This window comes from Carcharodon carcharias, chromosome 21, assembly GCF_017639515.1.
Source record: "Carcharodon carcharias isolate sCarCar2 chromosome 21, sCarCar2.pri, whole genome shotgun sequence".
Lineage (NCBI taxonomy): Eukaryota > Metazoa > Chordata > Chondrichthyes > Lamniformes > Lamnidae > Carcharodon > Carcharodon carcharias.
This window is the reverse complement of record NC_054487.1, coordinates 64,882,097-64,994,953: the sequence shown is the minus strand read 5'-3', so window position 1 is coordinate 64,994,953 and position 112,857 is coordinate 64,882,097. Positions and strand designations below refer to the sequence as shown.

Sequence of the window (112,857 nt, the reverse complement as noted above, 5' to 3'; positions counted from 1 at the left end):
AGCGACGCCCACAACCCACAATTAATGAATAAAAAGAACAAATGAATTCCATACTAAGTTTGAGAGCGACATACTTGAATCCAAAACAAGAATGTCAAACAAGGCAAATTACATAGGAATGAGGAGAGAGATGGCTAAGTTTGATTATATAAAGTCTACCTCAGCTGGAATGGGGATCAAAACCTGCACTGTTGCCATTATTCTGAACCATACACTAACTGCTTAGCCAACTGAACTAACTGGCATCCCACTTACCATTTATTCAACATAATTTAAGTTCTCCAACAAAGATGTGCATATAGCAGATTTGAATTAATTTTCCATTAGGAAAAGGTAATAATTTCTGTTTACACAGAATGAAGAGGCTCATATAGCCTGGCTGCTTCTTAACTAAAATTTTTATTTTTTTTGTATCAAGAAAATTATTATGAAAAGTTGACCGGATCTTTAAAACTTTGCTCTTTCAGTTGAGCATGTCTTGCCAAGAAATGCAACATGCAATAATGACTTTCCCGCTCAAATGCTTTCCATTTGTTCATCCATTCTCATGTATTCAAAATCTGTAAATCAACAGTTTAAAAATATGATATAAAACTAGGAACTTCAGACCTCTCAGTATATATTTCACCACATCTCTACCACCTCCCTTTAGATCTGAACAAGAGTCATACGGATTCAAAACATTATCTTAATCTCAGAAATTTAAGTTGTACAGGAATGGATAAACCAAAAGGCATTGAATCAAAACTTGTCATGTATTAATGTGGTAGGTGAACTTGGAGCAGTGCTACTTCTTCACACCAATTACTGCATAACATCTTGGGGACTTCAGGGGATCAAACAGCTGTACTAATGCTGACCAAGCTATATCTTCCTGCAAAAGACAGAAGTTTTAGAAAACTCTCAGATGGTTCATTAAAAAAGGCTTCAGCAAAACACATGTCATTTTACATTTAATTCATATGTGTTCCTGCATCTGTAGTCTTCTATTTAATAATAAAATCATTTTATAATTATAGTAGCTACCATATGTAAGTAACTTATTGTAACTAAAACAGGTAATTCATTCCAATTAAGATATTATTATTTCATCATTTTATTCTGTTTCTACCCCATCACTGTAAAGTATATCTTTCAATAGGATTATATACTATCTAATAGCCTTATTTTAAATACCAGCTTTTTTGATTAAGTGAGATAAACAAATGTGACTGTATCAAATATAAAGAACATCTGTTAGCCATACATTTTAAAGAATGCAAAGTTAAATAGATCAATTTAAAGAAATAAAGCATTTTCTGAAAATCTCTGTAATTACATTATCGGTATGAAATCTTTGGCGGAATGAAGTACCCCACAAGTACCACCCAGTGAGAGGCAGAGTTACCTGTTCCTTGAGGTAGCAAAGTCGATCCAAAAGAATCAATGCCTCTATACAAGGGGCTAAGGCTACTTTCAGCTGAAAGAAAGATGCATGAAATAGTTCCAATTGTCTGTTTAAGTAGTTCATGAGTATCAGTTCCTCAGACACCTAAGTTGAACGATGTATTCAATAGTTTTAATTATTAATCTATTTAAACAGCTGTCCCTAATTGTACTTAATAGAAAGTATTTTTTCACTGAGGTTCATGACTTTTGCTCATATGGTATAGATTCTTATGTCAATATAATATTCTGAAATTCCAAAGTATTTTAGCGTCAGGCAGGCCTTAGTAAAAGTTAATTAAGTATGCTATACATAAATATGCCAACACATTATATGAGAAAATGACCTCTTCCTTTTCCTTGCTCTAATTAACACAATTCTGGAATATACAAGACACAATATGTTTTACCGAGAGACACAGCATGGTCTTTGTCGGACTCCTTGGACTAGCCGCCAACAAAACTGCAAATACAGTCTGTGCAGAGGGGCACTGTAGCTTAGCTGTTAAAGTGCTCCCTTCATGCTATTAAGAATGTCTGAGTACCAATATGTGTTACTAGGACTGTTTTCAGATGGACAATCAGGAATATAATATTATAATAAAGGCAAAATACTGTGGATGCTGGAAATCTGAAACAAAAACAAAAATACTGGAAAAGCTCAGCAGGTCTGATAGCATTTGTGGAGAGAGGGGCAGAGATAATGTTTTGAGTCCGTATGACTCTTGTTCAGATCTAAAGGGAGGTAGAGATGTGGTGAAATATATACTGATTAAGGGGGGTGGAACTGGTGGAGCTGGATAGAAGGCCAGCGATAGGTGGAGGCAAAGGAGAGACGGCAAAAGATGTCATAAATAAAAGGTCTAAGAGTTGTTTATGGTGGTGGTACTGGCTAAATGAGGTGCTAATGGTGACATTAAGAAAGCAAAACATGATAATGGCCGGAGCAGGGTAAACACTCTGGAAAGTGACAGATGGCCCTAGTGGGGGTGGGGTGGGGTGGGGGAGGAGACGGAGGTGGGAAGAAAGATTGAAAATAGTCTAAAAGCTAAAGATAAAACAATGAATGAAAATGGAAATAAAATTAAAAAGTAATAATAATGAAAATAAGTGGGAAAAAAATTAATAAAAATTAAAAAAACTAAAAATGAATATGGATAAAAGGGGATGAAAAAGGGGGGGGATGGGGATGGAGGAGAGAGTTCATGGTCTGAAGTTGTTGAACTCAGTGTTAAGTCCAGAAGGCTGTAAAGTGCCTAATTGGAAGATGAAGTGTTGTTCCTCCAGTTTGCATTGCAGCAGGCCAAGGACAGACATGTGGGCATGAGAGCGGATGGGGTGCTGAAATGGCAAGCGACAGGGAGGTCTGGGTCATGCTTACGGACAAACTGAAGGTGTTCCGTAAAGCGGTCACCCAGTCTGCGTTTGGTCTTTCCAATGTAGAGAGGCTGCATTGGGAGCAGTGAATGCAGTAGACTAAATTGAGAGAAGTGCAAGTGAAGCGGTGCTTCACTTGAAAGGAGTGTTTGGGCCCTTGGGCAGTGAGGAGGGGCTAAGTAAAGGGGCAGGTGTTGCACCATCTGCGATTGCATGGGAAGACGCCGTGGGAGGGGGTTGAGGTGTTTGGGGTGATGGAGGAGTGGACCAGGGTGCCCCGGAGGGAACGGTCCTACGGAATGCCAACCGGAGGGGTGAAGGGAAGATGTATTTGGTGGTGGCATCATGCTGGAGTTGGCAGAAATGGTGGATGATGACCCTTTGAATGCAGAGGCTGGTGAGGTGAATAGTGAGAACAAGGGGGACTCTATCATGGTTTTCGGAGAGGAAGATGTGAGGGCAGAGGTGCGGGAGATGGGCCAGACATGGTTGAGGGCCCTGTCAACCACTGTGCGTGGGAAACCTCGGTTAAGGAAGAAGGAAGACACGTGAGATTGTTTTGGAAAGTGGCGTCATCAGAACAGATGCGATGGAGGCAAAGGAACTGAGAGATGGGATGGAGTCCTTATAGGAAACAGGGTGTGAGGAGCTGTAGTTGAGGTAGCTGTGGGAGTTGGTGGGCTTGTAATGAATATCGGCGGACAGTCTATTACCAAAAATTGAGATAGAGAGGTCAAGGAAGGGAAGGGAAGTGTCGGAGATGGACCATGTGAAAGTGATGGAGGGGTGGAAATTGGAGGCAAAATTGATAAATTTTTCCAGGTCCAGGCGAGAGAATGAAGCGGCACCGAAACAGTCATCGATGTACCGAAAGAAGAGTTGTGGGAGGGGGCCTGAGTAGAACTGGAACAAGGAATGTTCCACATACCCCATAAAGAGACAGGCATAACTGGGGTCCATGCGGGTACCCATAGCCACACCTTTTATTTGGAGGAAGTGAGACAAGTTTAAGGAGAAATTGTTCAGTGAGAGAACAAGTTCAGCCAGACAGAGGAGAGTGGTGGTGGATGAAAATTGTTCAGGCCTCTGTTCAAGGAAGAAGCAGAGAGCCCTCAGACCATCCTGGTGGGGGATGGAGGTGCAGAGGGATTGGATGTCCATGGTGAAGAGGAGGCAGTTGGGGCCAGGGAACTGGAAATTGTTGATATAATGTAGGGCATCAGAGGAATCATGGATATAGGTGGGAAGAGACTAGACAAGGGGAGAGAGAACGGAGTCAAGATAGGAAGAAATGAGTTTCATGGGGCAGGAACAGGCTGACACGATCGGTCTAATGGGACAGTTCTGTTTGTGGATTTTGGGTAGGAGGTAGAAGCAGGCTGTCCGAGATTGGGAGACTGTGAGGTTAGAAGCTGTGGAGGGAAGATCTCCAGAGGAGATGAGGTCAGTGACAGTCCTGGAAACAATGGCCTGATGTTCGGTGGTGGGGTCATGGTCCGGGAGAGGTAGGAGGAAGTGTCTGAGAGTTGGTGCTCAGCCTCTACGAGGTAGAGGTCAAAATGCCAGACAACAACAGCACCATCCTTGTCAGCTGGTTTGATAACAAAGTCAGGGTTGGACCTGAGAGAATGGAGTGTGGCAAGTTCAGAATGAGACAGGTTAGAGTGGATGAGAGGAGCAGAGAAATTGAGACGGATGATGTCATGCCGACAGTTCTCAATGAAAAGATCAAGAGCAGGTAAGAGGTCAGAGGGAGGGGTTCAAGTGGATGAAGAGAACTGGAGGTGGGTGAAAGGATCCGTTGAATGGAGGGATGTAATGTTGTTTGGAATGAAATATTGTTTGGAATGAAATATTGTTTGTTACTCTGTCCATCAGACTCTACTGGCACATAGCTCACAAGGACAGGAATTGATCATCAGAAGTTATGGAAAAAATTATGGTTTGTTCATCAATACTGCAAGCTTTGGGATAGAATAGAGGTGAATCTATGGAGACCAGCAAACAATTAATAAAACTAAATTTTGCTGATGTTTTTATTCTTTAAATAGCCAAACGTCTTCAAACACGTAACTTTTTCTCAACACAATTTCTACTTAACCTCCTAGTTAATTCCAAGAACTGAATGATGTCATTCAGGAAGACTATACTGTACGAGATCAAAAATAGGTTAAACTGAAATTATAAGTGCATCCAGTGATATTACTGGATTTAAGACATCTACTTGTATGTGTCATGAGTAGGTTTCTCATAAGTCGGTTTTTCATGATCAAGGTGTCTGTGCAACGATAATTGCCACAACAGTTGCAAATTTAGCACAATTATCTGTTTCTGTACCCATTTACATTCTTTTAAATGAAAAAAAAAGTTGTTTTTTTTTGTTCTGATTAAGGTAACAGGATGTCAGTGCTGGAAGATGAAACACATTTTTAACTTTCTCACTTCTAGCACCCAAAGTCAGCATCAAGCAGTCTTACATCTGGTACATCTTGGCATTAGAATACCTATATGATTTTACTTTCCTCAAACCTTGTAGCTTCTTAGAATGGGTTTAGCATTTTAGGTCAAATTACAAATTTGTGTCGTGGATCCATGCTCAATGTGAACTAGCTTGAGAAGGTCTAAATTCTCTTGACTTATGACCCCCCACAGCCATCAAAGAGTGTAGGCTTTTATCTCAACAGTATGGGCTAATTCAAACCCAGAAACCAGTGTTAAAAGGATGTGTGTCTCCTTTGCAGACAGCTGAAATACTTATTGAAGAGAAGTTAACTGTTGCATTCTATTATCCAGCAGATATAAAAAAATTCTCCTACCCCGTGCTTGATGGTTCTTAAATGGGACACTTTTCATTTATTGCATTTAGCTTATTGCAGATCCTTACAATGTTCAAAAAAACACTGCTATCACAACAAACTTTTGTTTTGGCTGCACTGTCAGGCTAACAGTGTTAGGAGCAGTGATTCTGGAGGAATAAGCATACTTCCTTTGTTTCTCATGTGCAAAGTCTTTTTATGTCAATTCCCCAAAGCTTACCAGGTTAAATGCTTCCAACTCTTTCATTCGGGGCATGTATCTGTCATAATAACCTTGTATTAAACTGTCTGACATCTGAAAAATGGAAAAAAGGCACACATCTAAGTCCAATTATAACCATGCGATCAACTGGCATTGTTCCAGCTAATGTCATAAACATACCTGTCAAAGTACAATTGTTACAATATGTAGTTGATGTACCCCATACAGATAATAAGACATAGCTTTGGCTAAAAGCTTGTTGCTTAAGCAATTTGATTTGGTAGAGGTCAAGTAAGTTTTTGCAGACATGCCTTCTTTTTTATGGTGCCAGCTCTGCCACATTTAGTCAAGTAAGACACAACAGAATGTAATTAATGTCAACTTATATTTAGGACACTACTTTTTGAAAAATCTTCAGCTATTGCTTGGGCAGGGAAAAATCCAGATAGTTTCTTATCACTTTCATCATATTATTTAATTGACAGATTCAATTATTTAGATGAAATTATTTCATAGCATTCAGTATTTGCAAATAAATCAAAAAAACACTCGTACATCATATGCCACTTTAAAGTATCAATGGTGCTAGTTCTGTAATATTTCTATTTAAGGAATAATTAACCGGAACATCTTATTACCACAAAATTACCTCAGCACATTTAGCACGAGATTTTCAGTATAGTTCTTGCCAACTAGTGACAGATAATATTTGGCAGTTTCAAAGCAGTTTAATCTATATAATTTTATAGGTTTTTTTATATAGGAGACAACTAATATAAACTGCTTATATGAAGACTCCATGCAAAACACAACAGAGGTAGTAAAATAACTTGGATGATTCTCCACAAGTTTTTATACTACCAAATCAAAATCTTTGGTTTACTGTGTAAGGCATCAAAGTTTTGTTTTTTATTCGAGTAACTTAAAGGGAAATGTTTCATTGTGAAGGTGGACAAGTCAATGAGAAGAATGAGGAGCAGCAGAAAAACAAGCTACTTTTACAAGTTTGATTCTGCCAAACGACAGAATATTGACCAAAACAAAAACAGAATTACCTGGAAAAACTCAGCAGGTCTGGCAGCATCGGCGGAGAAGAAAAAAGTTGACGTTTCGAGTCCTCATGACCCTTCTACAGAACTTGAGTTCGAGTCCAAGAAAGAGTTGAAATATAAGCTGGTTTAAGGTGTGTGTGTGGGGGGCGGAGAGAGAGAGAGAGAGAGAGGTGGAGGGGGGGGTGTGGTTGTAGGGACAAACAAGCAGTGATAGAAGCAGATCATCAAAAGATGTCAACAACAATGGTACAAAAGAACACATAGGTGTTAAAGTTAAAGTTGGTGATATTATCTAAACGAATGTGCTAATTAAGAATGGATGGTAGGGCACTCAAGGTATAGCTCTAGTGGGGGTGTTTTTTTTTATTTAAAATAATGGAAATAGGTGGGAAAAGGAAAATCTTTATAATTTATTGGAAAAAAAAGGAAGGGGGAAACAGAAAGGGGGTGGGGATGGGGGAGGGAGCTCACAACCTAAAGTTGTTGAATTCAATATTCAGTCCGGAAGGCTGTAAAGTGCCTAGTCGGAAGATGAGGTGTTGTTCCTCCCTCATCTTCCGACTAGGCACTTTACAGCCTTCCGGACTGAATATTGAATTCAACAACTTTAGGTCGTGAGCTCCCTCCCGCATCCCCACCCCCGTTCTGTTTCCCTCTTCCTTTTTTTTCCAATAAATTATAAAGATTCTCCTTTTCCCACCTATTTCCATTATTTTAAATAAAAAAAACACCCCCACTAAAGCTATACCTTGAGTGCCCTACCATCCATTCTTAATTAGCATATTCGTTTAGATAATATTACCAACTTTAACTTTAACACCTGTGTTCTTTTGTACCATTGTTGTTGACATCTTTTGATGATCTGCTTCTATCACTGCTTGTTTGTCCCTACAACCACACCCCCCCCCCACCTCTCTCTCTCTCTCTCTCTCCGCCCCCGACACACACACCTTAAACCAGCTTATATTTCAACTCTTTCTTGGACTCGAACTCAAGTTCTGTAGAAGGGTCATGAGGACTCGAAACGTCAACTCTGTTCTTCTCCGCCGATGCTGCCAGACCTGCTGAGTTTTTCCAGGTAATTCTGTTTTTGTTTTTGTTTTGGATTTCCAGCATCCGCAGTTTTTTTGTTTTTAGACAGAATATTGACATTTTGTTGGTTATCTTTTAAGGTCAGGTTATACCACCAATTGATTCCAAAGCCACTTTGCAAAACTAGCAGTATAACTTGAGCGAAGTTGCCAAATTGGCTGCACTTCACATTCTAACAAGCGGTGTAAGTTTACATCAAGGAGGTAAACTCACACAATTATGCAACCTGGGGAATGCAGCTATTCTGTAGAGGTCCCTGGCTTTGTGCCTCTGCTGCCCGAGGGCAATGCCCATGTGGAGGAATTAGGCTGCTCTATGAATGAGGGCGTCTGAAACCTGCACATGCATGACACGAAAGCTGCTTGGTTAATGTTATACAGATGCTCTGTAACAGGCTGAAAGAATACAAAGTTACAAACATCGAGGGGTGCTTTCACTTTAACTGCTGTGGATGAGGCAGTTGTGACAGCTGATAATCTTTGTGATGAGGTTAGCAGTGTTGTCCTATGACATCCTGAGATAGGTACGGCCGGCTGCACAGCTCCTTGGAGAGGTCCCATGGGACTGGTGCAGTGTATGTACAGTACATGGTGGGCTGCTTTCCTCAGCCAGACTGCCTGACTCCCCTGGCCTGTTGTTGCAACTCCTCCCCCATTATAATGGCATTGGGTTGTATGCTCACGGGAAAAGATAACCTTTGGCTGAAGTTGGTCTGAGTATGGGTTTGGAGATGGAGAAAGTCTGGGACTTTGAATCTTTTTACTGGGAAGAGAGGATAGCGTTACAGTAAAATGAAGAACAGGTGTCAATGATTAGAAAATGTGAAAAAATAGTTTTAAAAAAGTTAATTGTAATTTTGTAATCAGTAAGTGAAGTCAGAGCTACGTGCAGCTCACCAACCCCTCACTTACACTTGGCTGAAGTGATAGGGGAAACTGTTAAGTCAATTTTGAGGGTTGTAAACTTATACCGAGTGCAGGATGTAGTAAAGCAAAAATATTTCTATGCAGTGCAGCTACTCAAATGAGCCTTGAGGGACTTTAAGGTTTTCAGTTAAAAAGATCAAGGAAACCTGCATTTAGCACATTTGCACAAATGCACCCAAATGTGGCAAAATGCAAATATCCTTAATGTTTTCAGTAGAATATTGATGTATCAATGGCGTAAGTGCTGAAGAGGCTATCTCGTTGACTAAGTTTGACTCTTTTTCTCATTGCTTTGTATTTCTGTCTCTCTCTTTAAAATGACTTCTCCTCATAACTTTTTTTTTATTCGTTCATGGGATTCGTTCATACTGGCTGGTCCAGTATTTATTGCCCATCCCCAATTGCCCTTGTCCAGAGGGCATTTAAGAGTCAACCACATTGCTATGGGTCTGGAGTCACATGTAGGCCAGATCAGGTAAGGACAGCAGGTTTTCTTCCCTAAAGGACATTGGTGAACCAGATGGATTTTTACAACAATCGACAATAGTTTCATGGTCATCATTAGACTTTTAATTCCAGATTTTTATTGGATACAAATTTCACCATCTGCCTTGGTGAGATTCAAACCTGGGTCCCCAGAGCATTACCTTGGGTTTCTGGAATTCTAGTCCAGTGACAATACCGCAATGCCACCACCTCCCCTTAAACTCCATTCATAATGACAGGGCACCCACAAATGATTTATAGCTTTTTTATTCATTCCAGGGATGTGAGTATCACTGGCAAGGCCAGCATTTGTTGCCCATCCCTAATTCTCCTTGAGAAGGTGGTGATTGTGAGCCTCCTTCTTGAACTGCTGCAGTCCATCTAGTGTAGGTACATCCATATCGTTGCTTGGATGGGAGTTCCAGGATATTGACCCTGTGACGATGACCCAGGCAATTTCATTCCAAGTCAGTATAGGTGTGGTTTGGAGGGATGCTTGCAGGTGGCAGTATTCCCATGCATCTGCTGCCCTTATCTTTCTAGGTGGCAGAGGTCCTGAGTTTAGAAGGTACAGTCAAAGGGGCTTTGGTGAGTTGCTGCAGTGTTGTCTTGTTGATGGCACACATTGTTTCCACTATGTGCAAGTGGTGGAGGGAATGAATATTTAAAGTTGTGGTTGAGGTGCATATCAAGCAGACTGCTTTGTCTTGGATGATGTCGAGCTTCTTGAGTGTTGTTAGAGCTGCACTCATTCAGGCAAATGCAGAATATTCCATCACACTCCTGACTTGTGCTTTATAGATGATGGATAGTCAGATGTGTTGCTCACTGCAGAATTCTTAGCCTCTGACCTGTTCTTGTAGCCACTGTACTTATATGGCTGGTCTACTGCTGGCGTATTTAATATATGCCACCTTTGTTAAAGACAGGGTATGCTGCAAGAGGTAATAAATACTGGACTTATGGAGGGGTACCTGGATTATGAAAAAAGAGGCGGCTAGAGTGGTGAATAGGTGGAACTGAGGTTCAAGGCAAGAGGAGCTGAGGTGCAAGTTGTGGTCAAGAGGAAGCAGGAGATTGGGGCACATGGGAAGGCCAGGAACTGGGAATAATTAGTGATCTTGCAATCTGGGCACGGGAAGGTTTGAGGTGTAGGAGTACTCGCAGAATGGGACACGCTCCAGTAAAGTCAAGCCCTTAAAAGTAGATCTATTGGACAGGTTTCCAACAGAACTTCAGTCATTTTATGGCCAAATTTAATGATTGGTAATGACTGGTTGTTTTACAACTTTTATTTGTTAGCTATACACAGTCAGCTGTCTGAGGAAACAGCACGGCCAGTTTGAAAAAATGTGCATTTGCCGGTTCCTGATTGGCAGCTTTGAAAATATTTGAGTAACCTGATTAGTTGTTTCCTTTCAAATGGAGTGTGTTGATTTGCGCTGGGTAATATTTCCAACCTGTCTGTCTTTCAGCAAATATGTGTGGTTAGCTTAACAGATAATGGTTATTTTGGGCAATCAAATGCATGAGCGACAGGTCTGTTGCATGTGTTATACTTTGAGTGCAAGGAACAATTCCCACAAATTATGGATACATCCTAGACTCAAGACTTTAAACAATGTAGACACATTTACATTACTGATATTTAACATATTATTGTCCTTTCACAAATAGCTAGTTATTAGAGGACCTCCAGGTCGTTTTGTACAATTTCCTGCATTTCAAATTATTTTGTGTGAGATGAACAATCCATCTTATTCATTTGTAGTTTTCTGAAAAACCCAGTATTCATTACAACAAATTGATTGCATTACTTTCTAAATGATACTTGCTGATCCATCAAGTAGCACAGTGCAAGAGGTTGAGCTGCAACTACTCTATAAATAATCTGATGGTTTATTGGTGATTGGGAGAGGAGGTATAAAAATAACTACAACCACTAACAGTTGGAATAAGAGGCCTGGGTCCTTTTGTTCCGTTAAGTCGTAACTTTACCATGTTTAGTTCTTGGCTTAATTATGTCCCGCCGAGCATGTTAAACAATAAACAGATTTTCTTTAGAAAATTATAAAGGATTCTAAAAAGTATCTTGGAGAATGGGAGCAAAGAGAAAATGTCACTAAATTTAGAGCATTGGAAAATATTTTTAAACATTTCAGCCTTTCTCATTGAATGAGATAAGATTCACACAGAATATGTGGTTTAGATTTAAGTGAGTAAGCTCATTAATAGGAATCTAATATACCAGATACATTAGTTTCCAAAAACAATTTAGAGGGTATAGTTGAAGGAAAATAACCTTTAAGATTATTCAGAATCTCAAACTTAAGGCCACAAACCCTTTAACTCGTTAACTTGCAAATTCTTTAAACATTTTGTATGGCAAAGAAAACCAGAACAAGAAGATGTTGTCAACATATAGGAAGATCTTATGCTTTTTGTCTCTAATCTTGTCATATCCAGTACCCTGGTGAGCTTTAACAGCTGTTTTTTGTGCTTTTACAGCCATCCGTGTAGTTCAATCTTTTGTTTGGGAACAAAGATCAAAGATAGATCGTGCACATCTTTAGCATTCTACCACAATACCTGCTTCAATGGAGGTCTCTCCCATCATAACAATCCAACTTTAAATTTCATTTAGAAAACAAGACTTCCAGCACCCAAAACAGGTAAATCTATTCCATTCTACTAAATTTTTTTTTGCCACTAATGGAAACAACAGATACTGATGTTATTTATTCTCTGAACAATAAAGTGAAGTTCACATTTATCCCACGTTTATCAATAGGGCATCTGACCAGAATAAAATAGACTGATTAAGGTCTACAATAACCAAGCTTAAGATTTTCAAATCTACATTTATGTGTAAAGCACCTTGGGATGTTTTATTACAGTAAGGGCTCTACATAAATGCAAGTTGTTGTTGAGTGACATGTGGCTACAATTCAACCAATTTACATTGTCTTTCTTTCTAAAAATGAGGAAGGCTAGCTTGATGCAATATATCCGGTAGGTAGCCTTTGCCGCTGGCTTCATTAAAATTCTGTAACAAGAGAGGTACAGAGGAAGGTGCCAATTTTTTTCTTTAAATAAAATCCAGATGAGCATCATTCTGAACTAGGGGCTTTATATAATTGAAGAATATTAATAGCATTTTCTATTTGTTGAGGACTAACTGGTTTCTCCAGCGCTTCCATTACAGTTGATAAGGGTTTGGCTAATTGCAATAATTTGAAACAAAAAAACCCCTCGGCATCAGAACATCCACTTGCTCATTTACAATGCCACAGAAAAGTTAAAAAATAATGCTGTTAATTTGATTTAGGTTTAGATTTGTAGTAAAGTTATTAAGGAGTCTGCCAAAATTATATAAAAAAAATGTTTTGTTAGTTTCCTAATTAAGCTCGGGGGGGGGGTGGCGGAGGGAAATGTCGAACTTAAAATTAGAAACAAACTACGCAGTGTTAAAACATAAACATGATCAAATTCAGTAGATTAGTATGCCAGTTTTATTTTAGGAAGGGGGAAAGATTAATTTCTAGTCAATTTTCACTTTTTCACAGCTTCCCATGACCTGCTACAAATCCCATCCAAGGGGCCAGGCTTTCTGCTTCCAGGTTCTTAAACTGGACTCTCGGAGGTCCTTGAAAGGAGCCTGAATGGACTTTTGTTCTCTCTCATGAATTCAGCACATGTCTGCATAAGCAAAATACTGCAGATGCTGGAAATCTGAAATAAAAACAGAAAATGCTGGAAATACAAAGCAGGTCAGGCAGCATCTGATGAAGGGTCATTAGCCTGAAATGTTGGGCTGGATTTAGTGTTCCTGATGCAGATCCCACCCACTGGTTGGAGACCCAGCATGAAACGTGCATTGCTTTGGTGTGTGGGGGGGCGGGCGAAGACCTGGCTGAATTAAGTGTCCCTCAGGCACTTAAGTGGCCAGCATGGGGCCTTCACGGGCATTTAGGATCCCAGCGGCAGAAATCCCACTTATCAAGAGTTGCTGGCCAATCAATACTTGCAATATTGAGGCCACAGCTCTCCAATCCTCTGTCAGCGCCACTAGGAGTGGTGGCTGCTGCCAGCAATAAACCCACCAGAGGCCTAGGGTCAACGAGGGACGCAAGCCGCAGTTGAGTGAGGATGGGATGGGGTCACAGGGAAGGGTCTCCGGTGAAGGGAGAAGGGGCAGTGGGGTCTGATGCAAAAACAGTGGCTTGGCTCTGAGCAGGCATCCCCCTTTCTTATGCTGGGTCCATCGATTGGACACTAAGTGCATTTGAAAGAGGGACCCCCAGGATACTGCTTCCAAATACAATAGGGTTCGCAGGACAGTCTTAAGGAGGCATGGGGAATCCTTGCAAGTTGGTGAGAATCCCTGAGTCAGCACAAAATCTTGTTAGGCTCAGGGAAAATGGCCTAAGCCAGTGTGCAGGTTCCCAGTGTCAGCCTATTGCCCACTACCCACTCTGGCGAGCTCCGTTAACCTCAATCTGTTAACTTTCTTTCCAAAGATACTGTCTGCCCTGCAAAGTAATTCCAGTAATTTCTCTTCTCATTTCAGCACATTTCTAGTCTGGGATCTCTGACATTGGAAACTCCAACATGTGGGGAAGTATCAGTGCAAATCTGCATCGCATGCACAGTGGCTACAGTTTGTACCATCCACAGGGTGCTTGGCAGCAACTTGCCAAACTTTTTCTGGCAGTGTCTCCCTCCCTTGAAACTCTACAACCAAGAACCACAAGAGCAATAATATCAGAAAAGTACAATCATCTCCACATTCATTTCTAAGTCAGACTCCATCATAGCTTGACTATATACACTATCAGTTGTTCACTGATGTACAGTTAAAATCTGGTACTTCTTATTTAACACAATCTTGGGAGTACCATCACCACCACGACTACAATAGTTCAAGGCTGTGACTCATCACCACCACCATGGGTTTGGATTTTATGGGATGCCTCCCCTGCACCTCCATAAACTTTTATACAGCTTAAGTGAGGGCAGGTAAGCGATGGGAAGACCACCTGCTGCATTTTATGTGCCCACCGCCTTCAAACTCACTGGCGGAGCAGCATAAAATCTAGCCCATGGCAACTAAGGATACATGCAGTTCTGCCATCATCACACACATCAGAGAACAATTATATCAAAAAGAAATTCAAAAGGAGATGCTTGTCACTAGATATTCTGGGTCCTCACACACTCTTGGCGTAACTTGAAAAGTTATGGGCAACATACCGACAATATCCTTATATGCTGGCGGCATTGAAATTTTAATCATACAGCTACCCAAATATCTACCCTTCTTAACTGTCATAATGGACAGCATAAAATGTGAGTTTTTAGAAGACTTTTAAAAAAATTAGCTCTGAATGGACTTACTTCTGTATTAAAATATTTTTTTTACAACAAGTAACATTGAGCAAACTACTGCATATTCTTTCAAATCCCCGATAATATGCGTAAAGAGCGTTTCAGATTTGCTTTCAAAACTTTTTTGTTTTTTCCCCATTGAAAACAGCTGCAACACAATCTATGTATTAATTCATATAGAACGCATAAGAAGCTGACAATTCTGAATGCTTTTCAACATGAATTTGTATCACCATTAACTCATTCAGTTTTAAACTGGGGATATTCAGGAACTCGAATCCCTCAGTGCATAATTTAAAGCAGAAAATCTGGGCCAAAGTGCATCCAACTTAGAAATTCTAGGCATATAATTTGGTTTGAATTTTTTTTAAAACTCCAAGGGAATTTCCTATCTAATGATTACTCTACCAGCCATCCCCCACCACCAGTTCAGTAGCATCAGTCACTCACATAAGCAACTTGAGCATCTTACTTTTATTGGTGTTGACTCATCCTGCCCTATATCTGTTTGCACAATAGTAAAAGGTGGGTGTGCAACATTACCCCCTATGCCTTAGGCTAAATAGTTGTTCTTTTGCATACATATTTTTCCATCTCTCTGAAGGCACAAGGAGCAAACATTTATTGAGGCTAAAGCCACTTATAAATCATTGCTCTGCCTTATTTCACAGTATGGGGAACAAAGCAAACTTCCGTTTTGATCAGACTTAGTTAATTCAATTTGTATAATTCATTTTTGCATAATAGAAAATAAATAATATGCCGAATAAGTGGATCACAGTATTTGGCTTAAAGATGGCCTCTAACTATCCTCCAGCATTTTAATCTCTTCACCTTAGCATATGTACTCACATTTTCTCTTTAACAAGCCATCTCCACTTGACTGTCTGTCACTGTGACCTGAATTTTTCAGATGGTGGGGTTTCGCTTCCCGTCACCTGAAGAATCAGCAGGGAACACATTCAGTGTGCCCGACTTTGGTGCGCTGAAGGAAGCTTCTGACGGAGGCGCCCTCCCCACTTCCCATCCGAGATGTAAGTCAGTTGATTTTCGGGCTTCCCCTGCACAAGGTCAATCCTCCCACCAGTCTAAAAATTGAGGCTGGGTGGGAAAAGGCCCTTAATTGGCCAACAATTGGCCACTTATGGGCCTCAATTGGGGCAAGGGCGGGCTTCCCATCCAATGCCTTGCCTGCCACAGCGTAAAATCGCTGTGTGGTCAAGGCAGGCAGGAACCCTGACGGAATCCCATCCCTTCAATTTCACGCCCGCCACCCACCACCCCCGCCAAAAACCTGCTGGTGGAGAGACATAAGATTCTGGCCCATGTGTTTTAACTTTTGTTGTTCAGAACTAGAAAGAGAACACCTACCAGCCCTCCTGGTGAGCACCTCAGATGAGCAACTCCCCAATACAAAACATCTGAGATCTGTGCAGCAGAGGGCTGGTAATATTTCAATCAAAGAGTTCAACACTCAGGTGAAATCCAGTGTGGACTTTCTTGATTGTCTATCATTCACCAGCAGGGCGGTAAAAACAACTCAGAAACAAAATGAACAACCCCGCCCCTGCAGAACTCACCCCAAGTACTCTGTCAATATTTACAAAAATATTAAATAACAACTTATATCCTGAAATAGGTTGGAGCAGGTATGGCAACTTGAAGTTAGATATCTCTTTATCTATCTCCTTTTGTCTTCTCCATGTTTAATCCGCAAAGTGACATTTTCATGGAAAATATTGAGAAATTACAGTTTGAATTTAAGTAATTTGGTTGCATAATACAACCAGTGCTTCAAATCAAGGAGTGAGTAAATAATTTTTTTTTAAATTCCAAAAATATGAAAAGCATTATGTTGTTTCTATGCAACATGAGCTTAGATGGAGTTGGTCATTCCATGAAGAATCACAGTCAGAGCCTACAATCCAGTTGAAGGAAACAACAGGCATGTACCTCCCATCATGAAGTCCAATCTCTTATTGGCAACATTTGATTGATTGCTACGTTTGGAGAATAGCCAAAATAACTAGTCATATTTTATAAGTTTTTGCTACTCAATCTAAAGATTTATTAGACTTCTCTGTGGAAATGTTATTGCTACAAGGTGAAAATTACTTGTTTTTCCCTTTAATTTTGTTGTGTTCTCTGCGTACCCTTATCAGCGTCTCCTCTTTCCAACTGTCCTCCTGTAATGTACAAACTCCAGGGCAGGGTTTTACATCCCGTGGGCAGGCGCATGCCCAACCCGATCGGGAGTAAAATAGTGCGTGATGGCATCGGGCATGTGTTGCGACGTCATCGCGCACTTGCACGATATTTCGTTCAGCGGGCGCACGCGGGTGCCAGAACAACACCCGCCATTAATCAAGCAGTCACTTAGAGCCCTTAAGAGTCCAAGTGAATGTGATATTTCATTGCCCCTACGATTTCCAGCTCGACGCAAGGGGAAAACAGGCAGGTGGCCAGCCAACATTTTCATAAACCTCATCCAAGGGTGGGATAAAAAGGGTCATCAGCTTTGCCAGTGTGAGTAGTGAGGAGTTTCGGAGATAGTTTGCTGCTGATTGCTTATTGGTACTTGGCAGCCTCATCTCTGTTCGGGGATTCATTCTTAGCATTTCCAGGCCCCATTTCAGGACTGATTGCTGTCTGCAAGGCCCTCAGAGGATTCAGACCGTGTGGACACTTCCAGGTATCAGACAGCCTTCCAGGTATCAGACAGCCTTCCCTTACCCTGGTAACGGAGATTGTGGTCTCCGTTGGACACACTTCCTCGAAGGAGGAAGAGAGGGGCAGAAGAGAGAGGAGACCACGTAACCCTGTACAGCTTCCAAGGGAGGGACCTGTGGGAGGAGAGGCATAGGCACAAGGGGCACAGGGCTAGTAAGAAGTCCAAAGCGGAAGGGACCACAGAAGACGCCACTTACAGGCAGCGATACAGCTACATCAATATGTCCCAAGTGCAATGCCGAAGGAGGCTCCACCTCTCTCAAGGGACAGCGTGACCTCCAATTGCCAGATGATTGTGCCTGAGATCAGCTCCGACTATGTGGGTGGTCACTCCATGCCAGTGGCTCTGAAGGTCACAGCGGCCCTCAACTTTTACGCCTCCAGTCCTTTCCAGGGCTCAGTGGGGAATCCGTGTGGAGTCTCCCAATCAGCTGTCCACAGTTGCGCCTAGCTGGTGACAGAAGCTCTGTTCAGGCAGACACTGACATTTATTCTTTACCGTAAGGACGAAGCCAGCCAGTCTGAGCAAGCCAGAGGCTTTGCAACGATTGCTGCATTCTCCCGCATCCAGGGTGCCACTGGCCATGACACTCATTGGCCATCAAGGTGCCAGCGGGTCAGCCAGGTGCCTTTGTCAACAGGAAGGGATTCCACTCCATGAACATGCAGATATGTGTGACCGCAGGATGCAGATCCTGTAAGTCTGTGCAAGGTACCCTGGCAGCTCCCATGCTTACATCCTCAGAAATTGCCAGGTGCCAAGGCTCTTCAGTGCTTCAGCCCGACTGAATGGATGGCTGCTGGGTGACAAGGGCTATCCATTGAAGAGGTGGCTCACGACGCCTCTCCGCCACCCAAGAACAGAGGCAAAGAAGTGTTACTATTTGAGTCATGCCTCCACAAGTGCAGTGGTAGAGAAGACCATAGGTCTTCTCAAGATGCACCATTCAGGGGGTGCACTACACAACCCGCCCAGAGCAGGTGTCACTGATAGTGGTTGCATGTTGCGCTTTCCACAATCTGGCACTGGCAAGGGGGGACCCACTGGAGGAAGAGGATCTTGACACAGCTGCATAGGTCCCAAAGAGGAGTACGGTGAGGAGAACATTGAGGGTGTGCAGCCAGACCTCAGTTACCTCCAGGGAGGCAGGGACACCAGGAATGCTTTGATCCAATGCTCCTTTAGCTAGGCTACCAAAGATCAGCTTCAACCACATGCCAGGGCTGCCTCTTCCATCACGGATATCTGAAAGGACCCTTTAACTTGAAAACAAAGAACACTCAGTGCCTATGCAATAAAGTTCAGAGCCACTTAAGGCCAGCATTACATGCTGATGTACCCTGCACCAATAAAATGGTGAAGCATACTTTGGTCATGATGACAAAAGCAAAATTTATCTCATTTTGACAATTCCAAACTGTTTACATAAACTTCTCTGGTCTTCATTCCCAGACTAGTATAGTTAAAGTAAACATAAATGAACATAAAATAGCCCGTGACCTGCCCTCTTGTGCTCATGGTGCCTTTAATGTTTGCTTGCGAGTGCTAGGTCTAGGTATTCCCCCCTCAATGGCACCGGCATTGGAGACAGTCTGTTGACCCTGCTGTCTTGTTGGCCTTGATGACCTTGGCGGTTGTCCTTTGGCCAGTGGAGCCTGTGCTGGCCCTGCCTGGCAAGGAGCAGCCAATGCCATGGCTGGTATTTCCCCAATCTATGCAGCATCATCAGATGCCATGGTCACCGACGGAGGGGCAGAGGAGCTGCTGCCGTCATCCAGAACACCCTGAGAGGAGCCCACAGAGACAACAGGAAGCTCGTGCGCCAACATGAGGTCGCTTTGGACCTTCCCATACACCAGTGATGGACTGGCACCTAGCTGGGATACTGGGTGCCTCATCCATCTCCCACACTGACCTGACCACCTGAGGTCATTGCCTGTGTGAAGGCTGGCAGTTCCGAGTGCAACCCCAGGAACCACTGGTTCTGCCCCTGGAGCTGTCTCTCCATGAGAGTCGCCGCTCTCTTAAAGGAGGAGACAGCACACTCAACCATGATGGTAAACGCAGTGCTCATGCTCTGTAAGCACTCCTCCACAATGGAGACCATAGCACGCACAATCTCATGGATCTCCACCAGATCCTCCCGCAGATCTCGCTGGGCATCTAGCATCTGCTGCCTAATGGACGACTCCAGAGGCTCATCATCAGCCTTCAACTGAGCATCATCCTACTCCCCACCAGTCCTCCTTCTGCCGAAATCCTGGGCACTCTCTGCCTCCGTCTGCACATCATGCGATTGTGAAGTGCCCTCACCAACGTGCACCGAGATACTAGCCGCTGCTCTAATGCCCACCCAGGTGCTGGTATCTACACTGGTGCCTGGTTAAGAGAGTGAATGTGACGCAGGTGCAAATGACGCTCGGTGGTCCTCCGGTGTCAGGGGTGGCCCCTTGGGGTCAGGACAATGAATGCCTGCCGACGAACCTAAAAGGGAGAACAAGGACATGTCATTAGCTAAAGTCATCACACTGTCACTGTGCATGCCAGGTACCCGGGTGAGACAACGGGCAGGATTTTCCACACCCGGCCGCCTCTGGGATCTTCTGATAATGCCACAAGTCACTGGACTTCTGGCTGGGGCGCCGCCTCACCACGGTGGGTCCCACCTTGACGGGGCCGGAAAATCTCGGCCAATGGAGATCTGCATCACGGTGCCATCGTCTTCCAATGAGCAATGGGAACACCAGGTTCGAAGTTCACATCAATGAAGAGACTACACTAGAATGGTTACACAAACCGAAAGTCTCACCTCTGTGCGTTGCACTCTTAACTTTGTCTGGCACCCCTGCCTCTACATACCCGATTGCACGTGTAACTTGCTGACTCTCAAGCTCCAAGGCATCTTGCTCGTATCTTGAGAGGGTTACGGGGCTAGCGGGGCCTCCACCAGTCTGCGAATTTTCCATTTTGTTGTGGGCCGTCTTCTCCTGAAATATCAGAGCAGCATTGATTAGTCCACTCTCTACCTGCAGCGCTATTGCAACCTGGCCAACCCCAACTGAGGAACACCTGGCAGGGTACTTCCAAGTTGTGGCCCTCGAGCCGCAAGACACTCAGTCCAAGCAGCCAGGACTCACCCCCTTGGCCAGCTCCAGCGTCATTGACAGTTGGCACTCAAGACTAGCTTCCCTGAGGTCCATGAGGGGACGGCCAGATCTTAACACACCTGCACACTGGCCCATGCCAACACGGTACTCACCCTTCCTGAGCGCAGCAGGTCATTGAAGCACTTACAGCTCTGCACCTATGTGTGCTGCACCACATCATGGCTGCTCACCATTGCTGCCACCTCCTCCCATGTTCTCTTGGTGAGGTGTGGTGGCCTCCTTCTCCCATCCCTGGGGACAAGGGTGTCCTTCCTGGCAGCTACCTCCTCCAGGAGGATGGCAAGGCACTCATCAGAAAAGCGGAGGGGCCGAGTGTCCAACTGATCTGCCCTCCCGCCTGTCGTGTCCAGCCGCACTCGGGTCCATCAAGGGATGTCCTCCATGCCAGTCTTCCAGTGGGTCCCTGGGTCACTTTTAAATCAGCCTCTGGGTTGCCACTGGGCCCGGCAGCCGACAGGCCCCCAGCTCCGCTCGGCCCTTCCCAGCCAGTGCCGAGCCGCATTTCAGGCTGGGCAGACGTTAATCGGCCCGCCAGTGTGAAATCATGGTCGGAGACCGATCATGAGCAGCGGTCTGTTTGACGGCCATTCTTGGGCCTGCCCGCCACACCCACCCAACGAAGGGAAAATCCTGCCCCAGAAGTTTGTGTGGCCCATTAACTTTTAATGCCTTGCAATGGCACAAACTTCAAGGTGGAACGCTCTTCTCTGTTGATTGGTGGGGATGCTCTGTGTCCATAACTAGCCTTGATGCAATGAAACTCATTCACAGAAGATTGTCCAATTCAGTGGCAGCAGAAGTCCAGATTCAAACCCATTCTAACCAGCCCAGTTTCCACACTAGTTCTTATTGCGGCTGTACTAAATTTCTCCGTGTGCTTTTCGAATACAGGCATTAACCAATTGATTTTAAACAGGTTAACACTCAGTTTAAAACCACATGGAGGAAATTTACTAGGCCCTTAGTATTCATGCAGGACTAAAAGCATTCAAACACTCTAGCAACATCTAGCAGCAGACAGCACAAGAAAATGGTATTTTGCCTTACATGAAATTGGTAAACTGTGCCAGTCTCAATCCAAGGAATAGCTTGAACAAATAAATAATACTACCAACCTTTGAGCCATCCATGCCCAGCTTTTCTACTGATTTTCTGGTGTAATCCACAAAGGATGAAGACTTGGAATAAATCTTGCCAACATGTTTGCTGCTGTAAGTTGTCAAATGTCATAAAACACAATCATTTCAATTGAATTTACTACTAAAGGAGCTGCAGACATTTTAATTGCAATCATTTGTTTTGAACAGGGAAACATTACTTAAGTAAATTGTAGTTATTTTAACGGAAATGGGGCACATAGCTAATGTACTACTGTACAGAACTTCCTTGGATGTACAAAGTCCAAATGTGTCACACATTTAATTAGCAGCATTTCTTAAAAAGCCTGAAAGAGCTAGAAGGCCTTTCTCAATTAGCATGCAGGTCAGCTGCTCACTCAACACGTTTTTTTACATATAAAATAATTTTTAAAAGGTTTTATTTTTGCAAGCTGTGGAAAAAGAAACCCATCAACGCCCATAAAACAAATTCACAACTGCTTTCACATGCACATGACAAAACACTGTCATTCCAGGTGAAATACTTCCAAACTACAGTATCAATTTTACAGCAATATTATGTTTAAGTTTAATGTGTTTAACAACTCTTACTATCAACTTCTATTTCATTTTTCATCTTATTTCATTAAAACCTACATAACCTGAAGAAACTAAACGGTGCAATGTGTTAGAATAAGAATACTATGCTTGACCACCTGTGGACCCAAGTTGAAATTCAGCCCAGAGAGATTAGATGAAAGTCTGTCCTGTTTCAGAGTATTATAATGGATTCTATGGTGAAATTACTTCAGCTAATCTCAACCTAGCTCCCAATGGATTCTTCTGAAAAGAAACGCTCTCAAATTTAGTGCAAGTTGAGAGTTCAGCTATTTCTCTACAAGATACCATAAGGATACGCTGTTTGAGAAATGGAAACAATGCAACACAGGTATTTCTATTTCTCAGAATGTGGGATGGGGTGCACAGATTTGTAATTCATCTTAAGGACTAAGGGGAGATAAACTCCAAACGGCATGTTCTTCATCAATGTAGGACAATGGAAGAGATTATCTAAAAACAGAAAGTGCAGGAAATACTCAGCAGGTCTGGCAGCATCTGTGGAGAGAGATACAGAGTTATCATTTTGAGTCAAATATGACTTCTTCAGAACTGAATGGTAGAAATGTGATGGGTTATATGCCATCAAAAGGGGTGAGGGGGAGGAAGAACAAAAGAAAAGGACTGGGTTATGGGAGAGGGTGGGAGAGATTTAATGATAAAGATGTCATGGAACAAAAAGCAAAAGAAGTGGTAATGTGTTAGGAAATAGAGACAGTTTAAGTTATATTGGTATTTGTAGGTATTAGGAATGAGTTTTAGCTTTAAAGTTTAAGTTTGATTTGTATTTCTGTTTCTGTGTGTTAAGAAAGGTCAAATGGAATTTTAGTTTCACTTTATATAGGTGCTTGCATTTCTAATGAGTTTACAATTTAAGAAGTTAAGCAAACACAAGAGTAGAAAAACAGTGCTGTCCCTCCCACAGACACACACAGAAAAGCTAGAATAGCAGTTTGTTTTAGAAATTGTTGGAGTTCAGCTGGTTTGGAAAACAGCTGCCAAACAAAAGCCACCTAGAAGGGGCAGATAGCCAGCTCCAAGCTAAAGTTGGTTTTGAAAGTAGCTGCCAGGAGAGACTGGAGCAAATGGGAGAGACAGCCAGTCCCAAGCTAAAGATAAACCTCAAAAATCCAGGGTAGTGGAATAAGAGAAAGTCCCAAGCAGACCTTTTAGTCAAAGGAAGGACAAGAGCCCAGAAAAGGTCCTGTTAAGTGAAGTTAAGAGTGGGGGGCAAGAAAGACTCCAAGCTTCATATTTAAAGAGATAAAAGCTGCAGAGAGCAGCTTTAAAGCGAGAACAGCTAGCAAGAGGCAAGAAGGTCCAAAGAGATGGTTGAAGGTCTGTAACTTTTTGCTATGGGCATGTGGAGCAGTGGTGTACTGTTGGTGGCTGAGTCAGAGAGACAGAGTGCATGGAAGACAGCTTGAATGCATGTGGTGACCCAGGGAAGAGGAATATCAGAAGGAGAATTCGAAACCCTGAAGTTGTACCCTTGCAGAAGGCTTCTAAGAAAAAGCGTTGATTTGGGAGAAGATTCCAAGGCGAGGTCTTCAGTGAGTGGGGATTGGAAACCCTCATGTGAAAGATGGAGTGCAGTGAGACCGATTGGCTCACGGTATGACAAGCATCTGGGGGGAGTCAAGGAGAGATCCATAGTATCTGGTTGAGGTGGCATCTGTCACTTGGTTTCAGAGTGTGGTGTATCTGACCACAGAGTGCCTATTGGTACATGGACTGTGTACTTACTGTGAACATTAAAGTGTAAGATAGCTTTTGTAACTTGTGTTATCCTTACAAATCGGTATACATCTGTAAAGGTATAGCTGTGGGTGAAGGAGTATTGTAATATACTTCATCTTTTCTTGTTTTATTCTTTTGTTAAAAGTTCATTAGCTGACTCCGATGACTCTGTTCAGTGGCCACTCTCCACGTATCTAAAGAAACAAATAAAAGTTAGGATCTATCAAGCCAGGTTCCACTCTGGGATCAGGTTTGTCCAGGGGTAACCTCAGCTAGGATCATAACATAATGGTTGTAGTAAAGATACAAAGTATTGGTCCACAGTGAGTGTAAATGCCAGAAAAATGGGCACCTCAGAAAAAAAAAATGAAAAACTAGTTTCAAACCAGCACATGACAAAAACAAAAAAGAGTGGGAGACCGAATTCATTGTCTGAAATTGTTGAACTCAATGTTCAGTCCAGAAGTTGTAAAGTGCCTAATGGGAAGATGAGGTGCTGTCCTCAAGCTTGCGCTGAACTTCGCTGGAACATTGCAGTAGCCCGAGGATAGAAATGTGAGCATGAGAGCAAGGTGGTAAATTAAAATGGCAGCAATCGGAAACTCAAGGTCATGCTTGTAGACTGAGTGGCAGTGTTCCGCAAAGCGGTCACCCATTCTACATTTGGTCTCCCCAGTGTGAAGGGGACTACATTGTGAGCAGCAAATACAGTATACTAAATTGAAAGAAGTTCAAGTAAATCGCTGCTTCGTCTGGAAGGATTACGTGGGACCTTAGAAGATGAGGAAAGAGGAGGTAAAAGGGCAGGTGTTACACCTCCTGCAATTGTGTGGGAAGATGCCTTGGGAAGGGAATGAGATGTTGGGGGTGACTGAGGAATGGACTAGGTTGTTGAGGAAAGAATGGTCCCTTCAGGATGCTGATAAGGGAGAGGGAGGGGAAGATGTGTTTGGAGGTGGCATCATGCTGGAGGTGGTGGAAATGGTGGAGACTTTGAATGTGGGAGATGGTAGAATGGAAAGTTAGGACAAGCGGAACCCTTTTGTGGTTCTGGGAGGGAGGGGAAAGGGTGATCTCATTGATTAAAGGATATGATAGGGTAGACAGCGATAAACAAATTTGCCCTGGTGAGCAAGCCAATAAAGGGGGAGCATTACCTTAAAATTAGATGTAAAAGGTAGTAGAATTCTGGAACTCTGTCCCGAGAAAACCCTTGAGGCTAGGTCAATTGAAAATTTGAAAAATTAGATTAAGAGATTTCTGTTAGGCAGGAATTTACATATGTAGGTAAATAAAGATCAGTCACGAAAGAATGGTGGAACAGGCTTGAAGGGCTAACTGGCCTAATCCTGTTCCTATGTTTCTAAAATAGTGAGATAGAGATAGAAATTGGCAATTTGATTTTCGTAGCAAGATCAAATGATACTGCCACTGTGATCCAAGGACGTGCATTATTGACAAGTTTATTGCAAAATATTCATTTGTTTGTGAGATAAACTAATCTACTGCCAAATTATGAACACATCCTCACTGGAACTAGAATGAAACTTTCCAAATTAGGACTGTCTACTTAGGACTGTCACATCCAACATAAAGAGGAGCTTTGTTGCCCCATCACTTGAAACTTAATTAATTAGAGATGAAAGGGGAATGTGCAAGCCCACCCTACCACCCAGTCCCCTAGTTCCATTCCAATTAATTGTCCTCAGATGCTGTGCAATGAACTGTGTCCTCCCTATAGTCTATGTCAGAAAACATCCAAGAGATGCCGACTGTAATCTTCTTGAAATTTCATGCAAACTTCCAAAACATACTTCGTTCTTTGCAGTGTGGTGTATGCCTTTCCATTTTCAAAGTGCTCTTTGATAATAACTTGCAGAACAGCACGATAAAATAAGGATTCAGAAGGAAGCTGCCAACAACAAAAGAACAATCACTGTCAATTCAGAACAAATGGACAAAATGTAATTTAGCACATTCACACAGTGAAGAGATTAAGAGTGTAATGAGTTTGATAATAACAATCCCCAGTGATCTCAACAGCTGGTAAAAATACTGTAAAAACTGCATAATCACAGGAGTGCCAACGATCTACTCTGCAGGGTTTATTTATACATTTGACTTTTTGTCATGCCGAAAGTCAACCCCATTTTGAGTTTTCACTCTATCTCTGTTTTTGTGGTTTTTGCTGCTGTTTTCTATAAAAGCTGCACTGCTGGAACTGCTTTTGGAATTCTGGGATATTCTGATTAAATGCCAAGCAGCCAGCTGAATTCTGAAAATGGCTTGTCATGTGTCACACCTACAGAAATGACGGAAACAACAGTAAATTGTGAATACGGTTTTGTGCAAAATGGGCGACAATTCTTACTCTGAATGGGCAACTAAGCAATCAAACAATTATTCATCAGCAAATGAATCTACTGTTACAATCAGGTGAGGAGGGGTCGGAGGCTCCCCTCTTTTCCCTCTCCTCATTGGACCGCAACTGTTTTTTGGAAAGGATATACTCGCCAATTCAGAGTGTTAACTATTTACACAGCATGATCATAAAAGACACAATCAGACAGGTTTCCTTGAGTTCTAACAAAGAAAAAGGATAGCTTTTATTGTACTTAATCCGGTCTTAGTAAAAATCATAAAATTCGCTCCAACTTTTGCACACCAACACACTCAAAGTTCAAGCACATGCACAAATAAAATACTGAGTGGAGAAGGGTAGATTAAACAAATTAGAGTCCAGAGAGAATTAAAGGGGTATACAGTTTGTGTGGGCTGGTGACTTCCAGGATGAATTCGGTGATTCTGCTGTTTCCCTCATGGATGCGATTTAAAGGAATAGCCAGCTGATTTGGCTTTCCTTCTGGAGACAGTAGTTTGGGGTTGATTTCCTTCAAGATATCTCTGTCTGCAGCAGGTGTGTGCCCGGGTGGTCACAGTCAACAAACAGGATTCAAAAGAACACAAGAACACATGAAACAGGAGCAGGAGTAGATCAAATGGCCCATTGAGCCTGTTCCATACAGTCATGTCTGATCTTGGGCTTCAACTTCATTTTCTTGCCTGCTCCCCATATCTCTTCATTCCATTCAAGACCAAAAATCTGTCTATCCCAACTTTAAATATATTCAACGATGGAGCATTCACAACCCTCTGGAGTAGAGAATTCCAAACATTCACAACGTTTTGAGTGAAATAATTTCTCATCTCAGTCCTAAATGATTGGCTCTTTATCCTGAGACTGCAGCCCCATGTTTTACACTCCTAACCAGCAGAAACAATAGAAACACAGAAACATAGAAACTAGGAACAGGAGTAGGCCATGTGGCCCTTCAAGCCTGCTCTGCCATTCATTATGATCATGGCTGATCATCCAACTCAATAGCCTGTTCTTGCTTTCTCCCCATACCCTTTGATCCCTTTCGCCTCAAGAGATATATCTAACTCCTTCTTGAAAACATACAATGTTTTGGTCTCAACTACTTTATGTGGTAATGACTTCCACCGGCTCACCACTCTCTGGGTGAAGAAATTTCTCCTCATCTCAGTCCTAAGTGAGGAGGGTGCAGAGATGCTTCAGTGTGATTTGGACAAGCTGAGTGAGTGGGCAAATGCATGGCAGATGCAGTATAATGTGGATAAATGTGAGGTTATCCATTTTGGTAGCAAAAAAGGAAGGCAGATTATTATCTGAATGGCTATAAATAGTGAGAGGGGAATGTACAATGAGACCTGGGTATCCTTGTACACCAGTTGCTGAAGGTAAGCATGCAGGTGCAGCAGTCCTAAGTGGTCTACCCCATATCCTCAGGCTGTGACCCCTGGTTCTGGACTCCACCACCATTGGGAACATCCTTCCTGCATCTACCAGAATCCTGTTAGAATTTTATAGATTTCCATGAGATCCCCCCTCATTCCTCAGAACTCCAGCGAATATAATCCTAATCGACTCAATCTCTCCTCATATGTCAGTCCCGCCATCCCAGGAATCAGTCGGGTAAATCTTCGCTGCACTCTCTCTATAGCAAGTACATCCTTCCTCAGATAAGGAGACCAAAACTGCACACAATATTCCAGGTGTGATCTCACCAAGGCCCTGTACAATTGCAGCAAGACATCCCTGTTTCTGTACTTGAATGCTCTGGCTATGAAGGCCAACATACCACTTGCCTTCTTTACCGCCTGCTGCACCAGCATGCTTACCTTCAACAACTGGTGTACAAGGATACCCAGGTCTCATTGTACATTCCCCTCTCACAATTTATAGCCATTCAGATAATAATCTGCCTTCCTTTATGGCTACCAAAATGGATAACCCCACATTTATCCACATTATACTGCATCTGCCATGCATTTGCCCACTCACTCAGCTTGTCCAGATCACACTGAAGCATCTCTGCACCCTCCTCACAGCTCACCCTCCCACCAGCTTTGTGTCATCTGCAAATTTGGAGATATTACATTTAGTTCCTTCATCTAAATCATTAATATATATTGTGAATAACTGGGGTCCCAGCACAGATCCCCTTGGTACCTCACTAGTCACTGCCTGCCATTCAGAAAAAGACCCGTTAATTCCTACTCTTTGTTTCCTGTCTGCCAACCAGTTTTCTAACCATCTCAATACACTTTATGCGCTTTAATTTTACATGCCAATCTCTTATGTGGAACTTTGTCGAAAGCCTTTTGAAAGTCCAAATAAACCACATCCACTGGCTCCCCCTCATCAACTCTAGTAGTTACATCCTCAAAAAATTCTAGTCGATTTGTCAAGCATGATTTCCCTTTCGTAAATCCACGCTGAATCTATCAAAGCCCCTCAGAATTTTGTAGGTTTCAATAAGATCACTTCTCATTCTTCTAAATTCCAGGGAATATAAGCCCAATTTACTTAGCCTTTCATTGTAGGACAACACCCTCATCGCAGGGGCCAATTGAGTGATCATTCGCTGTGCCGCCTCCAATGCAAGTATATCCTTTCTTAAATGTGCAGACCAAAGCCCTGTACAACTGCAGCAAGACTTCATTATTCTTATACTCCATTCCCCTTGTAAAATAGCTTAACATGTCATTTGACTTCCTCATTGCTTGCTGCACCTGCATGCTAACTTTCTGCATTCCTTTTACAAGCACACCTGAGACACTTTGAACATCAACAGATACAAGTTTTACACCTTTTAAAAAATATTCTGCTTTTCTACTCTTACAGCTAAAGTGAGTAACTTCACACTTCCCGACATTATACTCTATCTGCCATCTTTTTGCTCACTCACTTAACCTGTCTCAATCTCTTTGCAGCCTCGTTGTGTCCTTCCCACTGCATACCTTCCCACCTCGCTTGGTATCATCAGCAAACTTCAATACCTTACTCTCTTGACTCCTCATCTAAGTCATTAATATAAACTGCAAATAGATGAGGCCCCAGCACTGATCCTTGTGGCACTCCACTATTCACTGCCTGCCAAATTGAAAAAAAAAACCTTTATGCCCACTTTCGGCTTTAACTAATCTCTACCCGTGCTAAAACACTGCCCCCAACTCCATGAGCCCTTATCTTGCCTAATAACCTTCTTGAATGCCTTTTGGAAATCCAGGTATACTGCACCTACTGGTTCCCCATTATCTACCCTACTAGTTACATCCTCAAAAAAATGCTAATAAATTTGTCAAACAGGATTTCCCCTCGGTAAAACTATGCTGACTTATTCTAATCATACTATGTTTTTCTAAATGCATTGTTAAGAATTCCTTAATAATAAATTCCAGCATTTTCCCAAAAACTGATGTTATGCTAACTGGCCTGTTTTCTCTCTCCTTCCTTTCCTGAAACGTAGTGTAACATTTGCCAACTTCCAATCTAATGGGATTGCTTCCGAACCTAAGGAATTTTGGAAAATCAAAACCAGCACATCCACTGTCTCTGCAGCTGTCTCTTTTAGAACCTAGGGTGTAGGCCATCAGGACCTGGGGATTTGTCAGATTTTAGTCCCTCAAGTTTTACCAATGCTTTTTCTCTGCTGATGTTAATTTCCTTAATTTCCTCAAGTTTTTTTTGGCCCCTAGATTACCATCAGTTTCTGGTTTGAAACTTGTGCCTTCTACTGTGAAGACAGACACAAAATATTTGTTCAATGCCTCTGTTATTTCCTCACCCCCCCACCAACCCCCCCTCACCCCATGGTAATTTCTCCTGTCTCTGCTTCTCAGGGACCAGTGTTTACTCTTCCTCTTTACATACTTAAAAAGCTCTTACAATCTGTTTTTAAATTCCTGGCTAATTTACTCGCTTATTCTACTTTTTCCCTTTTTATCAAGATTTTGGTGGTCCTCTGCTGGTTTCTAAAACACTCCCAATCCTCAAACTTGCTACCGTTTTTTGCAACATTGTAAATCTCTTCTCTTAATCTAATAATATCCTTAACCTCCTGAGTAAATTGAGCCATGGCTGGGTCTTTCTAGTTGAGTTTTTGTTTTCAATAGAATGTATTTTTGTGCAAGACTTTGAATTGTTTCTTTAAATGTTTCTCACTGTTCATTCATCTCCATACCTTTTAGTCTATTTACCCTATTAACCCTAGCCAGTTCTCTCCTTATACCTATGTAATTGGTTTTGTTTAAGGTTCTTGTTTATGATTGGAATATGCCACTTTTAAACTTAATATGGAATTCAATGATCACAATTATGATCACTATTTCCCAGAGGATCTTTTACCACACCATTTCTAATTAACCCTGCTTCATTTCACAATACTAGATCTAAGTTAGTTTTAACCCAGTTGGTTCCACAATGTATTAGTCCAAGAAACTTTCATGAAAACATTCTACAAATCAGCTCCTAGACCACTCTTGCCAATTTGATTGTCTCAGTCCACATGAAGATTAAAGTCCCTCCACAATTATTGCCTATGTTACAAGCTCCAATAATTTCTTGTTTAATGCTCTTCCCAATGATATAACTACTGTCAGAGCGCCTATAAACTACTTAAATCAGTGTTTTCTGACTCTTGCTATTCCTAATTTCCACCCATACTGATTCTACTTCAGGATTTTCTGAGACCAGATCCTTTCTCACTATTGTCCTTACATCATCTTTTACAATCAGAGCCACACCTCCTCCTCTGCCATTCTGTCTGTCTTTCCTAAATATGGTGTACCCTGGAATTTCCCACCCTTGATCGCCTTGTAACCATCTCTCTGTAATGGCAATTAAATTTAAATCATTTATTTCTATTTGTGCCACTAGTTTTTCTACCTTATTGTAAATGTTTTGCACATTCAAACAAAGAACCTTTAATTAAAATTGTTACTTCTGCTCACTGCAATATCCTTATTCACTGATGTACAAACTTTGTTAAGCTCTCTGTCCCTCCCTGACCTACTCAGCTTACCTTTACCCACATTGCTATATTGTTCTGATGCCTCGACCTTTCTCTTTGGATTTCTAAATCTCCCTTTATCCAAGCTCTTTCCATCCCTGTTAGTTCAAAGCCCAGTCCACAGCCCTAGTTATACAACTGGCCAGGACACTGGTCCCAGCTTGGTTCAATTGGAGCCCATCCAAATGGAACAGCTCACTCTTCCCTGAGTATTCAGCCAGTGCCCCATGAATTGAAACCCTTTCTTCCCACACCACTCTTTGAGCCACATGTTTAATTCTCAGGTCTGCTTGACTTTATGCCAATTTGCATATGGCGCAGATAACAATCCAGAGATTGCTCTGCATTTTAATTTGGTCCCTAGCTCCTCAAATTCTCTTAGCAGAACATCATTACTGGTTCTACCCATGTCATTGGTTCCCACCTGGACCATGACAACAGGATCCTCCTGCTCCCACTCCAAGTTCCTCTCTAGCCACAGGGAGATGTCTTTAACCCTGGCACCGGGCAGGCAATGCAACCTTCAGAACTCTCAGTCATGACTGCACAGAACGGCATCTATCCCGTGGACTATACTTTTTCCTGTCACTACTACATTCCTCTTCACTCCCCCAATTTGAATGGCATCCTTCACCATGGTACTATGGTCAGACCATACATCCACCTTGCAGTCCTTCTCCTCATCCACACAGGTACCAGGCACCTTGTATGTGTTGGACAAAGTCAGGGCTGAGGCTCCTCCATTACTACAAGCTGGCTCCCCATACCTGCCTACCCTGACCATTGATCAACTCTAATGCTCTGCCTAACCTAAGGGGTGTGACTTCCTCTTGCAACAAAGTGTCCAGATAACTCTCCTCCTCCCTGATGCCCCACAATATCCACAACACAGACTCCAGCTCAGCAATCTGAACAGGAATGGTTGTCCGGGATTGCGATGCAATCCACAGGTTCCCATGTGTTGCAGTCATGGCACACCACCAGCCCTGACATTTCTAATTTATTGAATTAGTCAATTAGTTAATAACTTACACAGATAAAGTAATAGAAAGTTACACTCATCCTTGGAGACAAGGAAGGAAACTCACCAACTGGAGGCTGGAAAAAGTAGAAAAAAGAGCACCTCTTTTCCCATCAGCACTGAATTCCACCTGAACCAAATTCCCAACTACCCACCCAATCTACATCTCACTCACGTGTACTCTCGTGTCCCTGCGCTCTCTCTGTGTGGGTTCAAAACCTCTCTGTTTACACATAGAGCCTCTGATGACTCACTAACTAGCTCAGCTTTCTGCTACAATAATTATCACCTATTGGGGGACAATACTTTCAGCTGATTGACAGATAACTGCCACTCCATGCAGCTCTGTTTAACAAGGCTGTTAAGAACCTAACTCATAATATAAAATTTAAACTTAAGAAAACTTGCAAAAATAAGTTGGAGGGCGAGGAAGGAGGGACCTCACTCAGTCTTCTCTCCTGAGCAGCGTGTCAGCTGCTTGTCCTCTTACTGCAGAGAAAGTTGAAATTTAAACACATAAAGGGTGGGCCTGTCACATGACTGTCACCCTGTGATTCCAACATGATCATCACTGGTGTACATCCTCTTTTAGTTCACGTCTGGGAATCTCCCCTTTCAGCCGGGATCCCATTGTTCAAGTTATCAGGTTTAATGGTTTGTCTCCATCAGTTGAATACTTCAGGTGATTGCCTTGCCTTGCTTATGGGGACAGGATATGTGGTTCACTCATTTTCCTCTGGTCATTGTCCTTGATGGATCTTTGTAGACATGGGTCTGAATTTTCGCTCCCAGGTTGGGAGAACAGAGTTGGGCATTTCCTGGCTCTGCAAACCTGAACCAGGAGAAAATGCCCCAGAAGTTGAGATTTTGTTCTGAGGTAGCAGGGATCCCTGGAAGCCAGACTTGTTGCCCTCAGAATGAGTGCACAGAATGCCTGGTGTGGAGGCAGGCTAGGTGGAAGGTCTGCCTTGGAACACCAGCACTTTGTCAAAGACATTTAAAAAAAAACAGCCCTCCGCCCTTCACCTCTCACACACTCCCCATGACCATGCCCCACCCATCCAAGCCAACCTATGCCCCCACGCCACCATGGTTCCTCATACTTTCCATGCCAACCTATGTATCTCTGACCACCCCCATGGCCCCTCATACCTTCCATACCAATCCATGCCCACCCCTCAAGGCCCTTTACAGCCCCTATGCCAACTTAGTGCCAATTCATGCCAACTCATGACCCCACCACCCTTTAGTCTTACATTTGTCATGCCAACTCACCCAGCATCCACCAAGGGTAAACCTCAGGACTCATGCTGCGATTAAATAAAATAAAGTTCCAAGTGTCTATTGCTGACTTTAAAAAAAAACTCATTCATAAAAAACCACTTATGACATTTAAGTCCTTCAACTACATTGTCCCTTATAACAATAAACATTTCATTCAATTGCACAATCCCTTACAAAAACAAGCATTGGAATTAACAGTCTCACTTCAAAGAGCCTAAAACCACTTTAAGCTGTCATTCAACTTTTAAATGGCAGGCACCCTACCCTGCAATGGACAGTTGTGAAAACAGTCATGCAGCACTAATCCAGTAGTGGTAGCCCTAAGGCTTATAACAACCAATGGAGTAAAATAGCAAGCAATCATTTTTATTAGTGCTCCAGACAGTTTTTTCAAAGAGTTAAAGGGCAGGAGTTTGAAATGCCTGGTCAGCTCCTTTTGACAGTTCATCCTGACACATTTGACAGCTGTTTTTTATAGCTCCTCTTGACAGTTCATCTCAACACTTTTGACAGTTGTTTTTGAAAGCTCCTCTTGACAGTTCATCTTGATATTTTTGACAGTTGTTTTTGACAGTTCCAATGAGTTTCACAGTTCCGATGAGCTTATACATTTTTTACACACATTCATGCCTAATTTTAACATTCCCAAAGAGTACCTTATCTCTCCAAAAGGGCACCTGGCTTTTCTGAAAGGGCACCTCACTTCCCTCAAAGGGCACCTGATCTCCACCAAAGGTGTCCTGGGGTCATATCTAAAGGGGTAGCTTGCCTCTCCAAAAGGGTATCCTGCCTTTCCGAACAAATTCGCAAAGTTCAGACCTGCTCCTACTGGGTCTAAACTGTGCACACTGGATTTCAGACACCTCACACGTCAAAATCACACATGAGTGAAGGCAGCTTTCGATTTCTATGGCCAGTTTCCTCCGCAAAATGCTCATGCGCGAATCTTGACGGGGGCCCATTCCTGCCCCCGCAAAAATGGTAGGTGCTGTGCTCGAGGATGGGACTGCCAGATTCAGGCCTCTTCCGCCAGAAAATTCCGGCATATGTTACAAAACATTTCCTTTACTAAATGCAGTAAAGGACATCGCAAACTATTTAAATAGTTCTCTAATTCATTACATATCTATGCATGAAGAACCAAACAACAGAACAAAGCGGGGGCAGGAGTAAGGTTCAGATTAACTCTTTGTCAATAATGTTCATCACATTAGCAAAGGGATAACAAAATGCTCAGTTTGAAGGGAGCTCATATCCTTCTACCAAGAAATAATGTGGAACATATGTCAAACCATGACAGAAATTATATCCATTCATGCTGGAGAGGAACTTCCTTAGAATTTGCACATGAACTATCGAGTGCTTTAAGAATTCTAAGAAAGAACAGTACCCCTTATGAAACTCAAACTTCAAAAATAATAAAAACAAAAGTTTTGCCTAGTATTCTCGAGTCTCTCTGTTAAGATGAAAGTATTTTGAATTAAATCAAGAAAAAGTCCAATACTTTTACACAATCAAAAATAATTCTTCCTCTGATTCTCCTCTATGGGTTATGCTGGAGTATGGTTCCAAAAGCACTGGCAGCCCTGCAGTATCTCACTAAAAAGGTCATTCCTCACAAATACACACAATTCAACAATAGGAGATGTTTTATCATCCAGCTTTAACCAATTCTAAAACAACATTTACGTGAAATGTAACCAAGAATGCTCACTTACATAGCGGCTTTAATATAGAAAAATATCTCAAGATGCTTCAAAGAAACACAATCAAGCTTTGGATGCACTTGATCAAAGAGGTAGGTTTTAAGGAGGGGGAGGGCGGAGAGGCAGTGAAGTTCAGGGAGGGAATTCCAGAGCATTGAGTGAAGATGACTCAAGTAACTGTTATCACTGGTGGGGCGAAGGGAGCGGGCGATGAAGAGAAGGCCAGAGTCAGAAGTAAGTAGAGTTTTTGGAGAGTTGTAGGGCTGCAGCATGTTAGAGAGATTGGGAGGGGTGAGGCCATGAAGGAAAATAAGGGATAATGAAGAAATTAATATTTTAGAATTGAGACATTGGGGGACTCGGAGTTAATGTAACCTCAGTGAGCACAGGGTTGAGTGGGACTCGGAACAGGATATGATATGGGCATGAGATTAGGATAAACTGGAATTTTCTGGAGGATTGGAGGCCAGACAGCAAACCATTGCAATAGACTAGTGTTATGATATGGCAGGTGGTATTTGCCAGTCTGACCAAATACCAAAGGGAAACTTAGTCAGGCTATCACAGCGGTTTTGCAATTTGTATTTATTACGAGAAGGTATGTGTACTGAAGTTAGAAGTAAAGATTCCACTACCACTTTTGGAGGTTTTAAAATTAAATTAAAACATTTATTAACAAAAGAAAACTTAAACACACATGATTACAGTTGCACAGTTAAATTTAGTCTTACTGTATTTCTTAAAAGATTTCTACTTAGCTAGACTCTCAAATGAACACCCTTTTCCAGGCAACAGTTGCTATAGATTCTTAATCTATAAAACATTTAGTAACAATAACGCAAGGCACCAAACTGTTGCTAAAAGGGAAATATTTCACAGGCTTCTCCCTCCCTCTTACTCGATAATGGAAATCTAAGGTGGATTGTAGCAAAACCCAGAGATAAAAACAAAAAAACTGTGGATGCTGGAAATCCAAAACAAAAACAGAATTACCTGGAAAAACTCAGCAGGTCTGGCAGCATCGGCGGAGAAGAAAAGAGTTGACGTTTCGAGTCCTCATGACCCTTCTACAGAACTTGAGTTCGAGTCCAAGAAAGAGTTGAAATATAAGCTGGTTTAAGGTGTGTGTGTGGGGGGCGGAGAGATAGAGAGAGAGAGAGGTGGGGGGGATGGTGTGGTTGTAGGGACAAACAAGCAGTGATAGAAGCAGATCATCAAAAGATGTCAACGACAATAGTACAATAGAACACATAGGTGTTAAAGTTAAAGTTGGTGATATTATCTAAACGAATGTGCTAATTAAGAATGGATGGTAGGGCACTCAAGGTATAGCTCTAGTGGGGTTTTTTTTTTATTTTTTTTAAATAATGGAAATAGGTGGGAAAAGGAGAATCTTTATAATTTATTGGAAAAAAAAGGAAGGGGGAAACAGAAAGGGGGTGGGGATGGGGGAGGGAGCTCACGACCTAAAGTTGTTGAATTCAATATTCAGTCCGGAAGGCTGTAAAGTGCCTAGTCGGAAGATGAGGTGTTGTTCCTCAAAACCCTGCTTTCTGGAACAACCAGACACTTCTCTAGGGTGGCTAGAAGCTGCTTCCTTCGCAAGACTGTGCTCGTGCAGCACACTCTTCAAGATCACATGGCCACACACACCTAACACAGCTTTCAACATTTCCTTAAATACATTTTTCCCCTTTCATCTTTAAACCCATTGTTCTTAACTGTTTTTTGAAATTTACCTTTCCCAGAACCAAGAATCTTTCATGTTGTCTTTATGGCCACCACTTTCGGGAAAAATAAATTTAATAACTTTGCTTTATATAACTTATGTTCTTTGCCAGTTTTAAAACTTCATTTTCTCCCTTTGAAATTTACCAGCTAAAAGTTCAACTCCTCATTTATTTCCTAATGCAAATTCCTATTCATGCTGTATCTACTGGTAACCCATCTTAGCTCACTCATTTCTATTTCAAAATGTCTGCTTTACATCTAACCCTTTCATGATTTAAACCTTGCAGTCTGACTGTCTTCAGTCTAATTAAATTAGACACACACACACACACACACACACACACACACACACACACACACACACACACACACACACACACACACACACACACACACACACACACACACACACACACACACACACACACACACACACACACACACACACACACACACACACACACACACAATCCCCACAAGCTTGCTTCACAGTTTCCCACAGTAATATTGAAAAAAAAATTGTATTTTCTTTACACTAGTCTGGAATTACAAAAGTGATATTATGGAGGCGGAAGAAGACAACTGTTGCGATGGGGAGGTGTGGATTCAGAATGTCCAGAGATGGGATGGCTTTGTTCTTCCCCATGATAACATAGAGGAAATTGCAGTTTATCCTGGACTGAATGTCAGATTACACAGCACAGGACGGTTCAAGATGGTTAGGGGTAAGGCAGTGTTGGATGTCAACAGCATATGGGAGAAACCTAGCCATGTGTTTTTTGATAATGCCAACAAGGGGTATGATGGGCAAGTGGGAAGGAAAGAAATGCACCAGATGCAGTTGAATGGATGGTCTCCACCTTAGTGATAGGGAAGCCCACGATCTACTTTTTGTTGAAGATGAGTGTGCAGGGGGGATGGAAGAGGTGGTTTAAGGAATTTTTCGGTGGTGGAGTCATCTTTGTTCTCCAGGATGACCCTAGAGAAGTGAACAGTTTTGATAAAGGACAGCAAGGTCTGACCTTGGCTGATCTAGTCAGCCAAATCTGTTGCTGGGTGACCAAACCAGTTGAGCACCACATATGCTCAAGCATATTTTTGCTCTTTGCTGCAAGAAATATGGATAATGATCAGGAGCAGGAACCCTGGCTAACTATTCTTCCTTTAGCTTGTGGATAATGAATTAAATTATTGCCCCACCACTAGTTTAGCTGAGATCAGATAACTAAGCCTAGAACAGAGGTCTAATCTGGGAATGTCCTTGATTAAGTTGGGCAGTATCAGCCCTGAGATATGATGTTAAATTTGTGAACCTACACATTACATCCATTAGTCAATTACAATAGTTTCCTTACAAAAATATGCTTGGGTTTTATCTGAGTACTGTACAAATGCCATATGATGAGAATTCCAATCCTTGGTTGTTATGCAGAGGGAAAGAAACTGTGCATTCATTGGCTTCATTGGAAAAGCATGCTTATACTTTCTGAACTATAGAAGTCAGTCCATAGTACATGTATTTTGTCCCAAAGCTGGTAAATTATTCCCATTTCCAAGACATTCTATAATGCTATCGCTATTCAAATTTTCATATTATTTGACTCTAAGAAAGGGAAATTAAAGTTCCATAAACCACAATTACAGTGAAGTTTAAAATCAAATGACCATATTCATTGGTTGTCAAAGGTAGAATATAAATGGATGCACTTACCCCATGGCCAACTGTCACTCTTTCTAATGGCTACAAAGTGAGATGAAAACAAGATTTTTAAACTTTGAATTGGATGACTCTATAAACCTATATTTACTAAAAGTGATGCATCACATGCAGTAAATTGCAAGACATATGTGAAAATGTACCAGACATGCAGACATTCTAGCGTTCCGTCCACAACGCCAGACATTGCCTCTCAAGTACTGACTCATAGGAAACCCCCATGGTCCCTGACAGCATTCTGCAGAGAAAGAAAAATGAAGAACTCATTATCTTCATTCACACGCACTCATATTTTGAAATAATTTTAAGATGCTATTTTTGGAGAAGTAATTGCTAATGCATCAGTTAGTCTAGAAAACTTAATCAAGAAAACTAGTATTTGAAGACAATGCAATAACTCAAACTAAATAGCTGCTTGTTCTCAATGTTGAGGTACTGTATGGTCGTCCATGGTTATTAAGTTATTTGGGCTTTCTTGTTTCTCAATTAACTTTATTACAATGCCATTTACAACCTTCAGCAGTACTATATGTATTTCAAATTTTACTTTTGTGTTCCACAGCATAAAAGATGTCAATACCAGGGAATGGAATTCTTCCCTATAGTTTTCTTCCAATGTCAGTATCAAGCACTGCTGTGTCCCATCAATATGCCTTAAGTCTAGCCTTAGAAGAATGCTCATTACAGTAGCAATTTGCCATTTCTCAAAATAGCCTTCTTTGTGGCCTTTTCAGGAAGATGTCTACCTTAGTGCCAATCTTTGCTGAATTGTGGGACGTTTTGTGGTATGGACAGGTCAATGGGTTCAGTACAATCCTTGCAACCAGTAGAAAAATCAAACATTTATTCCATCAGTGTGAGTTAGAGCCCAAATCTGAGAGAAAAAGAGGGATGTTTAAGATTATTTTTTAAATTATTCTACGGTAACACTTCTTCCTTTTTTTTACTAAGTATTACAAAATCTTATCTTTTTATGCAGCAGTACAATAAGAATTAGAGAATGAGGCTGGGAAAATAATAATGGAGAAACGGGAAATGGCAGAGGAGTTGAATAAATACTTTGCTTCAGTCTTCACGGTAGAAGACACTAACAGCATTCCAAAAATACTAAATTATCAAGGGGCGGGGTGGGGAGGGCGGCTGGGCGTTGGGAGGAAATTAATACAATAACTATCATGAGAACAGTATTAGGGAAACTAATGGGGCGAACGGCCGATAAATGATAAGTTCCCTGGACCTGATGGGTTGCATCCAGGGATAGTAAAGGAAGTAGATGCACAGATAGTGGATGTGCTCAGAATCCTTAGATTCTGGAAAAGTCCCAGAAGATTAGAAATGTAACACCCTTATTCAAAAAGGGAGGGAGACAAAAAGCAGGTAATTATAAGCCAGTTAACTTAACATCCCATCATTGGCAAAATATTACAGTCTGTTATAAAGGATGTCATAGCAGAACATTTGGAAATGCATAATATAATCTAGCAGAGTCAGCATGGCTTCATGAAGGGGAAATCATGCCTGATAAATTTGTTAGAATTCTTTGGAGGAGGTAACAAGCTGGATAGATAAAGGGGAATCTGTAGATGTAATATATTTGGATTTCCAAAAGGCGTTCGATAAGGTACTGCACATAAAGTTACTTAAGTAACTATAGTGTTGGGGGTATTATATTAGCATAGATAGAGGATTGGCTAACTAATAGAAGACAGAGAGTTGGGATAAGGGGGGCATTTTCAGGATAGCAACCTGTAACTATGGAGTGCCACAGGGATCAGTGCTGGAGCTACAGTTATTTACAATATATATTAATGACTTGGATAAGGGAAGTGGATGTACTATCATCAAGTTTGCAGATGACACAAAAATAGGTGGGAAGGCAAGCGGTGAGCATGCCACAAAGAGTCTACAGAGGGATATAGACAGGTTAAGTGAGTGGGCAAAAACTTGGCAGATGGAATATAATGTGGGAAAATGTGAGGTTATGCACTTTGGCAGGAAGAATAGAGGAGCTGAATATTATTTAAATGGAGCAAGACTGCAGAAAGCTGCAGTACAGAGGGATTTGGGGGTCCTCATGCGTGAATCATAAAAAGCTAGCATACAGGTTCAGCAAGTAATATTGAAGGCAAATGGAATGTCGGCCTTTATTTCAAAGGGAGTGGAGTATAAAAATAGGAAAGTCTTGCTAAAATTATATAAGGCACTAGTTAGACCACACCTGGACTACTGTGAACAAGTTGGTCCCCTTATCTAAGGAAAGATATAATGGCATTGGAGGCAGTCCAGAGAAGGTTCACCTGGGTTGATCACATGGATGGAGGGATTTTCTTATGAACAGAGGTTGAGTAGGTTGGGCCTGTACTCATTAGAGTTTAGAAGAATGAGAGGTGACCTTATTGAAACATATAAGATTCTTAGAGGGCTTGACAGGGTAGATGCTGAGACAGTCTAGGGCCAGAGGGCATAATCTCAGAGTAAGGGGTTGCCCATTTAAGACAGAGATGAGGAGGAATTTCTTCTCTCAGATGGTAGTGAATCTGTGGAATTCTTTACCACAGAGACTGAGTTGTCAAGTATATTCAAGGCTGAGATAGATTTTTAATCAGTAAGGGAATTGAGGGTTATGGAGAAAAGGCAGGAAAATGGAGTTGAGGATTAACAGATCAGCCAAGATCTTATTGAATGGCGGAGCGCACTCAATGGGCCAATTGGCCTACTTCTGCTCCTTATGGTTAATAATAATGGAGTGATGAGAGGACTGTTGGGTTAAACCTAGCCAAATGCAGACATTATCATTGATCTTCATTTAACATAAATATCAGTTTATATCCAAATTTGTTCAATGCAAAACAAAAATAGTTGTCAAATCCTTTGCTTCAAGGAAAATTGAAATTGAAATACTGTACAATTCTAAATGTTAAAAGGGAAATATGTACACAGCTACTGGTACTTTTTATCTGGTGCTTGCTACTGTACTGTGTTGTATGCTTTAAAACTCCTGTCTAGAGGTTCCAAATATGGCAAAACTACAAAAGTACAATTTCTGGAGATACTGAACCATACAGACTAGGGGTGGAATTGCGCCAGATTTGCACAAAGTGTGGTAATGGGCGGGGAAAAAAATTGTTGTACCCACTGGCTACAATGGCGGGTTTTGACACTATATAGTTCCATTCTCGCCTCATTCATTATGCAGTTACAGGAAACTCTCCGTCTCGATGGTGGGCGGCCTCCAATTGGCCCGCCATGCCATTACCTCGCCGGTTCCTCACACAGGGCCCCATATTTAAACTGCGCCCGCGCACACACTTCTCAACGCTTACAGCCCAGGATTGCTCCGGTGAAGACACGGCCCCCAAAAGCCAAGATGAGTGCAGCAAACCGATTCAGTGACACATCCCTGGGACGCCTTCTGGATGCCATGGGGGCCCGCCACAATGTCCTCTAACCCCACTCTGGCCACAGGAGGCTCATTCGTCTCACCACTCCAACTTGGGAGGCAGTGGCAGAGGCGGTCAGTGCCAATGATGCACGGAAGAGGTTGGCCATCCAGTGCTGAAAATGGATGAATGATCTCATCCATGTTGTAAGGGTAAGGTAACCATCTTATCACAATAAACTCACACACTCACAAGACCCTCATACATTCACTGGCATCTAACTCACTGCCAGCTCAAGGGACATCACCACTCACTCTCTCACACACACCCTCACATCTCAATCTGGCCTTATCTCCCCTGGAGACTGCCTCCTTAGCCCTCACCATCTTGAGGCAGTCGCAAAGGATTTTACAACTATTTTTGTTTTGCATACAAATCTGCACGGATCAACATGTGCCCCCACACACACCCTGGGAAACCCACCTTCCCCATCTAGCTCTTGCCCTGCAGCCTTTTACTTTGCCTTAGGCCACTTCTCCCCCTTCCCCAAGCAAGACCTAGACAGACAGCCGTTGAAAAGCCACCTCTACCTTACGACTGGTCTGGTAGGTACAGACTTGCCTGTGAGTCCCCTAAAAGTGATGTAGTGCTGTCTGAGAAGCCTGGTGCTGATGACCGCGAAGCAAGGTGGACAAACAAACCTCGAAGTCCCAAGCGAAGTGCAGCTTGTCAGGTGCACATCACTTATGTACAGTTGTGAAATACGTCGACATGGTGCCGGATGATCCAGCATGGGGGGATGATTCCAGTGAGCAGGGCTTATAATGAGATGCGGAAGTATTGAAATTAGATTCCTGACATGTGCAGTGGGAAACGTGGCCCGCCATTGACGGGTGGAGCGGTATCGCAAACTGGTTTCACAACGGCATGAAACCGATTGTTGGCTGTGTCGCCATATTGTCGTTCCCCCCACACGCCATGACACCGAGCACCAATGGGGCTGGAAAATTCTGGCCTAGGAAGGCCAAACATTTATCTCTAGGTTATGCCTGAGTTAACTAATCTTAGCCATGCCAACAGTAACAGCATTACAATTGGACTGGGAAAGATAAATCTCTTAACAATATACAATCTGTCGGAAACTGCATACATCTGAACAAAGGGTATGGCCAGGATTCTTTTTTTAATTTATTTTTTCATAGGATGTGGGCACCATTGGCTAGGCCAACATTTGCTGCCTGTCCCAAATTGCCCTTGAGAAGGTTCTGATGAGCTTCCTTCAAGAACCACTGCAGTGTATGTGGCGTAGATACACTCACAGTACTGTTAGGGACGGAGTTCCAGGATTTTGACCCAACGACAGTGAAGGAACAAACACTTGTAGCCACAGTATTTATTTATATTTAAAAGTCAGGATGTTGTGTGACTTGGAGGGGAACTTGCAGGAGGTGGTGTTCTATGCATCTGCCACCCTTGTCCTTCTAGCAGGTAGAGCATCTTGTATATAGTACACACTGCTATCACTGTCAGTCAGCAGTGGAAGGAGTGAATGTTTAAGGTGGTGGATGGGGTGCCAATCAAGCGGGCTGCTTTGTCCTGGATGGTGTCATGCTTCTCGAGTGTTGTTGGAGCTGCACTTCTCCAGGCAAGTAGATTATTCCATCACACTCCTGACGTGTGCCTCGTAGATGGTGGACAGGGTTTGGGGAATCAGGAGGTGAGTTACTTGCTGCAGAATTCCCAGTTTCTGACCTGCTTTTGTAGCCACTGTATTTATATGGCTGGTCCAGTTTATTTTTTGGTCAATGGTAACACCCAGGATGTCGATAGTGGAGGATTCAGCGATTGTAATGTTATTGAATGCGAAGGGGAGGCGGTTAGATTATCTCTTGTTGGGGATGGTCATTGCCTGGCACTTGTGTGGCATGAACATTACTCCCCACTTATCAACCCAGACCTGAATTTTGTCCAGGTCTTGCTGCAAGTGGACACAGACTGCTAAACAATGAGCAAGCATCAGCAAAGATCCCCACTTCTGACCTTATGATAAAGGGAAGGTCATTGATGAAGTGGCTGAAGGTGATTGGGTCTAGGACACTACTCTGAGGAACTCCTGCAGTGATGCCCTGGGACTGAGGTGATTGAGCTCCAACAACCACAACCATCTTCCTTTGTGCTAGGTATGACTCCAACCAGCACAAAGTTTTCCCTCTGATTCCAACAGACTCCTGTTTTGCTAGGGCTCTTTAATGCCATGCTCAGTCAAATGCTGCCTTGATGTCAAGGGCAGTCACTCTCACCTCACCTCTGGAATTCAGCTCTTCTGTCCATGTTTGGACCAAGGTTGTGATGAGGTCAGCAGCTGAGTGGCGCTGGCGGAGCCCAAACTGAGCATCAGTGAGGAGGTTATTGCTGAGAAAGTGCTGCTTGATAGCACTGTCGACGACACTTTCCACCATTCTGCTGATGATCGAGAGTAGACTGATGGGGTGGTAAATGGCCAGGTTGGATTTGTCCTGCTTTTTGTGGAGAGGCAATTTTTCAAACTGTTGGGTAGATGCTAGTATTGTAACTGCAATGGAACAGCTTGGCTCAGGGAGCAACTAATTCTGGAGCACATATCTTCAGTGCTATTGATGGAATGTAATAGTGCCTATAGCCTTTGCAGTATCCAGTGCCTTCAGCCATTTCTTGATATCATGTGGAGTGAATTGAATTGGCTAAAGACTGGCATCTGTGATGCTGGGAATCTCAGGAGGAGGCCGAGATGGATCATCCACTCCACACTTCTGGCTGAAGATGATTTCATAGACTTCGGCCTTTTCTTTTGCATTGATTTGCTGGGCTACCCCATCACTAAGATTGGGGATATCTGAGGAGCCTCCTCCTCCTCCAACTAGTTGTTTAATTGCCCATCACCATTCACAGCTTGACGCAGCAGGACTGCACAGCTTTGTTGATTGTTGGTTATGAGATCATGTCTATCGCATGTTGTTATGCCAGTTTGGCATGCAAGTAATCCCGTAGCTTCATCTCATTTTTAGGTATACCTAGCGCTGCTCTTGGCATGCCCTCCTGCACTCTTCATTGAACCAGAGTCATTCCCCTATCTTGATGGTAATGATAGAGTGAGGGATATGCCAAGCCACAAGGTTACAGATTGTAATTAAATACAATTATACTGCTGGTGATGGCCCACATTCAGTGCCTTATGCTCACTTTTGAGTTGCAAGATCTTTTTTAAGTCTATCCCATTTAGCCCGGTGGTAGTGCCACACAACACAATGGAGGGTATCCTCAACGTGAAGACGGGGCTTCGTCTTCACAGGAACTCTGCGGTCATCACTCCTGCCAATATTGTCACGGCCAGATGCATCTTCGACAGGTAGATTGGTAAGGATGAAGTCAAGTATGTTATTCCCCCTTGTTCGTTCCCTCAGCATCTGCCGCAGGCCACGTGCAGCAGCTATATTGGACTCAGTACTGATTCTTCCATAGTCCACCTTAAAGCATCGTTTTGGGGAGAAAACTGGAAACTCCAAACTCTTCATTGGACGTCAGTGAGAATGTACACATTTGTTCTGAGGCTGCCTCAAACCAGCAATTTTAAAGCACAACAAGAATACTAAGTAATTGTTGAAAGACACTAATATATCTCCCTTCCTAATGCTTAGGATCGTGTGACCTCTCAGTAAAATACACTTCTCCTTCATATTTGATGACAATAGAAGCCATATCAATTTCCTGTGACAATAGCATTTCAATATAAAACACACATCTTGTTAAGTTCAAACTATAACACATGCAGTTCAGACCGTAAATATTTTGACAAAATTATATTATTCAAAGGTAAGATATCACAGTCAAGTTACTGACTACTCTGAAGGCACCTTGTGGGAAATAAATGGGGGCCAATGAAACAACACAAAGACAGCCACAGAAAGAAAGAAAATGGCTAAATTGCTGCCAGATAAATGGAATAAAAAATGAATGCAAAACAGAACCAACCAAGGATCAGACACAGCTGCAAGTGAGGTAGTAGTACAAGACTCAGTACATCATTAAATCCAGTTACTGGCAGGGATTATGTTGAAACGAAAGCCAAATTCAAACTATGGGGAGTAATATGAGAGGATGGAAAAGCATGAATGCAGCTGAATCCACAAGACTGGAATCAAGTAGTTTTCTCTGCTCTTTAATTATAACAAAGAATTCTTTGGAGGTAACTGGAATAATGTGAAAATGGTAAGTTCTATGGCATTGGTACAGTGTGTAAAGCAATCGGTGCATTCTTAAGTGTGGGATAATATTTAATTCTGTCAGCACTATGTGATGCTTTGATGTATATTTGTAGATTTCATCTTGAGACTTTAAATGGAGTGATATGGTTGTGACTAGGGTCACAATGGAGATGGTCGACAACATTAGAGTTTAATCTAAATGCTCATAAATAATGTACATAAATCCTGTCCTCAAGTAATATCACCACTTGTGATTCGGAAGTTTAATGCCAAATTTTAGGAAGGCTTTTGATCTGACAGCAGTTGTGATGAAAATAACGCAAGGGAAAGATAAAGAATACCTCCTGAAATCAGCTCTAAATTATTCTCTCCATAACTACAATTAGTTTTCAGCATGCAATAAATCTGAAGTGAATCATTCTCCTTCTTCCCCAACACTCAGGTTGAAGGAAAGTAGTTGGCAGGCCTTTTTACACTGTTAACTGAAGGTTACAACTCTACATTGCAAGCACCAAAAGAGGTCTAACTTCTCACTTACCTCACTGCTGTTCATGGGATCTATTTCTGCACAAAATAGTTGTCAGTTGAGCCAACCTAACAATAGTTAATACACTTCAAAACAATCATTGTATAAAAAATGCTTTCAATGTTTCTCTGATGTGTTATAGTGCTATTAATATGTAGATTATTTTTACTTCTTTCTTTGTCAAGACAAGTAATGTATTTTATCACTATTGTGATAATGGAATTTACTATCATGTACCGATTGCAGCATCCTTTGCCAATTTCACTGGCATGACAAAAGCGCTTCTGCGAAATGGAGTGGTAATTATACTATACAACTGAGGTACTGCCAAAGTAGTTTTATTTAAAAAAGAAAACTAGAACAGATTATCTGGTCATTATCACATTGCTATTTGTGGGGCTTTGCTGTGTGAAAATTGGCTGCCCGTTTCCTACATTACAACTGTGACTACAAAAGTATTTCATTGGTTGTAGAGCACTGTAGAGTACTGGATGTCGAGGTCATATCAGGCACTATATAAAATTCAAGTGCCTTCTTGTCTTGAATAGGATGTATACTTAAACCTCAGAGACATCCCCCCAAGTAGTGTTTCCAACCATTTGCTCGAAGCCAATTTTTAAAAAAGGAGATAAAAACAAGTTTCAAGTTCTGTTGAAGGGTCATGAGGACTCGAAACGTCAACTCTTTTCTTCTCTGCCGATGCTGCCAGACCTGCTGAGTTTTTCCAGGTAATTCTGTTTTTGTTTTAAAAAAAAGGATCCCAGGAGGTGGCATGATAGTACAGCATGCTGAAGGTCCAATATGGTGTGCTACAAGGCAGAAAAATGATTGATGCTCCCGATTCTCAACATAGTAAGCTACTGATCTCCAATATGCCATGCAGGAGGTGTTGAGTAGAGTTACCCTAGATTAGTCCTGCATAAGTGTGGCAAATGGCCCCTCAGCAACAGAAGCAGAAGCCTGTGAGCATGGGCAATAGGTGGGCAACATTAGGAGATATTAAGAAATATAGGAAGAAAATGTGAAAATGGACACAATTTTAAAGTTATAGAGCCCTAATCCCAAAGGACTGGTTTTCCCAATAGTCTTAATGCCTTATTTTTATTTTTGGGCCTACACCTGGGGAGGAAATAGCCTTTTAAAACTTCCTGCACTGTGTGAGGTCACTTCTTCCCCAGCACTCAGATGTCATTCCAGTGTATCCAGAACACATTCAAAATTTGCCATGGATATTAATTTATCAGTAGGAAAATTCAAGTCACCCCAAATATATTTATATATTTGATTGTACCACTCATACTCTAGATTTCTCAATCTTCAAAGCAAAGGGCACAAATAAAACAGAAGCTATTTTGTTTACTTCACAGGACATTTGATGAACAACCCAAAGATTGCTATGTTCCTATATCAGCTAAGCACTAATCAACAGCACAAGAGGACTGTTTAGGTGGTTTCAATTAAGCCAAATGCCTGAGTAATTTGAATGTCATTTCAGTGGGATAATCACATTACTGTTTTTTTTCTCCTCCAGAAAACTATCCCATCAAAGCAGACTGGCCACTCTACAGTGCCTTTGTTGAGTATTATACTGACTTTGCAGTCTGACATTCTGCTAAAACAGATGAATATCTAATTCAGGCATTAGTCAGGACTGTCACTTTGGCTTGTTTTAAACTATACTGTAAACGTGGGAAGTTTTAACAGTGGTTTCTGACCAATACTTTGTGCCTTCTGAAAGTCACTGCTGGAACTTACATCAAACGTTCACTTTGAGCTGTGAAACGGCAGTCAAACCGTGACACTCGGCATGACATCACTGGGAACCAGTGCACAGAAGTATGCCTAGCCAAAACAAGCAAATAAATCTTTATAAATGTACTTCAGAAGAAAATTAGAGCTGAAAAACGTGTGTAGTGCCAATAAAACATAAAAGGGTGAATAGATTAGAGAAAATAAACCACTTGTGATGTGGTATCCATGGGTACAATTGCTGTTTACAAATTTTGGGCCTGCTTAGGTATCTCCCATTAGCAGACCTACAAGTCTCATCATCAGGAGTTTTCTTTTTCAATATGTAGCATCATAGGGAGCAGAACTTTTCATTTGACATCAGAACCCTCAAAGCTGGAGGGCCGATAGGGGCTGCAGCCTGCTGTTGCAGGTAAATAAGAGATAGCCTCCATCTTGAGGTGTCCTCTCAGCACATTTTACAAAAATGAAGAAAAGAAATGGCCACAGCTGCTGAGTGACCATTGTGGAGAGAAGCCCCTTCACAGGGCGGCCTACAGCCACAGATGTAGCCAGGTAGGTATTGTGGCGATAGGACATGCAGAGGGGAGGGCTGAGAGTGATCCTGCAGTTCTGGCCCCCCCCGATCTGCTGCCAGGAGGTTGCCTCCTGGCATCTGCTGGGCTCCCAATGCCACAGGGGTCCCGCAGGCTGACTGGTAAATTCCAATTGGCCTCTGATCAGCTGCCTTAGTTGGCCACTTAACTGAGTTAACAAGCTGTCTGCTGCTTATGGGCAGGTAGCCCTCTGCGCCTGATCGGACCTTCGGGAAAATGGCTGGAAATCAGGACTATGGTGGGGAGCTGGCCAATATTGGGGAATTCCATGCCTACCTGCCTCCGTTCCTGCCCCTCAAATCAACTCCAAAATCCTGCCCACGGGGTGGGTGGGGAGGGGGAAGTTGAAAAGCTAAAGATGATAAAAATGATGTGTATGTCACCAATATTCTAAAAGGAGGATCAATTAGCCCATCAGTGGAACATGGTTAGAATTCCCAATTGTTAGCTGTCAGTAATTAAATGCACAGGATAACACTTACAGCAAATATATTACCTTACTCCAACTTAATTTTGGTTCTTCCTCAATAAAGAAAATAGTAAAAACACACAACTCTGTTCCCATTAACTGTCAAAGCAAACATTTCCTTTGGGATAACCCTCTTACCAGATCAATTCAAGGTTTGTTCTGGGCCCATTGGTTCTTTTCTTAAGGTTGAATGAAAAGTGCAGGAGGGCATGTGAGGAGCAATACCAGGCATACTAAAAATAAGGTGTCAACTTGGTGAAGCTAAACACAGGACTACTTACATGCCAAGCAGTGAAATCAGCAAGCGATAGACAGAGCTAAGCAACTCCACAAACAAATGATCTGCAGTCCTGCCACATCCAGTCGTGAATGGGGGTGGACAATTAAACAAGTTACTGGAGGAGGAGGCTCCACAATAATCACCATCCTCAGTGACGGCAGAGCCCAGCACATTACTGCAAAAGATAAGGCTGAAACATTTGCAACAATTTTCAGCCAGTGGAGCCTAGTGGATGATCCATCTAAGCCTCCTCCTGAGGTCCCCAACATCACAGATGCAAGTTTTCAGTCAATTCGATTCAATCCACGTAATATCAAGAAACGCCTGAAGGCACTGGATACAGCAAAGGCTATGAGCCCTAACAATATCTGGCAATAGTACTGAAGACTTGTGCTCCAGAACTTGCTGCTCCCCTAGCCAAGCTGTTCCAGTACAGCTACAACACTGGCATCTACCTGGCAATGTGGAAATTTGCCCAGGTCTGTCCTGTCTACAAAAAGCAGAACAAAACCAACCCGGACAAATACCGCCCCATCAATCTACTCTTGATCATCAGCAAAGTGATGAAAAGTGTCATCGACAGTGCTATCAAGTGGCACTTTCTCAACAATAACCTGCTTACTGATGCCAGTTTGGGTTCCGCCAGGGCCACTCAGCTCCTGACCTCATTACAGCCTTAGTCCAAACATGGACCAAAGAACCGGACTCAAGAGGTGAGGTGAGACTGATGCCCTTGACATCAAGGCAGCATTTGACCGAGTGAGGCATCAAAGAGCCCTAGCAAAACTGGAGTCAAAGAGAATCAGGGGGAAAAATCTCCACTGGTTGGAGTCATGCTTAGCACAAAGGAAGATGGCTGTGATTGTTGGAGGCCATTCATCTCAGCGCTAGGACATCACTGCAAGAGTTCCTCAAGGTAGTGTCCTAGGCCCAGCCATCTTCAGTTGCTTCATCGATGACTTACCCTCCATCATAAGGTCAGAAATGGGGATGTTTGCTGATGATTGCACAATGTTCAGCACCATTTGTGACTCTACAGATTCCATGCCCACATCTAGCAAGCCCTGGACAATATCCAGGCTTAGGCCGATAATTGACAAGTAACAGTCACGCCACATAAGTGTCAGACAAAGACATGAGGGTTATCATTGGCCAGAAAATGAACTGGACCAGCCATACAAATTCTGTGGCTACAAAAGGAGGTAACAGGTTGGGAATCCTGCAGAGAGTAACTCACCTTCTAACTCCCCAAAGGTTGTTCACCATCCACAAGGCACAAGTCAGGAATGTGATGCAATTCTCTCCAATTCCCTGGAGAAGTGCAGCTTCAACAACCTCAAGAAGCTTGACACTATCTAGGACATAGCAGCCCACTTGATCGATACTCTGTCCACTACCTTCAATATCCACTTCCTCCACCACCGAAGCACAATGGCAGCAGTGTGTACCATCTGCAAGATGCACTGCAGCAAATCACCAAGGCTCCATCGACAGCACCTTCCAAACCCATGACCAAACCCTTCCAAACACCAGAAGAACAAGGGCAGCAGAGCATGGGAACACCATAACTGGCAAGTTATCCTCCAAGCCTTACGCCATCCTGTCTTGGAACCATATCACCGTTCCTTCACTATTGCTGGATCAAAATCCTGGAATTCCCTCCGTAATAACGCTGTGGGTGAACCTACACAACATGGACTGCAGCGGTTCAAGAAGGCAGCTCAACACCACCTTCTCAAGAGCAATTAGGGATGGACAATAAAAATGCTGGTCTAGGCAGAGACACTCATATCCCATGAAAAAATATTTTAAAAATGACTGGCTAGATTTTACCTATCTCTCAACAGTCCTTACAAATTGACATGCAAAATGTGGCAAGGTTGATTCATGATTCTTTGTCTCTATGGGGTCTGACCAGTAGAGTTGCCAATTAAACCTGCTAATTCCAATGCCCAGCTTCTGCAAAGTCAGAAGTGTGAGAGTATATGAATGCTTGATGGGATGTTACTTCCATTGCCTAAAGTACCTGGATAGGCAATTTGCCTAACTTTGGATGCAAATCCCCAAGATGTGGCTGTCCTGAAAAATCTTAGCTCCTAGAAAGCAACTTTAACTTAAAATCACATTTTCATATAAATGATGTTAGCCCCCACTCTCACTTTCTGCTACACAGCTTATTTCTCAGATAATTTATTCTGAAAAAAAGTTGTTTTTAAGCATATTTCATAGATTTACAATTTTTAGCCTCTCAGATTTGATTTGCAAGTTTACTGGTGACAGCTACTGCAATGGCTCAATGCATAAATGCGCCACATTGTGTGGTATCCAGCCATATAACTTCAGAATTAGAGCTCTGATTGACTCCCTCATTTATGTTGGTGTGAGTTAATTCTAATTGGGATAATGTGGATGCACGATTATTAGTCTCAGTAATAGCTAGGTTTAATTCTCTGATTGCTATTTTATGAACCCTGTCAAAAGTGCACATATCATCATTGGATAGCAACAGTATTTTGGTCAGTTGGAATGCCCCCCACCCCATCAAAGTCAAATCTCCTGCCAAAACTTTCTTATTTCACAATGTGTATCATAAATGGTAAAGCAAAGTACTTTCCTTGAGTGCACGGCTAACAGTTAATACCACTGTCAACATAGGACAAGAGCTAGGAAATGGCTTCCCCAGCTCTGAAGAAACACCATACAAAGCAAAGAGGGAAACTTCACCTTGCCAAAATGGTAATTTTTGAAAACAGCTGAATCATCCACCCCTCACCCTATCCAGAGATGATGGCAACCTGCAGTAGATATTTAAGTATAATAAATGACTATTAATTCCAGTTACTCTCAGGCAATTTTTGTACAATTCCTTGCCTTGTCTTTCATCTGTCCTCGTTCTGAGGGTTGGCCGCACTATGAACAATCTTTCTATAATGATTTCTATTCTCCATTGCCCTCAGTGCTTGTCCCATGGAGAGGCCAGTCTACATTCTGATATCATCCATCCATGCCATCTTGGGTTTCAAGGTGTTTTACTTTGTACTGCCTCTTTTTCCAAACACTCCCTTCCTGTTTGCATCTAAAATATATGAACTTCAGGATATTACTGCCTCAAACAAGTTCCTCTTAACACCAGCTTTCTAGAGCACCCAATTATTTGTCTGCTTTGCCGTCCATGACACATGTAATATCCAACTGCATCCTTTCATTTCAAATGCCTTTATTTGAGCCTCGTCACTCTTCTTGATGGTGCAGCTTTCACAGCCATACATTGTCACCGGCCACACAAAGGCTTTCAAAAGATGAATTTTCGTTGTAATTAAGATATTGTGGCTCCATAAGTGGGTTCACAACACAGACCTTTGTTAAGTCTAGCCCAAATTCTTTGGTAAACTTTGCATCTTTTGTGGAAGGTATCAACCTGTTCAAGCTGAACTCCGTTAATCAGAATCTTTCAGATTTTTCCACCAATCCCCATCACCTTTGTCTTGTCGACATTGATCAAGAGACTGTATTTCTAGCTAATTTAATGAAGACAATCCACCAACTCCTGTTGCTCATCCACTGAGTTAGCGAGCAGAATAATGTCATCAAGCATACTGAAGATTCAAAACTTGCCACCTGCCAATCGGTATCCCACCTTTATATCCATCAACTGTCTCTCTCATAACTAATTCCTACAATTCTTACATTTCCCAATTTATATTTCTATAGTATTCCTCGCGTGAAGAACATGTTTGAAGAGTGTTTTACAGGATGGGGGTACTAAAAGGATATTAAATAGGAGTGAAAAGAGAAAAAGAAATGGAAGCTAGGGGGAAAAACACAATTGAAGAAATGGATTTTTAGAAGGGTTCAGAATGATATCAATGGTATAATGGTGGGAGTAAAGGACAAGAAATAATCCGGTTTTGGAGTAGCCCATGGTGTGTGCAGGGATGATGGCTGGGGAGGTGGGATTTTTGAGGTGGATGGCTGAGATTCATGCATGGATTTGAGAATGAGGGTGAGAAGTTTAAAATCAAAACTAAAAAGTAATAATCAATTACCAGCCCTAGTCCTAATATTTTCAAATGTGAATCAAAAGCACACAGAATAACAGAACTTTGCATGGATGTGCAGGATTTTATGCAGGAGGCGACATAGTCTGCTGCCTTCTGGACATGTTATACGCGATTGAGGGTCATGACCAGCACAGGAAAGACAGAGCTAGTCAATATTTTGTAGATAACAGAAAATGGTCTTAACATTAGATGAATGTGAGGAAAGAAGGTGAGTTTAACAATAAACCTCAAGATTTCTCATCTCCAAACTAAGACTCGGGCGGCAGCTGGGGATGCTATAAAGGTAACATCAGGAGCCAAAGAAGTTGGCTTTGGTTTTATCAGCACTTAACAGTAGAAAATTTCAATTTATCCCAGTATACCAACAACACCCAGTTCTACTTCTCCTCCATCTCTCCTGACACCTCAACTATTTCTTTGTTGTCAGACCGATTGTCCAACATGCAGTATTGGATGAATTACATTTTGCCCCAGCCAAGTATCAGGAAACTATAGTCATTGCTTTCGGCTCCCATCACAAACTCTGCCTCCTTGTCAATGATTCTATATCACTCTATGGTCACCATCTCAGGCTGGTGTTAATTAGAGCTAAGCATTCTATTTTACCCCATGTTGGGCACCTGTGTCATTGCTTCTCCATCATAATGGCCACCTACTTCCGTGTCTGTTGCATTGTCTGCTTCCATACTTGCCTGAGCCCATCTGCTGCTGTAACCCTTGTTCCTGCATTTGTGACTTCCAACTGACGAATGCTTTCCTGGCCAGCCTACAAACCTTCATAAATTTCAGGTCATCAAAATCTCTGTTACCCGTATCCTAACCTGTGCAGCCATCATCCCTGTCCATGCTGTCACATTGGCTCCTAGTCCCATGATGCAAATTTAAATCCCCATTCTCAGGTTTACATAATTCCCTGGCTTCATCCCTCAGCAAAAGGATTCATGTCACTTCAATTAAATAAACATTTTTATTCCAAGGAAATAAAATGTATCCATTCATTTTCTAATACCTTGAGCTTTTTTTTTCCATTTTGCTTGTTCATTTTCTTCACAAATGCACAATGCTTTATATTGCTGCAACCAGCACGACCAGGAATCTAACTCCCAAAGCACACTGTATGGGGAGAATTTTCCCCCCCGTTGTGGGGGTTGTGCAGGGGCAGGCGCAGACCTGATCGGCACCCCTAATCAGGTCCACGCTGCCATCTTACATGGACGGGCCAATTAAGGCCCACCCAGCATGACGCATGCCTGGAAGCACTGTGTGCTCCCTGTGTTGGGGTGGGGGGGGGGGGGTGTTCCCTGAGTCAGGGCCTGCGCTCTTTTGAGCATGCGCAGAAATCTCCCTGAGGGAGATTAGTTTAAGTTTCAAAAATTTAAATAAAGAAAAGAAAAAATTTTAAAATATGTCCCCTCATGTGACAGTGTCACATGAGCTGGAACGTGTCAATGAGTTTTTATAAAATTTTTTATTCAATTTATATAAACACTTCATGAAACCTCATCCCACCTGTGGACGAGGTTCCATGAAAAATGCGAAAGCCGCCTGGGCTCTTCGCCTGCCCACAAACCTTAAAATTGGACAGGCAGCCCTGTTAATTGTTTTAATTACTATTTAAATGGCCATAATAGGCCGTTGACAGTTTGGCAGGCAAACAGCTGAGTCTGCTGCACACCTGCCGATCTGAAAATCTAAATGACATGGGTTGACGTCGGGGAACCCGCCCGACGTCACTGTGCGTCATTTTATGCTTCAGCAAGCGGGCTCCGCCCCCGCTCACCAACCCAAAAATTTTGACCTATGTGTTCATTAGGTTCAGCAGTTTCCAATTACAGCACTCTACTGATAAATCACACACCCTATTTTGCTTGGTAGTCCTTTGCTTACCTTTGCTGTCACCTGATAATTCAAACTCCTCCGAAAGAAGATGGTAGCAACAGCCCACACTGCAAACAGCTTTGAGCTCCGGTTTAGTCATGAAAATGCGCAAAGTATCTGAGGCAAGATCACCACAGGTGTGCAGACCGACCATCATAGAGTCCTGGAAAGTAAGCAGTAAAGTTCTTGTTCCATTTACATGACAAATCAAACCAAGAAATGGCCTGGAGCACCTGCTGAGGAGCAGCTCCCTGAACATTGATTTTTATGGACCTTAGATAAAATAACAAGTTCAATTTTAGTAAATCTCATGTGCTAGTTACAGTTCAACAAGTGCTGTCCCTCCAGTATCTCATCCCACCTGATCACTTTCTGGTAAGTGCAATTTCCAATAGGCAAATACTCTGAAACCATTTAAGAGGCAGTTGAGATGGTGAGATGAGAAGAATATTGGTTTCCATGAAAGAATGAGTTAAATAAGCCAAAATCTCCTTCATCTATACTTATCATTGTACTCTTTATGAGTCATTGGACAGGAGTAGGAACCCTGCCCGATTTCTTTTCCTCCAAGACCTGAACATAGTACAGTCAACTGCTGTAGCCTCACCAATTCCCCAGCTGGAATCAGGTAACTGAAAACATAGTGGGCTGCTAACCAAGAAACTTCCTGGGACTGTATAGCTCAGTACTACACCACACAAAGCATTTACTATCGGACAAACTCACTCTTTTAACAAGGTTTGATCTGGTCGGAATGATCTCAACCATATTTTATAATTCAGTGAGTGGAAATAATGTTATATACCATTTATTCTAATCTCGGTAACATTTCAATGGCTAAAGTTCAACTAAAATATTGTCCTTTTGTTGCAGTAAAACAGCTGTTAAAAATCTCAATTTTCATTAAATGACCTATTTAAAATCATATCAAAAGAATTTTTTATAAATTGTTCAGATGCTGTTTATAGTTGTAAAAAAAGGTAAGTCGAGTGCCTGCCACCTTGTGGCAGTCACAATGTGATGCACAAAATAGTCCATTAGGTAAAAGTATTTTATCCTTTTGAAATGGTACATATATAGCACAAACAAGCTTAACTTCAGTGCCTTAAAGACACATAAAACCGACCACAACATCCTATCTACTTGTTATATTTTTGGGGCTCATCAATTTGAGGGATAACAGTGCTAAAGAAAGGAAATATTATTTTCTATATTTCCTAACCAAGGCCCCTATTTTGGACTCCCAAATCAAGTACAACAAAACTTGATGCAGGCATAGCTCACCTTTCACAACTCAACAATGTGTTTTAATCCCAACTTCCGAATCTTGGAAAAGCGTCTTCTGATTGTAGCTGTATGAATCTTTCTATGTTCCTCACCAGCCAGAGCCATCATATGCATTCATTGATAGGAGAGTACATGCACAAACACGCACACACTCAACACACATAGAATTGGGATGGCTATCATAATTCACCCTTATAGTTAGCTGAAAGAGATGACTTTCAAGCCATCATCCTAGCCTGAATTCAAACTCGGTTCCAAAGGTGAATAGAGAGTGTATTAACCCACTGTGTTACTCACACAATCTTAATATACATCTTAAGACATTGGACTTTGTCTAAGGAAGGCTAACCTTTATGTCAGAAATGATGTCTTGGAGTTCTGTTGTGGAAGTAACATGCAGTGTTAATGGGGAATACAGATTAGCCTCTTTAATTCGTTTTGCTTTGGCCTCTAAGCTTGCAGTTTTCCTTCTCTCTTTCTCTTTCTCATCCAGATCTTTCTTTTTCCTTAAAAGTGAACTCATTTCCACAGCATCAGTTGACAGAAGTTCCAGAAACAGATTCTCAGCACCGTTAAATTGATCTTCAATTGATCCCACAATCTGTGCAGATACATCTCTACTCTTTTCTTCATTTGTTTCTGACTCTAAGGAAATGGCAGAAATAGGAGTCTGCACAGGTGGCTGTACACGGCCAGTCTGATTTAGCAAACCACTCTCTTGCTCCCCACCATGGCCAATCTGTTCCTTGATTTCCTTAAAACTTTCCACATTATTCATTGGCTTTTCATCCAGGTGTTCTGGAACAGAATCTTGGTTCAGATGCTTTGTTTGACGTTGATAAACTTTCCAGTATCTTTTTAATTTTCTGTTCCTCTCATTCGCCCCACTGGTGTTGGTGCTGGAAGAATCGATGCCATACACACTTAGGCCATATTGCATGGACAAGTAAGAACTCAAATAGCCCTTTCCTGATCCTATATCAATTACCTAAAGGAAATCAAAACAAAAGATTCAATCTCATTATCACAATTTACAACAAGATCAGTCAAATTTATAATACCCCAAGGTAATGAGTTCTCAATTGCAATCCAAATGTGTATTCATAGCTGAATAACATTTTCATGTTTTCTTTTAATGTAATTCATTTCTTATTGTTCTCCATATTGGGCACAAGGGAATAGTGTAACCAGGGCTTGAAGTGTGGAGCATTACACTTCAAATTGTGATAACTAGAAATATCTAAAAATGTTGTATTAAATGTACTTCACTCATGCATGGAGCAATGATGGTAAAACAGTATTTTCAATACATCATGTTGGATAGGAGACAGAGCAATTAGTTCTATGCAATGTCATCCCCAGAACTGTAACATAAATAAACTGAACATTATCAATATTAACCCTTTCCAAACAACGAGCTGACACATAGGGCAGGACTTTGCCTTTTAGGATGGGACCCCGATGTAGGGGTCAAAGGGGGCCACGACCCCACACACCGGGCAGAATTTTGCCCTTGTCATGTGGGATTGCGCAATCAGGAAGCCAACCGCCGCCCGCAATCAACAGCGCACCATGATTCCACGCTGGCGGGCCAATTACACCCGCCCAATGTGATACGCGAGCAGCAGCACTGAGCACTGCCTGTGTGGGCAGGGGGAGGAGGGTGAGCAAGCCTAGCGCGAACCTCGCACACGCGCGCAAGAGAGCGCTGAATAATCTCCCTGAGGCACGGACCTGCCTCAGGGAGATGAAGAAATATTTTTTAAAATAATGAAGAGCAGAAAAGCGTGATAAAACATGTTCCCTCATGTGACTCTGTCACATGAGCAGGGACATGTTTTTAATTAAAAATAAAGTTTTTATTTTATTTGTATTTGCTTTTGAAAACCTCATCCCACCCATGGACGAGATTCAAAAAAACGCAAAGGCCGCTTGGCCTTTTCGCCTGCCCGCTCACCATTAGGTTGAGTGGGCAGTGAAAAGTTAACGTCAATTGATAAATTAATGGCCTTAATAGGACTTTTAATTATCCAAATTGACCGAACTATCACATGACTGTACGTTGATGTCAGCTTGCGCAGCCAACATCATCGCACGTCATTTCTCACTCGGTTGGGTTAGGCGCGCCCCCACCCACCAAGCTAAAAATTCTGGTCATCATGTGGGAAACAAACACTTGGCAGTGATTTTCCCCAAATTGGCAATTAGTGGCCAGAGGCCGCGCCCACCATCCAATTCAGGACATCAGGTGGGCTCTCAAAGTTGGAGGACCAATAAGAGGCTCTCCAGCTCAGAAGGAGAATTAACCTGCAGTAAGAGGGAGAGGGAGAGAGAGAGTGAGAGAGAGAGTGAGCCTCCATTTTGAGGTTCCCTCTCTCAACTTTTTAAACTTTCAAAATAAAAAACAGCCCCAGCAGCTAGGCAACCTGCAGCCTTTGACCGCCGATCCTGTCTCTGGGAAATTGTCTGGAGTGGGATGGTGCCACCAAACCGGCACGCCGGCAGAAATATTCGTGCCCATCTGCCCACCTCCCATTGGGGGCTGAAAATCCTGCCCAAAGTAAATTAGTTCTTCTGCAATGGTAAATTAAATGACAGGATTGTGAGTATGTTACAATCAGTGCTATCAACCAAAATCTACCTGTCCTCCTCTTCAAAGTCAATGGAACAAAGGGAACAGCTTGTATCTATTGCCTCAAGATAACATCAACATATAAAAAAGAATAGGAATAAAAAAGTGAGGCACATAAATATGGGGGATAATTCTAACAGTGGGGCAGCCCTCTGGCAGAGTAGTTTTCATTTTAAATTTTCCTTCATTATTTTTTGTTGTTGAATAGCTGAGAATATTACAGCGAATATCAGTCTAATGTATATTAAAACATTTGTTCTTATATATATATATATATATATATATATATTTAGTATAGCCATCTTAGAGTACACTGCTGCAGTTTGATGGTTTGAATCCAGTTCTAAATTTCATTTGTGTAACAAGACTCAAAATAGGAATTACTTGTGTAAACTGTTAAAGAGTAATCGTCGGAGTGTTCCCTGTTCAGTTATTTTAATACATTAAAATTGTATATTTGAATTAATTTTAAACCAGTTGGGGTGTAAGTCTTTATATGCAAAATAAACACAATGCATACTTGAGGAGATTGAGTAAACTTATATGAATAAAGTACCTTATGTGTGGGAACTGCATGATATCAAATTTATTTTGTACATGAACAAACTAAAACTTTGAGACAATAACAGAGTAACCCAAACTGATTCTTTTCATCTAAAACTTTTTATTTAAAGAATTTTCGATGGAAAAGAAAGTTCATAAGGTTGAGAGCCTACATAAAAACATCTTAGACATTCTGCACAAAGTCTCTGCCACTCTTGTAACACTGACCAAACTTTGGATAAAATGGAAATCTGGACCACTCATACTCTGTACCTGAAGACTATACCCAACATAGTTTTGTTGATTTTCTGTACTTCTAAAGGAAGGGAGAGATTGAGGAGGAAATTCAGTAGGCCAAGGGAAAAATTAAGTAAAAGTGTATAAACTGTTTGAAATAGTATGGAATAAATTGTATTCATTTGCAGAGTGTGACTACTTATGGTGACAATGTATTGCATTAAAGCTCAGTACGTAGCCTTATATTCTTAATCTGTAATTCCTGCTCATGACTACATACTAAAGCTACCTATGTGCCAGATTCCATCCTCATAAATGGTACATGATATTTCTTTTATATTATGAAATTTTGTGAGGAAAACATGGCACTCGTGAAGACAGTTGTGGAACATACAGACGAAAAGCAGCTGACAATTGAAGGCAGTTAGGCTGAAATTGAACTACAGTTCCATCATACTATATGATTTGTACTGCAGTGATATCAGATTTTATTTCATTGCATGTAACACAGTTACAAGGCAGTAATTCAATCAAGCCATTCTAATCACATCATAAACCGCAAGGACGAAGCCTGAGCATTTCTGATTCTCAGCAGAGCCTCAGAGATTGAATTACTGCCTTATATTGAGTTCGTTTTCATGAAACATATTGAAAAGTCGTGACAAAAAGTTCTCAGCTTTCTTTTCTCAGAGTCCATGGAATGGGGTTGAAGCTATACGGCAAGTAAATATAACCAAATCAACTGGGACGTCAGATGTGAAGCTGTGCAGCGCCACATGACTAGTACTATAATACCACGGAGCGGAATGGGGTGGGGACAAATTACTGGGAAATAAAATGTTGTGTGCTTTATAGAAGGTATTTAATGGAGTCCCATGAAATGCTGTTTAGATTCTCATGAGTGATGAAAGCCTACTAATTCAAAAAGATGACAAACAGCAGCATAAAAAGCTTCCCTCACAACTGTTCACAGCAGGACCTTTCCACGCTTGCTTCCTCTTTGGCAACCGGTTGGGATATTTTCTCAGAACAAATAAATCAGCAGTTCAGTCCAATAAAAATTAACTTTGACAATGAAATTTGTCAAATACAAGGTAGGAACATGTGAAATAGGGTTAATGACAGACAAGTGGATCTCAGGAAGATGGGATAATCTCCTGCAGCAGGAGGTTAAATGGTAAGCATATAAGTACTAAAACCAACACACTGTGCTGACTTATGAGGATACCATAAAGAAAGGAAAACTCTTAGCCCTAAAAGCAACCTCATAATCCCCAAGCTATTTGTAATATTAAACTTCCCTTAATCTGAACTAGAATTTTAATCCACAAAAAATTTTTTTAAACAACTAAAAACAAAGTAGCACATTGTATTAAAATATACATTTGATGTAAATGAGTGGTGAGCATGAATTTGAGCTAGTGCTGTGAGTAAGTGGAAATCAAGTCTAAGGGAAGGAATGAAAATGGTGAAAGAGTGGTCACCAGGGTGCTGTCAATCTCAGGTAGGCTAGTTTCCAGAATGACATTGGCATAAATTTAAGGGCTGGTCACGCTCTTACCTGTTGTATTGGGTGCATTGTTGGGAATAGGAATCAGCAAACTGATTCTCATTAAAACAAATAGAAAGTACGTGAATGCTATTTCTTAGAAAAGTAACAACACAACAACTTGCATTTATATAGTGTCTTTAACATAGTAAAATCATCTAAGGCACTTTACTCAGGCATTATAAGGAAAAAATTGATATTGAAAACATAAGGAGGTATTAGGATTGGTGAACAAAAGCTGGGTCAAAGAGTAGGTTTTAAGGAGCATCTTAAAGAAGGAGAGGTAGAGAGGCTGAGAGGTTTAGGGAGGGGATTCCACAGCTTTAGCCCGAAGCAGCTGGTGGGACAAAGTAAACAGGGCATGGATAAGAAGCTGGAATTGGAGAAATACAAATCTCAAAGGGTTGTAGGGCTGGTGAAGATTACGGAGATAAGGACTCTATCAATCTGTGTTAACAGTTTTGTGTCTAGCTCACATCTATATTACACGAGGAAATGTACATCAGAAGATATATTTCAAAGTTAAAGGAGCAGAAATTTATCTCAGGTGATGGTGCAAAATGGGATGAATCCCCCACTATCAATATCCTCAGGGTTACCTTGACCAGAAACCGAACTGGACTAGCCATATGAATACTGTGGCTATAAGAGCAGGCCAGAGGCTGGGAATCCTGTGGTGAGCAACTCACCTCCTGACTCCCCAAAGTCTGTCCACCATCAACAAGGCACAAGTCAGGAATGTGATGGAATACTCTCCACTTGCGGTTCCAACAGCGCTCAAGAAGCTTGATACCATCCAGGACAAAGCAGTCTGCTTAATCAGCACCCATTCACACATTAGGCGTTCACTCCTTCTTCCACTGCCATATAGTGGCAGCAGTGTGTGCCATATAAAATATGCATTACTGCAACTTGCTAAAGGCTCCTTCGACAGCACCTTCCAAACCTGCGACCTCTATCATTTAGAAGGAAAAGGGCAGCATACACCGGGGAACACCAACACCTGCAAGTTTCCCTCCAAGCCACACATCATCCTCCCCATAATGCGAGGCGGTGGCATAGTTGTATTGTCTCTGGACTAATATTCCAGAGACCAGCTTAATGCTCTGGGGATCTGGGTTTGAATGCTGCCATGGCAGATGGTGGAATTTGTATTCATTAAAAACCTGGAATTGAAACCATTGTCGGCTGTCGTTAAAAACTCATCTGGTTCACTAATGTCCTTTTGGGAAAGGAAATCTGTCATCCTTACCTGGTCTGGCCTACATGTGACTCTAGACCCACAGCAATGTGGTTGACTCTTAAATGCCTTCTGAAATGGCCTAGCAAGCCACTCAGTTGTATCAAACTGCTACAAAGCCACAATAAAGGAATGAAACCAGACGGATCAACTGGCATCGACCTAGGCACCAGACATGACAACAGCAACCGCAGCCCTGTCGAACCTGCAGAGTCCTCCTTAATGGCATCTGGGGCCCAGTACCAAATTGGGAGAGCTGTCTCACAGACTAGTCAGCAGCCTGACTTAGTCATTCTCACGGAATCATACCTTACAGATAATGTCCCATCATCATCCCTAGGTGTGTCCTGTCCCACCGGCAGGACAAACTCAGCGGAGGTGGCAGCACAGTGGTAAACAGTCAGGAGGGAGTTGCTGTGGGAGTCCTCAACATTGACTCTGGACCCCATGAAGTATCAGGGCATCAGCTCAAACATGAGCAAAGAAACCTCCTGCTGATTATCACATATCGCCCTCCCTCAGCTGATGAATCAGTGCTCCTCCATGCTGAACATCACTTAGAGGAAGCATTGCGGGTGGCAAGGGCATAGATCATGCTTTGGGTGGGGGACTTCAATGTCCTTCACCAAGAGTGGCTCGGTAGCAACACTACCGACTGATCTGGCTGAGTCCTAAATGTCACAGTTGCTAGACTGGGTCTGTGGCAGGTGGTGAGGGAGCCAATAAGAGGGAAAAACATATTTGACCTCATCCTCATCAACTTGCCTGCTGCAGATGCATCTGTCCATGACAGTATCGGTAGCAGTGACCACCGCACAGTTATTGTGGAGATGAAGTCCCGCCTTCACATTGAGGATACCCTCCATTATGTTGTGTGGCACTACCACTGCGCTAAATGGGATAGATTTCAAACAAATCTAGCAATTCAAGACTGGGCATCCATGATCCATCAGCAGCAGCAGAATTGTACTTGAACACAGTCTGCACCTCATGGCTCGGCATGTCCCTCACTCTACCATTACCATCAAGCCAGGGGATCCCCTGGTTCAATGGAGAGTGCAGGAGGGAATGCCAGGAGCAGCACCAGGCATACCTAAAAATGAGGTGTCAACCTGGTAAAGCTATAACACAGGGATACTTGCGTGTCAAACAGCATAAGCAGCAAGTGACAGACAGAGCTAAGATCCCACAACCAACGGATCAGATCTAAACTCTGCAGTCCTGCCACATCCAGTCATGAATAGTGGCGGACAATTAAACAACTCACTAGAGGAGGAGGCTCCACACATATCCCCATCCTCAATGATGGAGGAGCCCAGCACTGCAATGCAAAGGATAAGGCAAAGCATTCGCAACAATCTTCAGCCAGAAGTGCCGAATGGATGATCCATCTCGGTCTCCTCCGGAGGTCCCCAGCATCACAGATGCCAGCCTTCAACCAATTCGATTCACTCCATGTGATATCAAGAAACAGCTGAAGGCACTGGATACTGCAAAGACTAAGGGCCTAACAATATTTCGGCAAGAGTACTGAAGACTTGTGCTCCAGAATTTGTGCGCCCTCAGCCAAGCTGTTCCAGTACAGCTCCAACACTGGTGTCTACCCGGGTGTGTGGAAAATTTCCCAGGTATGTCCCCTACACAAAAAGCAGGACAAATCCAACCCAGCCAATTACCATCCCATCAGTCTACTCTCAATCATCAGTAAAGTAATGGAAGGGGTCATCAACAGTGCTATCAATGGCCACTTGCTTAGCAATAACCTGCTCAGTGATGTCCAGTTTGGGTTCCGCCAGAGCCACTCAGCTCCTAACCTCATTACAGCCTTGGTTCAAACATAGACAAAAGAGCTGAATACCCGAGGTGAGGTGAGAGTGATTGCCCTTGACATCAAGGTAGCATTTGACCGAGTATTGCATCAAGGAGCCCTAGCAAAACTGGAGTCAATGGGAATCAGGGGGAAAACTCTCTGCTGGTTGGAGTCATACCTAGCACAAAGGAAGATGGTTGTGGTTGTTGGACGTGAGTCATCTCAGCTCCAGGACATCACTGCAGGAATTCCTCAGAGTAGTGAGCTAGGCTCAATCATCTTCAGCTGCTTCATCAATGACCTTCCTTCTATCATAACGTCATAAGTCAGGATGTTCACTCATGATTGCACAATGTTCAGCACCATTCACGGCTCCTCAGATACTGAAGCAATCCATGTCCAAATGCAGCAAGACCTGGACAATATTCAGGTTTGGGCTGACAAGTGGCAAGTAACATTCGCGTCACAACAAGTGTCAGGCAATGACCATCTCCAACAAGAAAGAATCCAACCATCAACCCTTGATGTTCAATGGCATTACCATCACTGAGTCCCCCACCATCAACATCCTGGGCGTTACCATTGACCAGAAACTGGACTGGCCATAAAAATACTGTGGCGACAAGAGCAGGTCAGAGGAACCGTGCGACAAGTAACCCATCTCCTGACTTCCCAAAGCCGCTCCGCTATCTATAAGGCACAAGTCAAGAGTATGATGGAATACTCCCCACTTGCCTGGATGAGTGCAGCTCCCACAACACTCAAGAAGCTGGACACAGTCCAGGACAAAGAAGTCTGCTTGACTGGCACCACATCCACAAGTATTCACTCCCTCCACCACCTACACACAGTATTAGCAGGGTGTACCATTTACAAGATGCACTGCAGGAATTCACCAAGTTTCCTTAGGCAGCACCTTCCAAACCCACGACCATTACCACCTAGAAGGACAAGGGCAGCAGATAGATGGGAACACCACCACCTGGAAGTTCCCCTCCAAGTCACTCACCATCCTGACTTGGAAATATATCACCATTCCTTCACTGTTGCTGGGTCAAAATCCTGGAACTCCCTTCCTAACGGCACTGTGGGTGTACCTACACCACATGGACTGCAGCAGTTCAAGAAGTCAGCTCACCACCACCTTCTCAGGGACAACTAGGGGTGGGCAATAAATGCTGGCCCAGCCAACGAAGCCCACATCCTCTGAATGAATTTTTTAAAAATGTGACTTCAGACCCACAGGAATGCAGTTGACTCTTAAATGCCCTCTGAACAAGGGCAATTAGGGACGGGCCTAATGATGCCCACATCCCATGAACAAATAAAACAAAACTAGGAATGATATCGCCGTTCCTTCATCATCGCTGGGTCAAAATCCTGGAATTCCCATCATAACAGTACTGTGACTGTACTTGTACCAGATGGACTGCAGCTGTTCAAGAAAGCACCTCACTACCACCTTCATAAAGGCAATTAGTGATAAGCAACAAATGTTGACCTTGCATGCCACATACCACGAAAGAATAAAAAAAACCTTAAACCAAAATGTCAGTGTCACACTGAATGAAAACATTTGAAAGAAAAAAGACTGGTTTCAAATTATCTAAATTAATATACAAGTTGAACATCTGTCATATTGATCAACATATCAACAGGATTCAGAATGTTAATGACTTCAAGATTTAAAAATTCAAAGTAGAAATAGTGGGATGTAAAGCTTGCCAGTCTTGACAAAATTTCCATGCAGTGCAAATATTTTCAGACCTTTAATTTCTACACAAATTAAATTACAAAATCCTGCACCAGCAAATCTGAGATTTTTTAAAAACTTCAAAAATGATTTAGCATTGCTGCTGAACAGAGGGAAGAGTCAGATTATCATTGGGCTGCAGCCCTTAATCAATCTCAAAATATGATCCAGACTTGATACTAAATATTAGGTCAAATGTTCTCCATCAGTCCAATAGACTCTGCCATAACTCTAAAAGTAGGTTCAGCGGAGCATCTTAGAAATGGGATGGGACCTGAACATACCGGGTCCCAATCTAATAGTGGGACTTCCGATTTCTCTGGCCAACTTGGACCTGGTGCAAGGCTGAAAGCAAGCCACAGAGTCAAAGGAAGAATACTGACCTCCAGCAAGGCACAAGCGGACACCACCAGAGTTGCAAAAAAAAAAAATGGGTCCAGGCCAGAGAAGCAGATTTGTTTACAAAATGTTTTAATGTAAGTTGCTTCTCAGTGTTAGTGGGGATTTAGAATTGCCTGGAATTTCTGGGCACGGATCTGGCGCGCGCCTGAGCTGAAAATCCAATGCATTCCCACTGACCCTGCATACACTGGTAGTTGTGATCCTGGCATTCTTTTCATCATCCACCACCATCCCTTCTCTTTCTCTTTCACTGCCACCAATTTCCTTCTTCCTTCTTCTCTTCATGTTCATCCATTTCCTCTTTATTATCCCCTTTCTCTCTCTCCTTTACTATTCATTTCTCCTCTGCCCTCATCACCACTCCTATCCAATTCCTACTGCTACTGAAAGTGAATATAGCTGTTGCAGATTTGGGGTTGCGAATTGCTGCTCTTGTGTGAATTTCTGCCTAATGATAGCAGCCAGAATCACATCCAACACGCAGGTGCTGTAGCAGCAGAGCAGGGCCTGGTTTGTGCTAATTTCTGACAGCAAACATGGCACCATGGACAATGTCTCCAAAATGGTCATGGTTGAAATAATCAGTAACCATATGCCAAATGGTTTATTTACACATTTGGCAGTGCCTTGGAACCTTTAGCTACCATAAAGGCACTACAAATATGCTGACCTAATTTTTTTTGCTCTGGTGTAGCACTGGTATGGGGAAACCTTTTGTCCGTTCTACATAACACATCTTTGAAATAGAAGTAACCAAATTAAACCATTACACGTGGGAATTTGCAATTCAATTCAGAAACAGTGAAGAAAAGAAAACCACCATAAAGGTTATATTTAGATTTAGGTTACGTTTAGATTTAAACTTGGACACTGCTCAGAATGAGAAAGTTTGGGGGTGGTGCAGAAATAAGTTAGAACACCTTAGATTATGAAGAACAACCCTGCATTAAGTTAACATTAACTAGAGTTGAAATAAAGGTCAGTATCAACAGAAACATTGTACGTCATTGACATCAAATAGCCTGTATCTTGAATCTTATATCCATATAATGAAACCATGCAGGTTTATGCCTTTGTTTCCATTCTTTTATATTTTTCATTTGTTGGGCATTGAAACCATTATCTTTAAGGCAAACAATAGTTAGATAAATATTACCAGATTTATTTGGAAGATTGTCTGGGCATTAACTTGAAAAAAATGTTTCTGACTATAATGTTTGTAGATCAAATTACTCTCTGTATATTTTTTCAAGACTATCTCAAGGAATATAATGGGTCATTGTGTGGGACTAATTTTGTTCAAGGCCAGTCCAACATGACAGTTTTTGACACCATGCTGTAAGCCAGCAAAGTACAAAATCTGAATTCAGTGCATTTAATTTGTCAAAACAATAACAGGCAACTTATACAAAATCAGCACACTGAAAGTTAATAATGCACTGATTTATCAACGTATATTGATGTTTTCAGACTACATGGTTTGACACAAGTTGAGTTTAAACACTCAGAATGAAGTCTGTCAAAGAACAATCCACCATCACAGAATCTCTCAGCTGCACAGTACATCAACTAGAACATTTTTATTTCTGGCTTCAGCTTAAAATGGCTGCCACCATTTTTCTCTCTCCCTTTTCTGGCTTCTCCCAGTTCTGGCTCCCTCTGCTTGCCACTGATACCTTTCATGTCCTATTTCACATTTTTACTCAACTTCATGTGACCCAGACACTAAATTTCACTCTAAATTAAAAAAGGGGAAAAGTATAGTTTCACTGTAGTTTAGAATGTACTAACAAAACTGTGGGGCTGTGTGGTTTTGAAAGATTAATGTAAATATATCACAGGAAGAAATCACGCTGTCTGGATTGCTATAACTCTTACCTTTATAATCAAACCTGACGCCTAACAGGAGAAACAGAATAGAAAAGATGGCGTATCCCACAACATGAAGGAATTGATGCCCATAAGAACTTACTTGAAATGAAACACCAGATTGATACACTGTGGAAACACGAGGTTTGAACACTGCCATATAATCTATAATTTGCATAATATGTTACATCAGTGCATGTTTTTTATCCTTTCATAGGACATGGGTGTTGCTGGCAAGGCCAGCATTTGTTGTCTATCTCTAATTGCCCTTGAATCATACATTCTGATTTTCCATAAGTAATCAATAATGCATGGAATGAGAATACAGCCCTCAAATAGGTAAATGCATCTAGAGATTCAAAACATTGCATCACTTCTTATGATAGAGCAAAGAGAGCCCAGTAGTTGATTGGGTATAGCTGAAAAGCATCACTCCCCTCACTCCACTTGAAGCAGGTATTAGCACTGAATCATTCAGACTGGAAAAAAAAAGATTTACAGTTTCACGATTTCAGGATGCTTTACAGCTAATGAAGTACTTTGAAGTGTAGTCAACTGTTGTAATGTAGGAAATGCAGCAGCCAACTTGCACAAATAGTAATGTGATAACATCCAGATAATCCAATTTTTTTTAGTGATGTTGAGTGATGGATAAATATTGCCCAGGACATTGAGGATATCCCCTCTGCTCTTCTTCGAAATAGTGCTACGGGACCTCTTAAGTCCAGTTGAGGGAGCAGACAGGACCTTCGTCTCATCTGAAATACATTACCTCCAAACGTACAGCACTCCCTCAGTACTACACTGGAATGCCAGCTACACTCTGTTGGTAGCTGTTTCTCCTCTGAGTGGGAAAATTGTGGGTTCAAATTTCACACCAAAAACTTGAGCACAAAAAAGTAGGCTGACATTCCCAAGCGTTGCTGGTAAAGTCAAGGTTTAAGAATCCTCAAAAATGGCTAACGGATAGAAAAAACATTTTACCTTCCGCAACATAATCCTAACTCATATGGGGAGTGAACAGGAAAAATAACTAACAAAGACCAGCAGAGGCTATGGTTATTGTTGGAGGATGCAAGCAGCAGGTAAAACAAAACTTGTATTCATCACAAACATCATGTACAATTAATTACTTTGAAGCAGGATATAGGCAAAGGTGGAGTGAGCAAGGAGTTAGAGAGGGTGAAAACAAGGCAAAAATTGTGGGAAAAAAATATGATCAAAAAGCAGAAAGAAATTAGAAATGCATGGAGGGAGGGTTTGATAGAAGGGCAGATGGCACAAAATGGAGGTAGTGTGAATAAGAAGCAGGCAATGAAGGGAGTGACAAATCAGAAAAACGAATCGGGAAAAATTTAGAAAATTATATAAGTATGCAGGATTACCAGATGGAAAGCTATATAAACTTAGTGAGGTAGCAAATGATAGTGGCGGGGGAGGTGGGAGAGGCAATGAAATCCATGATTCCTCATATCAGGGCAAAAATTACTTCTAATGATGTTATCATATGAGCATGCTTATACCAAATGCTATTTTAATGGAATCATTACTTACTTAAAATAAATAGATTCGTATCTTTGTTAAGTGGCAGACAAAGGCCATTATGTGCTCGTGCAGTAAAGTCACTTCTATTCTATAAACTAAAAATAGCCTATTTCAAAATTGAGAAATATTCTATGGAAAAAGAGAAAGGGAAGGATTTAATAAGAGACATGCAGGTCCCAACAGCAGAACCAGAAGTGGGCACCATTTCCGCTTGCATGTTGGGAGCCGGCGCACACGCAATTCAAATTAAAATTTAAAGGGCTGGTGGCAGGCATGGGAGGCACGTGTGTTTAAATGGCGGTGGCGGGTACTCATTGGTGGAACCCTCCACCAGGTGACAATGCAACAAATGCAGGTGGGCTATAAAACAGCTTCCTGGAAAAACAGTGAGGGGCTCTGCATAACGGCCACAACTTGCCTGTCCACTTCTATTCTATCAGTACTTTGTTCCATTTCCTGTTGCAACCCTTCATCACCCTCATCACCTCCCCCACCCCACTCAAACCTCTCCCTGCATCACTCCCCACTTTATTATTCTTTTGTGTCCTGGGGCCCTCCCATCACATCCATGCCCCTACAACTGCACATGTACGTCTGAGTCTAGACAGAAACCGGCCTCATGGTTTATCAACACCTCCCTGCAGATTTTCCTCCAGGCTGTCAAGATACAGTAGGAGATGCTCTTTTCCACAGATGGCAACAGAAGACCCTTCCACCTAACCAAAGCAACCTGGACAAAGAATGCAGAGGAGGTGTACAACTGTGGGGTCCTCCAAAGATCTTGGCTACAATGCAGGAAAATGCTCAAACAGCTTTTTGGTCTGTCAAGGTAAGTGGCATGGTCGCATGTTACCAAAGGGTTCTTGAGGGGCCATTAGGTAGCACGTGAGGGCAGCTAGGCCAGGCGGGTGAAATCATGATCAGCCTCAGTACTGGATGACAATTGAGGGCAAAGTGTGTGACAGCCTAGCTTTTGTGAGTACTTGGATCCAATGTACCACTGATAGGCCAGTATATGTGATTAGGATGCACGCAGACAACGGGCTTAGGTGTTGATTGACATGTCACTAAATCTACATGTTGTCATGCAGGAGAAGCAGATCCACAACTTGAGGGAGAAGGCAAGGACTAGAGGCGGATTGCCTGATCTGAAGGTGCTCATTCCTACAGAGCAAGAGGCAGTGCAGATTGCAGGAGAGGAGGATGGTTGAGCGATCGCAGACTGCAAGGCTGGACGACCAGGCATAACAGTAAGAATGTAACCCCTCCGACCGGACACTAGGCCCTTCCTGTTGTATGCTTCCACATCCCGGCCCCACCCGGTCCCCTTCCTCGAAGACCTCAGGCCCTTATAAATGTCCCTGACCCAACAACCCCTACCCCAAATCATCCTTGCCCCTTCTGACCCTCCATCCAAGCTGGCTGTCTCCTGCTCCCCTCCTCTGTACCACAGATTTCCACAAACTTGCATGCCACCTTTAAATGACCATGTAGCCAGTGTCCACCTCTGACTTAACCTTGAAGGAAGGACTTAATTCGAAGAAGTTTTTTAAGACAAAAAGTATTTGTGGGATGCAAATGTATTGAAAATAGGAACCAGCCACCAGATGGTGTGAGGCCTGACTTGCCCCTGCCATGCCACTGACTCAATCCCTACATCTCAACCTGCCGTTGGGAAACCAAGATTTTGGCTCGCCCTAATTAAGACTCCCTGCCTGCCACATTTCTGGCTCTTACAGTCCCCATTAAATAACACCCAAAGATGGAAACATGAAACGTTATGGAAGATAAATAATTTGGATGATTACATAGGAAATGGATTAAGGTTTAAAATCAATATTCAATTATGTCATATAAACAGCCTCCCAAAGCTTTAGTCCATCAATGCCTTGTACGTGTAAGCTATCACTTTGAAATCAAAATTATTTTCTCAAAATATTACTTTAGGATAGGCATTATATCAAAATATGCATTAATAATTAATGGTTTTACACTAGCACAGGAAAACTGATGAGCTAAGATAGTGTTTAGATTTCAAATTATGTCTCACAATAATTTATCTCATGACTAATTTCCTGGAACAAACTAACTGATTAAAGGGAAAAAAAAACTGCCTCCTGTGACAAACTCCTATTGTATTGAATCAGAATGATACACTCACCACTGGCCTTTTATTCATTGTTTGTTTCTTTCCTCGCCTCCTGTTGCCCTCCTCATTGCAAAGCATAATTTCCTGGTAGACAGGAATCATTTATCCTTAATCGATGACAGTTTTTGAGCTGACTGCAAGAGCAGTCTGTGGCGACTCACTGTAATTTCCTTTCTGTGGGAGATACATCTTGCATCTATCTACTTGTTATACCTCTTCAAAAGCAGAACTGAGATTGACTACCCCCTGCACCAAAAAACTTTCATCAGCATTTTATTTCTGTTTTAGAGAAAGCTTCTATACATTTGTATACTTAAAAGGAGCCTTAATCTTCAAATGTTTCTCAATACTTATACTGATCCTTTGGATAAACAAAATGATAACATCAATGGTGCTGTAGCCAAATTTATAGCTAATGCTGTCAAATGATATTAGAGGCATCATTTTCTTAAACAGGTAATACACATTGCATATTAGCAAGTGGTTATGATATCACTGATGAGGTCACATCTGGAGATTTTTGAGATTTGAATAATATTCAAATTGGAAACATCTGGAGCCAAGACGAACTGCCTCAATTCTTGTTGAAATTTTTTTCAACTTTTAGGAATATATTTGGTCATATACATGTATATTTATATATATTAACTATACATGTATAGTTAATTTACATTTACAGATTTATTTGTTAGTAGTAATTTTTTGGTGAATTGAACTTTACTTAACGGGAGGCATGTCAGTGCTTTGGAATGGAACATCTTTTTTGCTCTTTCCACCCATTGTTAGAATGAAATTCAACATTATCTGATTAAGGGTGAAGTTGCTCCGTGTGCCTTAATTAAAGTCTGAAGACACAATCTTATGGCACCACTGACATTTCTACTAGGTACTCTTGGGCATTCTATGATTAAAATTCACAGTTTGTGCCAAATTTTGGTTATACTGCTCAATCTCATTTTATGTCAGAGCCTTCGTAGCTGACATAGTGGAGAGTTTAATCCCACTGAGACTGGAGCTGTGTGCTAATCTACCGCACCACCCAATTTCTTTAATTTGCACTTCATCTTTCAATAATAGGTAGCAACTCAGGATTAGCTAGTATTTATTTACAACAAGTATTAACTGAAACTTTAATCAATCCATTTGTCAACTTTCATCAACAGATTGGATACATATAAAATTGATTTTGTACATTAAATTCACTCCAATCAATAAAATATGAGCAAGATCTTTTTCTCTGCATTATTCAGAGTCAACGGGCAGAAAATCTATCCTCAGATACCTTTATGTAAAAAGCCCCAGTGAGATCCATAAATACACTGATCATCAGAAGTATACAGGCATTTTTATGGATCTTATATAATTGCACACATTAGAATTTCATAAACACGCATGAGCTATTGCACAGAGTAATCCCTAGCCTCCTTATAATGGTCCATTACTTCCTGAGTCACACTTCTTAAAAGTAACCTCTGAACTCATTGACAGACTTCACTACAACATACCAAAACAAGAACGGTTTTAAACACAGACACCGTGGGATTTTCTGCTGCAGTAAAGGGGCCTCATATCATTCTGCTTAATCAACTCTGGTCTCTGTGCACTGGAGAGCCAATATGAACATACACCTTTTTTGTTGCAACCATCAAGAACTGTCAGTGTCTGGTTCCTACTCTTAAATTTTCTGGGATATTTCTGTACTTATTGGATTGGATTTTGGATTGGACTAAACACAAATTTAAATGCTAATTATGGATCAATAGCACATACATAAACTATTTTTATTTAAACTGATTTTTGGAGCAGGATTTTCCTTCCAGAGGTAGGAAACAGATGTTATAGAATTGGGGGGGTGATATATTAGCTTGGGTAGAGGATTGGTTAATGAACAGGGAGCAGAGAGTAGAGATAAATGGGGTATCTTCAAGTTGACAGCCTGTGACTAATGGAGGGATCAGTGCTGGGGTCTCAGCTATTTACAATCTATATTAATTACTTAAACACCTGTTGGATGAAGAGACAGAAGATAAAGTATCTAAGTTTACTGACGATACAAAGCTAGAGCTAGGTGGAAATGCAAGCTGTGAAGAGAACATAAAAAAATTGCAAAGAGATATAGATAGGTTATGAGGGTGGCAATAAGGTGGCAGATCTGGAGAAGTGTGAGATCGGGAAGCAGTGCACTTATGAAGGACAGCTATTAAAATTGGCATAGACTGCCTCGCATGCTTCCCATGCAGGAGGTAAAATTATCCTCGTTGAGTATTAACTTTGGGGAATTTGCAGAACAGATCTAGTGTTCCATGATACAATTATTTTCATGCCATGTTCTAAAATCTGCATGTTTGCTTACATCACTAAAATATAGAACATATTAATTCCTATTGAAGCTGAAAATACTAGCATTCCACCACCACTACTTTCTCACCATTTTATGCTCTAAATATGGAAAGAACCTCCATGAAAGGAAATTAATTCAGGAATTAGGGCATTTTCCTGACATATTCAACATGGTTTGGACTAAAAGGACTTAAGGCTAAGTAACTTCAGAGACACTATACTGCTTTCAAAGAATTGTTTTTTTTTAAACAGACTTGAAAGTTGTCCTGTGGCTACACTATTAGAATAGTTGTAAGTTCTCTCTCACCTGTTGAATATTGCAACATTTGGCAAAACATGCGATGACGCCAGACATCACCTCAACCTCATGGGACTTCTTTGAACTCATAAACGTGCTGGTTTTCAGGAACATATCTAAGAGGAAAGACAAAATACTGAAAAATTATTAGGTGTTACACACCTTTACTCATCATCTCCCAAAAATACAAGCTGCAATAGCATTGTATAACATTACAAAATCTAGATCAACGATAACCTTATAGCAACATTGGAAGAGAAATTCAATTTACAGCCACCTGTAAAATGGACATTAGGTTTTCAAATTTCACATTGCAATCTGTTATGCCTGATCTAGACCAGGAACGTGCCAGACACCATATTTCCTTGAATGACTTGTAGTCAACAGAGTGCACCACTAGAACAGCTGTTAGGCTTTATAACCAAACAAATGGTCCGCAACGCCTGTTATAAAATGTGATTGTGAACTCCAGGTGCATATGGGTGTGGATTTGTGCTCTGCCTGGTAGGAACATGTCTTGAGTGACCAAGTCATTTTCAGCTTTTATACTTGTGGGCCCACAAAAAAACTCCAGCCTGCTATTGATGTGTACAAGGCCATATCACCACAATCGCTTCCGCCTCTTCACCGCTCTTTCCCCATCAAAGCCCACCCTGCCAGCCGGCTCTGTGTCAGAACAGGCTGATTTCCCATCGCGATCTAGCGGTCGGTTTTAAAAACGGCACAGGCAGCCCCTGGAATGCTGCCATGGAAGAACGTCTGTTCTGCATTAGCAAACTCAAGTGATGGAGTCAAGTGCAGCTGGAGACGCCAGGCAGGAGGGCAGGTTGGAGGGCACCTGGCCCTCCACCCCGCTTTTCAGATGAGTGCCTCGCGGTCCTCCTGGAGGAGGTGGCTGTCAGGAGGGACACCCTTGTGCCTGGAAGTTGGAGGAGGAGGCCACTGCACCTGACAAAGAGGGCATGGAAGGAGGTAGAAGAGCAGGTTAGCAGCCATGACGTGGCGCAGTGCACATGGGTGCAGTGCCAGAAGAGGTTCAATGACCTGCTGTACTCAGGAAGGTTGAGAACTTTGTTGGCATGGATCAGTGTGCAGAAGTGTTAAGGTGTGGCCATCCCGCCATGGACTTCAGGGGTGCTAGAGTCTGAGTGCCAACTGTCAATGACACCAGAGCTGGCCAAGGAGGTGAGCTCTGGCTGCTTGGACTGAATGCCTTACAGCTTGAGGGCCACAACATGAACGTGCCCTGCGAGGTGTTCCTCAGCTGGAGTTGGCCAGGTTGCAATGGTGCTGCAGGTAAAGAGTGGACTAATCTATGCTCCTCTCTCCTTTCAGGAGAAGACAAGCTATAACCAAGCAGAGAGGTCACGTACAGACGGAAGCCCGTCCAACCTGCTGCTGCTCACCAGATTCGATCTCCTGTGTAACCGAGCATGGAGAGGCGGGGGGTCCAGACAAAGGTAAGAGTGCAGTGCACAGAGGTGAGAGTTTAGGATTGTGCAACCATTCTAGTGTCGTCTCTTCACTGTTGGGAGCCTCAAACCTGGAGTCCCCATTGATCATTGAAAGACAATAGCACCATGATGCAGATCTCCACAGTCGTACCAGGATGCCTGGCATGCACAATGACAGTGTGACGACTTTAACTAATGACATGTCCATGTTTTCCCTTAGATTTGCCAGCATGCACTTGCTCTCTGGACCCCGAAGGGGCACCCCTGATACCGGAGGACCATCAGGCTTCATTCACACCTGTGTCACACCCGATCTCTGAACCAGGCAACCAGAGCAGATACCAGCACGGAGAGCCATCTCCAGGAACAGAATCAGGGGTTCCTGGGGTTGCGCTCGGACATGAAGGCCCTCATGCAGGCAATGACCTCAGGTGGTCAGTGCCAGTGTGGGAGATGGATGAAGCACCCAGTATCCCAGCTAGATGCCCGTCCATCAATGGTGAGCAGGGAGGTCCAGAGCAACCTCACGTTGGCGCATGAGCTGTTTGTTGTCTTACAGGCTCCTCTCAGGGCACTCTGGATGACAGCAGCAGCTCCTCCGCCAGTGACCGTGGCATCTGATGAGCATGCAATGACTGGGGAGATGCCAGCTGTGGCACTGGCCGCTCCCTCCCAGGGGGGACCAGCACAGGCTCCACTGGCCAGAGGACAACCGCCAAGGTAATCAAGGCCAACAAGACAATAGAGTAGGGATGCTGTCTCCAATGCCGGTGCCAGCAATGACGGGGGAAAGCAAGATGTAGCACTTGGATACGTAAGTTAAAGGCACCATGAGCACAAGGGAGACAGTTCATGGGTGATTTTCAATTCATTTATGTTTGGTTTATATGTCTGCTGGTGTGGACATCAATACCAATAATGGTAATGCAATTATGCAGTCAACGTGACAATAACATTAAATTTGCTTTTCTTCTGATGGCCTGAGTATGCTTCACCTTTTTTTTGTCTGGTGCAGGGTACACCAGTATGTAATGCTGGATGTGAGTGGCTCGATGCTTTATGACACAGGCATTGAGTGGACTTTGGGTTCAAATGAAAGGGTCATTTCAGACACCCAGGATGGAGGCGGCAACCCTGGCCTGAGGTGGGAGTAGTTCTTTGGCAGCCTAGCTGAAGGAGCGATGGATCAAGGTCCCTGCCTCTCTGGGTCTGCCTCCACGCCCTCAGCATTCTCCTCAGCATGGTGCTCTTCTGACTCACTGCTGGATATATCATCTGTGGCCTGTACAGCTGTATCAAGATCCTCTTCTTCCAGTGGGTCCCTCTTGCCAGTGCCAGATTGTGGAGAGCGCAGCATGCAACTACTATCAGTGACACCCACTCCAGGGGGTATTGTAGTGCACCCCTGAACGGTCCAGTCACCGGAAGGGCATCTTAAGACCACCTATGGTCCTCTCTACCACTACCCTTGTGGAGGCAGCCCTTGTCACCCAGCAGCCATCCATCCAGTAGGGCTGGAGCACTGAAGAGCCTCAGCACTTGGGAGTGTCTCAGGATGTAAGCATCATGAGAGCTACCAGGGTACCTTGCACAGACTTGCAGAATATGCATTCTGTGGTAACACACCATCTGCATGTTCATGGAGTGGAATCTCTACTGTTGACGAAGGTACCTGGCTGCCCGCTGGCACCTTGATGGCCACGTGTGCAGTTCATGGCAACCTGGACGCGGGGGAACCCAGCAATCGCTGCAAAGCCTCTGGCTTGCACAGCCTGGCTGGTCTCATCCATACGGTAGAGAATAAATGTCAGTACCCACCTGAACAGGGTTTCTGTCACCAGCTTGACGCAACTGTGGACAGCTGATTGGGAGACTCCACAAAGATCCCTCATTGACCCCTGGAAAGAGCCAGAGGCACAGAAGCTAACGGCCACTGTGACCTTCAGAGCCACTAGCATGGGGTGTCCGCCCACACAGTCAGAGCTGATCTCAGGCACAATCATCTGACAAATGGAGGTCACTGTTTCCCTTGAGAGGTAGAGCCTCCTTCCACATTGCATCTCAGACATATTGAGGTAACTGCATCACCACCTGTAAACCCTGAAAGCAGGATAGTGGCGTCTTCTGCGGCCCCTTCTGCTTTGGTCTACCTGCTGGCCCTGTGCCCCTTGTGCCTGCACCTCTCTTCCCGCAGGTCGCTCCTCTGGAAACTGCACAGGGATAAGTGGCTTCCTTTCCCTTCTGCCCCTCTCTTCCTCGTAAGAGGTGCCACCAATGGAGACCACAATTCCCATTACCAGGGTAACGGAAGGCTGTCTGATACCTGGAAGGGTCCACACAGTCTGAATCCTCAGGGGGCCTGGCAGACAGCAATGAGTCCTGAAATTATGCCTGGAAATGCTAATTATGAAGCCCCGAAGAAAGATGAAGCTGCCAAGTACCAATAAGCAACCAGCAGCAAACTATCTCCAAAACTCCTCACTACTCACACTGGCAATGCTGCTGACCCTTTTTATCCTGCCCGAGGATGAGGTTTTGCAAAATGTCAGATGACCGCCTGCCCATTTTGCCCGTGCGACGAATGCAAAATCGCACGGGCAATGTAAAATTAACCTTAACGGCCTTTTTAATGGCCTGATCTGTCCTTGTAATTGATGGCAGACGCGGCACCGACCGAAACATCACCCCCTATTTTACGCTCGAGCAGGTCAGGTGTGTGCCCGCTTGCTCAGTGAAAAATTCTGCCCCATAGGAGATAAGTGTAATCTTGATTAAAATTAGTCAGTAACAGGATTATACCAAGAGCCTGTCACACAAGTAAGGATATCCTTCTTTCCACTTGGGACCAAGATCTTGAAATATGTTTTACTGCTAATTATATCAAGCCACATTTTGTTTCCCAAACTGCAGTGATGAAAAGTAGAATTTTTGATTGATTTGTCTCTCAATGGATTTAATATGTGGTTCTCACAATGAAGACTTTCAAGGTGGTTATCAGTCATTTTAGTAGAGGGGTGAAAAGAAGTTTGTGATGCTGTCACAGGTGGAGGGGTGGCATCAATAGAGGATGCGAAAGCTTAACCTATCCTTCAACTATGAAAGATGAAAGAAATATGGATGAGGTGTGCATATACTTTATGTACACGGACTTTTGAGAAATATCACAAAAGAGACTACAAGAGAAGATTAAAGCATATGGAATTAAGCAAATTATGGAAAATTCAATTTAAAATTGATTGGAAAGAAGGAAGTAGAGAGTAGGAACAATTGCTTAGAATGTTTAGAAGTAGGAAACAGTGCCTCACAGGATTCTGCTTTGGGACTGTTCTATTCACTCTGTACATCAATGATTTGGATAAAATGCTAGAGGAAAGACTGTCCACATCTGCAGACATTACTAAAATAGGCAACGTAGTAAATAATTTTGAGGATCAAAGGAAGCTGCAAGAAGAAATTGACAAGTTGATGGACTTGCCAAAATGATGTTAGAAGGAATTCAACACGTTAAATGTGAGATGGATACAATTTGGTTCAAAGAAGTAATAGTTACACTTTGAATGGGCACAAGTAGGGTAATGTAGAAGAGCAAAAGGATTTGGGAGGATTTCAGATTCACAAGATATTAAAAACATCACCTCAAATGGATAAAACCATAAAAACTAATGGAATAGTGGGCTTTTTGGAAGAAGTGTAGAATAAAGAATCCGCAATGTAATGGTAAATCCAAATAAAATGTTAGTAAGAGTAAGTTAGAGTACAGTGTACAGCTTTGGGTACAGTAGGAAGGACATTGAAGTATTAGAGAGGGTATAAAGCAGATTCACCAAGATTCTGATCAGTAAGAGGAAACAGAAATATGAAGAAAGCTTGAAAAATTGGAGCTGTTTTTGTTAGAACAGAGTGGACTACAGGATAATTTGAATTATATGAAAATATGAAAGACCTGGATAAAGTAGTTAGAAACAGATTGTTTCCAGTGATTGAGGGGTCTCGAACAAAGGGATATAAATGTAAGACTAAATATAAGTATTTAGGACAGAAAGCAGGAGAAATATTTTTGCAGAAGGCTGTAATGCAATGGAATGTACTACCACAATTAGTAATTGAAGGTGTGACCATGTCAACTTTTAAGGTGAGTTTAGATTGATGCCAAATGGTCATCAAGGGATATGAAAACAAAGGGATGCTCGAGATTAGGATGGTTGCTTACATGCAGCACAAACATCAACATGGTCCAGTTGAGGCTAACGTGTTGTTTCCTTGTTTCTTTATAATTTCTGTGTAATTCTACATTTGGTGCCCACATCTAAATATCAAACCATGCTGTGTGACAGTTCAACCAAGCAACTCAACTTTCCTACATTTTTCTTAAAAGATAAATATTTAAGGGGGGAGGAATTTTAACATGAGTTGAAGGGATGAGTGGATGGGATTGAGGGTTAAATGAGCAAAAATTCTGAGGGTGTTATGAAACCTGCTCTAACCCCACCAACATCCAGGTTTTACTGAAATGAGAGAAGGAGCAAACAACTAATCCACTCCCAGAAGCGGGTTGGTATTTTACACACGTTATTGAGGCTGGAATCATCAGATTTAACCAGTTTTGCAAATTTAACTGTAGCCAGCTGGGTTTTCCAGGCCTTGAGAAACCAGGGAACTAAGGCAGGGAATGTCTCGGAGAAGGCAAGTGCTTTCTTCACAGCATTCCTTGTGGGCTGGGAGAAGCAGCTTTGCTTCCTTCCAGTCCCCAAGTTCACCCACCATCAGACCTTGGACTCACCAACCCACCTGCACGCCACCTCCTACCCCTCCCCCACCCCAACCCCCAACCCATGCAACAACCTCCACCACAGATTCGTTTCCCCAGGGTCAGGAATCGGACCCTCTCTCCCTGGAATCAGGAATAAGAACTCCCCTTGGGTTAAAATTTGCCCTGAGATTGTACGCCCACTCCCCAAACCTCTTCCCTGGGATTGGGCCGACTTCCATCCCCAAAGTTGGGCCTACCTGGTCCTGTGGCTTTCTCCAGAGAGCTGCCCAACTAACTGTAAGTCAAGCCTGTCAATCAGGCTGACATCCAGGTAAGGAACATGTCAGGGCTATCAGTCAGATGCTATGAAGTCAAAACAACAGCATGCTAGGAATCCCAGACTACCAGATTCCTCAGTTCCAAACATATCATGAAATAAAAATTCCCTAATATAAAATAAAAAATGCTGGAAAAACACAGCAGGTCTGGCAGCATCTGCGGAAAGAGAAACAGAGTTAATGTTTCAAGTCCATATGACTCTTCTTCATAGCTGAAAAAAAACTAAATTTCCTCCTTGAAATCACATGCAATTTCATACAACATACAATTATAAATTCAGTAACACAGTCTAGATTCACAACAGACACGGCATCCTGCACAAAGCGACTTGATATGTTATTGGGAAGCTGATGATTGTAATAATAAAGGCTGTGATAGAACATGAAATGATTGAAGAGAGGACACAAGAAAGGTTGAAGTAGATTTCAAAAATATACAAAGAAGAAACCAGATATTTTCTGAGAGAAATCAGAAGGTTTGAAAAATGAAAATGTTCAAAAATGACAAGGTAGGTCAGAACTTAATCTGGTTTTGGATTGAAGGCAAGATGGTAAAATTGGACAATTTATCAGATCCTGGAAGAAAGTGCAATTTACAGAATTAACAAGGAAAACAAATGTAAATGGTAACAGGCTATTATACAAGAATTAATGGGTCATTTTAACTCAAGTGGTTCTTATTTAAACCAAATAAAAAGTGTAAGCTTACAGGTGACCTGATAAAGGTCTCTACGGTTATGAAAGGGTAAAGATAAAGAAGATCTTTCCACTTGTGGGGGAAGACCAAAACTATTGGCCATTATTTTAAGATAGTCACTAATAGATCCAATAGGAAATTCAGGAGAAACTTCTTTACTCAGGATGTGACTCAATTGTGGAACTCATTACCATTAGTAGTTGAGGTTAATAGCATCATACATTTAAGGTAGATAAGCACATGAAGGAGAAATGAATAGAAGATTATGGTTGATAGAATTAGATGAAGATGGTGGGAGAAGGCACCTGTGCAGATAAAAATCGACATGGACCAAACTGAATGGTCAGTTTCTGTGCTGTACATGTGTCATGTGCGTAGCAGTCCACATTGCATTAAAACAATGCTCTATATAGAACCAGTGATTTCCAAACCTTTTTTGTTCTCTCTCCATATTTCCTGGAGCAGGTCATCTAGTGGTGTGCACACTCCAAGGTTTGGCAGCGAGTGATCCTGAGTAACTCTCTTGTAGGCAGCCACATCTCTAAGTTTTTGTGTCTGGTCCCAAACGGAGGCACCCATTCTTTCTGGTCATGAATAAAGATAATGTTGAAGCAACAACTAAATCTGAGCTCTAATTACCACTACAGCTTAGGAAAGAAAAAGTAAAAAACAAATTCTTAATTCTTTGAGCACTCTGGATCATTGTACATTTTATAATACTAAATTCACATTTTTTTTCTGCATTAGAATCTGAAAAAAATAATTTTACATATCCAATGAAGAACATAAAGTGCATTAGCATTAGAAAATTTAATTTGTGGTAAACTTTAGAAACCATTTCAAAGACATGAAGAATGATTTTAGCATTCAGAGTAAAATATTGTATTATAATATTAAAGCAAAGACTTGTTGAAAATAAGATTTCGGATTTTGGACAAATTTCAGTTACTATTTGCCTCGTAGCTCATTAGTACAAGTGAGAGTGGGGCATGAAACTAGAAGACAATATCGGGCAGGAAGATTCTCAGGACAGCTGCAATTTATTCTCAGTCGAAGCACAAATGGATGATTTTTTAAATTCATTCATGGGTTGTGAGCACGCTGGTAAAGCCACCATTTATTATCCATCCTTAAATGTCCTTGAGAAGATGGTGGTGAACTGCCTTGTTGAACTGCTGTTGTCCATCTCATGTAGGTACACCCACAGTGTTACTAGGGAGTTCCAGGATTTTGACACAGCGACTGCAGGAAAGGCACTATATTTCCAAGTCAGGATGGTGTGTGCCTTAGAAGGGAGCAAGTAATGGAGTTCCCATGGCTTGTTGGCCTTGATCCTCCAAGTGGTAGATGTTGCGGGTTTGGAAGTGCTATCAAAGAAGCCTTGGCGAGTTGCTACCATGCATCTTGTAGATGGAACACACAGCTGCTACTGCGCATTGGTGGTGGAGGGTGTGAATGTTTAAGGTGGGGTACCAATCAAGCAGGCTACTTTGTCTTGGATGGTGTCAAGCTTCTTGAGTGTTACTGCACTGCACTCATCAAAACAAGTGGGAAGTATTCCATCACACTCCTGACCTGTGCCTTATAGATGGTGGCCAGGCTTTGGGGAGTCAGGAGGTGAGTTATTCACCGCAGAATTCTCAGTCTCCGACCTGCTCCTGCAGCCACAGGCCCACATTTCCACTACGACGGAGAGGCTCTTCATCGTGGTGAAAATAGCAGAAATGCCCAAAAATGCTTAAGTCCCACCCCGGAACATGGCACTTTCCATTTTCACAGGGGCAAGATTAGGGGCAGGGCGCATTTCACACATGCACAGTTTACAGAGCAGTTGGCCATTTAAATCATCAACTGAAGTGGGATTTTGGTAGGCCAGAAGTGTGAACCCTGAAGTGTGCATTTTAGGCCAGGTAACAGCAGATCTGAACTTTGTGGATTCATTTGGATAGCCAGGGTATCCTTTTGGAGAAGTAAAGTACCCCTTTGGGTCTGATCCCGGGACACCATTAGGGGAGGTCAGGTGCCCTTTGGGGTAGGTCAGGTGCACTATAGAATTGTTAGAAGTAGAAATAAATGTGTGTAAAAAGTGCATAAACTCATTTCTGTCAAGCTCAACAGACCTGTAAAATTAACAGACAAATCTGTCAGGAGCATCTGTCAAAGGGCCCTATGAAAGGGAGCTATTAAGCTGTCATTTAAAAGACCTGTCCTTTAAATCTTTTAAAATGTCTGGTGTGTTAAAAAAATTGTTTTCTATTTCACTCTGTTGACATAGGCCTAAGGGTTTCCATTACTGGATTAGTGCTGCATGGCTGATTTCACAACCATTCATTATCATAGTAGGGTGCCTGACATTTCACAGATTGATTAATAGCTACAAGTGGTTATAGGCTCTTTGAGTTCTGGCTTTGAATTCCAATGCTTGTTGTTATAAGGGATTGGGCACTTGAGCGATATGTTTGTTGTTATAAGGCTTATTTTAGTTGAAGAAATGTAAATATAGTAAGCAGGTTTTTAAGGAATGAGGTTTTTTTCAATATAGTGAATTCTGTTAGGTAGAATTTTATCTTATGGAACTTTATTGTACCTCATCTCTGCATGGCTCCTGAGGTCTGCCCATGGTGGATACTAGGTGAGTTAGTTTGGTAGATGTAATGGCAAAAGGTGGTGGGTGAGGGACATGGGTTGGCATGAGTTGGCACAAAGTTGGCATAGGGGCTATCAGGCCATGGGGGTGAGTGCAGGCCATAGGTTGGCATGGAGGGTAAGTGGGGTTACAATGGGTGGGCAGCGGGCATGAAGTGGCATGGGTTGGCGTGGATGGAGCAGGGGGAGTGTGTGGGGAATGAGGGAGTGTGAGGGGTGAGGGCTGGAGGGCCTTTCTGCTTTTATTCTAACTATTCCCACAGCACCAAGCTGGGCCTTTTAAACAGTACGCCTTGGCACACAGCAGCCTCTATGGCTGCCTCTGAAACTTCTGTTGGGGCTGCTGGCCCAACTCCAGCCAACGCTAGCCCCATCACAATGAAAATCCCATCCGTGTAGGCATTATCTCCCGAGGAGGGAAGGCGGATCTGGGAGTTTTCCCAACTCCCACTACCCACCTCGAGGATGAAAATCCAGACCAAAGGGCAATTATTTAAGATGGGCATAAAACCTGACTGTAAAAATTTCTATAGGTATGGGAAGAGAAAAATAATGGTGAAGACAAATGTAGGTCCCTTACAGTCAGAAACAGGGAAATTTATAATGGTGAACAAAGAAATAGCTGACCAACTAATTACATACTTTGGTTCTGTCTTCACAAGGGAGGACACAAACAACAGACCAGAAATGTTAGGGAACACAGGGTTTAGTGAGAGGGAGGAACTGAAATAAATCAGTATTAGTAGGGAAATGGTGTTGGGGAAATTAATGGGATTGAAGGCCGATAAATCCTCAGGGCCTGATAATCTACATCCCAGAGTACTTAAGAAAGTGGCCTTAGAAATAGTGGATGCATTGGTGGTCATCTTCTGAGATTCTATAGACTTTGAAACAGTTCTTATAGATTGGAGGGTAACCCCACTATTTAAAAAGGGAGGTAGAGAGAAAACAGGGAATTATAGACCGGTCAGCCTGACATCGGTAGTGGGGAAAATTCTAGAGTTCATTATAAAAGATTTAATACCTGAGTACTTGGAAAACAGTGGCAGAATCCAAGTGTCAAAATGGATTTACAAAAGGGAAATCATGCTTGACAAATCTACTGAAATTTTTCGAGGATGTAACTAGTAGAGTTGATGAGGGGGAGTCAGTGGATGTGGTTTTTATGGACTTTCAGAAGGTTTTCGACAAAGTCCCACATATGAGATTGGCATGTAAAATTAGAGCGCATGGGGGTAATGTATTGAGATGGATAGAAAACTGGTTGGCAGACAGGAAACAAAGAGTAGGAATAAACAGGTCTTTTTCCGAATGGCAGGCAGTGACTAGTGGGGTACCACAGGGATCGGTGCTGGGACCCCAGCTATTCACATTGTGTATTAATGATTTAGATGAGGGAACTAAATGTAATATCTCCAAATTTGCAGATGACACAAAACTGGGTGGGAGGCTGAGCTGTGAGGAGGATGCAGAGGTGCTTCAGTGTGATTTGGACAAGCCGAGTGAGTAGGCAAATGCATGGCAGATGCAGTATAATGTGGATAAATGTGAGGTTATCCACTTTGGTAGCAAAAACAGGAAGGCAGATTATTATCTCAATGGCTATAAATTGAGAGAGGGAAATGTGCAACGACACCTGGGTGTCCTCGTACACCAGTCACTGAAGGTAAGCATGCAGGTGCAGCAGGCGGTAAAGTTGGCCTTCATAGCGAGAGGATTCGAGTACAGGAGCAGGGATGTCTTGCTGCAATTATACAGGGCCTTGGTGAGACCACACCTGGAATATTGTATGCAGTTTTGGTCTCCTTATCTGAGGAAGGGTGTTCTTGCTATAGAGGGAGTGCAGCGAAGGTTTACCAGACTGATTCCTGGAATGGCGGGACTGACATATGAGGGGAGATTGAGTTGGTTAGGATTATATTCGCTGGAGTTCAGAAGAATGAGGGGGGATCGCATAGAAACCTATAAAATTCTAACAGGAGTAGACAGGGTAGATGCAGGATGTTCCTGATTGTGGGAGAGTCCAGGACCAGGGGTCATAGTCTGAGGATACGGGGTAGACCATTTAGGACTGAGATGAGGAGAAATTTCTTCACCCACAGAGTGGTGAGACTGTGGAAATCATTACCACAGAAAGCACGGAGGCCCAAACATTGTATGTTTTCAAGAAGGAGTTAGATATAGCTCTTGGAGCTAAAGGGATCAAAGGATATGGGGAGAAAGCGGGAGCAGCCTATTGAGTTAAATGATCAGCCATGATCATAACGAATGATGGAGCAGGCTCGAAGGGCTGAATGGCCTACCCCTGCTCCTATTTTCTATGTATGTTTCTATGTATGGACTCTGTGAGTTTAAACCAAGGGTAACTAGAGTCAAGTTTCTTGCCTTCATTGTGCAAGTTTTGATGGTTCTTGATCGTTATACCAAACACTAGCCTATTTGCACACACTAAAGTCCCAATGAAATAAATGACCAGATCATCTGTTTTTTTAGATGTAGGTGGGTGGGGAGGTGTGTGTGTGTGTGTGTGTGTGTGTGTGTGTGTGTTTGTGTGTGTTGGGGGGGGTGGTAATTCCTTTCATTTGTTCGTTCATGGGACTTGGGCATCGCTGGGTGTGCTAATATTTAATGCCCATCCCTAATTTCCCTTAAGAAGGTGGTGAGCTGCCTTCTTGATCTGCTGTAGTCTATGTAGTGTAGGTACACCCACAGTGCTGTTAGGGAGGGAGTTCCAGGATTTTAATCCAGCAACAGTAAAGGAGTGACAAGTTATTTCTAAGTCAGGATGGTGAGTGGCTTGGTGGAGAACTTGTTCCCATTTGTCTGCAGCCCTTGTCCTTCTAGATTGTAGTGGTCGTGGGTTTGGAAGGTGCTGCCTAAGGAGCCTTGGTGAGTTCCTGCAGTACATCTTGTAGATGGTACACACTGCTGCCACTGTGCATCAGTGGTGGAGGGAGTGAATATTTGGGGATGGATTGCCGATCAAGCAGGCTACTTTGTCCCGGATAGTGTCCAGTTTCTGTTCTTCGAGCTGCACTTACCTAGGCAAGTAGAGAGTTTTTCATCACACTCCTGACTTGTGCCTTGTATATGATGAATGGGCTTTGAGGAGTCGAGAAGTGAGTTACTCGAAGCAGGATTCCTAGCTTCTGCCCTGTTCTTGTAGCTACTGTATTTATATGGCTAGTTCAGTTCAGTTTCTGGTCAATGGTAACTCCAGGATGTTGATAGTGGGGAAATCAGCAATGGTAATGCCATTGAATGTCAAGGGGCAATAGTTGGATTCTCTTTTGTTGGAGATGGTCATTGCCTGGCACTTGTGTGATGTGAATGTTACTTGCCACTTGTCAGCCCATGCCTGAATATTGTCCAGGTCTTGCTGCATTTGGACATGCGCTGCTTCATTGTCTAAGGAGTCAAGAGACATTATGCAATCATCAGCGAACATGCCTCCCAGACCCGATGATGGAAGGAAGGTGATTGAAGCAGCTGAAGATGGTTGGGCCGAGGACATTACCCTGAGGAACTCCTACAGTGATGTCCTGGAACTGACATGATTGACATCCAATAACCACAGCCATCTTCCTTGGTGCTAGGTATGACTCCAGCCAGTGGAGAGTTCTCTCCCTGATTCCCACTGACCCCAGTTTTGCTAGGGCTCCTTGATGCCACACTCGGTCAAATGCTGCCTTGATGTCAAGGGCAGTCACTCTCAATTCACCTCTGGATTTCAGCTCTTTTGTCTATGTTTGAACAAAGGGTGTAAATGAGGGCAGGAGCAAAGCGGCTTTGGCGGAACCCAAACTGAGCAACAATGAGCAGGTTATTGCTAAGCAAGTGCCACTTGATAGCACCGTTGATGACCCCTTCCATCATTTTACTGATGATGGAGAGTAGACTGATGGGGCGGTAACTGGCCAGGTTTTGTCCTGTTTTTTGTGTACAGGACATACCTGGGCAATTTTCCACATTGCCAGGTAGATGCCAGTATTGTAGCTGTACTGGAACAGCTAGGTGCACGGCAAGTTCTGGAGCACAAGTCTACAGTATTACTGCCGGAATATTGTCAGGGCCCATAGCCTTTGCAGTACCCAACGCCTTCAGCTATTTCTTGATAGCAGCAGAGTGAATCGAATTGGCTGTAGACTGGCATCTGTGAAGCTGCGAACCTCTGGAGGAGGCCGAGATGGATAATCCACTTGATGCTTCTGGCTGAAGCTTGTTGCAAATGTTTCAGCTTCATCTTTTACACTGATGTGCTGGGCTACCTCATCATCGAGGATAGGGGTACTTGTGAAGCCTCCTCCTCCAATAAGTTGTTTAATTGTCCACCACCATTCACAACTGGATGTGGCAGGACTACAGAGCTTAGATCTGATCCGTTGATTGTGGAATCGCTTAGCTCTATCTGTCGCTTGCTGCTTATGCTGTTTGGCACGCAAATAGTCTTGTGTTGTAGCTTCATCAGGTTGACGCCTCATTTTTAGGTATGCCTGGTGCTGCTCCAGGCATGCCCTCCTGCACACTTCATTGAACCAGGGTTGATCCCCTGGCTTGGAGGTTATGGTAGAGAGGGGGATATGCCGGGACATAAGGTTACAGATTGTGGTTTTTGAGTGCAATTCTGCTACTGCTGATTGCCTGCAGTGCCTCATGGATGCCCAGTCTTGAGTTGCTAGATCTGTTTGAAATCAATCCTATTTTGTATGTTGGTAGTGCCAACAACACGATGGAGGATGTTCCCAATGTGAAGATGGGGCTACATCTCCACAATGACTGTGTAGTGGTCACTCCTACTGATACTGTCGTGGACAGATGCATCTGCAACAGATAGGTTGATAAGGACGAGGTGAAGTATGTCTTTCCCTCTTGTTGGTTCCCTCACCGCCTATGACAGACGTAGTTTAGCAGCTATGTCCATTAGGACTCAGCCAGCCCGGTCAGTAGTGGTGCTACCGAGCCACTCTTGCTGATGGGTATTGAAGTCCCCCACCCAAAATACATTCTGCGCCCTTGCCACCTTCAGTGCTTCCTCCAAGTGGTGTTCAACATGGAGGAGGGCTGATTCATCAGCTGAGGGGGACAGCATGTGGTAATCAGCAGGAGATTTCCTTACCCATGTTTGACCTGATGCCATGAGACTTCAAGTGGTTTGGTGTGGATGTTGAGAAATTCCAGGGCAACTCCCCCTCCCGATTGTACACCACTGTGCTGCCACCTCTGATTATTAACATAACTCTCAACTATGTTCAATTTACTGAGGGTCAGGCTTGGCCTAAATAGCCAAGTGGTTATGGTACTGGGCTTATAACCCCAAGGTCAAGAGTTCAAATCTCACAATGGCAAACTATGAAACAATGTAACTTCATCTGAATAGGAACAGATGGAAACGTGTTTGTACTCGAAAGAGTTACTGAGGGTCAGTTGATGCAAACCCTCCTTACCCGGTCCAGTGCTTCCTTCCTGCTGACAGAGGAGATGTGAGATGACAGCTTCAGGCGGCAGAGCCACAAACTCATTCCAAACATCTTTGGTATAAAAATCGACTGTGTGCACGTTTGCTATTTTGAGGTAAACGTCCAAGAACTTGGTGAGACTTTTGATTTTGCTCTTCACCAGGTCTAAACCGACATCAGTGGAGAAGAACATTGAGTGAGAGAATGGAGTGGCCGCGGGGTCCGGCCTCTGACTCCCAAAACAAATTAACCGGAAAGGAAACAAGGCCCCAAACCCGGGAGAATGGAGAAGGTTCCCAATCAATCGGTAAAATATTTCAATGATAATATCATTAAACCTCGACACAGAGTCACGAGCGCGTTTTCCGTCTTCTCCAGACTCCCCGGAGGATACTTTTGATCTCCCTCGGCCGCCGTCGCTGCTGTGAGGTTGGTCGCACATTGATGACGTTTCACTGGAGATGGCGCCCAGTTCGCGGAAAGGGGCTGATGGCGGCGGCTCCTTTAAGGGGAAAGGTTTCCCTGGCCCCAGCGGACAGAAATCAAAACAAAAGCATCGGTGGAGAGCGAATCACTTTAAGAAAGGCTGGGGCAGTATTAAAGAAGGTAAGGACTCACTCAGCTGCAAAGCTGGGCTTAGGGGGGGAAAAGTGACCGAACGTCCATCAGATTTCAACTTTCAGCGTCCCGATGACCAGCAGCACAATGATAACTGAGTTTTAGCTTCTAATCGGAGCAGTCAATCTCGATCACTTAATATACAGCAGATCCAGACCATCCAAGCATGGCATGAGGTAAACCCAGCAGTGTTTACCTGAGGGAATTAGGGGATATTGTAGGAAAGTGGAGTTGAGGTTAAAAGGAGCAGGAGTAGGCCATTCGGCCCTTCGAGCCTGCTCCGCTATTATGATCATGGCTGATCATCCAACTCAATAGACTGCTCCCGCTTTCTCCCCATCTCCTTTGATTCCTTTCACCCCCCAAGAGCTTTATCTAACTCCTTGAAAACATACAATGTTTTGGCCTCAACTACTTTATGTGGTAATGAATTCCACAGTCTCACCACTCTGTGGGTGAAGAAATTTCTCCTCATCTCAGTCCTAAATGGCCTACCCTGTATCCTCACACTGTGGCCCCTGGTTCTGGACTCCCCCACCATCAGGAACATCCTCCCTGCATCTACCCTGTCTAGTCCTGTTAGAATTTTATAGGGTTTCTATGAGATCCCTCCTCTTTCTTCTGAATTCCAGCGAATATAATCCTAACTGACTCAATCTCCCCTCATATGTCAGTCCTGTCATCCCAGGAATCAGTCTGGTAAACCTTCGCTGCACTCCCTCTATAGCAAGAACACCCTTCCTCAGATAAGGAGACCAAAACTGCACATAATATTCCAGGTGTGATCTCACTAAGGCCCTGTATGATTGCAGCCAGACATCCCTGCTCCTATACTCAGATCCCCTCACTATGAAGGCCAATGTGCCATTTGCATTCTTTACCACCTGCATGCTTACCTTCAGCGACTGGTGTACGAGAACATCTAGGTCTCGTTGCACATTCCCTTTTCTCAATTTATAGCCATTGAGATAATAATCTGCCTTCCTGTTTGTGCTACCAAAGTGGATAAGCTCACATTTATCCACATTATACTGCATCTGCCATGCATTTGCCTACTCGCATTTGCCTACTCACTCAGCTTGTCCAAATCACACTGAAGCATCTCTGCATCCTCCTCACAGCTCAGCCTCCCACCAAGCTTTGTGTCATCTGCAAATCTGGAGATATTACATTTAGTTCCCTCATCTAAATCATTAATACACAATGTGAATAGCTGGGGTCCCAGCACCGATCCCTGTGGTACCCCACTAGTCACTGCCTGCCATTCAGAAAAAGACCTGTTTATTCCTACTCTTTGTTTCCTGTCTGCCAACCAGTTTTCTATCCATCTCAATACACTACCCCCAATCCGTGCACTTTAATTTCACACGCTAATCTCCTATGTGGGACTTTGTTGAAAACCTTCTGAAAGTCCACTTGGTGAATGGTAGAGGAAGCTTGGAAGGCCAACACATGACCTACTGCAACTCCTTAAAAAAATCCAAAGATACCTGTTCCTTAATAATTTGCCCAAGTTCGCCCATGTTCACCTGTGAACATTAATGGTGAATACTTACAGATTAATTCACATCATTCCACCTGAGCCAATACCACCACTCCATCAGCCAGGAGCAGGAACCTTGGATGCTCTTTTTTCTACTTCTGCCCCTCATTGCCATTCCCACTAGTCTCGGGACTCCATTGATGTTCAGTTAAATTCAGTTAACTTGCAAAGATGGGGTATTCTAAATATTCCTAGTCTTTATAGCTCAGATTCTCACAAGACAGCAGCATCACAGGATCTTCTATATTGTACATGGATAGTTACATAGAGAAGCTTTGAATCTGTATTACAGAACATGTTTAGAATAAGTTGTTAGTGAGTTCCTCACAAAACTAGTTTTTAAATGAAAGAAAGACAGAAAATGCTGGAAATGTTTAACAGGTCTGACACAAGTGGAAGGCATAATGTTTAATCTCAACAACCTTTCATCAAAATTTAGAGATGCAATATATTTTAGGCAAGCACATAAGTAGAAAAAGGACTGGGGGGGGGGGAAATGGGATGTAAGAACAAAAAGGATGTGATAAATTGGAAGGTAAGAGAGATTAAATGACAAAAGGGGTGATAGTGCAAGGCAAAAGGAAATGGTAATAGGTCAAGTAAAGAAACAAAAGATGGGTCTACAGGAGGTGTAAATAGGAATAGCAGAATCTTTACTAACAGTTGCTGTCTGAACAAATTAGGGCAGTGGTTATGATCTGAAATTATTCTAGCCACTGTTGAGTCTCAAAACCTGTAAAGTCCTTAATGGAAAAATGAGGTGCTGTTCCTCAAGCTTACGTTGAACTTCACTTGGAACAGTTTAGGACACTGAGGACAGTATGGTCAGAGTGGGAAGGCAGGGGACAATTAAATTGATAGGTCACCAGAAGCTTGGGGTTGCAGACTGAACGAACATTCCTCAAAGTGGTCACCCAATATGCGTTTGGTCTCCCCAATGTAGAGGAGATTGCATCATGAGCAGTGAATACAGTATAGAAGGTGAAACGTCAGGTTTTGCATCTGCATTTGCATGGGAAAAGGGTTGTTGTGAGCAATTATAGAAAGAAGTGTTTGGTGGTGGCATCATGCTGTAGGTGGGGGAAATGACAAAGGAAGATCAATTGAATGTAGAGGCTGGTAGGTGAGGACAAAGGGAACCCTATCATGGTTTTGGGAAAAGGAGAGGAGAGCAGTTTGACTGGGTAGTTTGGCTATTGAATGGATTATTGAAAAAATTAACATCTAAAATTTAGTTTGCAAATTGAAAGTGTGTTTGCCCCATAATATATGGAGTAAATTTCAATTGCGTTGTTTTTCTTGCCAGAGGTACACATTGTGAATTTTGGGCTCCGTAATGAATATGTGTTTCCTGCTACTAACAACACACAGTATTATAATATTAAAAGCTATTATTTAAGATCATTTCAAAGTATGCTTTCTTCATTTTACTCTTCACTTGTTTACTTTTTATTTTGCTTGTCCTGCCAGTCCATCCTGGCAGGACGTGTTTCATGTTTCCAAAACCCCAGATAACCTGTTCAAACTGTCGTTATGACCACAGCCGGTGTTAATTGCTGCACGGACCAATTCCCAGAGGGAAACTTGGCTTACCACAACCTTTTTGTATTCTGATAACAAAAAGATGACATACCGATCTCAGCAATAAGAGCTCCAGTAACATTTCTGGGTTTTTTAAAATTAAAAGTAAAAGTTTTATTAACAAGAAAAAAGAAAAAACTTCTAAGTGCAGAAATTACAGTTGCACAATTATGGTTAGTCTTACAAAACATTCCCCCAAAACTCTCTACTTGGTCAAACCCACAAGTAAACATTTTCCAGGCAACAATCTCTTATAGATATTTAAATATGGAAAAATCCATTAATACCACACAAGGCAAAATGCTGTTGCTTCAATAAAGGTATATCACATGAACTTTACCCTCCTCCACTTTATAGAATGGAATCCACTTCAGAATGAAACTGTTTGCTGCAGCCCAAGACTTCTGAACAGCTCAGACAGCTGTAGCTATTTTCAGCCATCGCCAGCTTAACAGCTATACAGCCATCTCTCCAGCTCAATAGTTCACTCCAGCTGTCCACAGTAACTCCAATATACCTTTTTTCCCTTTCATCTCAGTCCTATTGTTCTCTTACCCCCTTGAAACTCAAACCCTTCCAAATATAAGATTTTTCATGTTTCCATCTTGTCTTTATATTTTGGTTAATAAAAATACAACATCCCCACTACTATTTACCTATAGACGTATGCAAGATGCAAACATTTTCCTTTCTACCACTGACCTCCCTTTGATATTCAAACAACCTCCCAACTTATCTAAAAATCCAAATGTTAGATCTAACCTGTGCATCAACTTAACACCTCTACCCTTTTCATGTTTCCAAAACCCCAGATAACCTGACTCCTGTCAAACTCTTGCTCAGCTTAATTAATTCACATACACACAGACAGAGACATCCAGCATTCTTTACAGAATAACACAGTATATCCCAAAGTATTGAAAAATAACATCCAATATCACACTGGAGAGATGAACTCCTCCAGAAATGTCCATATAAGATATCAATTTGTTACACAAAAAAGTTACATCTAAAATATTAGCAATTAACCTTTTGCACCATTTAAATATTTGTGTGGGCACCACTTGAGTTCATTGTGTGATATGTGTTGCTATGATGTACTCCGAAGTTTCTAATTATCTTCTGGGAATGTTAATTTTATAAATTGTTAAGCGATGATCAGTTTGAGGTGAGTATAAATCCAATGTTGCTGCTGATTTGAAGTCAGGTACATTCTAGACTCTAGGTTTTGATACTGTCCTGATAATATTGTTCTCTTACAGGACAAGGCTTTGCTTTCCAACAAAAGAATAGGATTAAGCATGAGTACAAGAAGTTACTGAGAAAAGAAAAGAAAGCACAGCATCCTCAAGAAATACAGTATACTGAGAATTACCCAGATCATTTGCGCCACCTGTATCTAGCTGAAGAAGAGCTGCTTAAGAAACAATCAGAGAAAGCCAAAAAGAGCCAGACTGTAGCAATAAGTCAACCAGACTCCCAAGCAGAGACAACAAAAAAGTAGGTGGTTTTTTAACATTCAAAATTGTGAAATTCACGTGCAAAGAAAGCTTGCTTTTATATTAGGCTTTTCACAATCTCAGCATGTTTCAAAGCATTACACAGCCAATTATGTATTTTTAAATTGTGGTCACTGTTGTAATTTCATGTTTCCAAAACCCCAGATAACCTGACTCCTGTCAAACTCTTGCTCGGCTTAATTAATTCACATACACACAGACAGAGACATCCAGCCTTCTTTACAGAATAACACAGTATATCCCAAAGTATTGAAAAATAACATCCAATATCACACTGGAGAGATGAACTCCTCCGGAAATGTCCATATAAGATATCAATTTGTTACACAAAAATGTTACATCTAAAATGTTAGCAATTAACCTTTTGCACCATTTAAGTATTTGTGTGGGCACCACTTGAGTTCATTGTGTGATATGTGTTGCTATGATGTACTCCCAAGTGAATTGAGAAAGAACGAGATATGAGGTTATCCATGGTGGACATGATTTTAGAAAAGCAAATGAAGAAGGAGCCAAGGACCTGAAGTTTGCCTTGTCTTACCAACTGGTAATACTAAATACCTGGTACCAAAATTGCAGAAACCAGCTTATAACCTACAACAGTAGTGGTTAGAAAAGAAGGTGCAAAGGAAGCAAAGAACTGCAAAGTCTTCCCATGCGAGGTGCTGACCACCCAAAAAAGAGTGCTGATGGCAGAGCTGATTGCAAAGGAAACAAAACACCAAACGAGAGGTAGACAGAACATCAGATGGTGGAAGCTCAAAGATATGCAAGTGAAGGGGAATTCAGAGAGCATATCACAGAATCACAGTGCAGAATAGACCTTCGGCCCATCGAGTGCACCGACACGCGAGAAACATCTGACCTACCTACCTAATCCCATTTACCAGAACTTGGCCCATAGCCTTGAATGTTATGATGTGCCAAGTGCTCATCCTGGTACTTTTTAAAGGATGTGAGGCAACCCATCTCCACCACCCTACCAGGCAGTGCATTCTAGACCGTCACCATCCTCTGGGTAAAAAAGTTTTTCCTCACATCCCCCCGAACCTCCTGCCCCTCACCTTGAATTGATGCCCCCTTGTGACTGACCCTTCAATTAAAGGGAACAGCTGCTCCCTATCCACCCTGTCCATGCCGCTCATTATCTTGTACACCTCGATCAGGTCGCCTATCAGTGTTCTCTGCTCCAACGAAAACAACCCAAGTCTATCCAACCTCTCTTCATAATTTAAATGTTTCATCCCAGGCAACATCCTGGTGAATTTCCTCTGCAGCCCCTCCAGTGTAATCACATCTTTCCTATAATGTGGCGACCAGAAATGCACACAGTACTCCAGCTGTGGCCTCACCAATGTTCTATACAACTCCAACATGACCTCCCTACTTTTGAAATGTATGCCTCGATTGATAAAGGCAAGTGTCCCATATGCCTTTTTCACCACCCCACTAACATGCCCCTCTGCGTTCAGAGATCTATGGACACACACGCCAAAGTCCCTTTGTTCCTCAGAACTTCCTAGTGTCATGCCGTTCATTGAATACTTCCTTGTCAAATTACTTCTTCCAGAGTATATCACCTCACACTTTTCAGGGATAAATTCCATCTGCCACTTATCTGCCCATTTGACCAACCCGTCTATATCTTCCTGTAGCCCAAGACACTCAACCTCACTGTTAACCACCTGGCCAATCTTTGTGTCATCTGCAAACTTACTAATGCTACCCCCCACATAGCCACATATGTTGTTTATATAAATGACAAATAATAGGGGACCGAGGTATGCCCGTGGTATGCCACTGGATACTAAAGCATCCTTCTGTCATCACCTTCTGCCTCCTACAACTAAGCCAATTTTGAATCCACCTTATCAAATTACCCTGTATCCCATGTGCATTTGCCTTCTTTATAAGTCCCCCGTGTGGGACCTTGTCAAAGGCTTTGCTGAAATCCATATAAACTACATCAACTGCACTACCCTCATCTACACACCTGGTCACCTCCTCAAAAAATTCAATCAAATTTGTTAGGCATGACCTCCCTCTGACAAAGCCATGCTGACTATCCCTGATCAAACCTTGCCTCTCCAAGTGGAGATAGATACTTTCCTTCAGAAACTCCCTACCATTGATGTGAGACTCACAGGCCTGTAGTTCCCTGGCTTATCTCTACAACCTATCGCGAGACAGCTAAGAGAAATAGAAGAAGTCACGGCAGACACCGTGGAAGCTGGTGGAACCTGGTGACTGACTTGATTGGGAGAAGTGTGTACAAGATCATTAGGGAAGAGAAAGGATGGAAAAGAGACTTAATGATGGAATGAAAAACAAAGTCTAGTTAAAAGAAAAGAAGGAGCTGTTAAATAAGTGGAAACAGGGCTTAAAGAAGATAAAGAACAGTACAAAAAGCCAAAGAGGAATGCAAATAAGGTAATTGCTAAAGACAGATCCCTGGCCATGGAAGAATTATATGAACGTCTGGATATCAAGAGAAACAAAAAGTTATCTTCAGAATAGTTGCTGGAGATAGGGGAACAAGAGATGTGGGAAATATATATACAATCAAGGATGCAGGTGGAGTAACCTTAGTGAAAGAGGATATAATCAAAGAGAGGTGGGGCCAATATTTCAGCTTACTTAGGGTTAAAGAAAACCTGAGAACAAAGACAGAAGAGGTATCTGCAAGTCCAGGAATGACAACCAGCGTCAGCCTGAATCTGAAAGAAATCAGAACAGCACTGAAAGGAATGAACAATGGCAAAGCAGGAGGACCAAATGAGCTGCTATCAAGATACGGGAGAGAGTCATGGACCAGAGACTGAGAAAAATAGTGGAAATCCATGAAGGCTAGTTTGAATTCGTGCCATGAAGAAGTACTACTGATGCCATGGAAAAACGTTGAGAAGGCCAATACAACATGAAAATTGTGTTATAATAATATAAAAGCAAAATACTGCAGATGCTGGAAATCTGAAATAAAAACAGAACATGCCGGAAAAACTCAGCAGGTCTGAAAGCACGCGTGGAGAGGGAAAAACAAAGTTAACGTTTCGAGTCCGTATGACCCCTCAGAGCTGAAGAGAAGTGGAAATGTGATGAAATTTATACTCTTTCACGGGGGTGGGGCAGGTGGAGCTGGATAGAAGGCCAGCGATAGGTGGGGACAAAGGAGGGACTGACAAAGATGTCATGAACTAAAGGACAAAGGGATTGTTAATGGTAGTGGTTAGTGCTAAAAAAGGTGCTAATAGTGATGTAAAGGTAAGAGAGTAGAATGTGATTATAGCAGAACAAGGATAGCATTGTGTGAAAGAACAACATGGAACAAGTTATAGTTGACCCTGCAGGGGATGGGGTGGGGGGATGGGGCGGTGGTGCAGGGAGAAAAAGGATAGAAAACAGGATAAAAAATGGGATAAAACTATGGATAAATGAATAAAAACAATAAAATTAAAACAAGTGGGTAAAAAATAAACGTGAATGTAGAAGAAAGGGGATGAAGAAAGTGGGTGCCTCTATCCTCACCTCCTTTCTTCTACATTCATTTTTATTTTTCATCCACTTGTTTTATTTTTATTCATTTATCCATAGTTTTATCCCCTTTTTTATCCCATTTTCTATCTTTTTTTAACCCACCACTGCCCCTCTCCCCACCCCATCCCCTAAGAGGGCCATCTGTCACTTGTTCCATGTTGTTCTTTCACACAATGCTAACCTTGTTCTGCAATAATCACATTCTGCTTTCTCACCTTTACGTCATTATTAGCACCTTTTTTTAGCACTAACCACTACCATTAACAATCCCTTTGTCCTATAGTTCATGACAGCTTTGTCAATCTCTACTTTGTCCCCACCTATCCCTGGCCGCCTATTCAGCTCCACCTGCCCCACCCCCCTTAAACAGTATAAATTTCATCACTTTTCCACTTCTCTTCAGCTCTGAAGAAGGGTCATACAGACTCGAAACGTTAACTTTGTTTTTCTTTCTCCACAGATGCTGCTAGACCTGCTGAGTTTTTCCAGCATTTTCTGTTGGTGAAGATTGTATTCATTGATCTAGAGAAGGCTTATGATTGGGTGCCTAGGGAGGATGTCTGGAGATGTGCTAGAGTTGCGGAGTCCCTGAAATGTATGTACGACTATTACTGGATATGTAAAAGGAGTTTTTTTTTCTACGTATTTGTTTATGGGATGTGGGCGTCGCTGGCTAGGCCAGCATTTATTGCCCATCCCTAATTGCCCTTGAAGGTGATGGTGAGCTGCCTTCTTGAACAGCTGCAGTCCATGTGTTGTAATGTCGAACACTCTCCCACAGCGTCGTTAGGGAGTATTCCAAGATTTTGACCCAGCGACAATGAAGGTATGGCAGTATATTTCCAAGTCACGATGGCTTGGGGGGAACTTCCAGGTGGTGCTGTTCCCATGTGACTGCTGCCCTTGTCCTTCTAGATAGTACTGGTCATGGGTTTGGAGAGTGCTGTCGAAGAAGGGTTTAAAAGTTTCTGCAGTGCATCTTGTAGATGGTACACACTGCTGCCACTGGGTGTCAGTGGTGGAGGGAGTGAATGTTTGTGGATGGGGTGCCAATCAAGAGGGCTGCTTTGTCCTAACTGGCGTCAAGCTTCTTGTGTGTTGTTAGAGCTGCACTCATCCAGGCAAGTGGGGAGTATTCCATCACGCTCCTAACTTGTACCTTATAGAGGTGGACAGGCTTTGGGGAGTCAGGAAGTGAGTTACTCACTGCAGGATTCTTAGCCTTTGACCTGCTCTTGTAGCCACTATTTTTATATTTTTATGTGCGATCCACTTCAGTTTCTGGTCAGTGGTAACCTCCCCACCCCAGGATTTTGATAGCGGGGCATACAGTGATGATAATACCATTGAATGGTTAAATTCTCCCTTGTTGGAGATGGTCATTGACTGGCACTTGTGTGGCACGCATGTTACTTGCCACTTGTCATCTCAAGCCTGAATATTGTCCAGGTCTTGCTACATTTGGACATGGACTGTTTCAGTAGCTGGGGAGTCGTGAATGGCGCTAAACATTGTGCAATCATCAGTGAACCTCCCCACTCTGACCTTATGATCGAAGGAAGATCATTGATGAAGCAGCTGAAGATGGTTGGACTAAGGACCTTACCCTGACGAACTGTGCCAGACAAGAGTAAGGAGCAGTGTGGAAGAGAGTTTCAAAGCCAAAATTGTATTACATCAAGAATCGGCACCAAGCCCCTTTCTCTTCCTGATTGTCATGGGTGTTCTAACTGAGCAAGTGCAATGAGAAGTGCCATGGTCAATGATGTTTGCAGATGACAATGAGCTACACGGTGGGGGTGATGAGAACTTGACAGAGTATCTGGAGAAGTGCAATGAAATACAGTGGATACGAAAATCAGCAGACCAAAGACCCAATTTGTGGACTGTTAGTTTGAACCCAGCGAAGAGGATCAGAGTGAAGGTGTAAAACTTATGGGTGAAGACTTGGAAAAAGTGAGTAGTTTCAAGTCAGTGGTGGCAGAAGATGGGAGAATGGAAATTAATCAACAGATTAGCTCTGGTTGGAGTAATTGGAAGAAGTGCAGTAGAGTGTTATTCAATAGAAAAGTATCATTGAAACTGAAAGGAAAACCCTACAAGACAGTTGTGAGATTGGCTTGTGATCTAGTGCAGAAACTTGGACAACATTAGGAAGCGAGGAACATGACTAAATACTAATAAGATGCAGATTCTGAGATGGATGTGTGGAGTAAAGGACAAAATCAAGAACCAGTACATCAGGGGTCAGTGAAGATTGTGGGATCATCGAAGAAAGTAGCCAAAAAGAAATTGAAATGGTGTGGTCATCTGTTGCGGCGAAAGAGAGGAAGTGTGTTGAGGTGAGTAATGGAGATGGGACTGCCAGGAAGGAGAAGCGAAAGGCATAAGCCAGATGGAAGATGTGGTGGCATGAGATTTAAATGCAGCGGATTGGAATAGGCGACTGACAGAAAGAGATGAAGATGAGTGATCAACCAGCATTATGGCGACCCCAAAATGGGAGAAGCTGAAAGAATAAAGATATTGAGAAAGGCATAAGGGCAAACAGAATTCTGGGTTTTATTTGTAGGGACGCTGAATAGAAGAGCAATGAGGATATGAAGAACACATGCAATATTTATCAGGCCACAGTTGGAGGAATGTATGCACTTCCGGACAATTTATTTCCAAAGGTCATTAAAGACATGAAGAAGGTGCAATATGAGCTCACCGACAAAGGTGCAATCTGAGCTCACTGGCAAGTTGCTAGAGTAACTGTATCTTGATGGGAGACATGAGAAACTAGGGCTGTATTCATTAGGTCAGAAAAGATTAAGGAAGATCTGTTGTAAGGGTTCAACATTTTGAAAGAATTTCAGAGGGTAAATAACATATGATAACTTGATGAATTGAAACCAGGAGCATTAATTTGTGATTATTACTAGAAGCATAAAGGGAAAGGTTAGAAGGACTTTTTCATACAGGAGTTATTAGAAGATGCAATGTGGCTATTTGAAACTAAATCAACCCCAACATTTAAAATGCATTACGATATGCACTTATAGAAAAAACATAGAAAATGAGTTTAGAATAGGTAACTCTGACATGGGGGTAGCAGAATGGGACAAATAGCAGTCATCTGCTGAAATTGCCATGATTCTGTCATTGAGCTGTGTACCAAATCTATAAAATTGCAGAGTGCTGACTTTAATCATGTTTAAGTTCTGGAAGATAAATCTCTGGTGGATGTCTTATGGTTGAAGATGTTTACCTAAGTGCAAAAGATATCCTTTGCTTTCATTGCACTTTCTGATTTTAGGGAAAAGAGTAAGTCATCATATCAAAAGTCCAAAGAGGAATATGAAAAAAGACAGGCAGAACATATAAAACAGAAAGAGGTAAGTGACATGCAATGTGTTTTCTGGAATTGAAGTTTGATTCTGTGAGCTATCATTTAGATTGTGTTTCTAATTATGGTTTTAGAAATGCAAGAATACACCAAGATTTTAAACTGTAGAATCAATACAAACTTTCATTGAGAAAAACAGCGAGGATTTAATGAAATAGTTTTATGATAATTAGAAAAAGAATTTAAATGTTCTGAATTAACAAGCATTTCTTTTTAATCCCAGTACGCACATATATATATATATATATATACTTAAATCAATTTTTAGCCCAGAGCTTTAAAATATTCTGATTGCAAAATTGCATCTTTTAATATTTGCTAGGAAAAAATTGTCAATACCACAACTAACATTTTTGTTTTGAGCACCCTTATCAATTTGTCTTCAAAACTTCAAAGATTTGTTTTTGTGAACCTCCAGGTCTCTCTGTTCTTATACTCTCATTAAAATTGTACCAGTTTGTTTATATTGCTTCTCCTCATTCTTCCCAAACTGCAACAATTCACATTTCATCTGCTGTGTATCTTCCCATTTTATCTAGTGTGTCTATATCCTCCTCGAGCCTGTTATTACTTTCCTCACTAGTTGCTACATTTTAGAACATGTTATTGCCCGTGTCTACATCTACTTCTTAGTACCATTTCTAACTTTTGTCAATTAACTGACTTGTTTGTATTCCTAATCTTCTGTAGGGTGCTCCCTGAATCCAGATGAGGTTAAGTGACAGGTGGCTGGGGTTGTCCCCTGGAGCCTGACAATAGCAACTGTCCCAAAGGGACCAGCTTCTGGCAGCTCTCTTGCCAGGTGTGGCAGGTCGATGTTTGAAGCTCTCTCGTTAAGGCATTGAAGGAAGCCTTAAGGCAGAAAACTCATGCCCTTCCCTCTTGCAGCCCACCACACCTCATCTCAGTGAGTCCATGTGGGTTAAGGCAAAATGAAAATTAACCCAAACTGAGAAAGTAACATATCTGATGATTCTGAAGCTGAAGAAGCTCTCCAAAATCCAATTCCCATTATTGCCCTCCTGCCAGTGGCTATCAGACACACTAAGCACATCTGCCACATAACTCAGATTGATCTGTACCAATTTACCTGCACCTGAAAGTTCATAAAACTATAATAACACCACCAAAAAGATCCAATAAATAGCAATATTGCTGCAACAGAGCAATCATAATTGATATCAGTGCCCAGATCCATTTGAACCTTCCACCACGTTAAACATTCACTGTCTTCACCACTCATGCATTTTGGCAGCCATGTGTGCTATCTATAAGATGCAATTTGGCAACTCACCAAACCTCCTACGACAGACCCTTCCAAATCTGCAATCTCTACTATCTAGAAGGGAAAGGGAAGCAGGCGCATGAGAACATCATCACCTAGGAGTTCCCCTCCAAGCCACACTACCCTGACCTGGAACTATATCACTGCTGATATAATCTACCACTTCACTGTCACTGGGTCAAAATTCTGGAACTCGTTCCCTGACAGCACTGTGAGCATACCTACAACATGTGGACTGAAGTGGTTCAAAAAGGTAGCTCACCACCACCATCTCAAGGGCAATTAAAAATGGGCAATAAGTGCTAACCTTGCCAGCAAAGTACACATCTCATAAAAGAATATAAAAAGAAAATGTGGCCATTAGTGCTGTTCAAGACACACTATCTGTGAATTATATGCTGTGCCAAAAAATCTGAGAATACTTGCAAAGGATTGTCATAAATCTCTTAATCCCACTGAACGAATACTGTTCCAGAGTTATTCATTCAAAGTGTACCTACTTAATTTTCTAAATATTTTTTAATAAAGGCAGCTGAAGAAAGGCAACGAGCAAAGGAAGAGGCCCAGAGGAAATACAAGGAACAGAAACTAGAGAAGTACAGAATTCTCAGCAAAAAAACAAGAAAAGGACAGCCAAACCTGAACATACAGATGGAATACCTGCTTAAAAAAATACAAGATAATCAGGGTATAAAATAAGATAACATCCTTCTGACTTCAACAGTGGCACCATTTTGATCTCTTAGTGTCTAAAGTTTTTCCCTTAATTCACATTGCTCCCTCAGCTTGAGTAACCTATAACATGTCATACTGGCACTAGTAGCGAAATTGTTCATTGCAGAGATCTGTATATGCAGATCCTCAGCTAGTCATTGTAGTTGGTCCAATGCAAAGAAAGTGCAAATCAAACAAGACAAAAATACACCTGGAAAAATAACTTGTCCCTTTGTAGTCTTGGAAAATAACTTGCTCATCAAAATAGCTTGCTTGAACTTTGAAACGTATGGGATATTTTTTATGTTTCTAAGTTTTGAAGTTTTCGCTTTAAAGATTTAACCTAAAGGGTCGGTGAGTTTTCTATCCCTTTACTTAAGGAGCTTTTTTCCTATGGAAAGTATTATTGATTTTGTTGTAAAGAGTGACCCATGGGGGTCGAAAAACTTTTCTTTGCTTTCTGATATTAAACTATTTGAGATGCAATACAAAATTTGTAATTTCTTGTACTTGTGAAGTTGAATGATATCTTGAGTTGGAAAACTGAACACCCTGCATATGAAATACAATGTTACAGTGGTGCATTTGAAAATCAACGTTTAACAAAGCTAGATGCAGAATATCCAAAAGTATGAATTGACCCAATCTCAGAAGAACATTCCCAAGTGCACCCATCTGAATTTGTCCATCCTTTTAGTTCTGCTGATTCAGATAGCCACTTTGAACTGAATTGTCGCCAGTATTATTTTTTTGCTGTGGAGAAGTGTCCGCTAAGAACTGATTAAGACTATTCAGACTAATTTTTCATAGAACCCTAATAGCAGCAATAGACTTTCATTACCTCCATCTGAATTGGAATTCAATTATTTGAGTTGAAAGGAAAATGCAACATGTGAAACTTCAGGATATCACCTTGAACTTGTTCCTGTTTAACTTGAAGATCCGCCCCCACCCCCTGACCATTTTTTTATACAGACTCAAATTCTAACTTCTTATGACCCATTACAACCTTTTCCTAAACAATATGTGCAAGAGTTGATACAAAAAACAGGTTTCAACTCATTAAAATTAATCAGTGTCCATACTCATGCCTGCATGTTGTGTTTATCAACCTAATGTAGAAATTACAAGCAGTATTTGATTTTGTGTCTGTGTAATTATATATAAGATTGGCACTAGAACACATTTCTACATATTCTACTCATTAACAACTTCAAACGTTTTCAGGTTATTGCTTAGCATGTTAAGGATTTGACACAGCTATTAAAAATTTAATGCAGCTAAAAATTCCTTGCCAAGAGCAGAGAGAGAGACACAACATTGTGCACGAATACAGAACGCAAAGGTCTTGAGAAGACTTTTGCTAGATAGAGCCTTGAGACTTTTTACAACAAGCTGGAGAACACCTGCAGTCAGAAAAACGCATTATGTGATCCTACAAGAATTCTCAGACAAACAACCTTCAGAATATGTTCACAATCGTTATGTTATTCTAAAAGCAAAAGGTTTTCTTTAAATTAGGCTCTAAGATAAACATCTCAGTTAGACTTGAATGACTGAAGAGTTGAGATCTTAGCTGAGACAAAGAAACTACACTATACTTTGTAACTATAAACCTTGTTCATTATTTATTTGAATATCTTACATTTATTTTTGGGTGGATTTATATTTTAGTTGGATTAGCTTATTTTGCATTTACACTTTGTAATATTGCAATAATTACTATAATGTAATCTAAGATTTAGGCTTATAATAAAGCATTATTAAGTAACCATTATGAAAGTGTAGACTCAATTTGTAAGCCTTGGGACCCGAATTTCTCTAGAATTCTTTGTTGAGGGATTCTGTGTTCCCAGAGAGGTCAACTCAGGAGAATTATTTCTGCTAATATACCAACAGGTTGAATATCCTTTATCCACAAATCCGAAAACCAAACACGTCCAAAACCGCACTCATTAACCTTTAGCATGGGTAGTCTGTGACCCAAACCGACACAAACCTTGCTGACAACACCCAATCTTTATTATTCAGTGGCACATCTTACTTTTCTAGCCATTTTATTTACTTTAGATTATAGCTAGCCTAGGCTTAGGCCATTGTAATGTAAGTAGGACTAGGCCTAAATGCGATATCCGAAAACCAAAGTTATCTGAATTCCAAGATGCAGTCAGCCCCGAGTGTTTCAGATAAAGGATACTCGACCTGTAGTAAGTATATTTTATTCAAGATATTTTTGTTTAGTGTAAGTGCTCTTGGGAGGGAGCACATTTTATTTTAAGACCAAGTCTATAGCTAGTATACTAACTAAATTCTTATAATTTAAAATTTTTCCTGGTCAAGGATTAAGGCTGACCAACAGTTTGACTGAATAAATTTACTTTGCCAGGGAGTAAAGATAGTAGAGCCTTAACATCATAGAAACAAAGGTAAGTTCTCTACTTCAATACTGTGGAAAATGGCAAATTTATACCAGTTTGATATTTTAATTTACTGTACCAATCCTAGTTTTTCTGAATGAAAATACTGATTACTGCCAATTTGTGCTGCGAATTTGTATTCATTGGGAAAAGGATTGAAATCTCCCAAGTTAATTTTGCTTTGGACTCCTAGACCAACTGTGTAAATCATCAAAAATGTTAGCAGGTACTACTCTCCATTTTCCAGTTGTGAAAATTAAATACTTGCATTGCTAGCAGTTTTCACAAAGTTTTATTTTAAAAAACTTAAGGTATCAACTTAAGAAATTGCTAAAAGTCCTTTGATCTTGTAGTCTCAATGAGCATAACAGACAATATTAGTTTTCTTCAATTTTGTCCTCTGATTTTATTTGAGATTGTAGTGATTCAAGACAGTTATGGATTTAATATAATTTTATGAACGAGCTGAAGTCCAAGCGCTCAAATCAGCAGAGGTGTTTTAATCCATACAATAAGCCAAATGGAAAACCCAGACCCTTTAGATTGAATTTAACATGATGTCCTTGAAATTTAAAAAATCAGCAAACCATAAAGGTGCTGTGCAGTAAAGGTGTATTCCTCAGCAGTGCACTGGGTTTAACATTGTCTAGATAAGAAACACATCCACTAGTTAAAACAATAAACTTCTGACTTTTTGGCGTTCAATATTTCAGCCCAGCATGTACATTGCTGCTACAAGATACTAGCACACATCCTTGAAAGAGAGGACTTGTATTTATTATAGCACTTTTTATGACCTTAAGATGTCCAGAGCACTTCATCATTGTTGTAATGTGAGAAATGCAACAGCTAATTTTCATATAAGATATCACAAAAATGATGAAATAAATAAGGCATTCCATTAAGTAAGTTATGTTAGTTAAACAAACAATCACTAGGAGAGCTCCACTGTTCCTCAAAAGAGTTAGGGTTTCAACGAAGGAAGTTCTAAGGACCTGATTCAGTGGTAGATTTTGTCTCTGAGCCAGAAGTTTGCTCAATTTCTTCAGTGGGGATATGATCTAGGCTGGCCCTTTTTTTTTACTGTGGGAATGCAACATTGAGGTGGCACATTTCATCTAAGACGTTAACCCAAAGTTCTGCATGCCTGCTTACAGGGACAAAAAAAAAGCCCTATGGCATTATTCCAAGATAAACAGGGATGTTCTGTGTGCAGCCCAACATTTATCACATCCAACACCATAAAAAGATTAGTCATTTATCTCAGTTGTCTATGAGATCATATTTTGCACAACTAACTGTAATGTTTGACAATAAAGCAACAGTGACTACATTGAGAAAGTAATCCATTAGCTTTGTAGCACATTGGAGCATCTTGAGGAAATGAAAGGCACTTATAAAGTTCAGCTTCATTTCATGGCAATAATGGAATCTATTTAAGTTCTTAAGTATAAAATGAAATCCAGTTCCTACCTGAATAAATTGCCAATTCAAAAAGGCATATCACCAGTGTTAAGGCAACAGCTGGTGTTAATCGCTCCACAAACCAAATCCCAGAGGGAAACTTGGCTTATGGGCCACAACGTTTTTTTTTGCATTCCGATGACGAGAAGAAGGCGTACCGATCTCAGCAGTAAGAACTTCATTTTTAGGTTTTTAAAAATTACAGTGAAAGTTTTATTAACAAGAAAGAAAAGAAAATTTAAGCACAGAAGATTCCAGTTACACAGTTACGGTTAGGCTTACAAAACATTAACCCAAAACTTTCCACTTGGTCAAACCCACAAGTAAACACTTTCCAGGCAACACCCCTTTATAGATATTTAGATATGAAATCCAGTAACATTACACAAGACAAACTGTAGCTTCAATAAAGGTGTACCATATGACCTTTACCCTCTTCCACTTTGCGGTGGTATTCACTACAGAATAAAACTGCTTGCTTCAGCCCAAGGCTTCTCAACAGCTCAAACCGCTCCAGCCATCTCAGTTTAACAGCTCAACAGCCCTCCACTCCAAAGCTATACAGTCATCTCTACCTTAACAGCTATCCAGGGTAACTCCCATAAACCTTTTTTTTCCCTTTCATCTCACACCCCTTTGAAACTCAAACCCTTACAAATACAAGGTTTTTCATGTTTCCATCTTGTCTACTTTTGGGTCAATAAAAATATAATATCCTCACTACTATTTACCTATGGACTCCTGCAAGGTGCAAACATCTTCCTTTTTATCTCTGGCACCCCTTTGAAATTCAAACAACCTCTCAATTTATCTAAAAATGCAAATGTTAGATCTAACCTATTTATTTGTACCTCAAACTTAACACCTTTAACCTTTTCATGTTTCCAAACCCTCAGACAACCTGACTTCTATCAAACTCTTGCCCAGCTTAATTAAATCACACACACAGACACCCAGCCTTTTTTTTTTTACAGAATACAACAATATTCCCCAAAATATTAAAAAATAACATCCATTCTTACATCATGTAACAAAATACATATACCTATAAGTTATTGATTTCTGTAAAAGCAAAATACTACAGATGCTGGAAATCTGAAATAAGGAATAGTAATTTATTCCTATTAGATTATATTTAATATTGTATGCAAGCACTAAAGTAATTTGGATCTAAAATTAGAAATCAGTCTGAAAATTGCGATTGACCTGGCAGACACTGGCAGTATCTATGCTCACAGATTCTGCTTTCAGTAAAATAGACCCAAGGTTAAATAAAACAACTCCATAATAATTAAAACTAATGCTTTCAGCATCTGAGAGTAATGGAAATAATCCATTATAATCTATGTTAACTAACCATAACAATCTATTTTAATTAACTTGATTTGAGTTTTTTGATGAGGTAACAGGATTGATGAGGGTAATGCCGTTGATGTGGTGTACATGGGCTTCCAAAAGGCATTTGATAGTGTCACCATAGCAGGCTTGTCAGCAAAGTTAAAGCCCATAGAATAAAAGGAACAGTAGCAGCATGGATACAAAGTGGGCTGAGTGTCAGAAAACAGAAAGTCAAGATGAATAGTTCTTTTGGGACAGGAGGAAGATCCGGAATGGACTTGATGGGCCAAATGGTCTCCTGTGCAGAGGGACTTGGGTATATGTACGCAGGTTGAAAGGAGATTTGATGCAGGTGTTCAAAATCACGGGGCATCTGTGTCGAGTATACGAATCTTCCCATTGGTGAAAAGGTTTGAGAACCAGAGGTGACAGATTTAACATAGCAAAAGAACCATTGGGGACATGGGAAAATCTTTTTTAGGCAGCCAGTTGTTAGAACCTGGAATGCACTGCTTGGGAATGTGGTAGAGGCAGATTCTCGAAAGAGATTTAAGAAATTACCTACAAACAAAAAAAAGCAAGTCTACGAGAAAAGGCGGGGAACTGGGAATAGCTGAGCTGCCCTTGCAGTGCGACATGAGGGCCGAATGGCCTCATGTGTTGTAACCATTATTTGATTCTAAAATGAAGTTTATAAACCTTTGGGTCTTTAATAGTTCAATATGTCATTCGAACTTTAATCAGGTCCAAAATAACTATTATTCGCTGTAGAGTTGCCTCGCTGCCAGAATACTGCAGGTTTTTTTTATTTAAACGTTCTAGTAATAACAACGGACTCGAATTTGAGGGTAATTTAACAATAGGGATGTTACAGCACGACTGACGCTAGGGAGATATTTACACCCAAGTACAAGAGTTGAATGGAACAAAGGGAGCAGAAGGGAGAACGTGAGTGAAACTCCACTTAAGCGGAGTGAGAACCAAGCGGATTCTTTCGGAGTCCTAGTAACCCCAAACAATGCTGCGCCTTTCTCTGTGACGCGTAAATCATAGAGGTAATGCACCAATCGCAAAGACAGAAGTCCCGTGGTTGCCGGGAGGCTCCGAATGTTGTCTTTTCCGCAAAGGTGCAGAACTCAACAGCAAAAGGCAAAAGTTTCCTATTCAGATCGTCAGGGTGCGACATGAACGGTAACTGTTCTCTCAGTTGGTCATTAAAGATTAATGCAAAGTTTAAGGACATTACTGATGGAAGATGTGGTCTTTGTAACAATAGGAAACATAGGGATGGCTCATTCTCAATTGCGAGGTAAAGGGCTGAAGGCATTGCCTCCCCCACTCCCGACCCCCTCCGTAGATCAGGAAGGAGCTATCCCAGTTTTCAAAGCTTAAACTCTAGCTTGCGAGCAAGCTTTCCATGAGATAATCACAGGTGAGGATGGCTATTCAGCCCATCTTAATTCAGCCACCCAGAGGATGCAGTGATTCCAGAGTACTTTTCTCCAATATTCTGTGTGAAGAATTTCCTGATATCAGTCCAAAATTACCTTCTACTAGTTTGAATATTTACCCCCCAAGTATACTGCAGTTTAATTTAGTGTTCAAGGTTGACTTTTTCTCTACTTTACAAGGTTACTTATCAGATGCCTCCTTTCCAGGTTGAAAAGTCCAAGTATATACAGTCTGTCTTCATCACTCAGATCCACTTAGTGCTTTCAGGACTTAAATGTCCCTCTTGTTTCTTGGTGTTCTGAACTTGATACAGAACTGGGAGGTGTGGTCTGGCCTGGGTCCCACATAGTTTGATCACAACTTCCTCTGATTTATCTGACTTATCCTCTATTTCTTGGGCTATTTAACATCCTCCTAGCTTTGTTACTTAGAATTGGCTCAAAATTGCTAGTCAACTACATCCTTCATTCAGGCCCATGTTCCACCATTCAATGAGATTACGGTTGATCTGTATCACAATTCCACCCAACTACTGTGATGGAATCTGTGCTTTCAAAAGGTTGTCTTTTTTTTTGTGGCAGGCCCTAACTCAAAGTGGAAACTGAAAACAGAAACTGTAAAAGGAAACAGAGAAAAGAAACTGACCCAAACAATTTCTAACCACAACTGAAACTGAGATTTGGAAATCAAAACTTCTGGGCAGACTGAAGTTTGTTGTGGATATATAAAGGGGTAGCGAGCCATCCAAGCTCAGTAGTAGGAGCTGATGAGTCCAGTGGTGCAGCGCAGGCAAGCTGAAGAGTTCAGGTCCATAAGCTGCGAATAAATTGTTGCTTTGGTCCAAACATAGACAAAATAACTGAATTCCCAAGA

General features: G+C 42.0%; 2 protein-coding genes across 9 annotated transcripts; one reads left to right on the top strand and one right to left on the bottom strand.

The window, feature by feature from the left end:
- Positions 1-380: 380 nt before the first annotated feature.
- On the bottom strand, positions 381-91,569 carry mettl25 (methyltransferase like 25). 8 transcript variants are annotated; one of them, XM_041215963.1, is made up of 12 exons: positions 91,116-91,569; positions 83,457-83,609; positions 75,796-75,902; positions 57,769-58,407; positions 56,142-56,295; positions 39,096-39,190; positions 38,947-38,976; positions 25,932-26,029; positions 21,778-21,871; positions 5,839-5,913; positions 1,388-1,459; positions 381-874 (listed from the first exon to the last, which is right to left on the bottom strand). In XM_041215963.1, the coding sequence occupies exons 1-12, from the start codon at positions 91,567-91,569 to the stop codon at positions 788-790; spliced, it is 2,058 nt and encodes a 685-aa protein (XP_041071897.1). In that variant the 3' UTR covers positions 381-787. The 8 variants fall into 8 exon arrangements, 7 of the variants coding, with proteins under 7 accessions (XP_041071897.1, XP_041071898.1, XP_041071900.1 ...); XM_041215964.1 differs by lacking the exon at positions 1,388-1,459; XR_005946451.1 differs by lacking the exon at positions 25,932-26,029 and having other exon boundaries at positions 808-874.
- On the top strand, positions 91,563-107,090 carry ccdc59 (coiled-coil domain containing 59). Its single transcript, XM_041215971.1, has 4 exons — positions 91,563-91,733; positions 96,132-96,369; positions 103,225-103,303; positions 105,128-107,090. Exons 1-4 carry the CDS (start codon positions 91,589-91,591, stop codon positions 105,296-105,298), a joined length of 633 nt encoding a protein of 210 aa, XP_041071905.1. The 5' UTR covers positions 91,563-91,588; the 3' UTR covers positions 105,299-107,090.
- Positions 107,091-112,857: the final 5,767 nt, after the last annotated feature.

Coding starts and splice junctions, on each gene's coding strand:
- mettl25 (XM_041215963.1), bottom strand. CDS start 91,569: ATGTGCGACCAACCTCACAGCAGCGACGGCGGCCGAGGGAGATCAAAA. Junction 75,903..83,456: donor ATGGAGAGAGAACAAAAAAG/GTTTGGAAATCA, acceptor CTTTCCTCTTAG/ATATGTTCCTGAAAACCAGC. Junction 875..1,387: donor TTTGCTACCTCAAGGAACAG/GTAACTCTGCCT, acceptor TGTCTTTTGCAG/GAAGATATAGCTTGGTCAGC.
- ccdc59 (XM_041215971.1), top strand. CDS start 91,589: ATGGCGCCCAGTTCGCGGAAAGGGGCTGATGGCGGCGGCTCCTTTAAG. Junction 91,734..96,131: donor CTGGGGCAGTATTAAAGAAG/GTAAGGACTCAC, acceptor GTTCTCTTACAG/GACAAGGCTTTGCTTTCCAA. Junction 96,370..103,224: donor CAAGCAGAGACAACAAAAAA/GTAGGTGGTTTT, acceptor TTCTGATTTTAG/GGAAAAGAGTAAGTCATCAT.